Genomic DNA, 142,730 nt, shown 5'->3' with positions numbered 1-142,730 from the left:
TTAGTCAGTTATATTGTAGTGTCACACAGAGAGACTCACAATACAAAATAAGGCAACAGACATAAAATATAGACTGAAGACAAGTGAAGTAGTAAAATAGGGAAGAACGGTCTCAGCTGTAGGACCATAAGAACCTGTACCAGAGTGACTCCAGGTTTAACAGAGGAGCAGGTGTTTCTGTTGCCATGGAAAACCAGACTGACACTTGTCAAGAATAATGTGCTCATGTAAGAGAGTGGTAAACTGCTTAGCAACCACTTACTCTGAGGCACAACTAGATGTCAGACAGAGAGCACACCAGGACCAGGAGATGTAGATGTAGATGTAAGATGACCTCTGATGAGGGGATACAGAGAGGGAACATGTGGAGGAGGATCCAGGACTCAGAGGACTCAGCTTCTCATACATCTTATTACTGGTTCACCAGCTTAGTACAAATCCACCTTCATCATAAGAAACCGCAATAATCCATGATGAAGGGTGGAGGAGGGACAAAGTGTCAGACCTCTGTTTATTTAGTAAAACAGTAGAATGTGTTCATGTTGTTTTCTCTGTGACTAATGTCACTGTTACATTCATGTTAGGGTTAACAGCCAGTTTAAGAACCAGACAGCAGTTCATGTAGATCCTCCACTCATCACACTGTCATTGTTAGTATTAACCCTCAGTAACTGAAGACATGCCCACACCCCTGAGTTTCATCATCCTTCACATTCACCTCTCCACAGGATTCTTCATTTCATGACCTCCACATATTTCCCATCAGCCTTGTCATGGCCCTTCTTGGAGATCAGTCACAGTTATACAGTCTCTCTCTCTCTGTCTCTGTATGTGTGTGTGTGAAGCTAGTAAACGTGTGTGCAGTGCAGCCAGTGAGTGCACAGAGGAGTTGAAACTGGCTGTGGCCTGGAACAGAGTGGACATCGCCAAAGCTGAGCTCTTCAATGGCGACATACAGTGGAAGGTCAGAGTCACACTGAACAACATAGTACCATCTGTTCACCTGTTCACCTGTTCACCTTCACTAAGAGCTTCTCCTTCTGTTTCATGTCAAGTGTTTCTTTACTTTAAAATGTTCTGAAACAGTTCAGAGTTCCACTTCTGTAAGGTTTGAAGACTGAATAGAGGAAGACCCTGACTGTCTGGGAACCACCACATTTCTAAAGGACTGATACTGAATATAACCAGTTCTGCTTTCTCTCTGCTCCTGTGTTGGTGGGAGACATGAAGCTCTGGCTGACACATGATTTACCTGGACCCATGAAGCTGTGACTGATGGTTTTACACCTTCATCAAAGTAAAGATTCATGAACCGACTCAAAATCTTTGAAATGACGTAAACAGGAGAAACAGAAACATGGACGGAGTCTAAACACAGACAGAAGAAAGGAGGCGGAGCCCCGTGACAGAGAGATGGACAGGGACGTCACACAGGTTTATTACAGGAGAACAGCTGCACTGACAGAACCGTTCACAGAGTCACGTCATTCCTACAGGAACCCGTCAAGGACTCCTGTCAGAGTGCACAATAAATGACATGGCCCAATTCCAATCAGATTAAGATGGCAAATGGAAAGTGTTCTTTGTCAATGCTTCTATATAAATATCGATTTAATGTTCTTCCTGAAACATTTTGGGTAACAATGAATTTCCTGTTTCCGTCAGAAAGGTGAGGGCGTCCAAGCACTTCACGGTTTGTTTATTACCCTCCCACTTCATGAAGAGACCTTCCACAGAATTACACTCAGACACAGAATACGTGGAGGTTGATAAGGGGCAATTGATTCAGAGATACAATCTGGCCGTGAAGTGCTTTGTTCTTAGTTTTTGTTTGTAGTCTGGCTGCTGCATTTTGTGCTATGTGAAGTTTATGAATTGTTTATATGAGTTGACTGACTCTGGTTCCTCTGTGTGTTTAAGGGCAGTTTTCCTGCTCGCTACTATGTCCAGAACACTGTTGATAAGTGTAGCTCATGACTTAGTTAAGGACATAGACCACCAGGGTTTGAGAGATGTGGTCCTGCTAGCCTCAGTCACGTAAAGAAAGACAAAAAGAAGAGTTCTGAAATTTCAAGAAAACAGTCATAATATTACAAGAAAACAGTCATAATATTACGAGAAATAAACATGTTAAATTTGGAGAGAAAAAAAATAATTTTTAGGAATATTACATCAACCCATCAAACAGGTGAAAGGACAGTCAGTGGCAGCCTGAGCTGCTTGTGGCAGCTGCTGTTTGTCTGTCTAACAGTAGAATAGACTCAGTTTCTTCACAATCTTTTTAATGTCCTGATGATGATGATGATGATGATGATGATGATGATGATGATGATGATGATGAGCATGAGCCAAAAAATGAAGTTTCTCCTTATTTTTAAAACCTGCTAAAGTAGAACTTCACAGGATGCTCCACATTCCTAATTTTAAAGCTTTTGATATTTTCCCTCTAAAACAACATGGAACCTAAAAATTACTTAACTTTTTCGTGTAAAATTAGAACTTAATTCTCATAATATTATGACTTTAGATTTTTTTTCCTCAATATGGCCCTATAACACTCCATCATAGTTACATGATGCTGATGAGATGATTGTATTTTCAGTATGAGGACCTGGAGGACTCCATGACAGATGCACTGATCAATGACAAGCCTCAGTTTGTGCGTCTGTTTTGTGAGAACGGTCTGAACATCCTGGACTACCTGACGTACCGGCGTCTGGAGAGTCTGTACCGCTCTCTGTCAGACAGCTATCTGGTCTACACGCTGCTGCAGAGGCGTCTGAGTGAGAGACAGGCCCTGGCTGGGTCCCTGCCCAGCCTGGACAGGTCTGTGACGTCCCCCCTGAAGAGTCCTCAGAGTGCTCTCACTGGACCGGCCTCTGCAATGGAGCTGAGCCTGTATGAGGTGAGGAGGAAGAGGAGGAGGGAGGAACTGTAGGATGGATTAATCAAATTGTCATGATGATGAAGCTGATGACAGTAATTACTTTTATATGGAGCTTGTTAGTGCCACGGGTGCTCATCTCCGAGGCACTCCTCTACAGCTAGAATAGCTGAGAGGAGTGCCTCGGGGCGGCATCTATTAATATTCCTTCGGGCTTATTATTATTCTTCCGCCAAATTTTGGCGCGTAACTCGTCCCGCAGCTTTGAGAAAACCCCGGTAATATATACATCAAAACGTGCGTCTTGATCCCGAAAGAGGTGCTATGACTTTTGGTGTTAAAATTCCAATTATTCCCAAAGTTATTCCCAAAATACTGGGAATAAATAATGCATTAGGAATGCATTGGAATTTTCTTTAAAAACCCACAAAATTTCACCTTTTTTCTACAAAATTTCACCTTTTTTCTGAGTCACCCAGCTCCCTCATACCTGCACGTAGAAATGTGATTCAAACTATAAAACGGAGGAAAACTTCTGCTCTCTCCAAAACACAGCAACTGTTTTTACATAACATGTAAACTTTTCAAACTATGAGCACTCAAAGGAGGAGTGCAAATCACTTTTTCTTCAAAGTTAGAGTGACAGCGTCAGTTGGCTAGAGTGTGTGAGGCAGTAAAAAATAACCTTTATTTTTATTTTTAACTCGAGCTCTCGGCCAAACCGTAAAAAGGAGACAAATAATTCTTTCTGAAAATGTAGACATAGTTGTTGGGATTCATAAAATGTAACTTTGACAGGCAGGGTCTGCACAAAATTTAAATGGGGGTACCCATTATACCTGTCTCACTCTCATTGACACCTAATGTAATCGTCTTTTTTTTTTTCAAAAGAATCTCACTCTGTCTTCGCACTGAGCTTACTCACTCATTTTAAGGAATATCTGAATAAAATGGAGACTGTAATAAACTTCTGGCTTCAGTGTCAGTCACGGTGTTTTCGGTTTTTGAAAAGAAGTAACGGTTTTCTCATAATTTGGCAGCTCCTGACCTGACCTCTGACAGCCAAGGGCTGTGTGATGTCATCGCTACAGTGACACAGAGAAGATTTTTTACCCTAACCCTAACCCTATCCCGGCAGTAGCCCCCGTGGCACTCAAAATTTCCCTGGAATTTTCTAGTTTTCTTTAATCACATGTTATGTTGCAAGCTACAATAGGTGTAGTTCAGTAACCATAGAAACAAGCTGTTTACAGGACGAGGGTTGTCTCATAACAGCCTCCTCGCTCTCTGTGTGTGCAGTAGTAGTGAAATGTGTGCCGATGCTGCAGGTTTCCCGTCTGCTGTGGGACCTGCTGGGTGACGTCTGTCAGCCTTTCTACTACGGACCTCTAGGCCTGGACCCCAGCTCCAGCTTCAGGAGGACTCTCAAGGTCAGTAAGCTGAGACCTGCACATCAGGTCCTGAGTCTGACAGTGTTAAAGGACTGATGTGATGAATCAAATGAAGTCATGACACTGATCTGAAGACATAAACAGAATGTGCTTAATGATGATGATGTGTTTTCACAACAGACACAGCTGCTGCCTCAGTATAAACTAAATAGTCTGACTCCTGCTCTGTCTTTACCTGCAGCAAGTCAATAAGCTGCTGCTAGGAGAATGTCTGTACCGAGACCAGCGCTGCCTCTCACCCTGGGCGGCCCTCTTCGTCTGGGCCGTCCTGCAGAACCGCAGGGAGATGGCTGTTTACTTCTGGGAGATGGTGAGACTCACCTGTAACCCTCAGATCTAGTTTCATGTGAACTGGTCTTTACTGGCAGCCTGTCCCTGTCCCTGTGTTTCAGGCGGGGGAGTCAGTGTTGAGCGCTCTGGGGGGCTGTAAGGTGCTGAGGGAGCTCTCTAAGCTGGAGAGTGAGACTGAAAACAAGCTGGCCATGAAGGAGCTGGCTCAGACGTTTGAGGACCTGGCACATGGTGAGTCTCTGTTCTCTACTCCTCCTCCGACTAAGTCCTCTGACAAACTCCTCCTCCTCTAACTAACTCCTCCTCCTCTGACTAACGTCTCTGACAAACTCCTCCTCCTCTAACTAACGCCTCTGACAAACTCCTCCTCCTCTACCTAACTCCTCCTCCTCTGACTAACGCCTCTAACAAACTCCTCCTCCTCTAACTAACTCCTCCTCCTCTGACTAACGCCTCTGACAACCTCCTCCTCCTCTAACTAACTCCTCCTCCTCTAACTAACTCCTCTGACAAACTCCTCCTCCTCTAACTAACTCCTCCTCCTTTGACTAACTCCTCTGACAAACTCCTCCTCCTCTAACTAACTCCTCCTCCTTTGACTAACTCCTCTGACAAACTCCTCCTCCTCTAACTAACTCCTCCTCCTTTGACTAACTCCTCTGACAAACTCCTCCTCCTCTAACTAACTCCTCCTCCTTTGACTAACTCCTCTGACAAACTCCTCCTCCTCTAACTAACTCCTCCTCCTTTGACTAACTCCTCTGACAAACTCCTCCTCCTCTAACTAACTCCTCCTCCTTTGACTAACTCCTCTGACAAACTCCTCCTCCTCTAACTAACTCCTCCTCCTTTGACTAACTCCTCTGACAAACTCCTCCTCCTCTAACTAACTCCTCTGACTAACTCCTCCTCTAACTTACTCATCTGTCAAACTCCTCCTCCTTTAACTTACTGATCTGACAAACTCCTCCTCCTCTAAGTATCTCCTCCTCCTCTAACTAACACCTCTGACAAACTCCTCCTCTAACTAACTCCTCTGACAAACTGCTCCTCCTCTAACTAACTCCTCCTCCTCTGACTAACATCTCTGACAAACCCCTCCTCTAACTTACTCCTCTGATAACTCCTCCTCCTCTTACTAACTCCTCCTCTTTTTGACTTTTTGACTGCAGCCATAAAGTGAAACCCTGTTGCCTAGCAACCCAGAGAAGCCATGTTTATGCGAGTGTTGTTTGTGTGTTCAGACGTGTTTGGAGAGTGTTACCAGAACAGCGAGAGCCGCGCCTTCACTCTCCTTATAAGGAAGTCTCCAGTGTGGGCCGGGGCTACATGTCTGCAGATGGCCACTGCAGCTGACGCCCGCCTGTTCTTCAGCCATGATGGTGTTCAGGTAGAGACGCTGTCCTCCTGTCAACAGGAGCTTTAACACATGTTTGAATTCAGGTCCAACATTGTTCTCCACAGATCCAGATGTTTAATGAATCACATGATCAAATCCAGATTTTACTAATGACTGATATTGTTGCTGACGGTATAACTGAATGACAGCAGCTGTTGATGACTGATGATGATGACTGATGATGACTGATGATGATGATGATGATGATGATGATGATGATGATGAAGATGATGCTCTCTGCTTTAGTCTCTGCTGTCTCAGATCTGGTGGGGTGATATGGAGAGGAACACTGAGGTCTGGAAACTGGTTCTCACCTTCTTCCTGCCCCCCCTCCTCTACACAGACCTCATCAGCTTCAGGTCAGTGTTCTGAGTCTATCCAGGTTTCAGGTCTCATGTGTCCTGGTTCAGCAGAATCTGTCCATAAACTGAAATCATCAAAAGTTTAAAATCAAGCCTGCAGACTGTAGATTCTCCTCACAGGGATCCTACAGTCTGGACCACACATGACCCGGTTTGTGTGTTCCTGTCACAGGGAACAAGAGGAGGAGGTGAAGTCCGTGGAGCTGTACCAGGGCAGAGACACCGACAGTCTGGATGGGAATGATGCCACCGTCTTCTCTCTTGCTGACATCATACAAAAGTACACACGTATTCAAACTTAGATAAATACAAACACAGATCAGATGATGTTATTTTCTGGTTTTGCTTCAGGTTTGATAAAGTTCCTGAATCTCTGTTGTTACAGTGAGGAAGACGCTGAAGAGTTGCGGGCTCTAAAAGAAAAACTCAGAGGTGAGTCACTCTCCTGTTCAAGGTATTTACACCAGCCCCCGCTTCACTATGTCCACAAGGAGGATGGCTTTAATCACTTTAGTCAATATTGGACCTTAGAGAACATGGATATGGCTAGTTCCTGGAGGAATAATATACCAATTTAACATAATCATTTTGGACCAGCACTGTTTTATAGTCTGAAGTCAGAGCTGAAATAAAAATAAGTGGAGAAGAAATTCTGTTGCACCACTTGTATAAATGCAGACAGTCCAGCAGAGGGCAGCAGGAGACCAAGTACCTGTCAACCAGGAGGCATCAATACACCTACACCTGCAGATACAGGTTGATTCCAGTGGATCTTTCAGTAAATAATAATAGTTTGACATATGAAGAGCTCAGGCCATGGTTCTCTAACAGGTTGAGAATGAGTTTCTGCCTCAGGTAAAGGAGATGAACAAAGTGGTGCAGGTTGAAGAAGGAGCTGAGTTTCAGTTTACCTGTCAATCAGGTTCCGGCTCTCATCTATGGAGATGAGCTGTGGGTCATTACTGATAGAATGAGACCACAGATATCAGTGGACAGTCAGAGTGTCTGAGCTCACCCTCGGGACAGATTACAGAGCTGGACATGTAGAAGATCTAGTCCAGACACTGCTCCAGTTTATGTGGTTTCAGCAGCTGATTGGGATGCCTCCTTGGTTTCCCAACACACCTGATAGATAAGTGGTGATGGATGGATGGTATATTCAATAAGATGTTTTGTCTTACAGGTTGTTGAATCTTTCCTGTTTCCTCTTTTCTTCAGACTCTATGTCATCCAACTCTAAGAGACCGTTCATTGTGTCCCGGTGGAGACAGTTCTGGTTCGCCCCCGTCACCTCGTTCCTTGGTAACGTTCTGATGTACTTCTTGTTCCTCTGCCTGTTTGCCTACGTTCTGCTGGTGGACTTCAAGCCCCCACCTCCTGATGGTCCCTCCACTCTGGAGTTTGTGCTTTACTTCTGGGTTTTCACCTTAGTCTGTGAGGAGATTCGACAGGTTGGTTGACAGAGCTGTAGTTCACACACACACACAAACACACACACACACACAGACACACACACACACACACACACACAGACACACACACACACACACACACACAGACACACACACACACACACACACACAGACACATGTTGGTTCTTATGAAGTGGTCCAGTCTACAGACCTGTGTAACATAAAGAGAAGCTCTCTGATGAACACAGTACCTGAGCCTGGTCACTACATCAAACTACATCACTACTACAACCATCCTCTCACTGTCATTGACTCACACACTGCACACATACTCACACCCATCCACAGACAGCACCCTGACTCCTCTCTCTCTGGCTGACAGACCTTCTTCGTGGGCAGCACCTTTGTGCTCCAGAGGATGAGGAACTACATCCAGGATGTATGGAACAAGTGTGACCTGACAGCCATCATTCTCTTCACTCTGGCTATGTGCTGCAGGTGAGTGAGTCACTGACTGGAGGACGGACACTGTGCACTGCAGCACTGTGTGACATTAACCCCTTACTGTCTGTTCCAGGATGTTTCCCTGGTCCTATGAGTTTGGCCGAGCTGTCATGGCCATAGACTTCATGGTCTTCACTCTACGTCTGATTCACATCTTTGCCATACACAAACAGCTTGGACCCAAGATCATCATTGTTGGCAAAATGGTGAGTGTGCACAAAACTCACACAACAGAGAGTTTAACAGAGAGTTAGGCTATCAGACTCCCTTTGTAGAAAGACAAAGGTCTGTCCCAGCGTCACTGCATCAACATTTAGGATCTGAGGATCAGTATCTGTGAATATTCTCAAGCTGCTCAAAATCCTTTCTTTACTGAAGCTTACTGATACAGTGCAACCATCAGATTCAGTTATGAAAACAGGGTCAAAGCTCAAACTTATAGCTTCAGTGTCACAGTTTTCTGCTCTGATCTGTTCACATATGTTCACAACAACACTTTCTCTGTCACAGTCTCTGTGTGACCTCATCACTGACATCATCATTTCTGATTTTATTCTCAGTCTCTTTTCTACACATGTACAGAACAATTTATTTTACAGGTTTAGAGGTTGATTGACAACTACACACTGAAATTATCTGTGAACTTCACTTTACAAGCTCAGAACATTTTTGACCTTAACCCCAGCCTGTACACGTCATCCTTATTGCATCTACAGTAATCATCAGAATGGTCTGTGTGACATGGGAATGAAATAGTTAAATGGTGAGACTGTACAGACACAACAAAACATTAACCAATATACTTAAATGATGTTTCATTACAGTTCCATGTCATTAAACAGCAGCCACGATCACTGATGTAACATCTGGATTAGAAACAGACCAGATCCTGTCACATAACCCTCTAATCTTTGTGTCTCTTCCCCTCAGATGAAGGACGTCTTCTTCTTCCTCTTCTTTCTGGCTGTGTGGCTAGTGGCTTACGGAGTGGCCAATCAGGCTCTGCTCTACTCATACGATCCACGTCCCAACTGGATCTTCCGCCGAGTCTTCTACAGACCATACCTACACATTTTTGGACAAATACCTATTCATGAGATGGACGGTGAGCTGCTCAGTCTGATTCTACCAGCACCTGGTTCTCTCGGTGGTCTCTCAGTGTTCCCTCAGTGTTTCCTCAGTGTTCTTTCAGTGTTCCCTCAGTATTTCCTCAGTATTCCCTCAGTGTTCCGTCAGTGTTTCCTCATTGTTCCCTTTGTGTTCTCTCAGTGTTCCCTCAGTGTTCCATTAGTGTTCCCTCAGTGCTCCCTCAGTATTTCCTCAGTGTTTCCTCAGTGTTCCCTCAATGTTCTCACAGTGTTTCATCAGTGGTCCCTAATTATTTCCACAGTGTTCCCTCAGTTTTTCCTCATTGTTCCCTGAGTGTTCCCTCAGTGTTGCGTCAGTGCTTCCTCAGTGTTTCCTCAGTGTTCCCTCAGTGTTCTCTAAGTGTTCTGTCAGTGTTTCCTCATTGTTCCCTCAGTGTTTTCTCAGTGTTCCCTCAGTGTTTTTTCAGCGTTCCCTCAGCTATCTCTTGGTGTTCCCTCAGTGGTCCCTCATTATTTCCACAGTGCTCCCTCAGTGTTACCTTATTATTCCCTCAGTGTTGTCTCTGTGCTTCCTCTGTGTTTACTCAATGTTCCCTCAGTGTTGTCTAAGTGTCAGTGTTTCCTCATTGTTTCCTAATTGTTCTCTCAGTGTTCCCTAAGTGTTCCCTCAGTGTTTCCTCTGTGTTTCCCCAGTGTTCTCTCAGTGTTCCCTCATTGTTCCCACAGTGTTCCCTCAGTGTTTCCTCATTATTCCCTGAGTATTACCTCAGTGTTGCCTGTGCTTCCTCAGTGTTTACTCAATGTTCCCTCAGTGTTTCCCCAGTGTTCTCTCAGTGTTGCCTCAGTGCTTCCTCAATGTTTACTCAATGTTCCCTCAGTGTTCTCTAAGTGTTCTGTCAGTGTTTCCTCCTTGTTTCGTAATTGTTCCCTTAGTGTTCCCTTAGTGTTCCCCCAGTGGTTCCTCAGTGTTCTCTCAGTGTTCCCCCATTGTTCCCACAGTGTTCCTTCAGTGTTTCCTCATTGTTCCCTTAGTGTTGCGTCAGTGCTTCTTCAGTGTTCCCTCAGTGTTTCCATAGTGTTCCCTTAGTGTTCCCCCAGTGTTTCCTCAGTGTTCCCTCAGTGTTTCCTTAGTGTTCCCTTAGTGTTCCCCCAGTGGTTCCTCAGTGTTCCCTCGGTGTTTCCCCAGTGTTCTCTCAGTGTTCCCCCATTGTTCCCACAGTGTTCCTTCAGTGTTTCCTCATTGTTCCCTTAGTGTTGCGTCAGTGCTTCTTCAGTGTTCCCTCAGTGTTTCCTTAGTGTTCCCTTAGTGTTCCCCCAGTGTTTCCTCAGTGGTCCCTCAGTGTTTCCTCATTGTTCCCTGAGTGTTCCCTCAGTGTTGCCTCAGTGCTTCCTCAGTGTTTACTCAATGTTACCTCATTGTTCTCTAAGTTTTCTGTCAGTGTTTCCTCATTGTTTTCTCATAGTTCTCTCAGTGTTCCCTTGTTGTTCCCCAAGTGTTCCCTCAGTGTTTCATCAGTGCTCCCTCAGTGTTCCCTCAGCTATCTCTTAGTGTTCTCTCAGTGTCCGTCAGTGTTTCCTCAGTATTCCCTCAGTGTTTCCTCAGTGTTTCCTCAGTATTTTCTCAGTGTTTCCTCATTGTTCATTCAGGGTTTCCTCAGTATTCCCTCAGTGTTTCCTCATTGTTCCCTCAGTATTTCATCAGTGTTTCCTCAGTATTTCCTCAGTGTTCCCTCTGTCTTCTGTCAGTGTTTCCTCAGTGTTCCTTCAGTGTTCTCTCAATGTTCTCTCAGTGCTCTACTTAAACAGGATATTACAGACACATCAGATTTAATGGGGTCTGTCAACAGCTGCTTTCGCTGCCATTCATGGTTAAAATGGATGTTATTGTGATACGTGGTTGTAAAGGAGCAGTGTGGATCCTCATGTTGTCTTGTTATCGTCACTGGTTTTACATGAAGCCGACAAACTTGGGGAAGTAAACTGTACAAACGACGCCTCACGAATCGAGGCTGGAGAGGAGCCATGTGTCAGTACCTACGCCAACTGGCTGGTGGTCATCCTCCTCGTCATCTACCTGTTGTTCACTAACATTGTGCTGGTCAACCTGCTCATTGCCATGTTCAGGTACGCTGGTATTTAAGACTGATTTCTACTACTATACTACTACTGATAAAACAGATTACTGATTTAGCAGAACCTGAAGGATTATCTGTATACACATCATGATTTCAATTTTCTGTTTGCAGCTACACCTTCTCCAAAGTTCAGGAGCGCAGTGACACCTACTGGAAGTTTCAACGCTACAATCTGATCGTGGAGTACCACTCAAGGCCCTGCCTGGCGCCACCATTCATCATCATCTCACACCTCCACCTTTTCATCAAGAGACACATCCGCCGCATCTCCTCAGTCAAGAGCAAACATTTTGGTGAGCAGTGGAACCTGAACCTGTGGTAGCTCCACAAGTCAGGATCTATGCTCCTGGTCTGGGTCCTAGCTTGGCCTCCACAGATATCCTGCAGTCCTTTTACTGGTCTCCTCTGTCCTCAGTTCTGGAGTTACGGGGCAGGAAGGCCAGCCGCCTCAACACATGGGAGGCCATCCAGAAAGAAAACCACCTTTCAGCTCAGAATAAACGTCAGAGGGAGACTGACACAGCTCGACTGAAACGTACATCTATCAAGTGAGTAAAGTCCTGACACTTTATATAATGTTAGAATATATGTGTGTGTGTGTGTGAGAGAGTTAGAAATGAGTTCAGCATTAAATTATTACCTACTGTACTGGTACTGGTGTATATGTCAACCAATAACTAACAAGAGAACACAATATAGAAACACAACATGTTTGAGAAACAGTCTCTTCGTGTGTGTGTGTGTGTGTGTGTGTGTGTGTGTTTGTTTGTGCATGCGAGTGTAGGGTGGACAATGTGCTGAAGCAGATGTCAGAGATCCGTGACCACGACCGACGGTTGCGGCTGTTGGAGACGGAGGTCAGTAGTACTTTAGTGAGCCTGCTCTGTAGGCATCATCAGCGCTTCTCTCACAGTCCAGATCTACGATTCAGGCTCTTCTTCAAGGCCTTTGTATCTAATTGAGAGGTGTTTCTTACAAGGGAACATGTATCCCAGCAGGCTTTGGGTGCTACTTCAGCCCAGTGACTGACCTGAAGGAAGTCCATCAGCAGCTCCATGTCATTGCAGCTGGTCTTGGCCAGAATATTATTCTAAACAGTTTTTCTACAAATGACACTTCCTGCTTTTGTTCAGATCAAATAAAAAAGTCTAACACACGCAGCAGGCGTACCTTGGTGGTGTGGTTGTGTGTCTGTGTGTCTGTGTGTGTGTCTGTGTGTGTGGTTGTGTGTGTGCAGTGTGTCTGGTTACTCTGCAGCTGTCCTCTCTGCCTGCTCAGCACTCATCCATCTCTGTCTGTATCACCCAGCTGGAGTACTGCTGCAGCGCCCTCAGCTGGATGACAGACGCTCTGTCTCAGAGTCCTCTGGTAAAGGCAGAGCACCCCCCTCCACTGCTCAGAGGTAAACTCTGTGTTACGAGATGATGAAGCAGAATTTAAGATGTGATGGATAAAGATGATAAAAATATGACATTATATTATAATTAATCATCACATGATGAAGTTGATCATGAGGTGGAAACACCTATTTTATAACCTTTCATGATTATTGTTTCTCTTCTGTTGTAGATGTGACTCCACTGTCTCCAAGCTGAACTCAACTCCAGTATCACACACACACAGTTTACTCAGGGCCATTGTGTCAGACATTGTTTGCTGTTCATTTCATTTTGAGGTGTATTTTATTTAGGACTAATAATATGTTGTTTTAAATGTTTTTACAGTAGTGTCAGAAGACACTGCTGCTGTGTTACAGTTCCTCCACCTGAAGTTTTTAGTTAGAGTTTAAGTTGTAACCAGAGAGTGCCTTGTTAAAATCTCTGTTAATGTGATTAAATTAGACAATTATTGTCATTAATGAAATAAGATGCTGCTACATGATCAGAGAGCTCAACCTACAGTCAGTAAAGCTGTACTGATCAATACTTTTATATCAGCAATGGATCAAATGCCTATAATGAGCATGACTTACTTACCCTTAGCTCTACTCACACCAGGAACACACTGTCTGTGTTGTGTGTCTGCTGTATCACTGCTGCTGCTCTATCTCTCTACATAGAGTTTGCCTTGGATAATGGCGCTTAGCAGGTTACTGGAATGATGGATTTGTCTTAATTTTTAATTCATTTCTGATTTATTTTTGACAGAGAATGCCTCTAAAATACCACTGTCTCCACATGCAGCTACCAAAATGGTTAAAAAAACATATTTTTTCATGTCTGTATCATATTCGGATTCAGCCTAGGCATAGAAACTAGTGGAAGGTGTCAATTTCATGCCATGTTGCTAGTATGATGTCAGTATGACATCAACAGGTCTTTTCTCTGTGGCTTTTTGCTGGGAGATGCGTTTCACATTAAAATAAGTGAGCTGCCGAATCTCTACATCATGTGACACAGTCACAGGGCCGCGTGTCACGCAGGCAGTATGTCCACCCTACACTGTTAACATGCCAAAATGAAAACACACATGCCACACAGCCAGTGTACAGTGGACTATTAGGGCCACATTGAGGGAGGAAAAAATCTAAAATTTCAAGCAGCCTTAGCTTTTTAGCCTCTCATAGCTCACTGTTGTGGTCTTGGTTTCTGCTCCACAACCTTTTTCATCAGCCTCATTTCCAGTGCCAGCTGTTTCAGAGACACATCTGTAAACAGCCTCTGTCCTCTACCTGCTGAGCATCAAAACAGCAGACAGACTCAGTCAAAGAGCAGCTGGTGAACATAGTGAAGCATTTAGTAGCTAAAGAGGAGCTGGTGACCAAACACAGAGAGGGAACACTGGACTGAGATTCACCAGGTGAGACAGACTCCACTGCACTTGGATCATCATGTTGATTTATGACTGTGGATGTGGAGATAAACAGCTGTTTACTGACACATTCACCATAACAACTTTACAGGGTGATAATATTTTACATGCTGTTTTCATCTTTTTCTGCTGCCTCCATGTGGCCAAACGGTCAATGACTGCAGCTTTAATTTTGATGAGGCTGGACTGACGACATTATAGTCAGAGTTGAATCCACATTTTAAATAAAGGTGCAAAATAAATCAAAGCAATACAATCAACAGTGGACTACAACAGTATGTTAGTAGGTAGAAAGGTATAACCGTAGGAGAGACTAAATAAGACGCTGATATCATTTGATGTCCTGTACAGTACCTTTACCTATTCATTGTTTAGATGTGATGTTTTTATGTTGGGGTCATGGTTTGTACATTTTTGCATTTTCTATGTAAACCAACATGTACCATTGTTTTTATTAGACTATGACTGATACTGTTCTTTGTCAGGATTCATTCAAACTGCCACAGTCTTAATAAACAGTTTGTCTACACTGTGACAATGAGGAGACAACTTGTTTTGTTCTTCAACTCTCATCTTCAGCTCAACAGATGCACAGGCTCTCTCTCTCTCTCTCTCTCTCTCTCTCTCTCTCTCTCTCTCTCTCTCTCTTCCTGAAGATGAGAGGTAAATCATAAAGTGCTTTGGGTGAAAGTGTTAAGCTCTATAAATTCAGATATGTAGCACTGACTCACAGCATGTCAGCAGAGCAGCAGCAGCTTAATAAAGATGGACGTAGCCTCTGTGACATCACCCATGGGTTTCTGAAGAGCAGTTTTGAAGCTCAGAGTGAGCTAATCTACTGTTGTCATTTTTGCAGGGTCTGACTCCGCCCCTAACTCCCAGCTAATCCAAAAATGGACAAAGAGGAGGGGCATGTGTTGTTCATGCTGGTTTGTGGCAAGCATACACTCACCCACCTGTCACTCAAAGAGGTCATGCCTACAATTCTAGATAACTTTAACAGGTGAGTTATATAAACAGGTGTCATGAAGGAAGAAATTAGCTCTAGAGACCAAAACTGTTTTTGTACCAGGCTGTAAACATGTTTATTTCTGCTGTAAAGTTGGACATTTTAACATAAGAGTCTATTTGGACTGACTCACTGTTGGAGCCAGACTCTAGTGGTCATTAGAGGAACTGCAGCTTTTGGTTCTTCATTGTTGGCTTCATTTTTAAACCTCACACAGGTGTTGTAATGTGATGTGTTCAGGTACAGAACTGATTGTAGGATCAGCACACACTGTGATTCCGTGTGTAAAAAGAAGTAAATAGATTTTGAAGTGTAAAAAAACTCTGAGTTGTTTAACATACATACAGTGTATACAGTAAAAGCACAGCTGGAGTGATTGAAACAGGAGTGTATTTGTTCCATCAGATATGTGTAGACACACTGTGAGGTGCACACTAACTGACAAAGCTAACAGGCTTAAGCATGTATAATGTTTACCATGTTATATTTGCTAATTACCACTAATCACAGCGTAGAGCTGAGGCTGATGGGAATGTCATTAATTCTGCAGTTATTTGATCATAAACCAAAGTACTGGACATGTTAACATGTTGACCTGATGGTGGCGCTAGAAGAAAACTCAGAGGATCATCAGAGTTATTACAACCAGCACGTAAGATGTCTCATACTCAGCTCAACTATGGTGGACACCCATTGTGGGATATTGTCAAGTAGAAATTATTTAACATGTAGTTTACATTTATTGCCCCAAGCAGCACTTGCAGATAAAAACAACACAGTCAACCCAGTTTTTGAATCCTTTACATATTCATATTCCAAAATGTAGAGTCGACTGTTTCCACAAACACCTTCACCTTCAAAAACATGAGAGCAGCTTGTTTTTTCTTGTTTTTGTTGTCTTCCAATGATTTATCTTGACGTGTTTTCCCATCTCTGACATCACCACTGTGGTTACAGGTGCAGCCCTTTACCTTCATCCTTATTGTGTTCGCTGTCTAAGCTAATACAGGAATCAGGAACTTGCTAGCCTGAGAGTCAACCACAGATGATAGCACCTTTAGGCCTGTATCAACTGACAGCATAGAGCTCCTGCCTCTGACTTAGACCTTCTCCAACTGGTTAGAGAGGTGACACTAAGATTTCTTTTGGAGCATATTTCAAATAAGAGATCTCAGAATCATACTGTAGCCTAAAGTTCTTAAATAAACTGCACCTTTACAAATGGAGGATATTCTTACCACTCACATTTTGATCTTTTTTCTTTTTGTTAATAACCGTCCATTACCTCCCTGTAACTGTTTTAACTGACCTCACTGTATTTGTATTGTTGTATCTCCCATGGTAAATGTTTCAGTTGATTTTTATTGTTGATTATCTATATTTATTTATTTGTTTTTTTTATTTTTCATATTTTGTAATCTCAGCATTGTTTTAAATGCAGGTCACCCTTGCTGATTTCTCTTAAATAGAGTCTTAAATAAAGGTTCTAATGTAAGTGTGTGTGTGTGTGTGTGTGGGGGGGGGGACGGGACGGGACACAGCAGGATACCTCCAGGAGAACCACAGAAAAAAGATTTATTAGTTCATTACAGCAGCACCACCATCAGAGCTTTAAATTAATGTGCTAACTCCCTTTCACACACACACACACACACACACACACACACACACACACACACACACACACACACACACACACACACACACACACACACAGCTATCCCCTGTGGTAACTGTATCGTGGAAAGTGATGTCCCTCTTTAGACGGTCCTTACATGGACAGAGCCTGGGCTGGATGTGCCTCTGGATCAGATTCAGGGAGGCGAATGAATCCTGCTGAGGAATGTCAGATCTGATGATGAATGGGTCGATGCAGTGCACTCGCTGTCATCTCTTCACCTCACAACACCCTCTCCGACACCTTCAATAACACCCATTCTTTGACTTTTTTCTCTTTATCCACACATGTTGGAGTTAAATGGAGTCAGGGTCTTTAAGCAGGGGTCAACATCTGCTCCCAGCTACAACAGTGTCAGATATGCTCCAGGTATTTTTGCAAGCTGATGATAACTGACATGTTTTCTTTAAGACTGCACAGGGAGCAGGAATTAAACAGTAGTGACAGTTAACTAAATGGGTCAAGTGGGTCAGTGCAGGCAGAGTCAGTGGTCCAAACTAAGAGAGAAGAAATGTCTCTGGCATGTCAGAGCTCATCTCCACTTTCAGCCACTTTGCAGTCTTCATCTCGATCTGATCTCCTCTCTCATTCTGTCCTTTGCTCTTTCCAACTCAGCTGTTCCTCACTGCCACTAGTCTGTCACCGTTAAAAACTTCACCACCAACCTGCTCTCCAACCTGTGCTGTTGCACCCAGCGTCTAAAGCTTTAAATAGGCACTGATACTGGTGATGATGTAAAATCTAATCAGTTAATACAAGGATGAGCCTCCTCTAAGTGAAATGCACTGGGATAAGATTTGTTGGTTATGCAGTCATCTAGGGCACCTGTTTTGTTAGACCGAAGGTCTACGTGAATCTAGACCAGGTCTAGACCAGGTCACAGGTGGTTTCTCTTCACGTTCTCCCTGGTCCGGTCAGAGCTGTGACATCTTCCAGTACTTATGATGTCATTGACTTGGCTACTCAGTTTAAAGTGAATTGCTGCAGGTTGCTGCTCATGGTGTCACACATTTATCCCTAACAATGTTTGTTCAACACACTGTGCTCGTAAACTTTAACACTGACATGCTGTAGCTCTCAGAACTACAGGAAGAGACTGTCTTCTTCTACTTCTTCTACTTATTAAAACTAAAAGTACAAAGATTATGGATCATTCAACCAGGACTGTTTTTACAATAATGTCAGTGAAACCCTCAACAAAACCTACTGACAAAAAAATCTAATGTCAAACCCATGAAGAACTGGGCCAAATCTCTGGAGTGAACAAGGTAAATGTTTGAAGTATCATTATGTGTTATCAAGTATATAATGAGGTTAATGGAGTGAGAACACTATGGCTGCCTTCACAGCAGTGTGCAAGACCAAGTGGAGTGCATGTATTTATTGAGTTTAGTTTGGTTTAGCAGGTGTTTCAGAGGTTCCTGTCATTAACCTCTTTCTTCATGCATGTATAGGTGAGAATTGATGGGGGTGTGGGATACTGTGCTGGTCCCACACAGACAGAGCCAGGGGGGCTCGCATTACACTGACTCTGACAGTGTTCAGTTTTAAATAGAGCAGTTGTCAACCCCACCCCAACCCCCCACCCCCCACACAAATCCATCTATTTTGGGGGCAGCGTGTAGGGGGAGGGACAGACAAGAGATCAGTATCTGAGCTTGGCCTATATGCTGGGTAGTGCATATACTCTGGCTGCATCAGCATTGACGGTGATACTGTAGGTATAAGACAGAATTTGTTAAACATGTTTTGAAAATGCCTCAGTTCCTGAGAGCAATAGTCTAAGGCCTCACTGTGCCCACTACACACTGCAGTGTCCACTGCACTCAACAAAGCAAGCTCTTAGTTATTCTTAGAGCTGAAGATGTTTGTCCTGAGGGCAGCGAAAGGTCCTGGAGTCATTAAAATCTAAGGGATTTATCCTACCATGACTGTGCTCAGCAGATTTCATGGCTATCTGCCCACTAGAGGGGATGTTAGACGGGTTATCTCAGGTCAGTGTATCTAGGAATACGTTCCATTGGACAATAGTGCAGAGCATCACTAATGTTCAAAGCCAATGTTAAGTGCCAATGCAGGAAGTAGTAACCTTTATGTAGCAAGGTGGATGGTAATGGGGTCAGTTCACTGTAAACATATATATCTTAGACCGGACCACGACAGAAGAGGGGTCAGGCCTGGGTCTGACAATTTGTATCCCAAAACTGACAATCTGACATTCACTCTCACCGTGTTTGGCCAGGTGTGTGGAGGTGGGAAACAAGGAATTTAAACCTCTTTTTTCATTCTGTCACTTTCCATTCGTACACACTAACACAACGCCATGCATATCTTTGAGGAGGAAACGGTCTGACAAAATAGATGTTATTTTCCTTTAAACAATGACTATGTTTTGCCCCTTGTCAATCAATGTCCTGTTTGACAGCGTCAGATATCTTGTGCGTAAAGTCATCGCTTTGACTGGGGGATGGTAGAACAAGAATGCTTCCAGAATGCAAAGGGTTCATCCCTACCATCACATTGGACCAGACTTCATGGTGTTACTGAGTTATTAGGATTCTCCCTGAATTCACCATGAATATCTTAGAAAAAATCCTAGAAATACATTTATTTTTCAAGATACATGAACCTTGATTGGATGGTTGGTCTATGGAAATGCTGGACCTGTGGTACTCTAGTGGAAAGGTCAGGGAGTCACTTAACTCCTTACTAATCATTTTCTGAAAGCATAAATATCTATACCACAGGTCATAGTTTAGATACCTAACTTTGCACCACTGCATTGGATGGACGGACAAACTAATTCCTGGGCCCTGTTGCTAGAGGGGTAAACTGTTCAGCCACCTGCTGCAAAAGGAAGATGATGTGAAAAAAAATCATCAGTCTGTAATGGGAACAACTTCACTTCCAGTGTCCTTCTAGCTCCATGACAAACCATCCTTCTCCTTTCTCTCACAATATATGGTAATTGCTGCCAGGGCCTACTTCTGCTGGGATCCTCTCTAGTGTTAAGCTTAAACATCTGTTCTAAAGTTAAACTTGAACATTTGATGATGATGGAAATCACTCCCCTCTCTGAGTAACTTAACTTATGGATAGTGCAGGCCTGCCCACCAGCATTTGCCCCTGTCAGTCAACCTGACTACCCCCCTTCTTCTCAGCTTACCCCATAGGTTGGTCTCACTCTTTTTCTGTCACTCTCACATTAGTCCTGTCTGTGTCCCCAGCATTGACTAGTTACTGACGGTGCTCCTCCCAGCTTCTTATTGCAGTCTTAACTGATCACCCGAGTGCTTCTCTGGACTAAGAGACACCCTGTCTTGTTGCTGTCCTACATTGAAAGGGAGAACTCCTGTTTTCTAAGGATCATTTTTTCCAAGACTTGGGAACAAGTGTCTGGATCTCAGCTTGGAGTATCGTCTCTACACTGGACCTTGTCTGTTGGATGCCATTATAACTGGTGTCCATTCCCTACTGTAGCGGTCTATCTGAGTGTTTGCACCTGTGAGTGGGTTTGAATTTGCGAGGTTGTGTGTGTGCGACAAATAGGCATAGAGCAACGCTGCTGGACTCCTGCAGTGATTCCAGGGTATTTTCTCTCTTGTCGGCCCGGTCTTGGCTGTGAACATGGCTTCATTGAGAAGTTTGATTCTTGCAGTGCTTCTTGCGCTGCTCTGCTCCTTCCACACCCCGCTGGCTCCCACCGCCAAGGCACAAGATCTGCCTCTCCGCTCTGAACAAGGTCTGGTGGCTGATGATGATGATGATGACGATGATGATGACCACGACGATGATGACGACGACGACGACGATGATGACGATGACGACGACGACGACGATGATGATGATGACGATGATGATGATGACGATGACGACGACGACGACGACGACGATGATGACGATGATGACGACGACGATGATGATGACGATGATGACGACGACGACGATGATGATGATGACGATGATGATGATGACGATGACGACGACGACGATGATGATGATGACGATGATGATGATGACGAGGACGACGACGACGACGACGACGATGATGACGATGACGACGACGACGACGATGATGATGATGATGATGATGACGACGACGACGATGATGACGACGACGATGACGATGATGACGATGATGATGATGATCATGAAGGTCAGTCACATTAAACATGCAGCAGTTTTTCATATACCTTTGTCTCTTTCTGTGTTAGCATAAATGTTAGCATATAACATCTGCACCTGAAGCACATTGTAAACAGTTAAAGCATCAGCTGTCACTGAACGTTGATGACATCATGATATTAGTTCCAGATCAGGCTGTGATTGGCAGCTCAGAAACAAGGCTACACCCGCATTATTTTAAAGTCCTAGTGTCAGTGCTGGCTGATGCTTTGACGTGCAGTTGGCGATGCGTTTCAGGTACAGACGTGTGCACGTACACTACAGGACGGTGTGTGAAAGGGGAGGTGCTAAGACAAAGTTAGCCACTCCCCTCTCATTAACATTCTTACAACCTCATCATCTCTTTGTCGGTTGTTATGTTGATGTCTCAGAGCTCATAGGTAATCAAAGTCCCTCCTCCACCCCTTTCCAGCTGTCCATTTCCCTTGCTGTCTCTGACACTCTGTTCTTTTCCCTGCTTAACTAGAGTTATGAGCACTCTGGGGAAATTGAACTGGCCCATCTGAAGTCCGACTGTCCGAAGTCCTTCGTACAGTACGCTAGATATGAACTTGGGGACTACAGAAGCATTGATTTGAGAGAGAGAAAGAATGAAAAACCAATTTCACACAAACCAAGCCTGACTTGGGAATCAGTCATTGGGGTCACTAGTCTGAGATCTTTTGATTTGTGTTTCGTTTGAAAGAATGGTTCCTCCAGAATGGTTCCTCCACTACCATCTTCCTTTCTCATTTGTTTTGGATCAGACTGACCTGCATTTGTGTCTTTATGTGAATCTACAGAGAAAGAAAGAGAGACAGTGATACTGGGGGGTGGGTTGGGGGGTTTTGGGGTGCTAGAGAAACAGACAGAGGGAGAATGAAGCGCGAAGGGAGGTGCAGGAGGGCCACTATCTAAATTAATTAATTTAAAAGCACCAAGAGATGCAAAGTTTCTCTCTTTCTCCATATCTCTCAATCTCTTTCTTTCTCTGTGGAGCATTCATGCTGCTGTCTGTTGAAGAGGCGTGTCATACAGAGAATTTAGTTTTCAGGTCTGGTGTGTGCACTTGTAAAATTGCTAAACAGAGATAAGATAATAGACTAACTTTCAGTGTATCTATAAACATTGTAATAATCATACTTCTTTTTATTTTCTAAAAGCTGATGTTCTGAACCATTAGATAAAACACTTCAGTAGCTTACATTAATGATGAATATTTGTTTAGCGTTTGATGCAGTTTCCCCTCAATTTGCTGCTTATTTGGCTCTGATATAATTGATACAAATATCTGAGTCATTTGTGAAACTAAGCTAAACATATTTGTCCAACTGTTCATTTGTTGTGAAACGTAACAACAGTGTATTTTTCTTCAGGGAGAGAGTGTCTGGGAAAAGAGAGAAATGTCTCTATGTGTAGAGGAAGTAAGAGAGCTACTACTGTCAGATATCATATGGTCAAGAGATGAAATGGTTGTATCTGCGTTTCTCTTCTTCTTTAGTTAAACTGTGAACTTTCATGATGTGACAATCACCACTGTCCATGTGTCTTTAACCTACTTTCATTCATTAAATAAATCAAATGATCAAAAACTGTTCAAATGTAAATCTGTTCAACCAAACACAGATGATTTGTAGAAGTGCATGGGCATGTATGAATGTTTGGTCATGTGACCTGTACAAATGTCATGTAACCTGTATGAATGATTGGTCATGTGCCCTGTACGAATGTTCGGTCATAAGACCTGTACAAATGTTTCGTCATGTGACCTGTGTGAAGGTTTGGCCATATAACCTGTACAAATGATTCGTCACGTAACTTGTACGAATGTTTGGTCATGTGATTTGTACAAATGTTTGGTCATGTCACCTGAATGAATGTTTGGTCATGTGACTTGTACGAAGGTTTGGTCATGTAACTTGTACAAATGATTGGTATTGTAAGTATGAATGTTAGGTCATTTGACCTGTACGAATGATTGGTCACGTGACCTGTATGAAGGTTTCATCATGTAACCTGTATAAATGATTGGTCTTGTGACCTGTATGAATGACTGGTCATGTGTCCTGTATGGAGGTTTGGTCATGTGGCCTGTACGAATTATTGATCATTTGACTTGTATGAATGTTTGGTCATGTAACCTGTACGAATGCTTGTGACCTGTATGAAGGATTGATCATGTAACCTGTATGAATGATTGGTCTTGTGACCTGTTCGAAGGTTTGGTCATATGACATGTATGAATCTTTAGTCATGTGACCTGTATAAATGATTGGTCATTTGACTTGTACGAATCTTTAGTCATGTGACCTGTACGAATGATTGGGAATGTGACCTGTATGAAGGTTTGGTGATGTGTCCTGTATGAAGATTTGGTCATGTGACATGTATGAATGTTTAGTCATGTGACCTGTACGAATGATTGGTCATTTGACCTGTATGAAGGTTTGGTCATGTGGCCTGTACGAATGATTGATCTTTTGACTTGTATGAATGTTTAGTCATGTGACCTGTACGAATGATTGGTCATGTGTCCTGTATGAAGATTTGGTCATGTGACATGTACGAATGTTTAGTCATGTTACCTGTACGAATGATTGGTCATGTGACCCGTATGAAGGTTTGGTCATGTGATTTGTACGAATGTCTGTGACCTGTACGAAGGTTTGGTCATGTGCCCTGTACGAAGGTTTGGTCATGTGACATTTATGAATCTTTAGTCATGTGACCTGTATAAATGATTGGTCATTTGACCTGTACGAATGTTTGGTCATGTGACCTGTATGAATATTTGGTCATTTGACATGTACAAATGTTTGGTCATGTGACCTGTACAAATGTTTGGTCATGTGACCTGTATGAAAGATTGGTCATTTGACCTGTATGATTGTTTGGTCATGTGACCTTTACAAAGATTTGGTCATGTGACCTGTACAAGGACCAGAGCTACAAACAGCTGTGAGTATCTGCTGACCTAAGCATGTTGTATGAATGAATGATGTTCTATGAATGTGTGTGTGTGTGTGTGTGTGTGTGTGTGTGTGTGTGTGTGTGTGTGTGTGTGAACTGCATGATAAAACATTACTTGTAGTTGTTACTGTTGATAACTCATGTATTTGCTTTCTTATTGTGTCATATTTGTGTTAAATCTTTACATTCAAACCGCATCATCAGATTAAAACTGATTAAAACTAATTAAAACTGATTAAAACTAAACTAAAAAACTGATATTTAACCATCAAATAATATGTAAAATACACCACCCATTACACTAACATACTGCTTAAAGGTTAATGCATAAACAATTATTTTCCACTAGCTAACGTTATCATGTCTACTGTAGCAGTCACTAATGAAAACAGACATGTAACATTATGTAGCACCAAGATACTTACACATCGATATCACCTATATATTTTATATTTTGACATTATATGGACTTCTGCGTCACTACGCTACACTATATTATCAATGGTGTATTGTGATGTAGCATTGTTGAGTACTAGAGCTCAAAGTTGTATATTTACTATCAATATTATGATATTATGATTATGCAGACAATGATGATGACGATGATGATGATGACGATGACGACGATGACGACGACGACGATGATGATGACGATGATGATGATGACGATGACGATAATGGTGCTTATCACAAGGGTTCTTTGTGCTCATATTGTGAATTCTGTGAGGTATGTCTGAGATTACATTAGTGAAATGAAATCATAAACTTGTACCTTCACAATAACACATCACATTGTGCAGCAATGGGAACCAACTGTGTTAAAGATTAACCAGCTGGGACTTGTTTGATTACGTGTTGAAATAGAAGGGCTGTCCTCTACATGTGTCCTCTCAGTTATAAACCTCTGTTGTGATCTGCTCTCCTGTTAACTGACTGTGTCTTCTTCCAGCACTGTGACAGCTGTGATAAATGTCCCTGTGAAGAGGGAGACAAGTCTGAACACTGTGATGAGTGCAAGGTGAGAAAATACACAATAATCAACTATCAGGTCCAAAATTCAGTTTGTCCAGTACTTAGGTATATGACCAAACACCTGCTGTGTTTACTGTGTTGACTGGCAAATGTTAACACACACAACTGAAGTGGTAGACATTGTAAACATTATACCTGTGTAACATCAGCATGTTAACAGAGGTACAAACTCCCAGGACCATGAGTGTGGCTGAAAACTTGAAGCCTCAGGATTCTGACCCAAACAACCTGATCCAGAACTCATACACAGACACATAATGCAGAATAAAACCAACATCACACAAACATACAAAGGCTTTTCCAACAGGACATCTGTCTAAATGTAAATGATCAAAGTTCCCCTCCATCTGTCTAAAATCGTCAAATGTCAGTGAAGCTGTTTCTCAGGATAGTGATGATGAGTGGCTCAGTCTGTCCAACACTTTCACCACTGTCAGGGGAAAGTTTCTCTTCAGCAGCACCTTGAGGCCTGACAGGGTATCTCCACATCTAATGACTGTTTTTACTTTGCTGTGAATATTCACGGCACCAAGACTAAGATCTTTCGTCAAAACTGGACACTGTTCACACTTTCCACCAAAATGTCAACTTGCACATCTCAAGCACCATAAAATTAGCATGTAGAGTCTGAGGAACCACCAGCCATTACTGCTTAGCTTGATGTGACACATTAAAGTTATTATGTATTAAAACCTGAACAAAATTTAAATCGAAGACAACCTACCAGCCCTGATCAGCACATGGTGGGTGCACATTATACTTCCTCAATCATTCACTTTAACATGTCGCCTCTCTTATGGAAGCACACAACTGCCAGAAAAAAGATGGATGAAATGTCATAGAAGATTAAAAATAGTAATGATGGCACCAAAGACTGTAAAGTCATAATTATATGACACAATATATCAACATTTTGAATTTGTATTTAAAATGTCAATTTATTTGAACATTTTATTTAGACTTTTACATTAAAATAAAATGATTTTACTTACAAAGTCAAAGTTTTGATATAGGTTTGATTTACCATATTTTTATATTTGTCATTCTGAACATTTTTTTGCTGACAGAAATGGGCTTCCATACATATGGACATATGATATACAGATTCTTTTGTAGCTGTATGACTATGGAACTGTTTACTCTTACATCAGTCACTCTGTTGGGTTCTCGTTTACAGATGTGCAGTTTCTGCCACGTGTGCCCTGCTTGCCAGACTCTGTGCCAGCCTGGTGAGTGAGAAACACATTTATACAGAAGAAAAGTTTCTTACTGCTCATTGAACTCGTCACTTCTGTTATATAACAACATGCTGGGACCTGAGACTTGACTCGTAGTTGTAAAGAGAACAGGACCTCCTGAACCACAGTGATAACTGAGGGCTAGGTAGAGGGGCCAACAGTAAGGTCAACAGATTTTTTTAAATGAAAACCGGGGACATTCCCAGTTTTAGTTCATCAATATATTATTAAAATATTCAATGTTTTTATCTATGAAGTAAAAATGGGGGGTGGTTCTGGTTTCATGTATTTTGACCATGGTAATTCTTGCACTTTAATAAACTATGGTGAAGGCTGACTGATACAATTAGTAGGGTTGCAAACTGTCTTGCAAAATAGACCTATGGAAGCATCCTGTAATTGGAAACTAAAAGTACTGAACTGATACTGGACTTGCCATATTTTTGAAACTCAATTCATTGAAAATCTATGCAAGATAAATATATTACAGGCTAGACTATTAAAAGAAAAGAAAAAATTGTTTGGATAATTCTGTGTTGATGGTATTAGCCTCATTTCTACAGCTGCTATAGCTTGGAGCCAGGCCTCTCTGTTGGCTAAAACAAGCTGTCCCTGGAAAACAGGGATGTCACCTCAGCCAACAGGACCTCCCACAAGGGAGGTTAGGGTTAGGGAGGTTTGATGTCAACAGTAGAGTGTGATATGATGTCAGTGATGAGAAATGTCAGATTGTGGTGTGATGGCTGACCGACTCTGTGTTCTTTCTCCAGGAGGTTTTCTTGATGAAGTGACTGGATCAATCTACAAGTAAGTCTCATTCACACTGAACTGAAACCTGTTCAGACCCGTTCTGTGACCTCTGTTTTCTCTCCACCCGCAGGACTGTAGCTGACGTGTTTGATGATCACGATGATGACAACTGAACCATATCTCGCCACCATGTGGCCAACTGATGTTTCACCTTCCCCTCTGATTATTATACTGTTATTTTTGTCTTTTCCTTGAGAACATTACACGTTTGCTCACCAATAGAAATAACTGAATATATTTGTGTACTGTTGTTAACTGACAAGTCAAAGTTATACTTTGAAGGAAAATGATATATTTGAAGTCATATGTGGATATGTTCAATAAAAAGATGGGACATTTTTACTGATTGATTTATTGATGTTAGATTGGCTATTGAACTGAATGTTTGAAGCGCTGGATTCTTCTTTAAGACAACACACTGTCTGAAGAAAACAGGACTTTATGAACAGCACAGAAATACAGGGGATGACTCTGAGGACTTTGACTTTAACAACAGTTATGCATGATCTAAATGTGATGTTATAAAGACAACAGATGATCATATTCTTCACATGTGATGAAACATTAAGACCTGAGGATCTAAAATGGCAGGGACCAAAATCCTGCTGTTTGTTCACTAAAGCTCAAACAGGGTTCTGGAAAGGGTTCAAATATTCGAGTATCTATGGTTTGAGGAAATATACAGCTGGAGAACTCCATCATGTAAACCTACTTGTTCTGTCCTGAGGCTCTGGGGCCGGTTGCACAAAACACCTTAAGTTAAAGTGTGAGTCACGGTTCTTTAAAGTGTGAGTTACGGTTTCCTTAAAATAAAAGCAGTTGCAAAAAAGACCCTTAAGTTTCATCTTTAAGGTTTCCTTAAAAATGTTCACTGAAGTATTTAAAGTTTTCTCCTTATCATAGTCTTATACTTAAGAAATCATTTAAAGTCAGCTAAACCATTGCACAAAAGAGCAACCAAAGTAAGGGAAAAAAAACTAAAGGAAGAAAATGAACACATCCCAGGAAGAAGATGATGATGTTCTGTGACCAGGAGACACCCTTAACTATTCAGAAGAATTTTACCACTGTAAATCTCTTACACTGTTGCAAATGCCTTAAATTTTTCTTTAACTAAGGAAACCTTTGAACAGATTCTGTGCAACACCCTTCAGTAACACCCTCAGCTAAGGGGAAATTGAATCTTAAATGCCATACATACTCAGTAGAAAACTTAAGGTGTTTTGTGCAACCAGCCCCAGGAATCACTTAAATTGTTGCACAAAAGACCTTAGCGACTAAAGTTCACCATGGTGAAGTTCCCATCAAAACAACAGGAGGATCAGATAGCGACACACTTCTTAAATGTTCCCAAAAGTGATAACAGGTAGGTCAATCACAAGTACTAATGGAAGCAAATCAACTGTCTCCATGGAAACATTAGAATTTTACTGCTGTAAAATCTAAATGCTTTGACTTTTTTCCTTAACTCTCGTAACTCCTTCAGCTAAGGAGAAATTAAACCTTAAATGTCATACTTAAGTAGAAAACTTGAGGTGTTTTGTGCAACCAACCCTTGGATCCTGATCCCAGCTACTACTGGGAGAGAAGAGAGGTATCAGGAAGAAAACTGGTAACATTGGTCATTGAGTACAAGGAGACATTAAAATGTCTATTCAACATTTATACGGTCTACAGACTGATCTGAAAGTCCAGTTCATGGTACTTTAGTGCTGTTGACATTTCCTGGTGGTCTGTGTCGTTCAGGCCTACATCATGAACAGTCAACTGGACCAGAGATAATATAAGAACCTGGAATGAGCTGGCGTAGGGGCAATCCAGGAACTCCACCAGACCACTAATAATGTAGGCTAATCCTGTTTGTTGAAGTAACAGGAACCAGACTAGTTACATGTGTCCACTTTGTTCATCTTGGAGGAAAATGATGCAAATGAATGACCCAAAAACAAACACTTGTGGCCAATCAACAATTATGAAACATATGTTCAATTATACATATTCTTTTACAACCGTTTTAGCAACTGTATGTTATTACAGGAGGAAGCTGAGGCTACATGTGAACCATACACACAGCAGAAACATTAATATGTATATTAATATGTCAATAAGTTAATAAAACATAAAGTGAAGGGCAAGAGGTGTGGTCCAGGTTTGAGAATTATAGTTGCAGTCTGTCCCTGGTCCCGCAGTGAGACAGCTGACCTGTCAGGTACACTGGAAATCCTAGTTCAGTGATGTTGGACCTGAAATCAAATGGTTTTTTCCATCATGAAATAAAACTGGATTAACAAAGGTAGTGAATATTATAACATTGATGGGTTTACCTGGTTTCTACAGACTCAGGACAGAACTGACAGGTTTGTTAAGGTTAAAGGAAGGTGGATGAACCTGTATGTAACTGAGCGGGTTGAACATTAAACCATGCATCTCTCTCTCTGGTACAGCAGGTGGCAGTATACACTCTGTTCACGTGGACTGGTAAAATGCCATAGAAGAAGAGGAGGGCGACACCTTCCGCTCCACAGTCAGGTTATAAAACCAAAGCCGAGCACAAACACCTCCAACGGTCAGGACCGCGACTTCCACTGCGTCGCGGCGAATGGGGTTTGACAAGTTCTGCAGTCTGGACCGTTCCGATCCGTTCTGGGTGAGTTTGTTTTCACCACCTTCAGTCTTTTCCCTTATCTCAGAAGTCTGCCCTGTTGTTGTTTTTAGCTGCCGGCACATGCTAACAGACCCGACTTCCGGCCAGAGTCAGATACGTAACGTTAGTATGGCTTCTCTGTAGAACCGGCTTCACTAGAGTCATTTCACAGCGGAGTGTCCCACGTCTTCAAGCTGGGAACCGTAATGCTGTAACGGCTGGGAACATAACACAACCCGTGACCCCCCGTCAGCAGCAGGAGAGACCACATAGTCCCGGTCCACTGCGCTCGCTGACACTGATGCGGGACAGTGTAGTTACAGCGACTTTTACTGTGTCATAACAACATAACAGCACATGTCCCCAGGACAGGACAAACCTGGAACCACGTGATCTCAGTAACAATAAAGATTAGACGTACTCTCTGTCATTGTGTTGATGGGTCTTTACACCCACACTTCAGTTTGTGTTGGTCGTTTGACACTCAACATACTGATCAAGAGACCTGCTGAGAACCTCCACTGGTCTCTGCTCAGCTGTGATCATGACCCAAACATGATCCAGCTGTGATCCTGACCCACCAAACATTATCTAGCTGTGATCTAGACCCAAACATGATCCAGCTGTGATCCATACCCTAACATGATCCAGCTGTGACCCAGACCCAGACATGATCCAGGTGTGATCCAGACCCAAACATGATCCAGGTGTGATCCAGACCTAAGCAAGATCCAGGTGTGATCCAGACCTTAGCAAGATCCAGGTGTGATCCCGACCCACCAAACATTATCTGCTGTGATCTAGACCCAAACATGATCCAGCTGTGATCCATATCCTAACATGATCCAGCTGTGATCCAGACCCAGACATGTTCCAGCTCTGATTCAGTCCCAGACATGTTCCAGCTCTGATTCAGACCCTAACATGATCCAGACCCAAACATGATCCAGCTGTGATCCAGACCCTAACATGAGCCAACTGTGATCCAGATCCAGACATGTTCCAGCTCTGATTCAGACCCAAACATGATCCAGCTGTGATCCCGACCTAGACATGATCCAGCTGTGATCCAGACCCAGACATGATCCAGGTGTGATCCAGACCCAAACATGATCCAGGTGTGTTCCAGACCTAAGCAAGATCCAGGTGTGATCCCGACCCACCAAACATTATCTAGCTGTGATCTAGACACAAACATGATCCAGCTGTGATCCAGACCCAGACATGTTCCAGCTCTGATTCAGACCCAAACATGATCAAGCTTTGATCCAGACCCATACATGATCCAGACCCAAACATGATCCAGCTGTGATCCAGACCCTAACATGAGCCAACTGTGATCCAGACCCTAACATGATCCAGCTGTGATCCAGACCTGAACATGATCCAGTTGTGATCCAGACCCAGACATGATCCAGCTGTGATCCAGACCCAGACATGATCCACCTGTGATCCAGACCCAAACATGATCCAGCTGTGATCCAGACCCAGACATGATCCAGACCCAGACATGATCCAGCTGTGTTTCACACCTAAGCAAGATCTAGCTCTGATTCAGACCCAGACATGATCCAGCTGTGATCCAGACCCAGCTATGATCCAGCTGTGATCCAGACCCAAACATGATCCAGCTGTGATCCAGACCCAGACATGATCCAGCTGTGATCCAGACCCAGACATGATCCAGCTGTGATCCAGACTCAGCTATGATCCAGCTGTGATCCAGACCCAGCTATGATCCAGCTGTGACCCAGACCCAAACATGATCCAGCTGTGATCCAAACCCAGACATGATTCAGCTGTGATCCAGACCCAAACATGATCCAGTTGTGATCCAGGCTCTGATGTTCATGTGATTCTGATGTCAGGGTGTACTAAGACCTGATCCAGCTGGTGTTCAGTTACTTCCTTTGAATAACATCTCAGTAATTTTTGACTTTACCGTTGTCTTTCTGTTTCTCTCCTCTACCAGGATTGGAACCGTACATGGTACACTGCAAACCCAGACCTCACCCAGTGTTTCCAGAACACTGTCCTGGTGTGGCTGCCATGCCTCTACCTCTGGGTTTGTGCCCCTATCTACCTCATCTACCTCCGCAGCCACGACCGGGGCTACATATGTATGAGTCACCTCAACAAAGCTAAAACTGTGAGTAATAATGACCTCAGGTGCTCACTTGAAAAGTGACAGAGATAGTAACAAAAGAAAAGGAGACCAGTAACTGATTGGGACTGATGGTGTCAGAAAGGTACCGACATTGTTGGACACGGTCCCCATGGTCTGATAGGGGACTGATGGGGGGAGGGGGTCTGGTTTCAGAGTCTTACTTTGCCAAGTGGAAGAAATCACTCTCTCTGATGTTGTTGTACAGTGTCAGTGATGTTCCAGGTTTACCACAAACAGAGTCTACAAGTCAGAAGCTGTTTGCTGTCTCTTCTCTCCAGGCTGTTGGTCTTCTACTGTGGATCATCTGCTGGTCAGATGTTTTCTATTCTTTCTGGGAAAGAAGTCATGGCAACAGCATCCCCGCCGCTGTCCACCTGGTCAGTCCAACCTTACTGGGCCTCACCATGGTGAGTGTTTTATATTCTGAAAATGTTCAGTTGACTTTTGACTTTATTTAGTTTCAGTTTAGTTTTATAACTGTTGTCGTGACGATTTAAGATGACTGCATGTTTCCTGTGGGGGTGTAGTTTATTTGCAGACAGTTAAGGTCAGTGAGGCTGTCATGTATGATGTGTAAATGTGTGTGTGCTCCAGCTGCTGGCCGCCATGGTAATCCAGTATGAGCGGATGAAGGGCGTTCAGTCATCTGGAGTGATGCTGATCTTCTGGCTGCTTGCACTGCTGTGTGCCACAGTCACCTTTAGGTCTAAAATCCTCCAGGTCCTGGACCAGGTGAGTCCTGAATGAACAGAACTGGATATGGTTTATAATAAAGGTCATTGCTGCTGTGATGTGGTCAGTTAAACATATTACCTTCAGAGGAGACATCATAGTAGATCACAAACAGAAAAACCATACATGCAGGTTCCGTGTGTTATAATCTGTGTTTGTTTGTGTTGTAGCCTCTCACGGTCAGTGCGTGGCGATACACCACCTTTTACAGCTACTACGCTCTGCTGCTGGTCGCTCTGTTCCTGTCCTCCCTGACGGACCAGCCCCCACTCTTCTCCCAGGCTGTCAAAGACACGGTGAGACCACCTGTCTCTCTACGCCTGTCTCTTTTCCTCCCTCATTACACCTGTCTCTTCCTCTGTCACTGGGTGGTGGAACCTTCATCAGTTTTAGATCAATATTTACTTGTTAATTATTGTTTACAGTAATGTTGATGAACAGGACAGTCACAAAGCGTCCTCACATCTGAATTCCAAATTTCCACTGAGCTGAGTCTGAGTCTTATTCAGGTTCAGTGACAGGTGGAGGCCTCTACTGGGCTCTGAGAGTTTAGCTTCTCATTCTAGATAATATCTTTTTAAAATCTGATACCATGACCCCCCCTCAGACAAAGTTATGGGAACACTTTAAAAGTATCACTGATGTTATGTAAGTTCATTACCTGCTGTTGTCAGTGTTTACCTCCAGAGATGTGAGCTGCTCCTGTAGTTTAGATTTTACTTTTCTGTCAGCTCAGAGTGTAAGTCGAACATGTTTGTGCTGATCTGATGGTGCTAACATCATGCTAACATCATGCTAACACTCATCCAGAATGGTCAGTTAAATTACAGTGATCCAGGCTTCATCCTCCTGCTCTGCTGTTCATCCTGTTTGAATGTTGCTTCAGTGAAAGTCGTGCAACACTGCGTCTGGTTGACAGAGTGAAGTGTCACAGCGATCACTTCTGTGCTTCTCGTTCCCGATGAGTTGACCTTAAATGGATTCACAGCTGATATGTGTGTGGACTGTCTAGATCCTGATAGAACCTGTTGGGTCTAATTGTCCTGTCTTTGTCCTCAGAACCCCTGTCCTGAGCCCGGAGCCTCCTTCCTCTCCAGAATCACCTTCTGGTGGATCACCAGGTGAGCAGACATGTGATGTCTCAGTGGTGTGGATGTGTGTGTGTGTGTGTGTGTGTGTGTGTGTGTGTGTGTGTGTATGTGTGTTACTCAATCAATCAAGTAAGCACGTTTTCAAAGGTTGACTGAAAGAGAAAGGAATTCACTGATGGAGGCCTGTGTGTGGTACCTACGTCATGTGACATCTGCTCTTCTGGTTTTCTTTTCCCTCTGTCCCTTGTGTTGTTTTCTTGTTTCTCAGTTTGTGTCACTGGATCCCTTGTGTTGTCTCATTGGTCTAAATGTCTCTGTCCTCCATCTGGTCTCTACAGGATGATGGTGACAGGCTACAAGCGCCCCCTGGAGGAAAAGGACCTGTGGTCTCTGAACCCTGAGGACCGTTCCCAGAGAGTGGTCCCACAGCTGGTGCGTCGCTGGAACACAGAGTGCCAGAAGGTCAAAAGGTCGGTAGCTCGGTGCAACAGGGAATAATGGTAAAAGTGCACCTGCACGTAGATACCCACAGGTGTACGTGATGTATCTGTGGGAATAGAAGGATTCAGCTTTGCTTTGTTATCAATGATAAAGAGAAGAAGAAGAAGCCACAAGGGATTATTTATTCTCTCTCTGTGAGAGAATCTCATCTTGGAGTTCAACGCAAAGCAAAGCAAGTTTATTTGTATAGCACATTTCAACAACAAGGCAATTCACAGTGCTTTACATAGAGCATAAAAGGCATCAAGACAGAATATAAATGCAACACAAGTAAAAAGATATTTAAATACAATTAAAAAGAAAATGTTGGATTTGGAAATAAATGAAGCTAAAAAGGAATAAGACAGATAAAACAGGAGAATAAAAGTTACAGTGCAGTGTAAAATATTAACTCTCAAATTAGGTTTAATAAAAGGCAGTGGCAAACAGAAAAGTCTTCAGCTGTGATTTAAAAGACCTGAGAGTTGCAGCAGACCTGCAGTTTTCTGGGAGTTTGCTCCAGATATGTGGAGCATAAAAACTGAACACTGCTTCTCCATGTTTAGTGTTTACTCTGGGCACAGAAAGCAGACCTGTCCCAGATGACCTGAGAGGTCTAGATGCTTCATAATGTAGCAGCAGATCAGAAATGTATTTTGGCCCTAAACCATTCAGTGCTTTATAAACCAACAGCAGTATTTTAAAATCAGTTCTTAGTGAGGACTCGAGCAGCAGCGTTCTGAATCAGCTGCAGCTGTCTGATCGATTTTTTTAGGGAGACCTGTGAAGACAACGTTACAGTAGTCAAGTCTACTGAAGATAAATGCATGGACCAGTTTTTCCAAATCCTGCTGAGACATAAGTCCTTTAATTCTTGGTATATTCTTAAGGTTAGTAGGCTGACTTTGTAATTGTCTTAATGTAGCTGTTGAAATTGAGTCCATGACTACACCAAGATTTCTGGTTTGGTTTGTAGTTTTTAACATTATCAATAGAAGCTGAGTTCTGACTTTTAATCGTTCTTCCTTGGCTCTCAAAACAATTAGTTCAGTTTTGTCTTTCTGGTACATCCAATCGTTGATTTGTTCAATGCACTTACTCAGTGCTTGTATTGGACCATAGGCCCCTGGTGGTATGGTTATGTAAATTTTTGTGTCATCCGCATAACTGTGGTAATATATTTTGTTGTTTTCCATAATCTGAGCTAGTGGGAGCATGTAGATGTTGAACAGGAGAGGTGTGTAATTACCTACACATCTGTTCAGGTTTTACAAAAGATTTCACCTGTTGTTTCTGACTCTCCTCTCAACATACTGTTTAATTCAGAACATGCACCTGAAACAGTCTACCTGTCCCCTCCCTTTCTCTCTCTTTTCCAGCACGGAGCAGAAAACTTTGTACTCCCCCAGGCAGGTCCCAAACAGTGAGAGCAAAGAGGGCCGAGCAGTGGAAGAGTCTGAAATCCTGATTGTAAAAAACCCCCAGAAAACAAAGGAGCCCTCCCTGTTCTGGGCCCTGTGCCTGACCTTCGGGCCCTACTTCCTCATCTCCTGCCTCTATAAGATCATCCAGGACATCCTGATGTTCGTGGGGCCTGAGATCCTCCGGTGAGAAGCCTCAGTTCCTCATACATCGCAACCCTCTAACAGGGCCACTGATTTATATGTCACTGATGTATCTGAGCTTCATACTGTATGTGCACATGTTGTAGAGACATAGGTAACTTGGGTCACAAGCTGGGCCCAAATTCAGGGGCCAATTCCTACAAAGTCTCATTTAAAAGCCTCCACCTAATTTGGAGTCTGCTGCCTTGTTTGCAGACCTCAGTGTCCCACAGTCCTGTGCACCAGTCAGTTGTTAATGTTGAACAGTCATTGTTCGGGTGCTCTCTGTTGACCTGTAACGTTGGGTCATGTCACATGACCATGTTGTGCTGACCAGGTGCCAAGGACTGGACAAATAAAAAGGCCTCTGCTCAACTAGAGTTTAAACTCCCATCGTTGACTCTTGTCAGCTCGGATGTTTCAGTTCTTTAAAACATGATCAACCTGCTCCACCTGTCGGTGGAGGAACGAGTGTAACTATGTGAGGTGGAATGGAGAGCTGATGAAATTTTGGTGTCTAAAAGGTCAAAGGTCAAGGTCAGCGTTACCTCACAAAACATGTTTTTGGCTAAAACTCAAGAATTCATATGCTAATTATGACACAATGGAATTATGCTTTTGAGGTAATTAAACTCATGATGGTGAGCACAGAGGAGACAGTCTCATCATCATCAGCGTTTCCCTTTAGCTGCTACAGACTCAGAGCATCTGGTGCCGAGGTTTAGTTCTGGTTCTGTTTAAACAAAATGTTGACTTCCTCCGCTCGATCCGGTCCAGGCTGCTGATCCGCTTCGTGAACAACTCCAGTGCCCCCTACTGGCAGGGCTACTTCTACACCGCTCTGCTCTTCATCTGTACCTGTGTGCAGTCGCTCATCCTCCAGAAGTACTTCCACGTCTGCTTCGTCTCAGGCATGCGTCTGCGCACCGCCATCATCGGAGCCGTCTACAGGAAGGTACATGTTTAAAGTGACAGTGGAACGTCTCTGGTTCTGCTTCAGACTGCGGAAACACTTTTCTTCATGTTTTGACTGATTCTGCTCCTCTGCTCTTTCAGGCCCTGGTTATCAGCAGCGCAGCACGTCGCACCTCCACAGTGGGGGAGATGGTCAACCTGATGTCAGTGGATGCTCAGCGCTTCATGGACCTCATCACGTACATCAACATGATATGGTCGGCCCCCTTGCAGGTGGTGCTGGCCCTCTACTTTCTCTGGCAGGTAGGATTACAGAGCCACAGCAGCTCCTTCAACCGAACCCTGACAGGAGAACATGAGATTAAATTGGTCTGTACTGCTTCAACAGTGAGAGTTCAGACGTAAATCTCTGACCAGAAAAAATGTGAACTGACCTGACAGAACATTCCTTATGCAACAGAAACACTTTAATGTTAAAAAAACATCCATGAACAGCTGAAGACAGAGGAGTGTTTGAAGCTGCTGAGTCTTGATGTGAATGTGGTTTTATTATTGTCACCTGTTGCTCTCCAGAACCTGGGTCCGTCTGTGCTGGCTGGAGTCGCTGTGATGGTTCTAATGGTTCCTGTTAACGCTGTCATTGCTATGAAGACCAAAACCTACCAGGTGAGACAACTCCTCAGACTCACACTGTCACACCACATCCCTCAGTCCTCCGTCCACTTCCTGGTCTGTCAGAGTCCTGCTGGCTCAAAGACCCGCTCTCTGTGTCAGGTCACATCCAACAAAGCACCTGTTATTTACCTGTCACCTGTTTTATATACAGCACACACAGGTCCTTGCAGTGACCGTGTATACAGATGGACAAAACAGCCTGGTGTGGCTGGTTGCATGTAGGTTATAAACTCCGCCCCCTTCATGTTAGAGGATGGATCAAACTAACGAGATGGTTCCTGTCATTTCAGTTCGTTCTCATCACACTGATGTTTGTTCAGATTTTGGTTTTAATTACTTATTTGATGCTATAAAGCGACAGTGTGACGTCATGATTGACAGCTGTGACTGACTCATGATCAGGTCGAGCAGGTGTATGGGCGGGAACTTGATACTGTGGCTCCACCCCCTGATCACTGTTGCACAGACTCTGATGTCAGAGCTCGTATCCAGGATGCTGTGGCTTCAGTTTTGTGCAGAGGGAGGAAGTGGAGACGTGTCATCCATTTTTATCTACAAGCACTGGGTCTGAACCAAGCCTGTGGGTCAGAGGGTCCACAGGTAGCCTTGTGTCAGGGTGTCGCTCTGTGCGTCTGATGTTAGTTTACATGTGTTCCTGTGTGTGTGAGCAGGTGGCTCAGATGAAAAGTAAGGACAATCGCATCAAGCTGATGAATGAGATGTTGAATGGCATCAAAGTGCTGAAGCTGTACGCCTGGGAACTGGCCTTCAAGGACAAGGTGTCAGAGATCCGTGAGAGTGAGCTGAGGGTCCTAAAGAAGGCCGCCTACCTGGGTGCCATGTCCACCTTCACCTGGGTCTGTGCACCTTTCCTGGTGAGTTAAGTGGAGAAAGACAGACATCAACCACAATGAACACATGAACAGTTTCTGTCACAATGACACCGACCTCATCATCATACATACCTCATACATGATACACTACATTCATTCACTTGTTAAGTTAGAATAAAGTGACCTGGACTATAACCACACTCAAACAGTTTCCTCTCTCTCATGTAGGTTGCCCTCTCCACCTTCACTGTGTACGTCCTGATCGATGAACACAACGTGCTCGACGCTCAAAAAGCCTTTGTGTCGCTGGCGCTCTTCAACATACTGCGATTTCCTCTCAACATGCTGCCTATGGTCATCAGTAGTATGGTGCAGGTGAGTCCTCAGTCACATGACCAGCTCTCAGTCACATGGTTGTCTCCATCATTCCTCTGGATGATGATTTTCATGTAGCCACAGTAAGAGGAGAGCCAAAGATGATGATGATATCTGATCTCCACAGTCACATCCCAGCATGATAAAAACACTCCCTTGTTCTTCAGGTGAAGTAACAGAGGCTGAGTGCCTTTAAGGACTAGTTCACCTAAACTACACAACAGAAAACAGATGAAATTCATCATTGTAATTCGCTACCTCATCATTGTAATTCATTGTAATTCACAGTGTAATTTATTGTACCCTACATATGCACATCTCCACTTTACTTATGCACACCCTCACTTTACATACCTGTACAGCACACACTTGCACTTTAACTGCTCTTTTGCACTTCTGGTTAGATACTAACTGCATTTCGTTGTCTTAGTACGTTTACTCTGTGCAATGACAATAAAGTTGAATCTAATCTAATCTAATCTAATGAGTCTCCTCCAGCGGTGTTTAACTGCACAGTTTAGTTTTGGTTGATCTGTCTGAGATTCCTGCCTCCACCCTGATACAGTGGAGGTGAATGGGATTAAGTTTGTGCTCTTCAAAACACTGATATGTGAATCGATGGTGTGTTGAAGCACCTGTAGCTGGTGAGTCATCACATGACTTAATTTTGGAACCATGACAGTATCAAACAAACTTTCACATGGTTTTAGATTTATTTGTTCATGTGTTAAGATGTGCGTCTCTGGGATTTCTGCTTCCACCTTAAATATGAATTAGGTGTATGGGATTTTCCTTCTTTTATTGTCACATATAGAATCTTAAATTAAAAGTAGTCAGAATAACAAACCAACCATGTAAACCACATAATCCTCAACGCCATATAAAAGACCCAAATCTGGCTCCTCTGAGCTCCACCAACAACAGGCCACTCTCATCTGATTGGCTTCTAAGTGACGCATGGCCAGGCCAACTACAGGTAACAGATTATAGCCCACTACTGTAGCTTGTTAACTCACCTGTACGGGTGATGGTCAGTCAGACAGTCGACTCCTGTCCATGTGACCTTTCCAATACCGCTAATACCCGGACTCCTCATTATTCAGAGACAGTTTGGGGACAGACACTGCTCAGTGTCTCGGTGTACCACTACAGACTTAAATCCATTAACCTCATTATACTGGTCTGGAGGCAGAAGTCAGCCACATGTTAAAACGCCTGGCTGAATGAGACCAGAACTGTGTGCGTGGAGACACCTCACCAGAGGACAGTGAAAAGATAAGTCAGTGATTTGGGTGGACAGGTCCTTTAAGACTTTATAATACTGAAGTTAGGGCAGATCTAAACTATGTCAACATCAGAGACTACTTCAGTTTGTCAGTCCAGTATCATCCTCTCTCTCCTGGTGTCTGTGGGTCTTCAGGCCAGTGTGTCCCTGAAGAGGCTCAGAGTGTTTCTGTCCCACGAGGAGCTGCAGGAAGACAGTGTGGAGCACCGAGCAGCAGCCGGCTGTGAGTCTGTCCTCATCTATCCTCTCTGTGACCATGCACCTGTCTGCTCCCACATGCTGGGCTGTGTGTGTGTGTGTGTGTGTGTGTGTGTGTGTGTGTGTGTGTGTGTGTGTGTATATATATATATATATATATATATATGTATGTGTGTTTATATATATGTATATTAATTCGCACACTGAGATGAATACATTGTGACTTTTGTTGAGAGCGAACAATGTGTTTGACCTGTGGCTTCTTCAGGTTCACTCAAAATTACAAGAACGTTCACAGGTGAGGTGTGATTAATACACACATAGATCACATGACCAATCACCATCATCCTCATTTTGTCATTTTTCTGTATTTTAACATTTTTTTCAAAAGGTAAATATTTTCCAAAAAACATAACAATATTAAACATTAGCTAAACTAAACACTATTAATATTACTAGAGTTACAAAAGTTACACTGAATTAACAAAAATAAGAGAACTCATTTCTATATACACAACTGACTGCATGAAAAAAGTCAAATTTATTAACAGAGATAGACTATAGGTCTTACAGCTGTCCCTCTACATCACTAAGTGAGGAGGATGAATATCAGGGGACTTATAGCTCATCTCTCCTTAAGGGAGATATAAGTGAGAATACTCACCTCACAGAAAAGAACTCAAATCTTGTGTTCCATAGGGTTCAACTGTGTTGAATTCATGAATCCAAAATACTTCCCTCTGATTATTAGATTACCCCCTCTGGGACTGGGGCGCTCTCCTCCAATGCCAATAAACTTTAGGGAAGCAGTCGACCCGTGGTTTTTGTCTTTGTAGTGTAGCAGAGGCATAATCCGTGTTTCCATGGCAGCCTTATGCTTTGTTTGGCCTACATACATTAAGTCATATTGGCATTTCAAAATGTAGATGACGTGTAGAAAAACAGTTTGTGAATTCTTTTCTATTATATTTCTTTCCTGAGCGAGGGTGATTAAATGTCTTGGTATCAAATGTATTTGAACAGTGTGCACATTTGCCACACCTATAGTTTCCAAACACTTGTTGAGAAAGCCAGTTAGTTTGTGCAGGTTCCTGACAAATATTGCTGAGAACTATATCTCTGACATTTCTGCCTCTCCTGAAGCAAAAACCAGGTCTAGAGGACGACAATTTTGTCGTCCTCTAGATTGAAACCTGGGTCACATTCTAGGATGTTCCATTGTTTGTTTATCAATAGTTTAATCAATAAGTGTTTGGTCATATCCCCTCTGACATTTCTTTAGCTTTAGTTTGGTTGTTCACCCTCAATCAAAGTGAGTGAAGTTATCTCAGTGTGCGGTGGTTAAGTTTGATTTTCGCTTTAGTTGTTCCGGTGACCAACCAGCACCTGAACACTTAAACTGGCTGTGCGTGGGGAGTTCTGCTCACTCTTATTCCATTGCATATGTATGTATGATAACATGTCTTCTATCGTCCTCCCAGCCCCACACAGTGTCTCCATAGTGGATGGAGTTTTCAGCTGGTCCAGAACTGAGTCACCGACACTGAAGCAGTGAGTGTCATCTGTCCTCTGTAGTGTGTTCACATATAATTCACTTCAGAGTCTGAGCTGGTCAAATCAAGAGAACATTGGTTCTTTTTTTAGTCCAGAATGTCAGCAGCAAGAGAGAAGAAAACATGTCAACGCCATGTGTTTCTACCATAACATTACCGTTTTCTTCTTATTAACAAACTTAGAAACAACACATATTGATCCATAAGAGCCAATAGGTGTTTATTAAGAGGAGCAGGATCACTGGAGTAAAGCTATCTGAATGTGTGTGTATGTGTGTACAGGATGAATATGTGTATCCCAGAAGGCTCTCTGGTGGCTGTGGTGGGACACGTGGGTTCAGGAAAGTCCTCTCTGCTCTCCGCCCTGCTCGGGGAGATGGACAAACTGGAGGGAACCGTGGCTGTCAAGGTGACTGCACTCACTCACTCACTCACTCACTCACAACCACCACACAACCACACACACACACACACACACACACACACACACACACACACACACTGACATTCAGCATTCAGTCACATCATGAGATTTCCAGGTTTCCAAGCAGAACTAAAGACTTCATCCATTACAGTTCTTCGTAGAGAACACACACAGTTATGGAGGGCCAGGGATGTCAAAGGAAAATAAATAAAGCATTCCCTTAATTTCATATTTCGATAGGCTTTCAAAATAAGAATTGTTAAGAATTTAAAAATTACCAAATTNACTAAAGACTTCATCCATTACAGTTCTTCGTAGAGAACACACACAGTTATGGAGGGCCAGGGATGTCAAAGGAAAATAAATAAAGCATTCCCTTAATTTCATATTTCGATAGGCTTTCAAAATAAGAATTGTTAAGAATTTATAAATGACCAATCTATCAATACATACGTAAGATTTAAAAATGAATTTACAAAAACAACATAAAACTCTCATTAAATAAATCATCTATAAATACATTTATTAATTCATGAATAAGTAATAGAATTTGAAAAACTATTTGAAAAGGCATTTTAGAAATGGGAGTATATACCTGGATTCCCTCTTCAATTTCCATTTCCTTTTTCCTATTAGCTATTAGCTAATTGATTAGCTTAGTCATTTAGCTTCTCCATTTAGGTTTTCTGTGACACTCTGGGTCTTCAGTGCTAGTAAAACCCTTTTTTATATACAGTCTGTGAATATGATATGACTGGTTAGCTCTCCAACCAATCAGAGAGCTTGTTACATCCCATGGCCAACTGGGATTGTTTAGTCTGGTTTTACCAGCACTGAAGGCCCAGAGTGTCAGGAAAGGCTAAAAGGAGAAGCTAATTCATCAGAGTGAATGGACCAAATGGTTTTTTTTTATCATTTTCCTGTGATATTCTGAGGCTTCAGCTGTCACCGTATTTGATGAGTACAGTTACCATGGTTACAACTGAGCCACTGTTAACCTGCTCCTATCAGACAGTAATACAACAGACTGACTCTGTGCTCTGAATCATGTTGTTGTTCAGACTCCGTTTGAACAGAGCCTCTGTCCCCGTCTATCCTTCCTGCTCACCTAGCATTAGCATTAGCATTACAGCAGCAGCTGGTCATTCAGAAGCTGGGTCCCTTCAACACAGTGTGTGTGTTCAGTGTGTGTTTATCTTGAAGCGTCAGACAATGTAGTGATGCTTCTGTAGTGAAAATGTAACTGTCGACTGTCCACATGAATCCTGGAGCTGAACCTCACTGTTCCTTCAGACAGCAGCACTAAAGATGGTTCTGGTTCTTTAGAGAACGTCAGAAAACACCATTAACTTTACAGTGTGACTCTCCCTGCAGGGGTCAGTGGCCTACGTTCCCCAGCAGGCCTGGATCCAGAACTCTACCCTGAGAGACAACATAATGTTTGGTCAGGAGAGGAGAGAGGCCTGGTATCATCGTGTGGTGGATGCTTGCGCCCTCCAGCCTGACCTCGAGATCCTTCCTGCTGGAGACGAGACCGAGATCGGAGAGAAGGTAGGATTGGATGGTCTCAGTCCATAGAGAACCAGCTGAAGTGGTCTGCTTTTAAAACCCTGATATCACTTGGAGGGTTTTCATTGTTTCATTAGCACTGAGCTTTTTCAAAGATAACTTCAAGTTCAAGATGTTTGTTTGTAAAATGAGAAGTTTCAGTTGTCACAATACAAAAAAAAATAAAAACAAAACTGAGCCACTGTGAGGTTCATAACAGCACACAAAGGCAAAGGTCTCCTTGTCTCCCGCGGGTGGTCTGTCTGCTCGTCTCTGAGGCCTCTGGTTAGGGAGAAGAGGTCCGTCCTTTCACCAGCGTTCTTCAACCTGGTGTGTCCTCTGTTTATAACCCAGAGCAGCAGGACTCACAGTGACTGACTTTAAACCACTGAGGGAGAGACAGGTTTATGCAACACTGACTGACCACAAGTTAAACACAGTCAGACATGAGACTGGGCTCCTCAGTGTCTCTCTCTCTGTCCTCACCTCAGTGTCTCTCTCTCTGTCCTCACCTCAGTGTTTCTGTCTCTGTCCTCACCTCAGTGTTTTTTCCTTGTCTCTGTCCTCACCTCTGTGTCTCCCCCTACAGGGAGTGAATCTGTCTGGAGGTCAGAAACAGAGGGTGAGCCTGGCCAGGGCTGTGTACTGTGACCGAGCTGTCTACCTGCTGGACGACCCACTGTCTGCGGTGGACGCCCACGTAGGAAAACACATCTTTGATCAGGTCATTGGTCCTCAGGGACTGCTAAAGGACAAGGTGAGTCTGATCTCATGGAGATTCACTGTGCGGTGACATCATGTTTTCAGGTTCAGTCACACTGATGCTGTTGTTATAGGCCGGTACTGTAGGAAGGTCTGCTGAATGAAAACCAACATGAAAACTACAGGAAGATCAGAGGGACCAAAGCACCTGGAGAAAAAACATGACACCAAAGTGTCTCATCATGTGACTGCTACAACATTGTCTGTATGGTTTCACCACGGTGTTAGAAGCAGTTCTTCAGAGTGGTTCTAACATTGATACCAGGTGTCCTGACTCTGCCATCAATATAACCACATGACACCTCTCATTTGTAATTATCTGATCCTGAGCTTCATAAGGGAACAACATGGTGCCACAGTGTAGATCAGACTGTCATCGCTACAGGTGATCACAGAGGACATGTTTGTGATCACTGATTATCTGACCTGCTGTTTTCAGGACTTGTTCAGTAGGTTAATAACATTTTACAGTTCTGGTCCTTTTAAACCAGAAAATAACTGAAAAGGTTAAAACATATTTGATGCAGTGTAAGAGTTTTGTGGTGCGATGGCTCTTACTTAACTGGGAATGGCAGCAGCCACTAAGACATACAACCAACAGGAAGAAACAGCATCCAAACTTTGGCAGAGCTGTTTTTTTTTTTTTTTTAATTGAGTTTGTATTATACACAGCCATATTTACAGCATTTACATCCACCCAGTATATAAAGGCTCCAACATTAACCACTACCAGTACAAAAAAGGGGTGGTGTCTTTAACAAGGATTGTAGCATTGGTATATGCATTCTGTATAGTAGCTGTTATTTACCCTTACACAGTTATTAAAGATATTTACATCTTACTCAGATGACCTTGACTAACCTAACCCCTTTTCTCTGCAGTTTAGAACTGATTTTGATCATTTATATAATAGATCCCATAACATCCTCTGAGTCTGAACATGGTCTCTGATCATCTGATCAGTCACTTCTTGCTGTTCCCGGGTCCAGAACAAGTCCAGCTCTTTTTCTGTCAGGACCCCCAAAACTCTGGAATAGACCACTTTCCCATTCACTTGAATGGAAGTGTATGCTCCTGTGTGCAATCTATGTTTATACATATTTATGTTGCCAGACGACTGGATATTCAGCAGATATTCCGTATGAGAAAGAGGGTCTAGGTTTTTGATGTGTGTCAATGGTAAGTTTTTTGAATGACTATAGTAGTCCTGACTTGAAATGATTTACAGGAAACCTTTCTCACATAAACATGTTAATGTGTGTGGCTGTGTGCAGACTCGTGTGCTGGTGACCCATGGGCTGAGCTACCTGCCCCAGGTGGACCTCATCCTGGTCATGGTGGGGGGAGAGGTGACGGAGATGGGCTCGTATCAGCAGCTCATGGCCACAGAGGGCGCCTTCTCTGAGTTCCTGCGGACATACGCATCTGTGGACTACACTGACAACAACGGTGAGGCACACTATTCTTCACACAGCCACGGTGACTGTGTGCGTTGTCTGTTGGCTGGAAGCTTATTTATTCATATGATATTAATAATAATTTAAATGTGCAGCATTATGATGTATTCTTTAATGTTGCTGCTCCATGCACATGAGCTGTGGTTTAGACTCAGCTGTTTGCTGCAGTAGTTAATAATAATATTGGCTTTAAGCAGCAACGGTTGAAGTGATGGCTATGTCGCCCGTATACATTCCAACGTGTAGTAATGGGAAAAAAAATTTTTTTAACCCCCCCCCCCCCTCCCCTTGTTCCCTCCTGTTTTTAGAAATTCCGCCAAAGAGTGGAACCAAAGGAACAGAGAACGGCAGCGCAACTGCTCTGGCTGGGTGAGTGACACCGGACCACACAGGAGCTCTATGGAGTCCTGCGGAGATGACGTTTATGACCATGGACTCTGATAAACCTGTTCTGTTTGTGTCTTCTGAGTCCTGACAGCAGTACCTGAAGCTCTGCTCTGTTCAAGTCTTTTATTTAGAGACAGAAACTTTCCCACAAAGAGAGGAACAGGTAGTTTAATATATAACAGACAGAACTGGACAGAGAATCCACCAGCTACTGAACTGTAGAAGTGACTGTGTTATGTCAATACAAGTGATACATTTAAAAATAAAACTCTCACAGTATTTTATACGTACATACAGTGGTTTCAGAAACTATTCAGACCCCATCACTGTGCTGTGTTGTACATTTAATTTTAAATGGATAAAATTTCCATCCTGTGTTTGTTTTTATTCTTCATGTGTGAGCAGCAGTCCAGTTGTCAGCAGTGTGTCCAAGCTGTCCCAGACCAACAAGGAGGGCCAGGACCTGAACAAGAAGGCAAAGAACCCTGAGGTGGGCAAGCTGACTGAGGCTGACAAGGCCAGCATTGGACGGGTAGGTAGCAGTGAACCATTGCACATCCATGTGTCGTATGTGCCGGTCCCAACCAGAACCTGGTCCCAGCTGGTCTCCTTCCCTCCCCAGGTCCAACTGTCTGTGTTCTGGGCATACCTGAAGGCCATTGGGGTTCTCCTGTCCTGCATCAGTCTGCTGCTGTTCCTCGCCCATCACCTGGTCTCCCTCTTCTCCAACTACTGGCTGAGTCTGTGGACGGACGACCCGGTGGTTAACGGCACGCAGCCGAACAGACTGATGAGACTGGGGGTGTACGGTGGTCTCGGCCTGTCCCAGGGTGAGGATGGGTGAGGGGGTTCTGACGCAGCAGAACATCCTGAATGCTGTTTTCATGTTTCTTTGTCTTCACACTGAACAAAAATCAAACCTCCTCTCTAACCAGATACTGAGTAAGGAAAAGGGGGGTGGGGCTGTACTGTAGATCAGCCAGTCACACTGCACAAGAGGTACAGGTGTGACTTGACTGAAGGTGCAGCTCACCTGTGTCTGTCAGGAACTCAGTTTCAGTGAAACCTAGGGATGGGTTATATTAACAGGCCCCAGGGCAAAATTTTAAAGGGGGGGGGGGTTTGTTAATGTTAAACTTAGTTTGTTTTGTTTTTTTCTTACAAAAAGACAAAAAGAACCAATAAGAGTACCGTTAAGGTATTGTATCGATAAAAGTAGTAGTACTGTTAAAATCTTAACGATACCCATCCCTAGTGAAACCTGTGACTCTTCAGGTACAGCGGTGTGTGTTTCAGAGTGTGTGTTTCAGTGTACCAGCCTGGTCCATAACCATAACACTCAGTTATGTTTCTACGCTGATGACACACAGATCTATCTTCCAATTAAACCTGATGACAAAACCAGTCTACAAACCCTGCACACTTGCTGAAGAGACATTAATCTCGTACCCGAGGAGATCAGGCCCCAGTTCAAAACTCTACTCAAAACATACTTGTATAATGCAGCTTTTAATGCTTGATTTCAATGCTTTTATCTTTGGTTTTTACTTTTGCTTTTATTTTCTTTTGTATGTTTAATTGATTTCATTGTTTTAACATATGTATTTGTAATTTCTCCCTGTTATACTTGCCTTGCTTATCAACATGTTCTCTCTCTTCTCTTACTTTTATTGCTTTGTTTTGTTTTTATGTTTGTACAGCACTTTGTAACTCTGTTTTGAAAAGTGCTTCATAAATAAAGTTGTTATTATTATTATTATTATTATTATTATTATTATTATTATTTAGACCGCTCACCCTGTGAACCCCTCTCTCTGCAGGCGTGGCAGTCTTTGGTTACTCCCTCTCCATGTCCATCGGGGGGATCCTGGCGTCCCGCGTCCTCCACCAGTCCATGCTGTACGATGTCCTCCGCTCACCTATGTCCTTCTTCGAGCGAACCCCCAGCGGAAACCTGGTCAACCGCTTCGCCAAGGAGATGGACACCATCGACTCAATGATCCCCGTCATCATCAAGATGTTTATGGGCTCCATGTTCAACGTGCTGGGGGCCTGCGTCATCATCCTCGTCGCCACGCCACTGGTCGCCATCATCATCCCTTTCCTCGGTCTGCTCTACTTTTTTGTGCAGGTGAGATGTTTTCAGAAGGTGTTGGTTGTCTGAACGTGGACTGAGTGTGAAAACGCTGAGTTTGTTTCTGAATGGTCTCACACACTTGTCCTTCCTCCGCCCAGAGGTTTTATGTTGCATCATCTCGTCAGCTGAAGCGTCTGGAGTCCGTCAGCCGTTCACCCATCTACACTCACTTTAATGAGACTCTGCTGGGCACCTCCGTCATTAGAGCCTTTGGAGAACAGGCACGCTTCATCTGTGAGAGCGACCAGAGGGTAGACCACAACCAGAAGGCCTACTACCCTGGCATAGTGGCCAACAGGTGAGGGAGAGTCACTGTATCAGTGAGGATCAGACTGAAGAGCAGGTTGTTCTCAGGTTAACTTCCCTCTGTAGTTTCTCTTCTTCTCAGTGTTGGTGACTCTGTGTGTGTGTGTATGTATATGTGTGTGTGTGTGTGCAGGTGGCTCGCAGTCCGTCTGGAGTTTGTGGGAAACTGCATCGTGTCATTTGCTGCTTTGTTTGCTGTCATAGCTAGAGACAGCCTCAGTCCGGGCATCATGGGCCTGTCCATCTCCTACGCCCTCCAGGTAAACACCTACTCTCACCTGTGTCACCTGTTCATGGGTTAGACACCACTCTGTCCTATAGGAGGACTTGTACAGGTGAGAATTATAATTATAATTAGTCTTTATAGATCTTATGCATCTTTATGGGAGTGAGCTAGAATTTATGAATAAACTGAAAATGAGCTTCCTTGATTTTATTACTTGTACATGAAAAGGAGGAGAGGAGGTATTTTTGACCTGACCCTGTTAGTAAGACATCTCTGTCCTGTGCAGCTGACTGCCTCTCTGACCTGGCTGGTGAGGATGTCCTCTGACGTGGAGACCAACATCGTGGCTGTTGAGAGAGTGAAAGAGTATGGCGACACAGAGAAAGAGGTAAACAAACAAGTATACAGTTATCAAAGAGCCAGTATCAGCTGTTTGTGTTTGGAGGAAGGAGTTACTTCTTCATGGTGCTGGACCTGGACTGGGACTACAGGTGCAGGATAGAATTCTTCCACATCTCTATGTAGAAGCACACATGAAGTTACACAACAAACACGTCCACCTGCTGTCGGATGTCATGGGAACCTGAAACCTGATGTAGTGTCTATATGTAGGATCAGAGTTGATGCTCTGTGTGAAGCACCAGTGTGGTAACAACCTAGAAGATTAAATACAATCAGCAGAAGTTAAACGCTAATGTTAGGCTATAAACCACCTACACTACTGTCACATGACTTCAACGTCACCACTAAACCTCAACTTGTAGTTCGATTCAGCTCTGACCTCTTCTACAAAAGCCATTCCTCTTACAAAGTTAATAACAGTTTGCATAAACACAACGAGCATGTAAAGGTAAAGGTGGACTGGAGAGTACATTGGTTTTCATGTTCACTGTGATGACGTTTAACGTCCCCGACAACCTCTGTAGTCTCATTTAGACACTTGCTGGGGGGGGGGGGATCAATCCCAAAATATTGACACTACAGATACTACGTCTCTTCTTTGAAGATCGATTCTAGCGTCATTAGGATGGTTACCAGTTTCAGTTTCTCTCTGTGTTGGACTCATTTCAGGGCAGAACTGTCTTTGAAAACCATGTTCTATTGTTGTGAACACAAGTTCATCCCACTCTTTGCCACTGCTGCTGTCATGTTGTGTGCACTCAAACATGAACATGGTGCCAACAGCACACCACACAGCGCACTGGATGGAAAAGAAATTCTGTGGTATCACCCTAACACTTGTTAGAAACCGGCTTTTTTTAACGTAAAAGTAAAGAAATCAGGACTGGGGTATTTACTGGTGTATTTTGGATAAATACACCAGTAAAGTGTAATCTGACCTCTCAGAAATTCTGAACTCTGAGCTGATTTTCTGGTTGAACTGTTGCTTACAGGTTGTGTTGTTGTAGCTGTTACCTAGTAACAAGTCAGTCATTGAGAACAGTCACACGTGTAACTCAGATTCATGATGTCAGTGTTTTCACTTTAGTGATAACTCTGATTTGACTCCACTACGTTACACTGGGAAATATTTCTTCTTCTTACTCCACTACATTTATTTTTCACCTGTTACTTCTCAGTGAAGATTTTTAAGGAAAACAACAATTTTCTTCTAAAAGTTTCAGATAAATACTGTGTTCCAGGTCAAACCAGTGAGACAGGATGAGTTCCACCTTCATCAGATGCTCCTCAGTCTTTGTTGATGTGTTTATTTAAATGTCCACTGACCACCAGGCCGAGTGGAAACACGAGTCCTCCCCCCTCCCACCGGGGTGGCCCACTGACGGCTGCATCGACATCAGAAGCTTTGGCCTGCGCTACCGCCACGACCTGGACCTCGCCATCCGCAACATCAGCATCAAGATCAACGGAGGAGAGAAGGTGTGGACATGACTGCACTGAGGGGGTGGCCGAGCTGAATCTGTGTGTGACTGTGTGTGTGTACTGTGTGTGTCTGTGTGACTGTATGTGACTATGTGTTAGTGTGTTAGTATGTGATTGTGTGTGTGTGCGTGTGCGTGTGTGTGCGCATGTTACATCTGTGTTGGTATGTGTGTGTACAGTCTGTGGTCTGTAACATGAACTGCTGCACCTGTCAATCAGGTGGGGATCGTGGGGCGCACTGGAGCGGGGAAGTCCTCCCTGACTCTGGGACTGTTCCGGATCATCGAGGGAGCTGAGGGCCACATCTTCATTGACGGGGTGGACATTGCTCAGCTGGGCCTCCATGACCTCCGCTCCAGAATCACCATCATCCCACAGGTGAGTGCACAGAGGACACAGAGGAACTGGACTAACAGGTAGACCGTGATCACATGATGACTCTCTCCCCCCTCCTCAGGACCCGGTGCTGTTTTCTGGCTCTCTGAGGATGAACCTGGATCCTTTCGACAGCTACTCTGATGAGGACGTGTGGCGGGCTCTTGAGCTCTCCCACCTCAAGGCCTTTGTCTCCGGTCTGCCCAACAAACTCACCCATGAGTGCAGTGAAGGAGGGGAGAACCTCAGGTATCATTGCTCCACACACCTCCATACACACCACCAAAAACTTCAATAACCTCAGAGTCACACTCGTCCTCTGCTGACATCACTTCCTCTCTGTGTCTTTGCTCTTAGTCACTACTTCACTCCACCTCTTTGTTTTTTAGTCAGTGTTAATCAGTGACAGCCCAGGCTTCCTGCACAGATGTTTCAAAGTAAAAGCCTTCATAATCTTCCTCGTAGCTGGTTAACAGGAGGTGTTGAGTTTCACTGACTAGTGGTTAACATCAGACAGAACACAGAGGGAGCAGCAGCAGGAGGAGACTACAGTAGAGGGAATGTGTCTGGTATTTATTAGGAACTGCATTTTATTTGTTAATGTTAAACATGGAAGAACAGGTTCACAAACTCCATATAACTGTGAACAAGGCCTTCTTCCACAACACATGACATGAATCAGTCATCCACATCTTTACGTACTAGAAAGCGGAACACAACTACATATCATAACTCCATCACCCAAGCTGAGGACAGCTTAACTCACACTCTGACATTGGGCCGGTTCAGATTCAAAAGTAGATAATTATGTCTAACAGTTGTGTAGCAAGACTGTGGCTGTATATGTATTTGTACATCCATATATATTGTAATTTATAAAATGTTACAGTTGCTCCCTTAAGAATGGAAATGTAACAACAAAGAATAAAGAATAAGAAGTAAGATTATAAAGATAAAGATAAAATCTAAACATAAAAAGTAACAATATGTCCCTATACTTTGATATATAAATTAAAAAAATAAGAATATGTAAGGATATGTGCCACTACTATTGAAAGGTGATAGTTAGAAAAAATACAATATAAATATAAATTTAGACATTTAGAAGTTTTATATATAAATGAAAGTATTCATAATCATTGCCATATGAAACAGAGGGTGGAGTGTGTTCTCAGTTTCATGTTCAATCCTGCACAGTTTCATACCTGAGTCTTCACATAGCTCTCCAGCTTCATGTGTTCTGTGTGTCAGTGTGAGGTTTGAGGATCCCGGACCTCAGTTCAGACACTGTAGGACTAGAGTGTAGTTCTAGTTTGCTTAAACCCTAATCTGTGTCTTCCCTCCAGTGTAGGTCAGAGGCAGCTGGTGTGCCTGGCCAGAGCTCTGCTCAGGAAGACCAAGATCCTGGTTCTGGACGAGGCCACAGCAGCTGTGGATCTGGAGACAGACAACCTGATCCAGTCCACCATCCGGTCTCAGTTTGAGGACTGCACCGTACTTACTATAGCTCATCGCCTCAACACCATCATGGACTACAACAGGTACTGTACACAGACACACACACACACACACACACACACACATGCTCTGACACACCAGCGGACCAGTATAAACAGCCATCAGTGGTCGTCTTAGTCTCAAGTCATCATCTCGTCATGTTTGTTTTATCTAAAGATGACAGGTTGACTCTGATGATGAATGAAACGGTGGACAGAACTGGTGGGACTGGTCATACTGGTGGTACAGGCATAACTTGGTGCTACTTGAACAGAAGGGTCTTGATTGCTCTCTGTCCCATGCAGGGTCCTGGTGTTGGACAAAGGTGAGATGGCAGAGTTTGACTCCCCCTCTCACCTCATCGCTCAAAGAGGAGCCTTTTACAAGATGGCCAAGGACGCTGGACTGGTCTGAAGCAGGAGGTCTGGTCTGAAGTAGGAGGTGCCTCACTTGGTCCAGCTGCTCCTCTGGCCCCCCCAGCTCTGCTGGCTCCCGGAGGTCCTGAGTTAAAGAGAGGGAGATGAAGCAGGAGCCTGTTTGAAAGTGGTGGTGAGAACAAGGGCTTTGGCCTGACCTGCTCCACCCGACACCTCCGTCCTCATTGAACTACAGATTCTCCCTGTTAGTCCAGATCATGTCTATGTCCCCTGGTCTCTTCCCACCCCCCTTCACAGTCTCTCTCTTCTGTTTCTGCCATGAAGGTGGTAACAAGAGTGTCAAATGTGGCTTTTATTTTGACAGAGCAATGTATCAGTGCTGGAGCAGTGTCTCAGGTCAGAGGAGGACAAAGAGACAAGTGTCCTCTAAGTTTGACATCATCAGTGCCAAATACGTCCCTCACATGTCCCATTTTAGGATTTGAGAAGATGAAGGGACACTTCTCCCACAGACAGTCCAGAAGTGTCTCCTCACACTGTCCTGCTCTGTCCCAGGTCCATACCACACACCAGAGACAGTCCAGGATATAGTCTCTGTGCTATTGTGTCTGTCTTTTACTGTCAGAGTAAGATATGAACACAGTTTTGTGATTCAGTGTGATTCAGTCTCAGTTTAAAGGAAAACACTGGTGTTAGTGGGGAACCTAAAAGATCCTAGGACTTAAAGCCAAGTGGACTCTGACTGAGACTGAGGCTGAGACTCTGTCTCTGACCGAGACTGAGACTCTGACCAAGACTGAGACTCTGAGATTGTGACTCTGACTGAGGCTGAGATTCTGATTCTGACTGAGACCCCGACTCTGACTAAGAATGAGACTCTGAGATTGTGACTCTGCCTGAGGCTGAGACTGAGACTGAGATTCTGACTCTGACTGAGGCTGAGATGCTGAGATTTTGTCTCTGGCTGAGGCTGAGACTGAGACTGGCTCTAACCGAGACTGAGACTCTGACCAAGACTGAGACCTTGACTGACTAAGACTCTGAGATTGTGACTCTGACTGAGGCTGAGACTCTGACTGAGAATCTGACTCTGACTGAGGCTGAGATTCTGACTCAAACTGAGACTCTGACTGAGATTCTGACTCTGACTCTGACTGAGACCTAGTCTCTGACTGAGGCTGAGACTTTTACTCAGACTGATATTTGAGACTCTGACTGAGAATCTGACTGAGGCTGACTCTGACTGAGACTGAGACTCTGACTCTGGCTCTGACTGAGACTCTGACTGAGACTGAGACTCTGACTCTGACTGAGACTCTGACTCTGACTCTGACTGACTCTGACTGAGAATCTGACTCTGACTGAGACTGAGACTCTGACTCTGACTAAGACTCTGACCGAGAATCTGACTCTGACTGAGATTCTGACTGAGAATCTGACTCTGACTGAGGCTGAGACTCTGACTGAGACTGAGACTCTGACTCTGACTAAGACTCTGACCGAGAATCTGACTCTGACTGAGATTCTGACTGAGAATCTGACTCTGACTGAGGCTGAGACTCTGACTGAGACTCTGACTGAGACTGAGACTCTGACTCTGACTCTGACTGAGACTCTGACTGAGACTGAGACTCTGACTCTGACTAAGACTCTGACCGAGAATCTGACTCTGACTGAGATTCTGACTGAGAATCTGACTCTGACTGAGGCTGAGACTCTGACTGAGACTGAGACTCTGACTCTGACTAAGACTCTGACCGAGAATCTGACTCTGACTGAGATTCTGACTGAGAATCTGACTCTGACTGAGGCTGAGACTCTGACTGAGACTGAGACTCTGACTCTGACTAAGACTCTGACCGAGAATCTGACTCTGACTGAGATTCTGACTGAGAATCTGACTCTGACTGAGGCTGAGACTCTGACTGAGACTGAGACTCTGACTCTGACTAAGACTCTGACCGAGAATCTGACTCTGACTGAGATTCTGACTGAGAATCTGACTCTGACTGAGGCTGAGACTCTGACTCTGACTCTGACTGAGACTGAGACTCTGACTCTGACTCTGACTGAGACTCTGACTCTGACTGAGGCTGAGACTCTGACTCTGACTGAGAATCTACAAACGCACAAACTGTGGGAATCTGTGGGACAGATTCCTCCCAACTGTTACTTTACATACAGCAATGATTGTTTATTTATTGTTGTTCTTTGTGTTCTTCCAGCAGCAGCTTTAACCTGCTGTGTTCACACAAGCTGCTGGTGTGGTCAGAGGCTCTGCTGCGGAGCTCGAGTGTTTTTATCATTCATTTCAACAACACCTTTGTGTTCCTCGAGGCTGCAGTGAGTTAGTGTGTTACAGTTAGCTGTTGTGTGTTCTGTGTGTAGCTTGATGGAGACAGAAGAACAAATCAGAGTTTAATTTGAATTCTAACGTGGTCACAGAATGGAGCTTGTGTTTTTTTTAATCTAGACATATATGTTAACTGTTTACAGACGATAAGTCTTGGTTCACACCAACAGGTCAACAGGTAAACATACAGCTCTGACTTTGATTTGAATCTGTTCTGTTTCTCTGCTTGGTTGAATCTGTGTTAGTGAGTTGTGTTTATTTTACAGAATAAAGATCTGATCAGGACATTGAATTGAGGTTAGTTAAGTGCACATCAGACACAGCAGAGATGAATGTGTGGTAATAACCTGGTTACCAGTGACTATCTGCTGTTCAGACAAACATTCATCACACACAACTCAGAGTGATTTCTGGTCTGCTTTTCTTTGCTGTCACCATAATGTTACCTGGAGAAGCCTGTGGATATACCACACTTCACAGGTGTCAGTTGTTTGTCTTGTGACATAGATAATCTGTAGTTTAAAGAGAGCAACACAGAGTTTTTAGTGCCTGTTGCTTGAACAACGGGCACTCGAAACTTTCAGGATATTTTTTGCATGTAACTTCAGCGACTCCAAAAGTTTTTATTTAGTTTACTTATAGTGAGAAACAATTTTCTAAGCAATACCTTTTCCTGACACCTGCCATGCAAGGTGTCGGTGGTATGTAATGGTGTATGATACATGCTGGTGGGTTCATTCACCATCAGTGAGCTGTCAAAACTGTCCACACTGATGCTGATACGTTTTCAGATATTTTATTAATAAAATGAAAAAAGTTTGAGATCAGAGAAAAGTCAGAACTTTGACATTAAAGTCTAAGATCTATGGAGGACAACATTAGAGTTCGGATTCAGATCTCTGCTGGTCCTGGTCCTCCTACAGGAAGTTTGAGGTTTCAGTGTGCACAGGTTCATCATAAACAGTCTTTTCCTCCGGGGACAGAACAACACGGCTCCTGTCAGCTTCCCTGTGCCACTGCTGTTCAGTCTGGTCAGTTAGTGTGATGGAGCTGGATGACAGCACCTCTGTCTCCACATCGTTAACGTCTGTCTGCACAGCTGTGGGACCTCGAGGGCCAAACAGAGGGTCTGTTGAGAAGTTGATCACAGCTCAGACAGTTTTCTGTGGCAGCATCATATCTTTGCTGCTTTAGTTAGAAATTAGAGAGAAAAGTTTTGGTTGTGTTTCATGATGTTAAAACATCTGGAGATGGAATAAAACTGAACTGTGTCATATTTATGATTTACAAAGTTAATATTTTATGTTTTATATGTGGACTTGGTTTGTGTAATCAGTTTTGAAATAAAACCAATTTATGCCAAAAAACAATAATCATGTTTTTATTTGCTGCAAATGTTTTCACTTTTCTATTACATCAAATTTGTAAAAAAAAAAAAAAAAAAATTAAAAAAGTGTTGACACAGCAGGTCAGATGACAGCAAGCACATATTCAGCCTAACTAAAACTAAATTCTACTGAGTTATATTTAATCATTTCATTTTTAGTTGAAACATTTCTTAAGAACACAAGTAGAAAACAAATCAGTCCTGAAGTGAAATAAGACAAATGGCCCAACAATGTCACATTTAAAAGTCTTTTTAATGGATTTTTAAAACGGATTAGCAATTCAGTTTTAAAAATCAAATAGAGCATAATCAAAATATAGAAGAGAGAAAATGATCAAATTCAATAATCATTTATTATGTTTGTTTATGCATCATAAACTGATTTTAAACATCATGGATTAAACGTAGTTTCTTCACTTGGCTCCGTGGATCCAGGTGAAGGAGGATCTGACGTCACCAGCCTGTCACAGTCACTGGGTTAAATCCAGTGATAAGAAACAACACCTATGGGTGAAGCATCTACCTGTAAGGCGCTAATGTTGAAATCCTATGGTTGAAATACTTCATGTTGTCATGGAGCGAAAGGAACAGCGACGACTACGTTTCCCATCATCCTTCGTCGTCCGGTCTGAGAGGAAGGAAGATGGCGGCAGTTGATGGACTGGAGCTGCTGTTGCGCTTTTAAAACGAGAGAAAAGGCTGTTGATGTGGTGTTAAGCGGTCGGTTTAATGTCTCAAGAAGAGACGGCAGCAAATCCCACACGGAGGCTTTGACCTGAGACTGCAGACTGCCGGACCGGACTGAAGGTAACCCGTTAGCATACGGCTCCGCCTGCTGCATTTAGCTGCCTAGCCACTGTAAGCTACATCAGCTAGCTAGCTAGCTGAATGCCTCCTGCCGACGCACCCCCACACACACTGCAAACGTCTTTTCAGAGGCAAAAGATCATTTATATGTTTGTGTCAAATCCGGTTTATTATTAACGTAACGCACACGGCGCTAGCTACGATGGTGTTCTGCTAGAGAGCAGCGGCGTCAGCGTTAATACTAACACCGGCACCGGAGAGTGAGCTCAGGTAACAGCTACAGCAAAGTTTCCCTTTATCAACAAGAGACGGAGGAGACATAAAACACAGGACACAGAACAATGTGTTAATGATCTGTACAACAATCATGGACCAGAGACCGAGACTAGAGACAGAGGAGACACGGCACAGTGGACCCCAGAACAGTGTGTTAATGTTCTGTTTAGCAGCCAATCATGGACTAGAGACAGAAAAACCGTGTTAGCTAATATGAGCTAAGGGCTCCTCTTCCCCTCACCCTAGACTCTTTGTTTGTAACTTCACTTAAATGTTGGCTAAAGCCAGAATGAATCAGCAGAATCGATGAGACTGCATCAGTGACTGGACCCTCTGAAGACCGCCTGAAGACCTGTTAGAGTTTTACTGGGTGTGAGGGACGCTCATAATTAAGCTCCTAAAGGAGTCCCGCTCCTCTAAGGTTCTGTTTCTGTAAGGTCCCATTCCTCTGTATGCAAAACTGAGTCAGACACACATTCTCTGGTTTTGGTTGTTGATTTGGGGGTGTTGTGTTGTGTTGTATTCCCTTTTCTTTTTAGAACATTTCCATATCCGTATTTGACAGTTTTAGATTCCTGTAGAAATAAATCAGGTTATATGAATTTCTTTTGACTATAAACAAACAACTAATTTTTGATAAGAGACCCTTAAATTTATGCAATGGAGACACGGTTTCTAACTAATCTCAAACACATGTTGTCATTTCTCTACTGACATTTCTTTTTACCTGTTTGCTGACCTATACAGCTTTACTGATATGTCTGTGATAAGCAAGTATCGGCCGATTGCATTGGTTCTGCAGTGTATTGGTCTGTTATATGGACGACTGGATGTTGTTTGTTAGCCAAACAAACCCTAGCAGCAGAGTAGTGTGTCAGACTGACAGGGTCCTGTCATGGACATGAGATGTGCTGAATGTGTAGCTGTGTGCAGTCAGAGCAGAATTTGTTGCTTTTATTTTTCAACATCTCCAGTCAGATTTTCATTGGAAGGTAAATGTGTCCTGTTCTTTCTACTAGGTTTATTTGTGGATTCTGTTCCTCCGCTGTGGTCCCACTGTCTGACTTCTGCACCACCACTTTTCCTGGCCCATGGACTTGACACCATCAACAGGCTTCAAAAGGAGGCCTGCTGCCTCCTCTTCCCCAAGTGGAGTTAGAGAGATTGCCAGGAGCCCTCCTCTCTGCTCGCCCTCCTTGTCTCTGTCTTCTCCTTCATCTGATCCGTCATCACCCTTGTCTACATCCTCCTCTGTCTGTGCCAACGTGTATCAGAATCATGTAAAAGGTCAGACCCAGGGGACAGAGGTGGCCAGGGTGTCCTCCACTTCTGCCTCTCAGGCAACACAGTCTCTCTCCACATCTACACCCAGCACCACCTCCCTGGACTTCTGCCTTCACACCTCAGTGCAGCCCAGCCACGTTTCTGAAGAGGAGGACAGGAAGAGGGAGATGTACGATCCTTTCCATCCCACTGAGGGAGACAAGGAGGGAAGGGAGAGGGGGGAGGAGGGGGAAGGGGAGAAATATGACCCCTTTGACCCCACTGGTTCCCCAGCATCAGACACTGATGACGGCAGTGGCAAACTGAGGGGGGTGAAGAGAAAGGCTGAGAGAGGACATGAGGAGGAGAAAGAGGAAGAACCACCAGACTCCACTGACACTTTGACTGATCTGCCAAGCCCCTGTCTGGTCACCCAGCTCCCTCTGAGGAGGAGAGTGGACTGTAGCACCACCAAGGCTGGAGAGCAGAGGGAGAGTGCAGACTCTGATCACTCTGAAATAGAGGAGGGGGAGATCGTTGGGGCTGCTGACAGAGATGGAAGCAATAAGAGAGCACCTGTAGAAATCCTCCCACTGAACTCTCCCAACGTCTCCTTCTTTAGTTCAAAGCCAGAACGCATCCTCCGGGTGCTGGACGGGGACGGCTTCGTGTCTGTGCGCGCAGAGGGTAGCTGGGAGGTGGACAGGGAGTCTGAGGACGAGCCTGTGGTGGGAGTTGAGGATCTGAGAAGGAAGCTGGTCAGCAGGCGGAAGGAAAGATATCTCTCCTTTCCTGCTTCTTCCCCCCTCTCTCCTCAGCCACCGCCTCCTCCCTCCCATCCTCCAGTTTCTACACCCTCTTCCCCTCTCACACCTCCTGTAGAGCAAGGCAGCAAGAACCGCAAGTCCTCCAAAAGCTCCAAGGAGCGAGACCAACAGAAAAGCAAGGAGAGGAAGGCCGGGGAGAAGGAGGAGAGAAGGAAGAAGAGGAGGAAAGACAAAGAGGGAGGTTGGGAGAAGAGCAAAGAAAAGGAGGAAGCACACAAGCCCGGGAAGGAGGTGATGAAAGGACGGAGGAGCAGCAGGAGCAGCAGCCGGAAGAGGAAGAAAAGACGGCACAGCAGCCCAGAGGCCTCACGATCCTGCAACTCCTCAGGCAGAGGGGGCCACACAAGACGCTCCTTTTCAAGCCTCTCTGAAGAAAGACATCGAGATAGGGAACGAGACAAAGACAGAGACAGAAGTAGAGATAGAGAGAGGGACAGAGAGAGGGGAAGAGAGAGAGACAGGGACAGAGAGAGAGAACAAAATCGCACCAGTAGCAATCGAAGAGATGAAAGAGATCGAGATTCAGACTCGAGAAAGAAGGAGAGGGAAAAGAAGGGAAGACAGCATTCAAGCAGCAGAGAGAGGGGCATCTCAAAGAGTTCCAAAAGGAGCAGGGAGAAGAGGGAGGGAGACAGAGACCGGCAGCGTGAGAGGGATCGGAGACGGGACGGTCGTCCTGTTGTCCCCCCATCCATCCAAGACCTCAATGGGTCGGACCTCTTTGCCATCAAGCGAACCATCACAGTCACCACCACCACTACCACCACCACCGTACCCGGCTCCCCGAGACTCGCCCCAACCTCCCCCTGTCGGCCCGTGCAAGACTCTGACAAGCCCCACAAAAGGAAGAAGAAGAGGAAATGGCACTCAGCCGGAGAGGCGCAGGACCGGGGCAGCTGTCGAAGCCGGTCGCAGTCACTCTCACCTCCGAGGTATCACAGCTACGAGTCAGACCGCTACTCAGACAAACTGGAGATCGACGTGCTGTCTCTGGATGGTGAGGCTTTGGACTCAGACTACCCATCCCTGGAGGATACACCTCCTGCTGCCCTGCCTCCAGAGCCACCTGCCCCCAGCCCCAAAACTAAGACAGTCCCCAAGACTGGACGACATCACCCGAAAAAGAAATCTCGCACGTTAAAGAAAGTCGGACAGTCTGAATCCTCCTCCTCGTCTTCCATCAGAACCAAAAGCAAATGCCTCTCCTCGCTGACGGTCACCTCAGGCTCTGCCTCTGTCTCATCTGGCCTCCCTTCAGCGAAGCGAGCCAAGAAAGTGGGAAAGGACAAAGAGCGGGACAAAAGCAGTAGGAAGGATGTGGGTCGGTCTGGTAAGTCCAAGAAAGAGAGTGGCAGCAGCCGGAAAGGCAAGCTCCAGTCCAAAGTGTCTGTGCTAGTTCGTGAGGGCGTGAGCAGCACCACGGGGGCTTCAGTAGGCTCTGGAAAGCTGGGCATGGACCTCCTTGGTCCAGGAAGTACAGGGGGCAGTTCTGGGGGTTCTGTGGTGGGCGGCTCTATTGCGGTAGTCTTCTGCAGAGACAATGAGAGCAGGTCTCCATTCCTCAAACCGTGCTCAGAACCGCTGTCGCTGAACAGCCGCAATAAAGATCTGGCCAGTCTGGGAAAGCGAAGCAGCCTGGCCGCACCACCATCCTCCTTAACCAACCCTGCAGGACTGAAATCCAAGAAAACTAAACCCAGCTCCATCACATCCACCTCCTCCTCTGCCTCCTCCCCCTCTTCGTCTCTGGCAACCAAGCGCCGCCGTCGGCTGGCCAAGAAGACGAGAGAGAAGGGTGGAGCTGCAGGGTTAACGGCTGGAGACGGCAGCCAGGCGAAGGCCACATCCGAGAGCTGGGGTGGAGCCTCTTTAGATGTTCAGTCAGCTGGTGGAGATGGGAGCAAGTCAGTCAGTCCACATACTGGCCCCGCCGGACCTGCACCCTGCTCTTCCTCCTCTTCCTCCTCCTCCTCCACCAGTGTGCTCCCACCCTCCTCCTCTCCACCACACACGCCTCCACCCTCTATGGCTCCATTGCGGGACACCAGGGATTCTTCACCAGACTCTCAGACTGTGGACAGCAGCTGTAAGACTCCAGACCCTTCTTTTCTAGCTGAGGACTGTCCAACTCAGACCAGCCCCACAATCCCGACCTCCAGTCCGTCCAGCCTGTCCACCCCCCAGGGAGCTGGCCTCAGCATCGCCTTGTCTACACCCACAGCCAAGCCTCCACCTCCAGATGATGCACCCAAGTCTCTGTCCTCTCCTCCCTGCTCGTCCTCTTCGGCAGGCTGTGGTCTCACTTCCCTGTCTCTGCCTCTCTCTTCATCAGACCCCTCCTCCTCCTCTGTATCTTCCTCATCTACCAGCAAGCCTCCCCCTCCTCCTCCCCCTCCAGCAGCGCCTGCCCTCCCCTGGAGTCTGCAGACTGGGGTGGACTGCACAACTGGTGGAGTCCTAGCATGTGAGTTCTCTCAGTAGGTGTGCAGAAGTCTGCCATGTGTTCATGGAGCATGACAAAGTCCTGCACCATAAAATCCAGGTTTTCACTAGTTTCAGTTGCTGACTTCATTTTATTGAAAACACTTGCGATGTAAGAGTGACAGGACACCATCAACATGTTTTTTATTATTGTTGTGTTGTAATACTGCAGACTTTTCAGATTGATAAGCACTGAACTGCAGATGGTCACAGGTTTACTGCAGTCAGAGGAGACATGTTTACCTCATTCAGGTGTCTGCAGCTTGTTACTTCATCATGTGCAGTGAAACAAATTGAAACCAGTGGCTTGTTGAAGTCCTTGTCTTGGGTCATTTAGGACCCTCAGCTCAGTAACATTAGATCTTAGTTGATAACTCTGGTGTCAGTGAGCGAACCTGCATGAACACAATATACCTCCATCAGGCTCGGGTCTGTCCTCATGTTGTTATGTTATTTTAAGCTTTCCAAGCCTCTTTAGAAACTATTTAACACTAAATTAGTGTTAATCCTAAATTAGTGAATTGTACAGTCACTTTACTGTGGTCAGTTTTGGACACACCCCTCTTAAGACAGCACCCAGTCCTCAGAATGACCACTGTGATGGTGGAAACCAGTCACTCTGCATAACTGTGTTGTAGTTTGAGTTGTACATTAAAGAAAGACGAAGGGATCAAGCAGCCACATGTTGTTCAGGTTAAACATTAAACAAACTCGTTGTCACCTCATTTAAAAGTAGACTGTGAGAACATGTTTTTGTGTTTTTCCTGAAGTAACGCGTCTGTCCTTCTTCCACTCAGTGACTGCTCTGCTCTTCAAAATGGAGGAGGCCAACATCGCCAGCAGAGCCAAAGCACAAGAGTTCATCCAAGCAACCAGCCAGGTGAGAGTCTCTGTGCACAGTCAGGTGAAATTCACAGGAACCTTCTGGATAGGCTCAGGTTTCTGAATGTGGGAACTTTCATTTGTCTGACAAATGATTTGTTTGAGGGAGTTACTGATTATTTTAATTGTGACATAAACCTGTTTTTACATATTCAGAATAAATAAATTCAGGAGTTTGAATGAATGAGCCAGAGCAGAAATAATGAGCCTCCTTTACCTTTTATTAAATAAACGCAACAGAACCTGTGAAACATCAAACATATCAAACACACTTAGCCTGAAAAGCTTGTCACTGTGAAGCATTCAGGATGTTGTGTTTGTGGAGCTCCCTGCTGTAGGTGAAGCTACCCGTTTGTTGACGGGTCAAACATCTGCTCTGTTGAAAAAGATGAGTTCAGTCAGGTTGAAGGAGTCTCTCTCTATCTTGCAAAGAAATGAATGAGACCTAAACCTGGTTTGACTGTGTCATCTCTCTCTCATGTCTCTCCTGCAGATTCTCTCACAAGCCAATCAGAGCCAGTCTCAGCAGCACGCTCCCCCTTCCTCTGCCTCCTCCTCCTCCTCCTCACAGATCCCTCCCCCTCCTTCTATCCCTCCGCCTCCTTGTCTGAGCCCAGCCCAGTTCATCCTCCACAGCTCCCTCCCATTGGTTGGATGCACCAAAACCCCACCCTCTCACCTGCACCCCTCCATGAGTGGCGGTTGTGCACAGACCCCACCCCCCATCATGCCAGTGGGACTGTCTGGAGTGACTGGGAGCTCTGGTGACACTGGATGGGACAGTGAGAACAAAGACCCTGACAAGGTACAGTTGAAGTTCATCAACGTGTCAGGGTTGTTTATGAGGCACATCCCAGTGCTGCTGCTGCCTGGTGTTCATCAGTGTTTAACAGAGGCCTGTACTATGAAGCAAGTTCAACATGTGCAGGAGAACTTTTTGTTATCTGGTTTAACTGAACCTACACTCTCCTTCCTGATAACTTGTACAACAAAGCTGGTTATCAACTGGTTGAGTTAATCCTGGGTTTACCTGTCCAGGTACGAGCTCGTTCATGTGAAAGAGGAAGAGTTTTTAATTATAAGCAACATCATCAGAATCATGAATTGATACTGATACTGATACTGTTACTGATACTTGCGGGTGAATTCAGTTATAGTGATGTCATAAAGAGAAATTCAACAAGGTGAAATGTAACAACATGATCACATGACTAGAATAAAAGAGAAACACTAGAAATCATTTCTAATTATTAAAGTCAGACTAAGGATATATGGTAAATAAGTGCATGAATTATCATGAAGTTTCTTACTCGGTTTTTTCTCTTCAGTCAGTGAACAAACTGTTATGATAAAACAGTTAGAGTTCATGTCAGACTGTTTCTGCTGCAGAGAGGAGAGAGAGAAAAGAGAAGTAGTTGATGTCTGATGAGTCAGTCTGACTGAAATGTTCATTCATAATGATGGAAATATTGAACAGTGTGTGGATCATTGTTGGTTTAGTTTTTATTTCTCTTCATGTTGTTCTGAGCTGCAGTGATGAAGAGGAGAGTAAAAGCTTCATCACTGTCAGGAATCCTGTCCATTAAAGAATCTGTGTTCAGGTCAAATGAAGCTAGAATAGTTATTATGTAGTTATTTAGTGATAAACTCTCCTCTGTTTGTTAGAGGCTCTGTTTTAAAACCAGAGTGGACACATGGAAAGATATCTACATATCTTTATTGATCACTGGTTATTGATCAGTAAACTGTTTTGTCCCTGTAATGATCCTGTAGGAATGATGACTCAATTTTTCCAGGTATCTGATTGGTCAGTAGTTTGGCTGTTGACAGATTTTGATCTGATCCCCCGGAGCAGGTTAGGAGTTCAGCATCAGTTACCATGGTGGTTTACCCCGGTAAACGGTAGTGAACCACCATCGTAGGACTGAAAACCAAGAGTTAAACCTGAAGTGACCTCGATAACCTCAGATCCGGCTTCGTAGTACAGGACTCTGAGGGGTCAGTGTTGTTGTTGAAACCTGACCTAAAATCTTCTTAGTCTAAATTATCATCTTGTTAATTAGTTGAACAAGTTGACGATACTCAGTCTTACAGCATATGTTCATTATAGGAGCTTTAACTATGTAACATATTCATATTTTTAAGTATATGAGTGATTGATTTTATATTTGGGTAAGAAGTGAAAACATGGGACAGATAAAGAAGATGAGTAACACGGCATCAGCTGGTCTGGCCTCCACCTGTTAAAGCTGGTGGTCGACTGAACTGTAGAGGAAGTAGAGTTATTCACCCACTCTATACTCATATACCTCTCTGGACACTAACCACGCCCACACTAGACTGCTGACCTCTGATTATCAAACACACTAGAAGTGTTTGCATTAACAAAGGCCTGACTATATGAGCCTGTCTGCCCCTGCAGATTCACAGCGTTGTATGATGTGTTTTCTTCTTTTTAATCTTGTGTAGCACTTTAACTATTTGTAACAGCACTGTACAGATAAAACGGATGTGTTTTATAATGTGTTGTTAGTTTAACTTGTCTGTTCCCTGACTTAGTACCTGAAGAAGCTGCACACCCAGGAGCGAGCAGTGGAGGAGGTGAAGCTTGCCATCAAACCTTACTATCAACGCAAAGACATCAACAAGGATGAATACAAAGACATCCTCAGGAAAGCTGTGCACAAGGTCAGTACACATCCAACAACAGAAAAACACTGATGAGTTAAGTATGTGTGTGTGTACCTTTGTGTCCATCCAATTGAATGTACTTTGCAGTAATTTAGTGTCGCTACATGGATTTTGAGAGATGCTTTTAAAAACATGTCATTGGACTGGACCCTTCCAGAGGCAATGACACAACAATACAATGACACTATTAGGGCTGCCGTGATTAGTTGCCATAATCGGCGATGTTGACTATGAAAATGCGAATATGAATCGTTTCCCATACATTGATTTATTTGTTTTTGCCAGTCACTATTAACCACCATAAATTTATTTTTTATTTATCATCTATGCTCACACTGCTTCTTTGGTCTCTGCTGTCATTTGTCAAGGGGTTTACACACGGTTTCCAGCTGCACTCTGAATGTTTGAATGATGTTTTCAATATGGACGAGGACAACACTATGATTTGTGTTATTAGTTAAAATAGATTGTGTTTGTTCATATTTTAGGACAAATTTATACATAAATTCAGTTCATTTTAAAAGGTTCACTTTTTCCCTTTTTAACCAGTTCTTATTATTTATTTATTTATTTATATATTCCCTCTTTCTTTGATGTAAATGTGTCTATTTATTTATTTACACACACATTCCTGTGGTCACACTGAAACATACAAAGGAATACATGACAGTTCAAGATTTGACTCAAATTAAAGTCATAACCTGTTTGTTGTGTCTTATTGTTTTGTGTTTCTCCCTGTATATGTTGCAGCAGTAGTAAATATTTGCTCCTACACTGACACCATGTGAACAAAGTATAAACTCTTCACATTGAACTAAGCTGTGTGATCTCACTGTGTCACTGTCTCAGATCTGCCACAGCCGCACTGGAGAGATCAACCCGGTCAAAGTCAGCAACCTTGTGAAGCTCTACGTGCAGCGCTACAAATACTTCCGGAAACATGGACGTAAAATGGATGAGGAGGAGAGGGATGACAGGGAGCCAGGAGTGCTACACTCCTCTGCCTGAGAGGAGACCACTCCGCCTTGTGCTCAGACCTGAGCCACCCTCTGATTGTTTGTCTGATATTTTTATTGCTTTCATAGCCACCTGTCTGTTTTTATGTGATCTCCCTTCTCTCTGTGATCTCACTGTAAATATGTCTCATTTAGAAAATGTATCACATATACCATGTTGAAGAGGTGGATGCTGTCATGCTCACCTGTGTGATCTGATACAGTCCAGTACTCCAACCCTGCAACACATACCACCTGTGTGAAGCGTTTAGTTTTTGTTGACTGTCTCCTTAGAAGCTTCACAGCGGTGGTACTGATCACAGGATGTTTCTCGGCAGCAGTGGATTAGGTCTCCATGCTGGTTTGTCCTCCCCATCCCCATGTATATGCGAATCCCAGCTGAGGAGAGGAGTAATACCCAGTTGAACACATTAAAATATATTGTACAACCCTGAAGGACACTACACCCCATCTGTCTCAGACAGTATGGAAACAAAGCTGTCATGGTCCAGACACACTGACCTCTCAGCTCTGTCATTCTGCCGTCTCTGTTGAGTGCATGTGTTACTGAGGTTGAGAAAGTTGCTAAATCTCTTTATAAAATGACTTGACCAACAAAATATAAATGTTGCTTGAAAACCAGTAAAGTTGAGTGGTCTTATTCGTTTAGTTTGGTTGCTGTTAGGGCTACACAATTAATCGAAATATAATCACAATACGGCCAAGTGCAATATCCAAATTGTAGGAGCTCAATTTCTTTTTGATAAAGGTCAAATGTGTCACATTGTTGAGCATTGTTAGCACCATAAGTGTTGTGGTGCTACGGAGACACCCTGGCCTACAAATCATATTCTCCAGATGTAAAGGAACATGTTTGTTTGGTACAAAACTGACAAAAATCACATCATTTTTTTTTTCAGTGAAAATGAAATGAAACCACCAAATTGCATATCACAACATCAGCCAAATTAATTGCAATATGTTTTTTTTTTCATATTGTGCAGCCCTAATGTTTCTGTGTTTGCATCAGTACTTCACAAAGCTCTGGAGCTGGGAGGCTGCTGACACTGGTCTGGAGACAGAATACATCATATGAGGAATTTGTTTTAGTGTTATGGTTCATAACAATAAACATAGTAATAAGAAAAAAATATTAAAAAGATGAAGCCAAGCAAGTACTGCAGGTCAGATATCTTAAATATACATTGAAAGTTTTCCAACAAAATATTTACAATAAAAATGTGAAAATAATATTTTTAAAATATAATAAATAATACAAAATGTACAATGCGTAGTAGGAATGGGGAAAAGTGCAATAGTTCCCAGTAAAACCAAGAAGAGCTTGGTTGCTTTAACAGGATTTGTTGGTCATTAAACAGCCTGTCAGACCTTCCTGTCAGACCTGAAGTACCCGTCACCCTGACCAACGATCACCGTCTGGAGCGGAATATTTAAGACTGAAATACACTTCTCTGCGATCAACTGCGATACAGAAGGTAAATCCCGACGATCGCCGATGTAATGATGCGGCGCTGTGCTTCGTCCGCTGAGGTTAACGTCAGCGTCGTCTCTTTACGGCAGCCCGCCATTTTACTTGAGAACAGAGGATACTCGCACGCATCGAGCTAGCTGCGGCAACACGGTGTGTGCCCCCCCAGCGGATCGCTTCTAGTGGTTGTTTATCCTCCTTTTAATCGTGAGTTGGTCCGGGAGACCTGCATATATCTGACGCTTCTTCCCCTGGTCCATGGTGTGACATTTATCAGACATCGGAGGAGAGACGGTAAGAGTCGGACTCGTGGCTCCTTGTTAGCATAGTAAGCTGGGTGGCTAATGCTAAGCGATTAACTACGGGGCGACTAAGAGACTAAATCCTGAGTGAAAACGTTTGTTACCAGGCGTCTGTTCATAAATTTGATGGTGTGTGCGTTTATAAAGTGCTGCCTGGTCGATTTAAAGGTGCCCACAGCGCCCACATGGCGGAACCGTCACGGAGGACGAACTTTAGCACACGAAGCTAATTGTCCTTCCGCCGCTGGCTTTGGCCCGCTGTGTACCGGCAGCATCCTGCAGTGTCGGACGTGTTACTCACACATGTTACTGCTTATCCAGGTGAAAGATGACACAGTTTCTCCCCCCGAATCTGCTGGCCCTCTTTGCTCCGCGGGACCCCATACCGTTCCTGCCTCAGCTGGAAAAGCTGCCCCATGAGAAGCATCATAACCAGCCTTACAGTGGCATCGCTCCGTTCATCAGGCACTTCGAGGTGAACATTAACCTGTGTAATGGTCTGAATGCTCTGGTTAATTCCCTCCTCTTCCTCAGTGCTATATCTACTCTGTGTTTGTCATCAGGATCCCAGAGATGCCCCCCCACCAACAAGGGCAGAGACCCGTGAGGAGCGGCTGGAGAGGAAGGTGTGTTATTCATGAGGGGCCTCCATGTGTACCCAGCAAAGGGGACATTTAACTGTGGTTCTAACCCCAGGTGCTACAGAAATTTGTGTGTGTAATACAGCTTTGAATGGCTGTCTGTGAGACTGTCCATCCTGTGCTTTAGCATCAGTTACTAAACACTGGATAATAGTTTTTTCTGTGTTGATCTTCGTTGTGATGCAACCATCACACCCAGCTGTAAAGCAATGTCTGAACTCAGGCACAGCTGTGCCAGGGGCACCTTAACATCACTGTAGGCCCTGGCGCTATTGATGTTTAGGAGGCATTTTTACACCACTTGACCTCCTGGATTAAGTTGAGAAACAGCCCCCTGCTCTGGTCTACCTTAGACTGAGTTGCAGTGAAAATTAAGAATACATCAAGAATCAGGACAGGAAACAATTATAAGAAAAACGGCTGTTTCATATTTGAAATTTTATTTATAAAAACATAATGTATCTAAAATAACAGTAGGTTGCAGGTTACTGAGGCATCTTCAAGCTTAAGGCTTAATGTTATGGACAATGTTTCATATCTTGATCTTTTGCCAAATCACATGATAGTGATATAATATCACTGTAGGTTCACGCTGATTTAAAATTTTAAGTTTAGCAACAGTAAAAATTAAGCGCAGGAAATTTGATATTGTCCTCATTGTTGTCTTTTGTGATATCAATATTGGGCATGTCCAAATCTAGATAAAGACATAACAATATATCAGCTGCTTCGCAGTGATTCAGGCAGCAGGACTGCAGCATGTTCTCATGTGATGTGAAGGTGACTGTTGGTGACAGTAGTGCTCCTTTAAAGTGGTTTACCAACCACCACAGAAGAAGAGAGTGACAAAAATGGAGGAGAATAAAACTAAAAACAGAGCAGGAGAAGTCTCAGCCACCCTGGAGAAGAGATGAGAAATTTCTGACTGAGTTACTGAAACTGAGTTGATTACTTTCCTACTCTGATTCCTGTCTCAGAATCACGTTCTGAGACCGATGGGATTCTTGGCTCCTTCAGAAACTCCTGCAGCTCAAACTGGGAGTTGGTCAGATTGTGACTGTGGTTGTAGCAGATATTTAAATCTCTGTGTGTGAGAGGGTCTGGTCTGAGCAGAATCTCCTCAGCAGCTTCAAACAGCTCCTTCACTGTTTAAAGTTAGTTTAGTTTCAGACAGATGATTACAGATGAGTTATAGTGATCTTAGAAGGCGTCACAGAGCCTTTCTCTCTCTGTGTTGAATGCTGTGTTGCTGCCGTCTTTCATCTGACCACATTCAGAAACATGACAGGACCTGGTCAGACAGCTGTTGTGACCTCTACAGAACAGGGTGCTGGTGTTCACACAGCTCTGAGAGAGAGGGGCCACAGAATGTCTGTAAAATGTGAAATCATGAATTTGGGGCACATCCCCTGGTTTTCTCGTAGAAGGGGGCTGTAGTTTTCATTGGGGATTCAGGTTGTGACAGTTATCCTAAATCAGCATCTTTGTTATAACCTTTGCTTTTCAGAGGCGAGAGAAGATAGAGAGGAGACAAGCAGTGGTGGAAACAGAACTCAAGCTATGTAAGTTTCCATGGTGACTTCCATGACATCCTGTTTTCACTGAGTATAGTGTCTCGGTTTAAACTAATCCTGTTGTTCTGTCTGCATTTTGCCAGGGGACCCCCATAATGACCCCAATGCACAGGGGGATGCCTTCAAGACTTTGTTTGTTGCCCGAGTGGTGAGTGTTAAGAATCACACAGTTTAATTATTATTATTGTTATTATTGTAATCATGGCTGATGTCTAACAGTGTTCTGTCTCTGCTGTAGAACTATGATACCACAGAGTCCAAGCTCCGCCGTGAGTTTGAGGTCTATGGCCCCATCAAACGGGTATGTTGACCGGCTGTTTCAAACACCTGCAGTAAATGTACAAACTACGATACACACTCAAAACTTGACCTAAAACCTGAGGGACACCTGAGCACCAAAACACAAGAAGCACTCTGTTTATTATTTATTTATTTGAATTCACAATCTGAAGTAGAGTTTGGTTGTAAATGTTTGTGATGGACTAGGATACACTAGGAAGCTGGTGTGTGGTTGACTCTGTCAGAAAGTAACACAACACTGATACACACACACACACACACACACACACACACACACACACAGCTGGTGTTGTAGGTCTGTATGTGTAATGATGTTTCCATCTGTTCCAGATCTACATCGTCTACAACAAGAGGACAGGGAAGCCTCGGGGCTACGCCTTCATTGAGTATGAGCATGAACGGGACATGCACTGTGAGTACCACTGTAGAGCTCTGAGCCAACCTTTGTGTGTGTGATCACATGATGATCTGTGACCTGCAGGGTGGGTCTTCAGCTGACCCCCCCGTCCTTTACTCTGATGTTACTGTAATGATAGGGGGGTGGCAGCTCTGTCTAAGGTGACCACCACCTAATGAGCTGAGACGAATGTTTGCATGTTGAAATCTACGTCTGGTGGTTGTGTGATGTGTGTGTCTGTGATTATGCGTGTCGTCAGTTGACTAATAGTCTGGCTGAGGAGGGGAGTTGCATCATTCAGTGGGGCATCATGGGAAAAGAAGCAGGAGGTAGAAGTGTGTGTTTCCTCTGTGACCCTGACCATGTCTGCCTGTCAAAGGGCTCATTGTGTTTTAACTGTCAGGCTCTGGAAGAGCAGCTCTCCTGGTTGGACTGTAATGGTAAGCACAAGGTCAGACTGGTCACCGAGCAATGAACGGGGTTTACCCAGGACTGTATGAAACCCATCTTTTGTATGACTAGGAGCTTGTTTAGTTTTACTGGTGGTCTCCAACCCTGGTCATGGTGAGAGTAGTCCAGCTTCACCACAGTAGTGAGACATATAAAGCTGGTGGTGATGCCACAGTGAATTCTGCCTCAGTCTCATTAGATAATGATTGGTGACTCAGTGACACCATCATAGGTGATCAGTCCATCAGCTCTTCAAGACCAGAGTTGCTGAATCACAGTTATGTAGTGACAGCAGGGGTGAGGTGCGGGGGGATGTGGGGCTCAACGGTATATTAACTGTGTGTTGTTCTCATTGCCACTGCAGCCGCCAATCTGTGATGGCTATTGGCCAGAGCTGGCTGGCAGATGATGATGGTTATGATACATCTACACCCTACTACCACAGCTCAGTATATGGTTGGTATAATGGGTTTGTATGATGGGTAAGATTTCTTTCCACCCTCCATCTCCTACATAGGGAAGAGGAGCTACGTTCAATGGGTAAAGCGTCTTTCAAGCCCTCAACAGCTTCAGTGTAATTACTACCACTGGGATCTCAGGCTTTGACCATTGAACGCACCCCTGACCAGTAATGTTTTCAATGTTGCCCAGTGACTCTGCCCTTTATGTTAAAGCCACCTCAGGTTACGGAGGTTACTGCTTTGTTATAGCCATGACTCAGCTGTATGGAGGGACACGGGGTCAGAAATCCAGACGTGTTGTTACGCAGCTGTCAGTCCTCCAGCTTCTTCTGGATCCAGTTCTCAGTCTGTCTTGTTACAGAGCAGTTGAATATGTAAACACAGATCTGAAGGCTCTTTAAAAAGAACAGAACTGTCATGATACTTAATGATTGTGACCTAGAGTAAAATGATACTGATGAGTTTTAGTGCAGAGGTTCAGTAGTCTTCTGTCTGTCAGTTAACTTCACTCTGTCACTGTCAATGGGTGAAACTGTAAAGTGATCACGTGACTTTATTGTCTCTGTTCAACTCAAGTGTTCAGTTGAATGTCAGTGTCAATCAAAGCACAGCCAGGTGTAAATGCATGAAGCTGAACATTATCTGTTGAGCTTGTTGGCTCGCTCTACCAGTGGAACCATTAAAATCATCAGAGTTCACTCCCTGAGCAGCTACAGGAGGCTGGCAGGTTGTAAAGACAAATTATCTTAATTATCTTCATACAAGTCTCATGTAGATAAGAGTTCACAACTCACCTGACAGGTTGACTCTGTGCTGGCTTTAACAGAAAAGGCAGATGAGGGCAATTTTCTTGGTAAATGTTAACGGGTTAATTCATACATGATTTATTCACTATATAAGTAAAGGTAGAGTCTAGTGAACGTAGCTTCACAGATGAATTCATGATCAGACTGTTACAGAAACAGTTTCATGTCCTTTAAGTAGCTTCAGACACTGGACACATCTCAGGTCATTGTAGATCCAACACAGGTCAGAGTCAGGAACACGACTTCATTCAGTTTTAAGTTAAAAACAAACATGAGTTGGTTCCTATCAGGAATGTAGCCCCCTGTTTGTTTCTGTTTCTGTTTGTTTCAGTTGGTCAGTTTTGGTAGGACAGGTGGGGGTTTGGTAAGGCCCTGTCATTGGATGGGATGGTGTCATCCTCAGTGGAGGGGTTCTGGTAAGGCCCCTGATAGGTGTTGTGACAGTATGTGTATTCTGGTGCTGAGGGGTTTGGTAAAGCCCTCAGACAGGGACAGAGTCGTCAGTGAGGGGATATGGTAAGACCACCCACTGTACAGGAAGAGTGAGGGAGTGTGGTAAGGCCCTCAGAGGTTCTGCTGTAACTGATGGGTTCTGGTAAGGCCCTCTTCTCAGAAAGGTTCCCCTCAGGGACCACCTCCACATCAGACCAGTGTAGCAGACAGGATGAACCACCTGGATCTCCCCTACGATCATACAGGATGGATTGACAGACTGTTGTGTGGTGTAACAGGGTGAGGGGTGGGACCAAGTCTGACACGTACACCAGGTTGGAAATGAGCCGGATGTTGATAAAAGCTCCTCATCGTCGTCTTCATCATGTTGTCTTCTCATAAAGATTAAAGCTACAACAGAGTGGACCACCATGTCATCAAATCCAATTGAAAATGTACTTTTAATGGTGCCAGACAGATACATTTAATTAGCATGACCAGTGACCTGCTGCTCTGTGTGCACAATCAATAATTAATGATCAATAATTTGAAAGATATAAAAAGTCAAAATCAAGAGTCAGGACTTTATATGGGTTAGGGTCAGGGATAACCCTAACTCAGGTGATTGTCACAAGTGGTGAATAAACTACATACACCTGTGATCATTGCAGTGCTCTTAGTTATAGTTGACCACAGAGTCCCAGCGGGTGGAGTTAAATATCAATACAGATCTGATGTGAGTCGACGTCTCATCACAGTCAAACCTGTGAGAGACTGAGGAATGTGTCGCTCTGCTTGTTCAGTAGTAATAAATATAAAGAATCCACACAGTCTCAGACCTGACCTGTTAGACACCACTGTTATTGACTGTAGACAGTGAAACTGAAGCTGGGTGTTTAAAGTAACATATCACTCATCGGGTGGAAGGAAGTCTACTCCCATTATCCTTCGGCTTTTACCCAGAGAGCAGCCATCTCGGCCCCGCCTGCTCCTGGTCAGTATCATAATGCACTGTTTGTTTCCTTGGCCACATTGATGTGGTCGTGCTCCATCTCACCTCTGTCTTCCCTCTCCCCACTCCTCTCCTCCAGCCGCCTACAAACACGCAGATGGGAAGAAGATCGACGGCAGACGGGTGCTGGTGGACGTGGAACGAGGACGCACGGTCAAAGGATGGCACCCTCGCAGGCTGGGTCAGCTGACACCTTTATACTGTTCCTGCTTTTTCTTGATATTTTCTTTAAATGCACACGAGTGTACACACCTTTTGTGCAGTTAATTATGTTGTAGATTCAATTTTAAATTGACAACATCAGCACTCTAACCCAGAATGACAAAGTGAAAATGTCAATTTCTGCTGATTTCAGGATACACATGCTCAGTGTGTAATTATGGAGTTAGTCTTTTCAGTATCGAGGAGATTTCTGTTCTACAAGTGATCCCTTCTCCTTTTGTGGAGTGTAGTAGTTAACGCCTCCTTCGGTTTCTGCAGGAATCTAAAGGAGTGCTGTTAAATATGTTGTTGTGGCTCACGTGTTAAAATTTGAGCCTATTTCAGCTTCTCCCTGTAGGTTCACAGGGTGAGTCTCTGTAGGTCTTAGATATGTTCCAGCAAAAATACCAGATGGAGTTACCTGCAAATTCCACACTTTCCCTAAGTGTTGATGGATGTGCAGAGTCTTTGCTGCCATGGAAACTTCCCCCTTTTTTAACTTGTATAGTTTTAGTATGAACTGGTGTCTAAGTTTCGTATCATTTTTACCTGTGGGTCAGTGTTTTATCTTCAGCCTGACTGCAGGTTACATAGTGCTGGGATGGATGTATCACATTCACATACCAGTGTCCACTCTTAAACTATTCACACAGTTGACTTGTGTTTTGCTTGTTTCCTGATCCAGGTGGTGGACTGGGTGGTACGAGGAGAGGTGGAGCCGATGTCAACATCAAGCACTCTGGGCGAGATGATGCGTCGCGTTACGACGATCGGCCTCTAGGCGGGTGAGTCCTATCAGGGAAGACCTTTCATTTGGTAAAAAATTGTATAATCTGAGTATAACGGTCTTCAATTTGTCTTGACTCCTCACAGTGATCGGGATCGTGGGGAACGGAGGGAGCGCAGCCGGGAGCGTGATCGGGACAAGGACAGAGAGCGTCGGAGGTCCCGATCCCGTGAACGCCGTCGACGCACCCGTTCCCGGGAGCGAGAGAGGGAGAGAGAGAGGCAGATTGGAGGAGGAGAGGATGGCGGCGGCGGCGGTGGCGTTGGTGGCGGCGGAGGCGGTGGCGGCGGCGGTAGTAGTCGGCGTCGAGAGCGAGAGAGGGAGCGTGGGGGGGCAGCAGGAGGAGACAGCAGGAGCAGGGAGAGGAGTCGAGACCGGAAGAGAAGGAGCAGGAGCCGGGATCGCAAGAGGGACAGGGAGAGAGGCAAGGGGTTGGATGGGGAGGACGTCAGCCAGGGAGACGGGGCCCCTGAGGGTGGGGAGCGGACGCTGGAGGAACATGAAGGAGAGGTGGGGGAGGGTATGGAGGAGCGTAGAGACAGGGACAGAGAGAGGGACAGGGACCGAAGGCGTAGCCACAGGGACAGAGACCGGCGCAGGGGAGACCGAGACAGAGACAGGGAGCACAAAAGGGAGCGGGGGGAGAGAGACAGAGGAGACCGCAGGGAAGAGCGCCATGGGTCCCTACGAGATGACATGGGCCCCCAGGATGACATGGGCAATGATGATGAGGGGGGAGCTCCGCCACACATGGAGGAGTACAGTCAGGATGGAATGATGATGGACCAGCAATCGGTGCCATCAGCTGACGGCTACGGCTCCAGTGAGAACGGCTACAAGATGGAGGCTCCAGGAGATGAGTACTGAGATGACCCCTCCCCTCAGCAGACCCTCACTCACACCGCCTTGACCTTCTACCAAGGCACAAGTTCTGAACGAGGTCAGGGACTCCTCAGACATCTAGCTAGATTTCCTCCTGTTGAAATATTCCACTTGATATTGTTGCACACAGTTGATGCATTTAATTGATCTGATCTCACTAAAAGTTGCAGCTTCCTGCGTTGCCCAACTAATCCGTGCCACTCAATGTTATCAGATTACCTTAGTGATTTTTTTTTTTTTTTTCTCTCCCTCGGCCTGGGATGATGTGAACTGTAAGGAGCTCGGTTAGTCTTTTATTTCCATATTCATGAAGCAGTGACACTGTCAGTTTGTCTGGACCCAGTTTCTGCTCGATGTCTGTGAAGTTGAAGGAAACGTGCTGTGACAGTGGAGGGCTGTTTATTCTGTTTATTCATTCTGGAAGATTTTTTTTTATGTCTGCTGTTTGTATGTTAGATTTGCAGGGTCATTTTAATAAAGATGTGTCTGAAAGTCTGAGCTACTCCATCACGTTTTACTGTGCCTCACATCCTGTGACTTCACTTTAATGTGGCTTTAATGTGTCCCTTCTTTACCACATAGTATGAAACAGTGCTGGACACATGAATTAGATTTTAATAAAAAAAAAAAAATTGTAATTTCACATTGACTAACTGCTTACTGCTGCTATATTACAGGTATTGAATGGTCCTTTAAAACAACATCAGATAAATGAAGTGTTCTTAGTCAGATCTTAGTCCTGATCAGGGAGCTGTATTCAAATCTGGTCTGTGTCTGGGTGTGAACAGCAGCGGCAGCAGTTTACTTTAAACCTACGTAGAAGATGCTGAAACGGCTCATTACAGAGTCACGCACTGGAGCTGGAGGGAGGCAGCTGCGTCAGGTTGTCCCGCCTGGTCCTCGGTCCAGCATCCCGACCTCGCTCAGTCCGACCGTCGCCTTCAGCCTGCGGACATGTTGTAGGAGATGGACCCCACATTGCTGTGAACCAGACTTCCTGCTCATATTCGCGGTTAATTAGCAGCGGAGCTCAACATGATGTCCTCTTACTACCACCCAGCCAAGGAGGCAGACATGGCGGCCATGACGGAGCCGCTCTGCCTGGAAAGAGGTAACGAGCCAGCCGAGCCTCGGCATAATTTGCTGCAAACAGAGCAGCTGGACGGTGAACCTGTTAGTGAAGGGGCCCAGCAGAGCCAGGTCCTCGTCCCGAATGAGCCGGTGCTGGTGGGAGTGACGGTGTTTGGTTGTAACTCACTGATGAAGTGACGTCAGTGTCGCAGTTATCACTGATGGATGCTACAGAGGGCTCGGCCTGTCGTACGACCATCGTTCGTGTCCGGCACGTTTCTCGTAGTAAACGTCATCAATCGCGGAGGCCGGTCAGAAACGGCGCTGTTGCCTTCCCGCCCCGCGTCGGACTGAGCTTTATGATGTGTCTACCTGTCTACCACAGTATGTCATCAATGAGCTGCTGGGCCGACACGTATGGCTACATCACTGTGACTTACCCATAGACTGTATATAAAAGGGCCTTACCAGCACGAGCTAATGTTATTACAGCCTTTAAAGCGGAAGCGGCAGGCGCGCGGTAAAGGCGGGGCGAAACGACTAGGTAACACCTGAGAGCTGTATAGAGCTCATAGAGCTTGACTTTTATGAACGAACTGATTGAATTTGTTTCATAAAGTAAACTCTCAGCTGATTTCATTGTCTTATGTGCTGAAAATTAAGGTACACGATTAACTGTAACGTGGCATTTGCATAAGTGCCCTATCAGACGCAGCCCAGCCTTATATCAAGGTAATGATATGAGGCATTTCTTTAAACGTGAATTTGCAGGTTTTCTGTCAACCTGCTTTTCTGAGCCACCACCCACAGCTTCCCTTGTGTTCGCTGCCGCTGCGATTACGCGACACAAGTATGGGAAGTCAACAGGGTCACATTTCGTCCCCATTTCCCAGGCATTTGACATATTAGTCGTAACTCAATACAGAGTACGCCAAATTCAGACTGGACGGAGTATTAGGGCCATATTGAGGAAAAAAGAAATCTGAAATTTCGAGAATAAAGTCATAAAGAATAAAATCATAATATTTCAAGAAAAATTGTCTTAATATAACAAGAATAAAGTTGTAATATTACGAGAATTAAAAATGTAAAACTTTGAGAGAAAAAAAACTAATTTTTAGGAATATTACATCAACCCATCAAACAGGAGAAAGGACAGTCGCTGGCAGCCTGAGCTGCTTCTGGCAGCTGCTGTTTGTCTGTCTTACAATGGAACAGACTCAGTTTCTTCAGTCTTTTTAATGTCCGGATGATGATAATGATGAGCCAAAAGGTGAAGTATCTCCTTATTTGTGACAGCTCTGCTAAAGTAGAACTTCACAGGATGGTCCACATTTTTTAATCCTCATTTTAAAGCTTCTGATATTTCCCATTTTTGTATTACAACAACATTTAACATAAACGTGCCACTTTACTTTTGTAATATTATGACTTTATACTTGTAATATTATGACTTTATTCTCGTAATCAGAATTAGAATACTTTATTGATCCCAGGGGGAAATTAGATTTGGTTACAGTTGGTCCCTCAGCAAAGAAAGAATAGATAAATAATAGATAAAGATAAAAAGATAAAGATAAAAAGAATCATAAAATACAAATAATATGTACTTTTTAAAAGAATAGAATATGTATGAGTATAAATTGCACTGTTCGAATAATTTACTAAGTATAAACAAATAAATTATGATGTATAAGTTATGATGTGACGTCAGACACCCTGAGGGACATGTTGTATAGCTTGATGGCCACAGGCAAGAATGACTTCCTGTGGTGCTCTGTGGTGCATCACAGCACACCATGGAGTGGTTGGGAGGTGTTGTCCAGCATGCTCTGTAGTTTAGACAGCATCCCCCTGTCTGAACCCACTGCCAGAGAGTCCAGCTCTAGCCCCACAATGTCACCAGCCTGCCAGATCAGTTTGTTGAGTCTGTTGACAGTATGCTAAAGTCCTATATTCTGACTTTATTCTCCGAATATTATGACTTTATTCTTGTAATATTACAACTTTATTCTAGAAAATTGGATTGTTTTTCCCTCAATGTGGCCCTAATACTCCCTTGTACAGACACTCGTTCTTGGGAGTTCGAACTTAACAAGTTCAACTCAGAAATCCAACAGCAGCATTCTTCCTAGCCAGTCAGATCTGCACAGGTTACACTTTAACACACCTGTACCTGACTGTGCTGTGACAAATGAATGTGCTTTTGTCAACTGTCCAACAAATCATGTTTTTATTTAGCTTCATCTTCTCAGACTAACTAGTAACAATAAATATTATATTTCCACTCAGAGACCAAATTTCCTCTTCCAAAAGGATTATTTTATCATATATGAACTGTACGGTGTCAATCAAAACTCAGGTTACAGACTAAAGTAGTTTGAGTGTTATTTCCTCTTGGTATGTACCAGGTTTGGACTCTGAACATATTGAGTATTTAGATTATTAGTATTGACTGTTTAGAGTATTGAGTATTGCAGACTTTGAGGCCACAGAGTGGAGGACACACTATAACACTATAATACATAACACTATAATACAGTGTTAGTCCACAGGCTAACAGGACCTGATTCTCTGGTCTGACCCCGGTACATGAACCAGTCTGCTGAGCCCCAAAACCTCCAGGCTGTCTCTTCACTGTTTTTCAGTATACGGGTGTTTTGTGTGTCAGATGTGTGCAGGGTGATCGAGCTGCTGGACCGTCTGCAGCGGAGCGGTGAGCTGCCTCCTCCCAAACTGCAGGCCCTGCAGAGAGTCCTCCAGAGCAAATTTTGTGCAGCCATCAGAGAGGTAATGTACAGCAGGGTGTAGTTCTGGGGAGAGGTGTGGGTGTACAGCAGGGTGTAGGTCTGGGGACAAGTATGGCTGTACAGCAGGGTGTAGGTCTGGGGTCAGGTACGGGTGTAAAGCAGGGTGTAGGTCTGGGGTCAGGTACGGGTGTAAAGCAGGGTGTAGGTCTGGGGTCAGGTACGGGTGTAAAGCAGGGTGTAGGTCTGGGGACAGGTACAGGTGTACAGAAGGGTGTAGGTCTTGGGACAGGTACAGGTGTACAGCAGAGGCTTCATTAAATCAGCTGGGAATTCTAAGTCCAAAACCACAGAGGGGACATAGACTGTGTCAGCTGATCAGAAACAAACACAAACTAAACTACAAATACAACAACACAGGTCAATTAGTCTGACAGTTTAAATACTTCAACCATTCACCAACACACGAATCTATTCTTCAGGGAAAACAGACAGTGGCTGCTAGACAGACTGAGGTGTCACTTCCTGTGTTTAACTGCTCCACCTTAACCTGACTTAAAATTCATTTATTGAAATAATGACTTCATTAATTATTAATGAACTGAACTTGACCTTTGACCTCTTTATTAACCTCATGTATCCTGATGATTCAGTCACATAAAGGCCTGTTGTATTGATGTTTATGAAGTCGGCCTGTGTGTGTCCATCTCTTTCCTCCACTGACATGTGGCCCGTTTTCCTCCAGGTGTACGAACAGCTGTATGACACTCTGGACATTGTTGGAGGACCAGAGGTACGAGCGCAGGCCACAGCCAAGGTATGAATAACTACAGTCCTGTACTCCAGACACTGTGAAGGAGGGAGATCTCAGACTGTGTGGGGGGTCTTCCACAGATCTGAGGGTGTGGTGATCAGTCAATACGCACTCAGCCAATCAGTGTGGCTCATTGTTGTCCGGTGCAGAGAGACAATGTGAACACAGTAAATCACAGGAGGTGTGACCTTCTCCAGTCAATGAGACTGAAACAGATAAAGGACATATTCATATTTTTACTGACATACTGTTTGTCTGCTGTGGTCCGTCCACCTGTAACTCCACCTGGTCTAACTCACACCACTTAATATACTTCTGCAAAAGACAAGGACTGTGGGTTTTCTCCTCCATCACCTCCACAGGGAGCACATTGTCTTTTAATAGTCAGGATGATTATTGTTCATGTGAACACCTCACTCTTCTTTAGACAGATTTTAAAAATGTGAACCAGCAGAGAGACACGTTGCACCACAAACAGACCTGGTCTCTTGTTCATGCTTTTTTCAAGACAAGATCAACCTTTTTGGGAAGACCTGGTCTCTTCTCAGTGAAACCTCTAAACACGACTTCCACCAAAATATCAACAACTGTCTTTGTGCTGCCTCATGGAGAACCTGGTTCTCTGCACCAGGCTCCAAAAAACAGACAGAGACCATGTGAACCTCAAGGTTTCAGTCCTGAACACATAAATACAGGAAACAATTGTGTTTGGGCTAGCGGTAGCTCTGAGGGTTTGGCATACCAACCTGCTGCTAGAGCTGTGCAGACATGATTCATTCTGTTCAAACCATTTTACAGTGCTCAGCTGAGCTTTATGTGATTAATTCATCACCAGTGATCTTCTGTTTCCCTCCTGACCAGGCCACGGTGGCAGCCTTTGCAGCCAGCGAGGGCCACGCCCACCCAAGAGTGGTGGAGCTGCCCAAGACAGAAGAGGGTCTGGGCTTTAACATCATGGGAGGCAAAGAGCAGAACTCCCCCATCTACATCTCCAGAGTGATCCCCGGGGGGGTGGCAGACCGCCAAGGAGGACTGAAGAGAGGAGACCAGTTGCTGTCAGTCAATGGCGTGGTAAGAAGCTCAGGTCCATGATCCACTACTGAGAGGAGCTGTACTCTGTTAGTGACACACTGAAATATGTCTGGCATGTTACATGTGTTGTACATATGTCTTCATACAGGTGAATATCCATACTCTGACATACAAATACTGAAGGTTCTAGATGATTCATGTTAATGACTAAGGGAAAATATACAGAACTGATCAGCAGCTCCACAACCTCCTCTGGTTGACAGTGTCAGGTGTGTTGGAGCTGTGACCTCAGTCAGCAGTAACCTGCTCCTCTGTGTCTGCAGAGACTCAGAGCTGGACCAGCAGCCGGAGAGCAGCTCCAGCTGGTGTGAGCTGCAGATGTTGTGACAGTTCCAGTCTCTGTTATGTGTAGAAGACAATGTTGAAGTAACACCTGGCAGTTGACTGGTTGACTTCAATGAAGAGACACAGACAACTCTGATGTCCATTCACTGACTTTGCTTACAAGCACTTCAGGATCTGAGGGATACAACCCCACTCTCAATAAAACGATTCAATGTAAACGAAAACCATAATCAAAGGAAATTAAAAATACGAACTGTAAATAAATATGGCCAACGTTATAACTTTAATCAGGATCAAAAATATTTATTATTTATTATAAATGATATAAAGACACTACTGAAAAGATGAATTAATACACATAGATAATCATTCTGTTAGTCAACATAATTACCTTCTCTGTCAGATAGGATCTCCATTAATATATTAATATTTTCAGATTTTCATTTAACAGTCACACACTCAACTGGGGAAATACAAGCCTAGTCTGACTTGTTCCCTTGGTAATAGACTTTATATGGTTTTATTGTTACCTTGGTAACCTAGCAATAAATATAAAACCAAAAATAACATCATAAAAATATAAAAATCACACAAATATGTACACTTTACAATGAACAAATAAAGATAAAATTACTGACATAATTCAATTCTATATCACAAGACTTTGCTATTACATCAAGCTCAAATGATGTTTTCAATGTAACACGCTAGAGACACATACATACATATACAGTCCAGTCCATGCAGCCCTTCAGGGCAGAGCTGTTAATCATTATTCAGTATAATTGTTTATTGTCTTATATGACAAAAGAACTGAAGATGTTGCTGCAGCTCATCTACAGTGGAGATATTTTAGCATGATGTCTTGTGATCTAAATGTTCGGTTGAGTTATTCACAGAAATGAGAGGAAGAAGCTAAAACAGCTCCAAACAAGTGCATCAGTCAGGAGTGTGTGACAGGACCAGGACCAGCTGTGACTCAGGTCGTCACAGGGTTGGTGGTTTGGTTGCCAGCTCCTGACCAAGCTGCTGCAGCAGTAGCAACAGCTGTGTTGTGTGAATGGAGGAGTGAGAAGCAGATTTTAAAGCTGTGTATAAATGCACACATTTACCACATTCAAACAGAGTCACTTCATGTGTCTTAGGTGGATTGTCTGAATCATTCAAGGTGGATTGAGATTAGACTGAACCACCTCTGGAGGAGGTTTTAGACTCATCCTGTCCAGATGTTGAAATGTATGACAGCATTCAGCCTGTCCTCTGTCAGAAAGGCCACTCCACTGATTTCAACATGTACAATCATACAGCATTTATCTGAGATCAGATCAGTGGAACCACTGAATAGTCATGTGTCTGGTATCTGCACTTTATCCAGGTACCAGACATTTGAAATCACAAAGACCACATTTATGTAGGTCTGTTCTCAGAACAGTCAGCTTGTCAGTGATTGGTCATTTCGAAAGTCAATCAAAAGATGTTTTCCTGATGTAAAATGCAACTTTTGAATAAGAGAGAAAGCCAGACTTTAACTGAACACAAACCTGTAGAGCTGAGCTTCAGCTGACTGTAGGTGTCTTCATCAGTGAGAGGAACCAGTGTAGTGATGGGCCCCTCTTAGCATGTGATCTCAGACTCTTGTTGTGTGTTGGTGTCCTGCAGAGTGTCGAGGGGGAGCACCATGAGAAGGCCGTGGAGCTGCTGAAGGCCGCCCAGGGTTCAGTCAAACTGGTGGTCCGGTACACCCCAAAGGTCCTGGAGGAGATGGAGGCTCGCTTTGAGAAGATGAGGAGCGCCCGGAGACGACAGCAGCACACCAGCTACTCGTGAGACTGATCATTAGTTTGCAACCAGTCACCTGTTCATATATGTACAGCAGGTCCCACATCCATACTACGGACTAACTCTGTATGTTCTACATCCTCATCATCATAATCGTATTTGCAAAGAATCAACATACATTTCAGGTAATACGCTGACTGTAGATAAGTACCTTATGCAACCCCACATTAGATAACCTGAACTATGACTTTAAAGTGGTGCGATTGCAGTTACATGTGCTTATGTATTGAAAACCCTCCCAGCATGCACTGGGGCAACAGATTGATGGACATAAGCCAGACTTTGATCACTGTTAAACATCAGACAACTGACGATGATGCTGGTGCATGGTGACATTCTACTCAACAAACATACAAGAAACTTTTGAATGATCGGAAATCTGTGAAATTAAGCATTTCTTAAAGCATTAGTTAGTGTTAGCTAAAACCTATCAGTGCTTAGTAGTGCTAAAAGCACTAGTGCATTTAAAGCTGCATGAAAAGAAGCATTTTTACCAGATACAGATCACATGTTAATCACTGGGGGAAATAGGTCCTAAATTACCAGCTGCTGGGAATCTGTGTTAGTCCTGTAACACACATTAGTCCAGTGATCTTATTTTGGACTGCAGACTTTGATAATGAATGGATGCTCTCCTCATGGCATCTCTGGCATTTTAAAGCAGGCAATACACTAACCTTCTTCATCACATTGTCACCTTCTGACACAAATATCACCAACAACAGGACCAGGTCAAAACCTATGGCTGTACTGTGTGTGGTCAGTGTGTCACATTGAGGACAGAGTTGAAAACTGTTGTACTGATGGAAGCAACTGCATACGAACACCCTCTGATCATGTGACAGAAGCCAGTTCATTTTGAAAGAGTAACAGCCAATGGGTACACCCCAACACTCAGTCAGTCAGGCAGTCAGTCAGGATCAGTGTGATGACACATGTACACTGTTGTGACCATGTCTCTTGGTAGTTTTCATTGTGGACTCTGACAGCAGGATTCTGTGTCTCTCCTCCTGCAGGTCTCTGGAGTCCAGGGGCTAGCTGATCCAATGCCTGCGTCCACCTCATTGTCCAACCCTCCTGACTCCTCTGTTCCTCTGGGAGGAAGACTGTAGATGAGAAGCAAAAAACCAAAGTAGCCTACCAACACCTGTTACCTGAGATTCTCCATGAAGCTGCGGTTTAGATTCTCTCCCTCCTCTCCCTGTCTCTTAGAGAACGCTGAGTGAGCTTGTTGTCATGCCTGTAATACACCGTCCCAGTGTGAAGTCATCCTCAGCATCCTGTTGTATAAGGGCAACACAATGATCCCTTCAGTGTGTGTCTTAACTAGAAGCCAGTGTTGTTTTACTGTGTGGACACTGCAGTCCTCAACAGTGTCTGCAGTTAGACCTCAGTAGCAGAGGAAACCTACAGCCTTCACCATCATTAACTCCATCAGACGTCCCAGCTAGAGGGCTAACCATTAGCATCATGAAGACCTCCCCTGGAACCAGTATCATGTTAGTCAAAGACTTGTTTTGTATTCTTTAATTTGTGACCTGTAATCGTTTAGTTACATAATTATTCATCAAATAAAGTCTGACTGTGTAAACTGAATACTGCCTCCCCCCTCCCATACACACAGCTGAAGTTTGCTTTCTCATAAACAAGGAAAGATCTCTGTTAATATTTATAATAACACAGTAGCCATGACAACAAGGGTCTAAAGAACTTTTTTTATTCCTCCATGCCAGCGACAGTCAGACCTGGAGGCATATTTTTTTCGTGTTGTTCGTCTGTCCCATTCTCCTGGACACGATATCTCAGTAAGGTCTTAATGAAACTTCTTCAAATTTGGCACAAACATTCACTAGGACTCAAGGATGAACTAATTTGATTTTGGTGGCTAAAGGTCAAAGGTCAAGGTCACAGTGACTTCACAAAACATGATTTTGGACTTGTGAAAACAATATCTCAACAATTCCTCAAAAGAACTTCAAATTTGGCACAAACATCCACTTGGAGAGGGAATTCCATTACTCACAAAACATGTTTTTGGCCATAACTCACAAATTCATACACTAATTATAATTACACAATTTAACTCAAATGTCTATAAGGATAAAATGAAGTGATGACATTTTATATCCAAATGGTCAAAGGTCAACTTCACTCTAACTCTGTATCTATTAATTAGTAATTATTAATTGCTTATTTGTTGGCTGATCAACCACAGATTTATTCAGGAGAAGAAATCCTATAATCACAATATCAGCCGACTAAAATGTAGATAGATAGATAGATAGATACTTTATCCCCCATGGAAAATCCATGAGTCCATTTGCTCATTGTTGATAATAATAAAAAGTTAATAATAAATAAACAATAATAATAATTAAATTAGTCCACTTCCTTTGGCTGAGGTGTTGTATAGCCTGATGGCAGTGGGAACAAAGGATCTCCTGAACAGTGAGATGAGACGTTTGAGTTCTTGTCACTCCATTCACTGAAGGCCATCGTCAGATCCCTGTACTCCTCTTCCTCCCCGTTCCTGATACGCACCACAATAGCTGTGTCATCTGAGTATTTCTGGATGTGGCAGGACTCAGGAACGGAGCAGAACAGTCTCCTGTGGAGCCCCAGTGCTGCTCATCACTGTCCCTGAGACACAGTTACCCAGCCTGACATACTGTGGTCGTCTTGTCAGGTAATCCACAATCCAGGATGTGAAGCAGGGATCCACCCCCATCCCTTCCAATTTGTCTTTAGGGATGGGGGGTTGGATGGTGTTAAATGCACTTGAAAAATCAAAGAACATAATCCTCATGTAACCACCTGGCTCATCCAAGTAAGAATGGGCCAGGTGGAGCTTGTAAAGGACGGCATCATCCACTCCAATATGTTCTTTGTAGGCGAGCTGCAGGGGGTCTAGTGCAGGTTCAACCTGTGGCCTCAGAAGGTGGAGAAGCAGCCGCGCCAGGTCTTCATGATGTGTGATGTGGGGGCCACCAGTCTGTAGTCATTTATCTCAGCCGGTCGTCCTACTTTAGGTAGCAGAACAAGACATGTTTTCCACAGGACCGGGACCCTCCCTGTTTGTAGGCTTAAGTTAAAGATCCTCTGAAGAAGCTCAGCCAGCTGGGCTGCACAGTCCTTTAACAGCCTCGGACGCACACCATCTGGGCCTGTTGCCTTTCCAGGACGTAGCCTCTTGAACTCCACCCTCACCTCCTCCGCTGTAAAGGACAGGAGACCTGACCCCAGTGTGGAGGGAGTTGCAGCTGCAGTGTCAGGTTGTGGAGGAGATGCTGTAGGAGAAGCTGCAGCTGAAGCAGTGGGAGAGAGAACCGGTGAGGCTGTGTCACACCTGTTGTAGAACAGGTTGAACTCATTGGCCTTGTCCACATCACCTGATGTTGCCTGGCTGTTCTTCTCTTTATAGCCAGTGATGGTCCTCATCCTCTTCCACACCTCTCTGGTGTTGTTGTGCTGCAGCTTCCTCTCCACGTTCTTGTTGTAGTCCTCCTTCTCCTACTTTAATCTCCTCTTCAGCTCATGTTGCACACACCTGAGCTTCTCCCTGTCTCCATCCCTGAAGGCCTCCTTTTTCTGCTTGAGGAGGGTCTTGGTGTTACTGGTGATCCAGGGTTTGTTGTTTGGAAAGCAGTGTACAGTCCTTGCTGGTATTACAGTGCCCATACAGAAGTTAATGTAGTCTGTGGTACATTCAACTATTCTATCAAGGTCAGGGTCCTTGCTGCTAACATTTTCCTGTGACTCCAACAGGACATTCCAATCTGTGCACTCAAAACAGTCTTTTAGAGACTCACTGGCCTCCGGGGTTCAGTTCCTGAATGAGCAGGTGGTTGCAGCCTGCCTCAGTACACAGGGCTTGTAGGAAGGCTGAAGAAAAACCAGATTATGATCTGATCTGCCAACTTATTTACATGAAAAAAATAGAAATAAAATAAAGAAAACACAAAAGAAAACACTAAAGCATAATCAAGCAGTCAAATTGCATAAGTATATTTGATATTTCCAGAAGATCTGTAGTGTCTGAATAATCTGGTTAATCTCTTCAGTGTTTGTGTCCACAGCTCAAAGATAGTTTTACATAAGAAAAAATAGAAAGGGTAATAGAGTATGTATGTGTGTGTTTTCATGTCACCTCAGTTTTTTTTTCCCAGGTCATTATACAAACAAAAACAAGTCTTATTTCAGTTTTTCTTGTATTTTGTTTTGGACTGTTCCTGCAGCTCAGCATTTAATCACTATAATCATCCATCATAATACAAACACATCAGTTACAGCTCAGAGGGAAATCAGGGGAATGAAACAATTAACAGACTGGAAACATCTTTGATAAAACAGGACAACATGCTCATGAAAAATAGGATAATGTTCTCTTAAGTAGAAGGTTAAGAAAAAGTTAACCATCATCATGGACATCGTGTCAGGTTGCATGGAACTAATGAGGGCCATGAAACTTCAATCCAATCCAACAAAGGTTTATTCTCAAATAATTGTTTCAAACATGCTGGTTCTGAAAGGACACTAATAAAGAGTAAGGATTAAATTCAACACAACAAATCAACGTAGTCTCATTATGTATGTCTTAAATAAATAAGGATAAATAAAGTCCTTTGAGACTAACATAGAAAATTATAAGAACTAAAGAGTAACAAACTTCTCCTACCAGAAACTGCTGCCCCATGTGATGGTGAAAAAGAGTGAAGGAGTGGAGTGAAGCCCTAAAAATAACCTTATTATTGTCCAGGTGAACTCAGTCAGGTAAATGAGGGGCGGAGGGTGAAAACAAGAGCCAATCAGTGATGAGAAAAGGAAAAGTGAGATAGGTGAAGAAAGGAGGAGGAAAATGAAAGAAAATAGGGCTCTTTACTACAATTTTCAGTCATTAGCCTATTATCCAACAGGTAAACATCACCTGGTTAAACAGGAGTCAGTGTCAGTGCAGTGTTTTACAGACCTACTCAGTGTAACAGTTTATTATCTCCTCCCAGAGGAACTGGATAAATGAATCAAATTGAACTGTGTTTATTTAAATTTAAAAGAAGAAGTAACTGACTCTAACTGTGGTCCACAGTCCAAAACAGCAGGCGGCGGTAACGACTTTAACGCTGGTTGTCACCCGCTACTAAAGAAGAAGAAGAAGGAGGAGGAAGCGGAAGTGCCTGAACAAGGAGGCGAGTTTAAAAGAGAAACGGATGATTTCCATTAAACGCTGTGATAATAAAAACGTCTCCATTATCCGCAGAGAGAGAGCGAGAGAGAGGGTGGTCTCTGACCGGACAGGTGACACACAGGTAATGTTGTGATACCCTGACCGGGTGTCAGTTTATGATTCCTCCGTTAGTTTCCAGAGCTGTGCTGTTCCCGCTCCTGTGTTGTTACTAATTTCTCTACGGTTTCATGTTACGGGATTTTCCCGGTTAGGTAAAGTCAGGTGTTTCATGTCCGGGTCACTCAGCCAGTGCAAACGCTCTGACCCGTGAACACTGTGAAGATCCCGTCAAACAAGGAAATACCAGCACATTTCTTCAATGTTGGCGGCTTCCAAGCGCCAATGACAAACGGTCTACTTGGAAAGAGTAGAGTTTTATGGTTGTAAAATGTCTTTCACTGTTGTAAATACCTCAATACTGGGGCAGATAGGCAAAACATTTGTGCATTTTATGACTACAGCATGAAAGTTTCAGTTTATAATCTACAAACCCCAAGGTTTTATTTCAGACATGGAGGCAATTTGTATTTTACATCTGGTAACCTTGAGTAGTAAATGACCTCAGCATTGCCTTTTTCCACTTTTTGCCCCATTTCTCCATTATAATCATGTATATCTTATAAATATGCGTATTTTTTGCTAGAGACGTTTACGGATGTATACAGTGATATAATGATGTGGCTTTATGGTCACTCTAAAGCCCGTGGAGAAGTAAATTAGTTCTTAGAAGGTTGAACCAACTCTGAACTGGCACTGGGTTTGCGTCGGTTGAAAGGGGGTATCAGCAGAAACCTTTGACTCACGACCATGTCAGTATTTACTCAGTAGAAACCATAGTCTGTTAATAAAGATGGATGTAGCCTCTGTGACGTCACCCACAGGTTTTTGATGAGCGGATTTGAAGCTCAGAGTGAGTTGCTGTACTGTTGACATCTCGACAGTGACTGACTCTGCCAACTCCCAGCCAAAAATGGACAAAGAGGTGGGTGTATGTGGAGCTTAGACTTCAGTGCACACCTGTCACTCGGAGAGGCCACGCGCAATTATACATAGCTTTGAGCCTTAATAAAATGTAAACAGGTGAGTTATATAACAGTTGTCAAGAAGGAGGAAATTAGCTCTAGAGACCAAAACTGTTTGTTTTGTTCCAGGCTGTAAACATGTTTACTTCTGTGGTAAAGTTGGACATTTTAACATGGGAGTCTTTGGGGATTGACTCACTGTTGGAGCAAGACTTTAGTGGTCATTAGAGGACCTGCAGATTTTGGTACTTCAGTGTTGGCTTAATTTTTCAGCCTTGGAGGTTGCCGCTTGGTAGGAACCCAGTGAGGCGAAGCCGTGGCAGTGTTTAGCAGTTAGCAGCTGGAGGACAGTTTAACTGAGGCTCGCTGTCCGCTCTTACCTGGGTAACTAGTTAGCCTCGGTCAGTACCTTTTTATTTATTTATTTATAATTGTTTTTTTAAAAATATATTTACTTTATATGTCCTCTCTTTGATATATAGATGAACTTAAATGTTGATAATGTAGTGTGTGTATGTGGCTCTCTGGTGCTGTGATCCTACAGCATCTGATAAAAGGTGTTTGTGTTAATTATATTCAGCTGTGATGGTAATGGTTCTTTCAGCAGAGACCCATTTGTTATTAACAAATGTAAATGTTCTTTAAGCAGCATTGCATTAAAAACATGTCTCATTTCTGTTTTTTCCAGTCAGGATGAGTTCCTCCTCCTTCCCCTCTCCTCCCCCCTCTCCTCACCCTGCACCCCTCCCTTTCGCATCCTCCTCCTCTTCTCTGACTGGCTGTCCTGAACTCGACCTGTCTGTCACACTCAGCTTCACCCCCAAGACCAGCCAAACACAGCTGAAGCCCTGCCTCCAAGGACAGACAAGAAGAAAGAGGGACACACAGGTGATGATGTCATCCTGTAGTCCCGAGGCCTGTACTACAAAGCAGGATCTGAGGTTATTGTGGTAACTTCAGGTTTAACTCTGGCTTTTCAGTCCTACGATGGTGGTTCACTAGTTACTTGTTGTAAATCACCATGGTAACTGATGCTGAACTCCTAACCTGCTCCTATGCAAGTTAACTTCAGAGGACCAGATCAAAACCTGTCAACAGCCAAACTACTGACCAATCAGATACCTGGAAAAACGGAGTCATCATTCCTACAGGATCCTGACAGGAACAAGAGTTTACAATAAAGTGATCAATAACGATGATCAGTAGACATTTATATAAATCAGTGGAATCATTTGGCTGTTCCAGACCAGCATGTGTGCACTCTCTGTTTTAAAACAGAGCTTGCATGGAGGGTTTATCACACTAAATAAATATTTCATAACTATTATAGCTTCATTTTAATTGAACAAAGACTCTTTAATCTGACAGGATTCCTGACAGTGATGATGATTTTACTCTCTTCTTCATCACTGCAGCTCAGAATAACATGATCAGACTCTGTGATGATAACTGGAAATGAAACTAATCCTCTGATGTCTTTTAGTAGAAAAATTATCCACACACTGTTGAATATTTCCATGATTATAAATTTGATTTATAATTTTTATACATTTCAGTCAGACTGACTCATCAGACATCAACTACTTCTCTTTTCTTTCTCTCCTCTCTGCAGCAGAAACAGTCTGACATGAACTCTAACTGTTTTATCTGCTTCACATGTTCATAACATTGTTCACTGACTGAAGAGAAAATACTGAGTAAGAAACAATGATAATTCATGCACTTATTTACCATATATCCTTAGTCTGACTTAAATTATATTTTTAAATAATATTTTTTTATTCCAGTCATGTGATCATATTGTTTACATTTCACCTTGTTGAATGTCACTTGGTTATAACAGAACTCATCGGCAGGTATCAACGTGTCATATCATATTAAGAACTTCATTCATGGTTCATATGATGTTGCTCATAATTAACAACTCTTCCTCTTTCACATGAACGCGTCCGTAGCCAGATAGGAAAACCCAGGGTTAACTGAGCCAGTTGATAACCTGCTTCCTAGTACAGGTTATCCAGGACGGCCAATATTAGGTTTAGTTAACCCAGATAACTAAAAGTTATCCTGGGTATGTTGAGCATGCTTCGTGCAGGCGTGCGTGCGAGAGTATGATGATGATGTCATTCTGTGTCTCCTGAAGTTGTGTTTTGAAGAACCTGTGGTCGTCAAGGTAACACCGGAGCCTGATGTCCCAATGAGCAGAGATGCCCCACCTCAGCAGCCAATCAGAGGTCAGAGGAGAAGCAGAGGATGTCACCATGGTAACCACAATATGATCTATACACACATATATATATATATATATATATATATATATATATATATATATATATGTGTGTATATATGTTTCGATCTGAAAAATAACCCCAAAAATGTTTATACTTGAAATAGTTTCTGAAACAACAAACAATGAGCTATTGGAAATTTAATCAAGATCAACATGAAGAATTCAGTAGTGATTAAATTTCACAGTGAAGTATTTAGTCGTTTGTAAGATTGATATCGTCATGACAATTATTTGCTTCCATGACGTAAACAGTCATTTTTGTTAGCCATTTCACTGTATCCAGCTTTTTTAAACATGTAATAAAATGTGTTCTTGTAAAGTTTAAACCCTCTCTTCAGACACAGAACCATGTCTGATCAAACTGTCCTTCACATGAAACTGAGGATTGTTTCAGTAATGCCAGGTTTCCTGTTCTCTCAGTCAGACTGTCTCAGTGGTCACTGATAAATGTAATGATCAATAAAAGCAGATTGTTTTTTCCTCTCCTCTAGTTGGTGGAGCCCCCAGACAGTCAGTGGAGCCCACTGCTGCAGCAGCATCCAATCAAGATGTGGGCTGTCTAGGCAGGGCGGAGCTAAACACTACTCTCGCTCTGAAGGCAGAGCTTCAGTCGCTGCAGGTTTGCACTTTTTCTCAATAGGCTATAAATCATCACCAATCCATTAACAGCAGGTTACCGCGGTAACCTGTTTGTTGTCCTGTAGGGTGTGGAGTTTAACTCCGACAGGGCTGTTCAGGAGACTCTGCAGAGGTCAGAGAGGACCAAGAACCTTATCAACAGCAGAGCTACTGAAGGTAACACAAACAATTTCATTGTAATTTTTCCCATTTCAACTTTCTCATTATAACCTGGATCATTCCAAAATGAATTTACAAACAGTCTCTCTCTGTCTCTCTCTGCAGTAGTGAATGTCTCTCGCTCTCAGCTTCTCTTCACCTCACTGGTCAGTGTTGAAGTGCAGAAGGATCAGCTGATCAACCAAATATTACAGGACAGGCGGCCCCTGGCCATGCGACCCCGCTGCCACGACAGCAAGGCAGCAGATGGCCCCTCCCCCTTCCTCTTCATGTCCTCTGACCTGCTGAGACACAAGCCCCTCCCACCTGAGGAGGTGCTTGTCAACTATAAGCCCCACCCATTACCACGGCCCACCCTCTCGTCCTTTGACCTCTACAAACGACAGATAAGGTGGGAGGCCACGCCCTAACCCACCCTAAGGAGAGCTGTGATCGGCTGGAGATACTGAGTTCTTATTGGAAAGACTGTGTGATGACATTAATAATAATTATCTAATCAGTTTTTTAATTATTGAAATCTGTTTTTATTCTTGTAAAGTTTTGTTTTGAAAATAAAGTATTTTCAAACACTTTCACTCTGTGATGATGTCATGATGATGCTCTGCTCAGAACATCAGAGGGATTTCTTTCTGAGTGGTGCATTCCTGGGAATAATCACTTTGGATCTAAAATGAGCAGATCTGAAAATATGACTTCCCAAAAAAAAGTGGTCTCTTGCTTCAACTAGCCCACCATGTGGGGTAAGTTGAGCCACCTGTGGGTAAAATATAGGTTACCATTGACAATGCTGAAGTGAAGCTGAAGAATTTCACCTGCTATATCAAAGCAAGACAAATTCAACACAGAATAACTTCTTAAATGTTTTAATTAAACATAAAGTTTAGAACTTCAAAGACCAATTTTCATCAACAGCCTATTTCAAATTTTCAGAACAAAATCAAGTTCAAAATGAACAATATTAACAGAGTTTTTTTCAAACGTGTGTTATTTTTCAAGCAAGAATCACAATTCCTTGAATGTGAAAAATGTATTTGGTCTGCTAAAAAGTTCTGTGAACTCAAAAGTGCTTATCACTTCTTCTAAGGGCCTTTGAGGAAAATTGATGTCTCTTCAAAAGTGTGTGGTCACATGACCAATTTTGTCTATGGTTGCCTAGATACCAGGGGTGGCTCAACTTCCCCACAGGATGAAATCACCCTGCTCTCTCCTACGTGTCAGTTAAGATCAACAGAGTAACCACACTGTTAATGAGAACACCAGAACGTTTTGGGTTGAACTTCATCAAGTGGATAAAAACAGTAATAAATTGTAGGTAATTGTGAATGACAACCTCAGAGACGGATTCAACAACAAGGCTGTACCTTCTCTGCTCTGCTCTGTATTGTTATATAATTATTACTATAATATATGTTATTGTTATATGTTGTAATAATAATAATAATAATAATAATAATAATAATAAATATAGATATGGATAAAATTAATTATATTATATAAATTATTATACATACATACATATACATACATATTATATACTATAAAACAGAGGGATATCACTGCAGGGAGGTGAGTGTTTATGTTGGAAAAATTGTGATACTTTATGACTAGATAAACATAACTATCCTAAAGAGAAACTGTATTGTCCTGGAGTGAATTTTTCTTATTCTGACATTGTGTTTGTTTTCAAGACAGGAGTTGTCAGAGAGGAGCGGAGTGACCTTTTCTGTTCTTCCTAGCTACTGCACCCACACATTAGCTATGATAAGGCATGAATCAAGTCTCTATTGTGTGTATCTCATATCAGCAAAGATGTGAGGTTACTCTCATATGTTCTGTGTATAAATCCTGTGTGAATCCTGTGTGTAACTTGTTCCCTTGATGCAAGAATAAATATCCTACTCTTATAATTTTCAGACGTTGTTCCTGAGTTTATTTGATAATTTTCCTAACAGTTTATAATTATCAAGATGAAACAAAAAGCAAGAAAACTATCAATGTTTGGGAACATGGAGCAGGTGGAGAGATATGATTGGTATGTTAGGTTTATGTTCAGGTCCTAGGTGGATATATTAGCTGTCTCTTTTTGACACCCTGAGGGCTATGGGCTGTATAACTGCCCCAAAAGTTAAACTTTGTCAATAAGAACATTGGAATATGGAAAACCAGAAGGATTATGGTTATTAATGCAACGTTACAACCTTAAGGATATGAATATATAAAGAGGGAAACAATATATAAATGTATAGAAGATTCCTCTTAAATTGGACTTTACATTACTGTACCATATGCAATTTATTATCTGAGACAAAAATATTCTGATTTACTCACCCTTTGTGTTTCGTGTCTTTGTGGGACTTTAGAATTCCTAAAGCTGAAATAATGTCTGAATATTTTCAATATATTGTGAAATGGTCTAAGAAGAATTTGGAGCATCAAAACAAGGAGGATGTAAATAAAACCCCACACTATAGAATACATTAAAGAAACCTTTCAATATCAAATGAGGATTGGCTAGATGTGTGTAAATTCCAGTAATACACCAACTCTTACGTGTGGTGGATGGGGTTGGGTGGAAATGTATTATTTGTTTCTTTATTACACCAAAGCAGAAAACACATTTTACCGGAGGGGATGCCAAGTGTTGGAGACTATTGATTTCAGGAAGCAAACCACTGGCATATATTTTGGGACTGTCCAGTGATTAGACCCTTCTGGGCTGCTATTCACATAGCACTAAAAAGTACATTTGACATTGATCTGCCCTTGCAATTTTCCACACTATTTTTAGGAGATGTTGATTTTCAGGCAAGATGATCAGATGAATATATGTTTCATATTTTGATTTCTGCTTGTAAAAAAGGGCTCACAAGGCATTGGTTACTTCCTGAACCCTCAATGATACAGGGGTGGCTAGATAAAAAAATTACGTTTTCTCTCTGTCTGAAGAAAACTGAATTTATTAAACTGTGTAACAAGTGGATAAAATATGTATTAAGGCCCTTAAGGGCAGATTTTGTGGAAGTATTGGATGGTTGACCCTGTAATGTTATTTTACTCTGACCTCATTGTTTATTTTATTTTATTTTGTTTTATTAGGCTATATAATCTTCCAGATCCTCCTCAGACATAGTTTCCATTGTCCTTGTGTGCACACTTTATCTCTCCCAAACTGTACAAAGTTCTTAAATTTTAAAATTTTAAAAATGTGGATGGCATAGGAAATATAAACTGCTGCCCCAAAATAAAGAATTGAAAATAAACAAAACAAAGAGGATGTTAAAAACCAATAGTATCAGTATTGTATCAGATGTTAGTAGAGAAGTAAAACAGACAGTTCTCACAACACAGATCAGACAAGAAAGGAAAGAGGAATAGACTAAAAGATTTTAATTGGCAGAAACTCCTGTTTCGGTCTATTACATATAGGCTATATACTGTATAGGCGCTGTAGAACACAGAGGTTCAGGAGATCCTTTGTTCCCACTGCCATCAGGCTATACAACAACTCAACCAAAGGAAGTGGACTAATTTAATTATTAATTTGAATTAAATTAAATTATCATTGTATATTATTTATCATAAACAATGTGTCATGTCCTTTTGTTGTTTCGGTTTGGTTTGGTTTTGTGTGTCACAGTTGTGTTGATTATGAATTAGTGATGTGTTATAATATTAAGCATGTAGAGAAGAACCTTCTGATCTTGGTGACATTGATTTCTCTAATCAAGACCAAACTGTGAAATTGTCATGATTTACCCTGAGACTATTACTGTTGGCTTTTGGACTCTTTATGTTTGGACCTTTAGTTGATTTCCTGTTTTTATTTTGAAATCCCTTATGTGTGTCATGGTTATTTTACTTCCTGTCTTTGTCCTGTTTCCCTCCTTTGTGATTGTCTGCCCTGTCCTAATATGTTTCACCTGTGTTAAATCACCATCGCCTCCCTTGTGTGTATGTAGTCTCTGTGCTCCCTGTTGTGTGGGTCAGTTCGTCTGTTCAGTTTGGATTTGTGATGTGTCCCTGAGTCTCTTGCACCTGTGCTCCTATTGTTTTTGGATTTTCTTAATAGTAATGTCAATAGTAAGTGGGAAAATGACGAAGACACTATTGGTGTCATTTTAGCTGGTGCAGAATGCATTGGTCAGTGGAAAGACAGGGCTTGCATGTACAGATGAGCAGCGCAGGTGGAACTCAGGGACGTCAAAGAATCTTCGAAAGGCTATGACAAGCTGTCTCTCTGTTGTGAGAGAACGTGGCTGTGTGCCATTTGTGTTCAGCAGGGTACAGATATTGGTCCTCCTGCTGTTCATATTAGCCTGTTGAACTGACTTTCAATTGTGTACCGCTGTTTTGGTAAGTATTTGCTTGTGTTGAGCTGACAGACTAAGCTAACAGGTGTTTATTGGAATGCTATTAAGGAGGGCAGTGCTCCCGCCGCCATTCCTTTTGTATAATAATCTTTAAGCGGTAGCGCCTCCGCTCTAGCTGATTTTGTTTTGTGTTTGCTTAGTTGACCAGCCAAGTATTTATTCTGGCTGTTAATTTTGTTTGTGGAGGCAGTGCTCTCGCTGCTGTTCCCAGCGTGTGATGAGCTGTGGTAGTTTTTGTTTTACAGTTAAGGGCAAGAAGGTTCTTGGCTAATAATCATAGAAATAAGTAATAAGATAAGCGCAACACTGGGCCTTGTGTTTTGGTTGTTTGAATCTGTTTGTAAGCAACCTAGGGTTGGTGGCAGTGCTCTTGCTCCCCGTTCCCAAAATGAGGTAGGGTGTACTTTGTATCTGCTCATACCACAGTCAGACAGCATTTCCGCTGGGTCTGACTTGGTGGCATTGGGTATTGATGGTAACTTTTACTGGCTTAGGTGGTGCTTTGACCTCCGCTCCCAGTGTACATAAAGTATCCTCTACTCATGTATCCGCAATTACCACAATGTTGACACCCCATTATTGTGGTGCTTGCATGGCCCCTCTTCAGCCAGATGATGGCCACAAGCATTGCCCATCTTGTCTCAGCCTTGAACACTTGAGGGAGGGCAACACCCTTGCATGAATTGCAGCTTCATGCCCCAGGCGTTACGGATCACTAGGCTGGCGGAAGCGGAGCAGTCGCTCACTAAGGAGAGTCTTCCCTGACCCTCGGTCCTGGTGTTAAGACAGAGGACACTGGCATAGGCTCTATAAGGGCTACTGTCCACATGGCCCTAGCTCTTCTGCAGCTGGACATGCCATCTGAACTGGCACCTGTTAGCACCTTTTTTCGACACAGGCCAGCCACTACTGCCTTTACTGTTCCCCCCTCAGAGTAGTATTTGAGGGAGCTGCAAGCATGCTGGTAGGACACTAAAAGGCACTCCCATCTTATTTCGGATGGCAGGTCCTTTGCTGCTATGCAAGATGCAGCAAAGTTTGGCCTGGATCGCATGCCAGCTATTGAGCCATTGCATCCCTCATAGTGCCCCCTGATGAAGCTCTGAGACCGGATGCCAGGTGTCCTCGACCCCAGTGTCGGGTCACTGATGATCTGCTGTGCAGGCGTTCTGATGCAGTGGTTCGCATGGGGAAGAACGGCCACACCCTCTCTCACGTCATGCTTGCACATGCTTGCACTTTCAGCTTCCCTGCAAGAAGTGGAGGTGGATGCTTCTATTACGAGCCTCAGTGATGCTTCATTGCAGGGTTACACCTTCACATCCAGGGAGCTTGGAAACCTAATGTCCACCTTGGTGCAGACAGTGCATGACTTTCAGGACCCACCTCGCTTGTCCTCCCAACCACCCAGAGCCCAGGCTCCTCATTGTGATTGATGCCTTGGGGGCGGTCTTGGTTATTTTTCCCAGTAAAAGCTCAGATGCTGGGCTGCTAACACTTCCGACCCCTGGGTGATTTCCACCTTGGCCCACGGGTACAAGTTACAACTCCGATGCCGGCCCCTGATTCCAACCGGATGGATGACTATCATCCAGGACCTGGCAAAGGTTTTAGCCCTGAAAGAGGAGCTTTCCACCCTTCTGGCCAAGGATGACATAGAACCATTAGATGCCCTGTCATACCCCAAGGGGGTTCTACTCGACTTATTTTCTCCCTTCATCTGTATAATGGTTGGGACAACTCACAAACGTAACCTCGGAGCTCAAACTCAAGAGTCGCCATCTTGAAGAGAGCTGATTTTCTTTGACGTAATGATCAGGGGAGAGCGCGTACGCAGTCCCCCACTACCAGAATTTATGCAGTCGAGATTCCCACATTTGGGGAATTCGCAGAGGTCAGCACAGCCGAGGTGCAATGGCTGAACCTCAGCCTGGGTGAACCACCTTCTTGATCATGGTATCTCCCCTGCCAGGTAAGTATGAGTTGGAAGTGTCTGAGAAGGGTGCTCCTTCCCAGGCACAGCTCTCTGACTCATGGTGCCCAAAATGCATGATACCAGAGCACGGCCGGGGTGCAATGGCCCCCGGCTGTTAGCTCACCTTAATCTGACATACGAGGTGTTGAAAAATTGAATAAAAAGTTGACAAGGGCATATGGTACACATGATATCATCTCTGTACTATCGTAAAGTTTTTTGTACCAAAGCAAAGCAAAACTGCCGTCCAGCAACGTGGCCAAAAACCTACGTAGGCTGGCTATAGAAGAATGTGTAGCTTACATTTCTCCCTCAAAGAAAGAGCAAAAGAAGACATGAGAAAACGCAATTCCTTTTATCTGTTACCTCATAGGCCACGCCCACCCCCGTCATCTGTATCATGGTTTTAAGAGACTGTAGTACACACCAAGCTTGACGCTATACAGCAGACGCTGCTGTGCAGCAACACCGCCATTTTCGGGACAACTCGCAAACGTAACTTCGGAGCTCAAACTCAAGAGTCGCCATCTTGAAGAGAGCTGATTTTCTTTGATGTAATGATCAGGGGAGAGCGCGAACGCAGTCCCCCACTACCAGAAATTATGCAGTCGAGATTCCCACATTTGGGGAATTCGCAGAGGTCAGCACAGCCGAGGTGCAATGGCTGAACCTCGCCCTGGGTGAACCACCTTCTTGATCATGGTATCTCCCCTGCCAGGTAAGTATGAGTTGGAAGTGTCTGAGAAGGGGCCTCCTTCCCAGGCACAGCTCTCTGGCTGATGGTGCCCAAAATGCATGATACCAGAGCACAGCCGGGGTGCAATGGCCCCCGGCCGTGCCTTGAGAGTTAGCTCACCTTCATCTGACATACGAGGTGTTGAAAAGTTGAATACAATGCTGCAGTTTGACAAGGGCATATGGTACACATGATATCGTCTCTGTACTATCGTAAAGTTTTTTGTACCAAAACAAAGCAAAACTGCCGTCCAGCAACGTGGCCAAAAACCTACGTAGGCTGGCTATAGAAGAATGTGTAGCTTACATTTCTCCCTCAAAGAAAGAGCAAAAGAAGACATGAGAAAACGCAATTCCTTTTATCCGTTACCTCATACTCCACGCCCACCCCGTCATCTGTATCATGGTTTTAAGAGACTGTAGTCGACACCAAGCTTGATGCTATATAGCAGACGCTGCCACTTTTGGGACAACTCGCTAACGTAACCTCGGAGGTAAAACTCAAGAATCGCCATCTTGAAAAGAGCTGATTTTCTTTAACGTAATGATCAGGAGAGCGTGAACGCAGTCCCCACTACCAGAAATTATGCAGTCGAGTTCCCACATTTGGGGAATTTGCAAAGGTCAGCACAGCTGAGGTGCAATGGCTGAACCTCGCCCTGGGTGAATAGGCCACGCCCATCCCCGTCATCTGTATCATGGTTTTAAGAGACTGTAGTCCACACCAAACTTGACGCTATACAGCAGACGCTGCTGTGCAGCAACACTGCCATTTTCAGGGCAACTTGCAAAATGAGCAGCACGTTGCCATTTTGTGGGGCTTCATTTTTCATCAATGTAATGATCAGAGGTAAGTTGAATATACCCAGGGTAACTTGTAGCTATCTGGCTTGATTGAAACCAACATTGGCTGTCCTGGATTACCTGTACTATGAAGCTGGTTAACGTAACTTCGGAGCTCAAACTCAAGAGTCGCCATCTTGAAGAGAGCTGATTTTCTTTGACGCAATGATCAGGGGAGAGCGCAGACGCAGTCCCCCACTACCAGTAATTATGCAGTCGAGATTCCCACATTTGGGGAATTCGCAAAGGTCAGTACAGCCGAAGTGCAATGGCTGAACCTCGCCCTGGGTGAAGCACCTTCTTGATTATGGTATCTAATTATGGTAAAACACGAGTTGGTTAAAAGACTGAAGTCAACACTAAGCTTCACGGTATACCGCAGACGCTGCTGTGTAGCCACACCGCCACTTTCAGGGCAACTTGCAAAATGAGCAGCACGTTGCCATTTTGTGGGGCTTCATTTTTCATCAATGTAATGATCAGAGGTAAGTTGAATATACCCAGGGTAACTTGTAGCTATCTGGCTTGATTGAAACCAACATTGGCTGTCCTGGATTACCTGTACTATGAAGCTGGTTATCACCTGGCTCAGTTTAGCCTGGGTTTACCTATCCGGTTACGAGCGTTTTCATGTGAAAGAGGCAGAGTTGTTAATTATAAGCAATATTATCAGAACCACGAATTAAGTACTTCATACAATATGAGAAGAAACGCTGATACTTGCTTGTATGTTACAGCAATGTCCAAAAGAGATATACAACAAGTTGAAGTGTCAACAATGTGATCCCATAAGTGCAATAAAAAATATTACTTCCATGTCAAAGTATAATTTTTATTAAAAGTTAGACTAAAGATGTATTGTTAATAAGTGAATGAATTATCATTTCGTCTGAGTATTTTCACTATTCTGTCTGATGATGAACAAACTATTATGAACATGAGATGCAGATAAAACATTTAAAGTTAAAGGTACAATGTGTAAGATCCGGCCAGAGTTTAAAATGTTAAAAAAAAATGAACTAACACTATCAAAAGTATGTGAAGGAGCCCCAGTGAAGATGTCATGACCAAGACCTCCATCTATTGTATTTCAGAGATATCTACCACTCCGACAAGAAAGGCTGTTGGATGGCAAAGAAGCAAAACACAAGTAAATCGTGGTGTGGCTTTCCACCGCTGGATACAGTTCCGGGCGAGTAAAGAGATGAGACTTTTCTTTCAGACTGGTGAGTAACATCTAATGTTGGTCTGTAGTGAAAAGTATCATTAGTGCAAATGACAAACCGTACTGACAAACACTTCAAGTGGCATAAATGTATGATGTTGACGTTTTAGTGATTTAGTAGAATTTAGCCTGTTCCTGCGCCTGTTATCCAGATAGATGTGCCAGTAACTTTTCTTTTACAAGTAAGACAAAGAGACTGTTTGGTCCAGAACCAGCAGGTTCAGGATCCACTGCCTAATACTGTATTTATTTTAACATATTCATATCTATCCCTAATATTTATTATACACACACAACAGGCCTAACATGTTTGAATATAAAGAATTTGTATGAATTAAACTAACTGTCCTATTACGTTTGTCTGTATCAGGACCAGAATTCCAGTCCAGTCCTCCCAAGTGATGGACCAGCACCTGCCTTTTCTTCTGCATCTGGCCTCATCAACCATCAACAACCACATTACAGTAACACCTTGGAGTATTATCCCTGCACAGAACAGATATTGTCTGTAGTGTTATCTTTTGCACATCCTGCTCAACAGGAGTTTTGTCAACACTTTTGTACATAGTTTTTTTTCATTGTTTTATTTTTCAATATGTGTATCTATGTATCTATGTATATTTATCTTTTTGACTGTTGCAGTATTTTACCTTTATTGTTATTTCCTGTTAATATGTTTATTGGATACTGCACCAAACACCAAGCCAAAAATCTTGTAAGTAAAAACCTACCTGGCAATAAACCTTATTTTCTGATTCTGCCTTCCTCATGCTGCTGTAGCCTGACACCCATGTGTCATGCAGTATCCCCTTGCCTTCACATTTTTATAGGTAAATAAAAACATACTGTTCATACTACAAGTATTCATAATTTGTTTCAGTGCTATCAACAATTTTAATTATTGTGGTGGAGTGGTGGAGGCAGACAACTGCAAGATGATTCTAGTTTGGAATTAGAATAATGACAGAGTCACATGTTTAATTAGTTACAAGACTACACTTGCGTACCTGGAATCATGTCCTTCCAGGCTGTTGCTTTCACACAGACTTGTAGCAGGGCATGCTCATATTGTTGATGGTTGTGGTTTGCGCCACCCATCTGGCTGTGGAGTTAAAGAAGGTAAGTGAGTATATCTCAGGACAGGCGTATTCTATTAGGTATTATTTAGGATATATTCACTCATTTTACTTTTATGTTACAGGGGGGAGGGGACTAGATACCCCATGAGACTGGATTTCTGGGTTCAGGAGGCATCTTGCTCTGGAGTCTATCCCAATCTGCATCACAGGCTTTTTCAAAATAAGTATTCAAAAGTAAATTTTTTATGTCAAGACAATGTTGTATTGTTTCACATTTACAGAACCTAATGACTCTGAAACGACTGACTGACTGACTGACTGACTGTAGAACCTGCAGAATAAAAAGACTGTATATTATGATAAAGAGACTGTAGACATGGAGATAAAAACACACAGAATCAACAAAAGGAGCCATAGTTGTTTTCATATTTCTTTTTTTTTGAAGGCATTGATGAAGCTTGTTTGTGGTAAACACAGCAAAAGTTTAAAACTAAATTAATCTTTCTTTATTTCTAAACCTTCAAACACAGACCTCAGATCAGAACATGGTCTCTGGTGAAGAATCTCCTGCCTCATCTTTATCTAATGTCGCTGAATCACATTTTCAAAATAAGAGAATTCATTCAATGAATAAAAGCTCTGTTTCAAAGTAAGAGCACTTCATAGAAATGTAGTGGAGTCAAAAGTACAATATTTGTCTTTAAGTGTAGTGGAGTAAAAGTCAGAAGTTTACAAAAAGATAAATACTACTTAAGTAAAGTACAGAAATATACTTAAGTACAGTACTCAAGTAAATGTACTTTATTACTGTCCACCCCTGCCACTATCCTGCTTCAGCTTTTAAATGAGCCACAAAACAAACACCATTGAAAAATATAATAATTGCTGAATGCTAGTGTGCAAATAACCCGCACACTCACCACTCTTTGAATTGATAGTGTTTGTTTCTTAAAAAAGTAAACACTAATTCCATGTATTAGGACTGAACATTTTATTCTGTACTTTTCCAGAACTTCTGTACAATACCAACATTTTCAAGACCTGGAAATGATCACTTCTGTTAGCAACCGAGCCCCCCCTTTACAGAGCCACAGGAGAACCCTGCTTTAAGCACAACACAACACAACCAAACAGGCATATGATCTCTTCACTTACACCTCAGGAAGTCTGCTGCAATCAACATTTTGGCAATCACATATATTCTGTTAGGAGCCGCTCTTCAAATAAACATTCTATAACATAATAAAAGAAAGAAAAAGGAATGCCCTACATTAGTAATACGATTTGAATCTTCAGCAAGCTAACCGCTGCCAGTGGCCTAGGGTCTGACAAAACGCTGACAGCAGAGCCAAAGTGCTCTTCATCTCTAAAGGCAGACACTGGAGGGCAGTGGAAGGCAGAAAAGAAGCTACAACAAGCACAACAGTCGTTCATTTGTCCAGTTGTCTCATGTTGAAACGCTTCTTGAAGAGAGTCTTATAAAAGGTCGAAGATCAACAGTCTGTATTTGGGCTTTAAGGAGCAGTTGACACTTTGGGAAATACTGTATGCTTATTCGTTTTCTCGCGGAGAGCTGAATGAGAGGATGCCACCTCAAATAACTGACAATCAGGACTAGCTTCAGCTGAATTGGAATGAAGGCTGAAGATTTTCTCCCACATTTTATAGTTGAGTCAAGTGAGAAAAGGAATCTCTGCTACTATGAACAGGTGAAATGATTACAGCCACCAATAGCACGTTCAATGTACATTTGGGTGTGTGAGGGCTGAATTAAGACATCTTTAAGAGTGTTTTCTTCACTGAAAGCCCGACAAACTCAGAACAATCCTTACTGTGTTCAGACTGCAAGCAACGCTGCCTGTCAACCACTTTTTTCACATCCTGTGTTGATGAGCCAAATAAACTGTTGGCTGTGGAAATCAGGCTAATCAAGAGCCCTATTAATGTGATTTTGTGACACCAAATTTGATCTGTGTCGAATCTGACATCTAGTGATGAAAAGGATACCTCTAATTACTGCCATTAGCTGGGGTTTATCTGGTTATTTTAAACAAAAGACAACAAAGCGTTAAATGAAATTCTGTAAAAAACATCAGACTTGCTTTGCCGTCTGTGTGTACCTCTGTATACCTCAGACCCTCATTGAGAGGCAGAGAGAGACAGAGCAGAGTGACTGAGTTACTTGCAGTATGAACAAAGGGAAAGTTCCCTTCATCTTGCCTTCATTTGTTCCCCCAAGCCCAGGAAGGTTCATGCTAAAGCAAAGGATGGTTTGGTTTGTATCTTTACTGGTTAATCAGAAGAGCCAGCGACCCAAAGAACAACAGAGTTTCCTAATAAACAACACACCCTACACACAGCAAATTAGGATTAGTTTCAGCATGACAATGAGGAAACAACATAACAAAAGGAAGGTGGATGTCAATGAAACTGACATTTCTATAACAGCTTCTTATCTGCTACAGAGATTTACTGTCAGTTCAACAGCACAATTAGAACTGAAAGCTAAGCAGAACTTATTGTATAATACAGAAGACTTGTTGTATTTAGAAACAAGAGGCTGATGTTTTATGTGGCCTGGTTGTGGAGGCAGCGGAGGTCCAGTCTGAAAGGTGTGGTTTCACCCTGACTAGAGGAGACGAGGCACATGGCCTTGGCCAATGTTCACTTTCTCCAACTACCTTCCATAGAAAAAAGTCTGTCTTTTCTTCCTCCCCGCTTGAAATCAAAAAGGCCTGCTCTGATGAACACCATCATCTTTCACTGCTCCAGCCAACTCAGGCCAACGTCCCTTCATCTAGTCCAAACCTACCTCCACCTCTAAGCCAAAGTGAGCTCCTGAACTTCTCCTTGTAGATCCCCACCACACAGTCTTACCTCAGGGATCAGTGTATAAAAAAATGGACTAACTTTCTGTTTGGACTCGTGGATCAAAGTATAACAGCTACTTTAGAATGTTACTATGTGTTCTTTTATCCATTCCTAGTGTGAATTTAAAGGTTTGAGACATGAAACTAACATTTCACAAGCAACATTGGCTGATTAATCTCAAAATTTATCAGGCATTTGGGCAACCATCTTGAGCTTTAGAATTAAACAGGACATCAACATGACAGTTAGGAAGCTACAGAAGTAGCACAAAAACACCGCTCCAGGCCCAATTCGCCAGCAGTTGTTCATTTTTCATTGTCAAGAGAGTGCTACAATTTCTTCTCTCTGTATCATCCACACAACAGAAGCTTGATTCCAAACCTGAACCCTGGACTCACTAAAGCCTTAAAGACAGGCGTTGTGTTCTCTTCTGGAATTTTGTTCCTCCACTGCAAACAAAACAAAAAAATGTCCCTTTGTCTTTAGCTCTCAGCCTGGGTTTGAGTTCAGCACCATCCAGAGAGTCAGGGGTGGGAGCTGCCCTGGCTGTCCGGGTCTGTCCCTGAGGAGCTGGTGTCTGAGTCTGAATCGTCGTCGTTGTGGTTGTCTTCCGCCAGGCTTTTCTCTCGTATCCGCCTGTGGGTGGCACTGAGGCGAGCCATCAGGCCCTGGTAGTCGAATCTACCACGCTTCTCGCCAAATGGGTCCTGGGTGGAGGAGAAGGATAACAAAACAAAGCAGTGAACCAAGTGTGAGCACATACAGTAGTGTATGCCACACACAAATAGGGCTGTAAGGGTACATGTATTTGTCCTGAGGAGTTCGGAGTTCATAAGGCTACTACTGATATTAATGTTCATTTTCTGTGTTTGTATTGTGTATGTTTAAGGTCCAGATTAAAACAAAGTTAGCTTGAAATAGCAATAAAAACTAATTGAAAAAGGTACTGACAAAATCTGGAAAACTCTCTTGGCCATTTTGCTTTTTGCCTTTTAGACTGTCTCTAACCTCAGCTTGTCAGTTGGCATCTGCTGTCAAGTCACCATGATGCCGGGCTATAATAGGGATGAGATTCTTTTTATCGATGCTGGCACGGTTTTCAGAGCCAGACGGTCCTATACACTCACTACACAAGTTGTGTAGGGCTCTGCAAATTATGCAAGGGCCATGCCTCCCCCTTGTGTCAAAGTGTGTCTCAATGTTTACAACTTTGATGAGAGGATGATGCGGAACTATATTTCTGGTCACGAAAAGAGAAAAGAAAACACCATGAGAGTGAATGGCAGGAAGAGCAATCAGGTAAACTTGTTCTGTCCAAGTTTGATGTCAGTAAATAACAGTAATGTTAAGGTGCTGGCTGCAGTGCTTTTCTCCAGTCTGTCTGTCTCGTTTAACCGAGCTGTGCGGTGCATCTCTTGGTCTGTGTCTTTCTTTTCAGCCACCTGCAGGCCTGTTCTGTGAATTTGTGCCCGACAAAAGTGAGAGTGAAATACAACTATTTATTACGTTTGATAAACACCAACCGGTTACGGTGTTTATAAATTGCAGCTTGGAAAAGATAACTGTGCTGCGCGTGACCATGCATCTATTTGCGTCTGCACCTCTTTGGGAACCAGTCTAGACGTTATATGTTGCACATCATTTTAAAACAAGACAATGATTATCTAGTCTCTAAGTCAAGGTTTAGTTATAACTGCAAGCTGAAAAACAATGGATTGACACTGACTGTTGATTAAATATTGAATTTAAAATGTTGATTAGCTGGGCATACTGGGCAAAATGGATGCACATCTCTCAGTACATAATTGCCATCATGTGTTCAGCCAAGCCAAACACAGACAAGTGATGGTGTTTATACTCCCTTTGGCTTCTTTCACCTTTGAAAAGTTTGTAGGAATGGTTATTGGGCTTTTTTAAAATGAATTTTGTGTACATTGTGTGACTGATTGTGACTGTCAAAGCAGTCCTACTTCTAACGTTTCTGCTTGGATTTTGATGACCGGCAACTGGTAGCATCAAATGAATGCCTATAGTATTTGCATTTTTTTTGACATACTGTATTTGTGATATTGTTCCATCTCTATGTGTTATGTATATTAACAAACCTTTAAAAAATATATTCAATACATTCAAATATTCATCCGAGAATCCCCTTGCATTCTCACTAAACATAAACTGACATTAATCTTCAAGATGTCAAATTAAAAATGGAGATGAGGAAAATGGAAATAAAATAAATAGAAATAAATGTAGTCACCTGCATGTTCTGTCCCTGTAGATGCAGTCTCTCTTTGCAGACTCCCTCGTAGAAATCATAGTATTCAAGGAAGGACTTTTCCATCACACTCCTAGAAACACAGAAGCATACACCAGTTAGCTGATAAACAGAAAGAGTAGAAGAGTAAGTGAAGAAGAACAGGAGTAACAGAGCAAGAAGAAAAAATGAGAACACGTTACAGACAGAAGGAAATGTGAAGATGAATTGGACAATTATGTTGGTCTCACCACAGAGCCTCAGGACAGGGGACTTTGCCTTCCAGCATGTCACACACTGCCACCCTCATGGTTTCATGGCGGATACACTCGTTGTAGTTCTTACTGTCTCCTGGGTGGCGCTCCTGAGACACACACAAAGCCGAGCATTAACTAGCAAATTAAATGAAAGCACATTAACTAAACAAACAAAGAACGTTACAGAAGATGAGCTGTCATCTGTACTGCTGCTGCTGCTGATGAATTAGGTACAGCTGTATGTTGCTGGTGTCAGCTCATACACATTAGTTACAGAACTTCAGAACTGACATTATTCAAGTTGAATCATCTAAATTAAATTAAATATCCTATAGTAGTGCAAATGATGTCTGATAAAGTTAAAGACATTTCTTAACTCATCAAGTCCCAGGCAATGAAACCCTGACATGGCACCCATGACAGTCGTCATAGATACTATACCTACATTCACCCACTCACACACACATGCAGCGTTTCTACCATACCCACACACTCATACACTGATGGAGCAGCCACCAGAGGCAATTCAGGGTTCAGTATTTGGCCAACGACACTTCGACAGGTGGACTTGGAGAAGCCGGGATCGACCCAGCAAACCTTCTAATTAGTGGACGACCCGCTTTACCTCCTGAGTCATAGCCACCACACTATTTATTAAAATACAAAATTGCAAATCAAAAATGACACATTTACATTTTCCTCACTCTATGAGGCCTTTTTCATTAACTGAACTCGAGGACCCATTACTGAAGGTGTAGCCGTTGTCACGGCTTCTGCTTTCATATCCAGTGTACTCGCCCATCTTGCGAGTGAACTCCTGAACTTACATTTTGGCACTGCTCAGGAGGTCATACTAAATCAAACACCGCAACTAATAAAGCAGGACTTAATATAACTAAGACTTGAAAAAAAGTTTGTGGCAAAACACAGGGAAGATTTTTTTATTCAAAATATCCAATGTGTCTTTTTCCTGCCTTTTTGTACATTTGTAAACCAAAGTATTTGTATAAGTATTTAAAGCACAGTATTTGGGAAAATGCTAGTTTATCTACAGTCCCCAGTACAATTTAGGTAGCGTAGGTATTTTCGGTATCATGTTTGGTTTCCAGCAGAAAGCTTTTTTTCCACTGAGAGAGAGGGGCTGCGTTCGAAAAGTCTCTTTTTTCTTAGGAGGGTTCCTAACTGAGTGAAATGAGCTGAAGTATCTGAGCAGCAGCCATGATGAGAGCAGGTCCAGTTCTCTAAGTGATAAGGAAAGGATAGTCAGTGCTTCCTATCTCATCTCCTTTAGTATAGGAAACACTGGACCTTCCTTTATGAAAGAAAAGGAAATAATGCCTTCCCACAATTCCTTGGTGCAGCAACATTTAAAGTAAAGCATCATTGTAGTTTCACCACAGCAGAGCCACATAAATGTAGAAACACCAGAGAAACTGGTCTGTGTTTGTGACTCGATCCAGAACTGATGGAAATCCTTGTCTGATCGACTGAAGCCCAAATCCATAAAAACAGATTTCTTCTCTTTAAATCCAGTCAGGAGTCATGAAGAACAAGCAGGTTGAATTTATAGTGAACAATATCATCATCATAATAAAATACTATAGCCTATACATCAATGTTGTTTCACTAAACCCCCTCCCATTGTTTAAAGCACTAAAAATTCATTTTCTTCAATTAAAATGTATAGAAATGTTAAAATGACTGACAGGAAACTATAAACTTCTGTCTGAATATAATTTATTCTGATCTCTTGCTCAATTCCTTATTTCTATTTAATTATTATTCTAATGGCTCAATTTTCTCTATTTGTATTTTTCTTTTATATTATCGTATTTCAACATTTCAGTCCAGTTTGCTTTGTTTTTGTGGTTAGGAAAGGAGGATTTATCCTCCATGTGTTATAAATTAAGTTAGTTTAAAAAAAGTGTAACTGCAGTCAGATTCTCTCAACAATGCAGTTGTCGTTTTGCAAGTCCTAATGAATTCTCCTTCACATCTTTCCTTGACCTCATGACGTTTTCCATCGAGGTTGGGGAGAAGTGGTTAGGAAAGGAGATTATTAGCCAGAGAGGGTTGGCCTGTCGACCCTCTACTGCAGGTGGAGCCAACCATTAAAAGAGCCAAAACACAGCTGCACTGTCTTAAAGAGACACATCATATACTGTACAAACACATCTCACAGTACCTGTTCAAAGCCAGGTTCATTGTGATAGGGGTTCTCTGTCATCAGAGACTGGATGGAGATGAGGACAGATGAGATGCTCTGGGCTGGACTCCATGCTGGACCTGTCCATGTCCTACACACACACACACACACACACACACACACACACACACACACACACACACACACAATATATATATAGTAGTTAACAGTATAGTTACTCCAAGTTGTATGACCGAAGCACATGAAACAAACTACATCTCTCTCACCATGACAACCATCCTTAATGGATTCCTGATGAGACAAACATATACTATGAAAGTGATTAAGTGAACCCTGACTCACCCCAGGATGCTGAGGCACACCTTGCCGTTGCGGTAGAAGTTGGGGTTAAAGCGGACAGTGTTGTGTCCCGTGGTGATGAGTTTGACCCGGGGTGGGTGGATAGGGTAGTCGGGGGGGCAGCGGAACAAGAAGAGAAAGAAGCCACCCTCGTATGGTGTGTCAAATGGCCCTGTGATCAGGGCATGGATCTGCAGGGACAGAGAGAAAAGAGTTATGTCAGGAGATAGAGAAGTTAGATTAATGGACGAAAGGTAGAAAGGATGACGGGGGAAGACAAGAGTGGGATGAATAAGAGAGATTATGAGAGATATACAGTACATGGGGAGAGAGGGATACTGGTGATGAACAGATCATGGAGCAGAAAATCTGACCTAGAAAACAACTGATAACATCCAGATCCCACTGCGAGGAACCAATGTAGAAATGAGAAGAACATGAAGTGTCAGTGATTCTTTGACCTAAAAACTTCACTGTATGTGTACTGATTTGTTAATGGTGGTTTCCAGTATAGTTTCAACACTAGTTAAACTGGGAAACCCTGTGTGGCAGTCAAAGTGTGACACATGCTGGAAAACAATATTTGTCAAACTCAAACATGCTACAATTAATTTATAAATAATTTAACCACACATATCAACCACAGTTTTCAAAATAACAGCTGCAACTATGGAAACAGTTTTCATCATCAATTTACCTTTTCAGCATCAAAGTTCATTCTTGACCTTGGAAACCTTGATAACATGATCTTTACTTAAGGTTCACTTACAAGCTTTTTCCAGGGTTTAGGGTTTAGGGTTTGCTCCATTGTCATGGAGATGGCTCAGTTATGCGACCTTAGTATGACAGCTGACCCATCTCCATGACAACTGGGCAAACTCCATTGGCCTACTGTAAAGACAGTGAGATGTGGTTGAAAGTACTGGAAAAAAGCTACATGTTTAGATCGAGTTCAGGTAACTTTGTCAAATTCATCCTTTTACCCATTCGTATTCTATTTTTTTTTTATTATTTTGATTTCTAAGAACAGATTATTATTGCTGCTTGCTTGTCATCCAGCAATTTCAACGCTTGTGATCATACAGAAATGGCACCAAGCAGGTGAAACAGTCATTCGCTTGCCAATCAGTTCATTTTGGATTTAATTTTATCAGAACACTGGAAAATGACAAATGTAAATGGGTCATAGTGTGAATGCTTTGTAAGACAGGACCCTTACCTTGGTCATGTCTTGAGGATCAGGGACGACAAACATCCCTGGTGGAGGTTCCTTGTAGATTGACATGATATCCCTGCAGAGACAGACAGAGCAGGAGGGAGACAGATGTGGTTCTTCAAAGGGCAAAGTAATTGTACACAGATATCTGCCACTGAAACTTCTGCTACTACATTTGTAAATACTTTTCACTGCTTGTGAATACCTGACTATATACTACAAGGGGTAAGTGAAAAATATCTTTTTGTCATTTGAATGAACTTCCCCTTTAATAATTAGTCTTTTTAGTCTAGAGTGTAGATTAAAACAAACTAAAGCAGTGGTTCTAATATGATCCTAATGTGACCTGTACATTACTTTCTGTATTCAAGTAAATCCTGAAGTTTCCTGAAGTTTGCGATCAATTTAAGTACCCAAAGGTTTCTAGTGATGACAGAAACTTTCTAGAAAGCTTTCACTTTCGCTTTTACACACTCCATTATGATTTTGGACGTTTGCTGACCTGAAAGCGCTAAATTATTTATTCAAAGGCGATTTTGCCGCTTTGGATTGTTTTTATTACCTCTTTATCCTCAGGATGCATTGCTGGGAAGCTTTCTCGTTGTCCCAGTCCGTACTGAGGGTAGGGTCCCAGGAAGTGGCGTGGATTTGGGACAGGAGGCCCGCTCCTGCCACACCGGCCACACCGCCGACCCCAAGACCAATACCGGGGAGAGGTGAGGAGGCGTGTACGGTTGGAGACACGGCCACGACCGGTGGCGACGTGCCGGGGGTGAATGTGTTCCCAAAACCGGCAGGGGTAGCAGTGACAGCGGACACAGGGGCCACCACAGCGGTTAGGCCACTCTGCGCGGCCGCAACGGGAGGAGGATAGGCCGTGTTGGAGCTGGAGTGAACACCGGTGACTGTTGAGTTCCCTCCCGGAAGAGAGTTGGCCAAAGTCGGCAGAAGCGAGGCTCCGCTGCCCTGTACGGTTACGCCTAAGCCAAGGGCACTGCTGCTGGACTCCTCTCCAAAGCTGTCCGCCATGGCTCGGAAGCTAGCAAGCTAGAGCAAAACCGTTGGTGTTGACTAATTTATTATGCTAACTGTTAACTAGCGTTAGCTGTAGTGACAGTTGAGTGCGAAGTTACCTCTGCTTGTTTTGTTGTCCAGCAGGATCAGAGAGCAGTCGAACGGTGTAGAAGCGAACACAGAGCCGAGGCCAGAAAACAAGGCATTTCTTCCCACGACATGGCTATTTATCGTTGGCTTAACTGTGTTTTTCCCCAGGCCCCCAAAAAGTACCAAGTCGTCAGCTAAATTACCTAGCCTGCCTTTCTTCGGCTTATGAATCAGTTCACCGCCTGGTTGTTATCGGTTTTAAGGAATATAGTGTCAGAATATTATGTTTTATACCGACCGCATCCCCACCACTCCATTAACATAACGCCAACTTCAGGATCTGATTTCCCTCTAATCAAGCTGCACTGAAATGATATCACACGGGGACATCCGGTGGGAACCTTCAAAATAAAATACTCTTTGACTTGTGTTTGAATGCCACTGACAGTGCTACGGTGAAAATTACATTAGGTTTTTCACTAATAATCAAAGTATTTCATGAATAATCTGTGATAAATATAGATCAATTGAAATCCTTTTCATATCAAGTCCAAGCCACACTTGCCGATGTCATAAACAGACATTATTGTGGATGTTAGCGCCCAGTACTGTGAATCTACAGGAATTGTATCGAGTCGCCAAACTGTCAAAATGTAGTTAAAGTTTGTCAAACACATCGAAAATAAAATAGAATCAATAAATACTACTACAGGTTAAATAATTACTGGAAAAAATAAGGCCAATTATTTTCCTGTAACCTTCAATGTAGGGGAACTGTAGTGCAGCAGATAAATTTGTTAATGGAAGGTATTGTGCATTTTATGACTAAAGCATAAAACATGAAACTTTCTCCAGTTTTAAATCCCTTCTTAAAACATTTTTTTTCTTTTTCTTTTAAAGGCCTCATCTTTGTCCAATTTTTTAAATTATTTCATTTTATTTTATGTCATTGTTGATTTATTCATGTTTGTATCATTTTGTTAAATACTTTGTAATCATTTTAAAGAAAAGTGCAATACAAATAAAAGCTCATTATTGTTATTATCATTGTTATTATTATTAGTAGTAGAAGTAGTAGTAGTAATAAATCCTTTATTTATACAGCAACTTTAAAAACAAGGGTTTACAAAGGGCTTTGACATAAAAGCATAAACATACAAGAGAAAGAACTCGAACAACAACAGTGACATATAAACCCGTAGGAGCCCAGGCAGGCAACACAAGCTAACATAAAGCAACAGAATGAGATAAAAGAGTTAATTCCAATAAGGGCATAAATGGGTAAAAACAGTAAGTAACAGTGCAATAAAATAAGGTGAAGAAGAGATAAAGGAAACAAAAACAAATAGAAACAGATCAAAACAAGAGAAACAGTAAGTAACAGTGCAATAAAATAAGGTGAAGAAGAGATAAAGGAAATAAAAACAAATAGAAACAGATCAAAACAAGAGATAGAGCAATAAAGAATAAAAGAAGCAATAAAGGAAATAAAAACAAATGGAAACAGATAAAAACATTTGTAAAGAGATAAAACAATAAGGAATAAAATAGAGATAATAAGGATAAATGACAGCCATAAAAACAATAACAGGAAATAAAAGCAATACAAGAAAATTGAGGATGTTAGGGAACTAAAGCAATTAGAAGAGTAACAAAAATATATGATAGGATAAGAATTAAAGGATGATAGAAAGACAATAAGAAGACGACATCACATAAAAGCAAGCTTGTAAAAGTGAGTTTTAAAAAGTGACTTAAACGATGTCAGATTCTGCATGCCCCATCTCGTTGGGCAGGTCATTCCAAAGCCAGGGGGCCCTGATGGCAAAAGCATGGTCACCTTTAGATTTGAGCCTCGACTTGGGACTTTGCTCACAAGATGTCAGCAGTTCTGATATGTAGCTTGGAGCCAGACCAGTGCAAGCTGATCAGTAAAATCTTAAAATATATTCTAAAACTAACAGGAAGCCTGTGTAGGGAAGCTAAGATTGGGGTAATGTGATGTATGTTAAAACCAGTAAGAAACCTAGCTGCTGCATTTTGAACGAGTTGGGGCGAGACAGTGCTTTATGAGTAATTCCGGAAAGGAGAGAGTTGCAATAAACAAGCCTGGAGAAGATGAGGACGTGGATGACTTTTTCAAGGTCCGATTTGCAAAGAACTGATTTGATTTTGGAGATGGTGCGTAATTGATAAAAACATGACTGTACGACTTGTTTTATGTGTGACTCAAAGGTGAGGTTGCAATCAAACATCACTCCTAAATTCCTGGAAGTAGGTTTGATGTGGGCAGCTACAATATTAAGGCTGTTCTCGATGAGATGGGTGGGGTTTTGTGGATTGAACAGTATTACTTCTGATTTTGAGTGATTCAGTTGAAGAAAGTTTTCAGCCATCCAACAGTTAATATCACTGAGACAGTCTTTGACAGCAGCTAGGCTTCCAGGGTCCTCAGGTCTAAAGAGGAGGTATATCTGTGAAAAATCAGACCTAAAACTGAACCTTGCGGTACACCACAGGCAATGTTCGAGGTAGAAGATGAGTAATGACCTATGGTGACCTAAAAGAATCAGAATGGCACTCTCCCCTCTACCTGCTGTCATTTGTTACCTTAAGGAGGGCCGTTTCTGTGCTATGGCAAGCTCTAAAACCAGACTGAAATTTCTCAAAGAGGTTATTGTGAGACACGAAGGATAAAACTTGTATAGAAACCAGTTTTTTTTAAACTTTGGATAAAAATGGAAGCTTTGAAATTGGCCTAAAATTGTTCAAATCTGAGGGGTCAAGGTTAGGTTTCTTTAAAAGAGGGAGCTTTTGATAACTGATAAAAAAGCTGGGTCCAACTGTGTTAAAAACCTCTTTGAGAAACTTGGTGGGTATAACATCAAGACTCCACGTAGTTGATTTCATGTGGGATATGGTGTCAGATAAAATTGACAAGGACACAGGCTCAAAACTGCTAAAATAACTGTGGATTTCCCTACTAGTGTGTATAAAATGCAGTCTGGTAGGGTGATTTGTTGGCTTATGTCCTTGACTTTATTTGTAAATGAGATTAAAAACGTATCGCATAGGTCTTGAGAAGCATCGGTAAGATCACAAGGGGAGGGGGTGGTGACAGATTCTAAAACCTTTAATAAAATGCTAATGCAGCTGTCAGTCAGAATATAAGTATTTGTCAATGTTGTCAATGTGGTATATAGCTACCTTAACACCTGGAAATGGTGGGGTCTGCAGTCCGAAGGCTCTAAGAAAAATAATGTTACAGGGACATAGCAGCAAATAGGCATCTTTATTAGAACAAAAATGCAATTTTGGAAAAGATATACATGATTATAACAGAGAAATGGAGCTAAAACTGGAAAAATGCAATGCTGAGGTCAATGACCTCTCAAGGTCATCAGAGATCAGATATATATTGCATCCATGTCTGAAATAAAACCTTGGGGTATGTAGATTTTATGCTGAAACTTTCATGCTTTAGTCATAAAATGCACATTCGGTTTGCCTGTCTGTCCCACTACTGGTCCATTTGGTTCTGAGGAACTGAGACTGGAAATAGGACCAGAGTCAGTCATGTTCAAATTCTCCTCAGTCCAACTGGGTTGGGTAGGGTCTCGTTTTACTGCAGTAGGTCTCAGGACTGTTTGTCAATATGTCCAATGCTGGAGAGGAGATTAGTATATGTTGTATCAGCTCCGATCATGTGGTACATCACAATCACTACAGGAGAAAACTGTGTTTTGAGGTGAGAGGGATAATGAGAATTGTGAACTTGACAGCTCACCTGATATTTGCTTTGATGAGCTGAGTTTATTGCAGCAAAATCAGTAGCCTATGAGATTTTTTTTAATTAACTGGGTTTTGAAATTTGATTCACACATATTAAATAGATTAGGACATTGTCTTTTGTCTATTTATATCATATGGCCCAGTTGACTACAGAATGCTTTATTGTTGTTGATTTTGCACCAGATGAGTGGAGATTTGTTCAAGACTTGCAAACGGGAAATATTAAACAGGAAATACAGGAACTATTGTGATTCATGCAGGAGACATTTCACATGGAACAATAATTCCTGCATCTAATAAGTACTGGTGAAATCTGCTCCATTGCTTCTTGTTTTAATAGATATTGATCTTTACATTTTGGAGTGATCACTACAGGTTCCTCATTTTTGATCAGGCCCACATCATCTTTAGACATGTCAGCGTACAGAAGTGTGTTCCTGGAGCCAATTGTGCACTTCTCATTGTGAGAAAATGTGATGACAACTCTTTAAAAGTTTTGACCTCTAGATTGTAAGAAACACGCACTGCATCAGTTTTTACATTTCCAGACCCACAGTCCCAAGTCCCTAGAATCACACCCAGGAGCTATTGAAACATGAACCATGACCATGAAAAAGCTCCAGTGGCTCACCTGGTAGAGCGCATACCATATGGGCTTAGTCCTGACCGTAGCGGCCTGGGTTCGAGTCTGACCTGGGGCCCTTTGCTGCATGTCATCCCCTCTTTCTCTCTCATTGTCACTATAATAAATACAAAACGCCTCAAAATTAACAAAAAAACACTAAAAAAACTCATTCCAGTTTGTCTGGTAGAGGAACATCAACAGCACACACACACACAAACACACACCCCATCATTCCAAAGCAGCTAGCCTGTATCTACACTATCACATTTTGTCCTGCCCCAACAGTTTAACCTCATACTCTGTCTGAGCATACAGACGCAGTACAGTGTAATGAAGCTGCCAGCATGAAGTCCGTTGCTCTCCTTCATGTGTGTGCGCCTGCTGTATCAGATAGCTATTCACGGCTCTTGGATGTGTCTAGGAGCTCCCATTCACACATATACACACACACACACACACACACACACACACACACACACACACACACACAGCAGCGCCTCAGCCTCACACAGCTTTAATTCTTATTAGTGCTGCTATCATGCAAGCAGTTTCACAATTCACTTATAAGTATCACCATTATCATTTTAACAGCCAGTCTGACAGTACTTGAACACAACAGTATATAGGTAGGTAGTATAAGGTTTAATGCTTGCCTTTTAAGATTATTTACTGGACTTTTAACTCCTTACATTACAATAAAAACTGAGAAAATGGGTGCATTCAAACAAAATTGAACTTGTTCTGCAAGAATAAATAAACATTTAGTTTCATACATAACCAAAGCTGGTGGTTCTCTCTTTTCCTGACCATCATATTATGAGAATAATTTCTAGGACAGTATTTTTATAGCACTTATATGCAACAGTCAATTTTCCTGACAAAGAAAATAGATAAAAACACTGCACACTGTTTAGTTATCCCAACCATTTATTTTGGACAGATTATTTCAACCGAAGTGAGGTCTGACATAAAACTTCAGAAAAACAAAAATAAGTGTAGGAACATACAAATGTAAGATTGGAGGTTCGTTAACCTCAGATGTTTAATATCTCTTCCGTTGATTGGAATGGCCTATCAGCTCGTTCAGAGTTCCCGTTCTGGAAACCCCCCTCCGGATGGAAGGAAGGGAGGGAGAAGGGAGCAAGGAGGGGAAAGGTGGGAAAACGGGTTTAGTGAGAGAAAGAGGTGTGGGTGTGTTTCCAGGTTTACATGGCGAACAAGATGAGGAACGCCACCATCAGACAGAAGAGACCCATAGCCTCAGACAGAGCAAAGCCCAGGATGGCATAGGAGAAGAGCTGCTGCTTCAGGGAGGGGTTCCTGTGGAGGAGGGCACAGAGGCAGGACAAGTCAAATATACACTCAGTCCAGAACACCAGCTATTACTGATACAGTCCTGCAATAAATCCTGCCGTCATGAAGGTCATCGTGTTATGTTGCTGATGAAATCGTGATAATGGGGCATTGATTCATCTGTATGAGCAGTCTGGAGTCTGCAATTTGTGGTTCATTTATCAAAGTGCTTTTTTTTTTAGCCCATCCTCATTGATTTGAATGGTTGGACAAAATATCAGTGGATGCTACAATTTACAAATGTTCCCCAAACACCTCAAATTTAGGCTATCATTAAACACTAGCTAAACAGCTGTGCACAGAGAAGCCTCTAGTCTCAGTTACCACAGTGTACGCAAGTCAGACAGGTGTGGCCAAAACGAGTTCAATTGAAAAGAAATAAGGTTTTAATGTCATGATTTACCTGAACTGAAGTGGTGAGAAGGCAACAATATGAACTGATAGATCCACAACGCCTAACATCGGCCATCACCATGTATTATTTACCATATCAATATTTAATTTTTTAAATATCATGGTTATCAATCCCAGTGTATTGTGACACCCCTGCTTCAAACTGTATAAACAGGCTAAACTATATAAACAGTTTAAACACCTCAAGTAGTTTTTAACTCTTAAAAAAAAAAAAAAAAAAAACACCAAAAGTCTGCTTGGTGTGTTTAGGATCTCACTGGTCCAGCAGCTTTTGTTGGCAACTTTTTGGGTAAAGAGGCTGCTTTTGCTGAATTTTGTACTTTATTTGCCATCATGCTCCTGTTTGTACAAATCTAGTTTTTGTCACAAATGTGATTAAATGCTCACATTGTCGAGCCCTGCTGGTCCTAGCCGAGAAACAGCCAGTGAAATGGGCCTTTTACGGGGCACGTACTAAAGATGGACATTTGTTTGAAGTCATTTCATTAGTAAAACAGTAATGGCCACCTTACAATGCCTCAGATCCCTTGCCCTTTAAGCCACACTAGCTGGCAAGACTAATGATTTACCTGCTTCTACATTAGGTCAATGGCATGGTCAGTGACAAATTTTAATCTGTGAACACAAATTACATCATTTGTGCCCTTTCATTATTGTCACGTTACTATAAGCGCAGAGATGTAAGTAGGAGGTTTTTGTGGATATTCCAGTTAAATCAGTGTTGGTATTGAGGCAACTACAACTCCCACTCCCTTAAAACAACCGTACAAAGATTTTGAGGCTATACTGGACTCTGTTGCAGCTTTGCCTGTCATCTGTAGGGTGTATGGCAATGTGGCCGACTGCAGTGCAAAATAAACTGGATGTCGTCAGGCCATGGACAATGTCATCTAAATGAGAAGCTTGAATTTAATGGTTTGTTTTGGACAGATACTGTGGTTACACTTCAGTTTGCCTGTTTAACATAGTCTTTGACATCACTTTAAACATAAAAATTTATTATTGTAACAACATTTTTTTTTTTTTTTTTTTATATCCAAGGTTTACAAATTGTGATAATGAATAATTTGTGCTCAACACCTGTGCTGTGTTAAAACTATTCAAAACTAAGGAGGACCTCTCGAATAATTTTATTACGATTCTAGACAATTTTCATGACGAGCTCTATGTACAAGTCCTGTACACCCTTAGATTACTGAAGACTATTTTAAAACAAATGATAGTGACAAAGGGGATCAAACTGCACAGTGTCATGGCTCTAAATATGAATGTGTAATAAAAAAAAATAAAAAAAATAAAAAAAAAAAAGTTACCTGGCATAGCCAATGATGAGGCTGCCGAACACTGTTCCGATTCCAGCTCCTGAGCCAGCCACACCCACTGTGGCAGCACCAGCACCAATGAACTTGGCGGCAGTGTCGATGTCTCGGGAGACAGCGCTGGTCTGGAAGGAGCGGGTTGAGACTACAGACTGGCTGACTGGCAACAAGGCCTGGGAAAGGAAAGACTACAGTATTAGTTGCCTTGGCAACGCACCGGCAGTCAATAAGTCATAGTGGCTATGCACTGTGATGTTTGAGAAACAGAAGGCATTAGTGTAAATATACAGACTTTTGTACATTCATTTATTCAGATTTATCTACTGTTTACAGAACACTGAATCAAAAGAAACCAGACATTTGTGACCCAATAAATTGTTAAACCAAAGATGTAAAGGGGGTTAATTTCACTGAATATTAAAGAAATACATTTTAATGGTAAAAACGACAGAAACTGAAGTGGGAAAGAATTAGTCAATTGTTGCCAAGTAATGAGATACGTTTATCAAATTTCAGTCCTTATTGATAGTACTTATAATCCGTATGCATAATTCAGAGACACTGCGTCTGTAAAAAATTATGTCAAAGACATTCGTCCAGCACCTGTTTAAGATTCTGTCTTGTAGTCAGTTACCTTTGATGTTGATGTGAGCAATAACATACCCAGATTTTTCTATACAATTATACTGAGATAGCATCCCTCTAACAGACCAATCTGTAAAAAGGGGACTATATTCAGATGTGTATAATATTATATACAGTATATATATATATATATATACACAGTATATATATATATATACACAGTATATATATATTTTTTTTTTTTATGTATCTCTCAACACTGTAATAAAGTGATACACCTCCTGCAAAAGTTTAACACGCCACCTTTTCAAGTTTTTAAGGTCATCAAAAACTGAAAAATATATTACATGCATATACATATTCATACATTAAGCTTTGAGAGTTGATGCAAACAATTACATGTTAATTATTTATGGAAAAAAAAGGAAAAGAAAATGTACAAATGTAGTGTATGAACAGACAGCTGAGACAACCTTGGCCACTATTGTCCTGCAGGAATTAGAACTATATATTACAGGACATAGTGCTGTGTATCACCATCATAACAGCAAGAAAAAAATAACCCAAATATGCCTCCATGCTGTGTCAGAATGACCTTAGAAGAAAAGACGACTTTAGGCTCAAATGCTAGAATGTCCAGCACAGTCTCAAGGTTTGGGATGAACTGGACAGAAAGTGAAAGCAAAGAAACCTTCAAGTGCAACACCCTTGTGGGAACTTTTGCAACATGGTTGGGATGAAGCTTCCAAACGATATTTAATTTCCATTGTCAAAAGAAGTTGCCACAAGTGTGTTTGGCTGCTGAATGAGTCTATGCTTTAATTCCAAAGTTCAACGGGACATTAAACTTTGTAAATTTCAATAGCTGTAAAACTGGGGTGTTGTAAAACTTGACCAATAGTGTATATACTGAGATTCAATGACTATGGTCCATCCCCATGCACATCCCTATACTAATTAGGTGTGTGAGAAGGAAGCAAAAGCAGTTTAAAAAGAAATGGGAGGAAGATTATTTTTGTGAAACCACTGACCTGCTGCTCCACTGTGGCTTCAGGTCTGTTGAAGAGGGAGACTGAGACTGGCCGGGCAAGGACTCTGGACCCCCCACGCAGCTACATACAGACAAGAAAACTCATTACAACCAGACATACACCCTTGGAAGCTGGATTAAACAACATGTTCACACTGTGTCATCCTATGATTTATTCTACTTATGACCAAAAGAACAAAGTCTCTGCAGCTGCTTTAACAGCATCATGAAATCAATTGATAGAAAGTAGCTACAATTGGAAAATGATCAGCAAATTGCACAAATCCTGCAAATCAACAGTTTCATGACTGCAGCCTTTTCAGCCATATCATCATCACCAAAAGATAATCAAGCGAAAATAAAAAGGATTATACACTGTGAATTTGCCAATACTAAATATTTAACTGAAACCTGTTAAGAGTATTTCTCAACCTATTTGGCTTCTTACCCTTCAAATAAATCAATGTCTCTTCATGACTATTTACATGTTACAGCTTTGATGTGATCATGATTTGTGACCACTTTTATCCAAGTGAACTGCAAATTCTCACATTTAAGAAGCCAAAACAGATAACATTGGGCATGTTTGCTTTACTATTAATCAGTTCTCATAGTTGCATATTATTACTCTGTTGATCAATTAAAATCTGCTGGTCCATTGCATCCAATGCCACAAATGAGAGAAGACTGATTTAAAGCCAATTTTGATTCACATATTTCTGCACCAATAATGTATCCACTCAACCCACCACTAGAGAATTGTGGCAAGCTTGCACTCTGGTGATCACTGATCAGGTGTAAATATGGAACATTGTTCTCCACAACACCTCCATGACTGAGATGCCCAACATACTGCAGGGTCCGCTAGCTAAATGACATCAATTCTGCAACTGTCATAAAGAGCATGGACCAAGTGGCTGCTATCCACTGACACTGGTAACAGTTAAAACTACAGTGTCTTTGAAATCAAAGAATATTATATGTACCAACTTTCAAAGCTAGAAGCTTCAAACACCCCCAGGGACCTTACTTGTACATATCTAAAGATTATCATCTTATTCCAAGTATGACAGCTGACGTACCACAGCAGGAGAAGTGACGAATTTGGCGCAGGCATACATAGCTGGAACCTGTAGAGAGGGGAAACATACAACTTCAGTCAGCATTTCCATATACAGTCGCTTCTGGCTGATCAAACAGCATATTCAGTGACCTGGTTAAACGATGCATATTCACAGGAACCAAACCTGGAACTATTTTAGTAATGACAGTATTACTAACACCTGTCACAGGTGGAAAGTGATTATGAACACAAAAGAAAGTTGGACATCTAGTGGTCATGATGGAGGAGAACCTGTGACACTGTAACAAGACAGTACACCACTATATTAGAGAGCAAACTAGTGATGCATACACTTTTGGAAATTACCAATTTTCATAGAAATTCATGTATGTTATATCTCATGTATATCCATTTACTTCACAAGGACACCGTGACTTCAAGGTTATAACTCTGGCAGCTTCTCAGGAAATTCAAATAAAATTGTGCATCTTAACTGTCTGAACAGAAGAGGATTCAAAGGTGAAGGCTGCAGCCCTTTGCCATAGTTTCCTCGGGCAGAATTGTTGCTACAGTATACTGCAGTGAGGTCGCTTTAAGTTCAGTTCAGGGTCAAGGTACACACATGCTCATGTATGCAAGTTTCCATCAAAACTGAAAATTATGTTTTACCCTGGTCACTGGAAGGAAAATCTGGAGTATGCAACGGTCAAGTCTAGCAACAAGTAGATTAAGGAGGAGTGATACACTAATCTGTTTCTCCAGGCCAGTTCAGCCAAGAAGCTAATGCAATTGCATCGACTACTGCAAGGATCATCTCCAAGAAAACCGCTGAATGTCCATACAAGCTGTTGAATGAACGGCTTTAAATCACTCCCACTTCGAGACGCCATTAGCTAAAACCCCGAGGACATTTCTGCTTGGAAGTTTCCCCTACTCCAAGATGTGGTATTCAGTAAATAACAGTATTCAGTGAAAACTACCATTACGATTTCAATTATGGCAAAACCAAAAAGAAGGTTAACTTGCGTGACCGTGTCACCCGATTAAACCTGGGTTTGGTTGCTTGTCTTGATATGAGGGGGGCGCCGGAGCTAAGCTAAGTTGCTAAGCTAACCAGCCCGCAGTCGTGAAGGTCAAAAATGAACCACAGACGGTCACATGGGCCCTGGAAATCAAGTACAGTGCACTCCCTACTACAATGACACGTAACTGGGCTGTAGTACAACGGCAATGTGCGACATGACACTGCATGTATCCGACAGAGGTGTCCTTGTAGCGGGAGACTCATTCAGCGCACGGTAGGCCCGGATTGTCAGACATTTTACGTGCAACTGCCTGTCAACGGAGCTTGGCCGCGCTGTGTCCGGTGTGTGACCCGCTACTTGCACTAGCTATACGACAGCAACATCGACTGGCCGATACTCACTCTTCATGCTAATACCGCGCCATGAAATGTCTTGTAATTAAACCGAGGGCACACATACCGATCAGCTCATAAGTCATTCCCAAGAACCAAGTCATTGAATGGCCGACCAAGCTTGCTAGCTATCGAATGTTAGCAATGACAGCTAGCCAACCAAGCGTCTGCAGACAGCTCATGCAGAGACGTTTAAATGTCAAAAACTGTCCGAGGTGTGTAGAGAAAAGTGTGGAAGTTAAATAAACGCAACATTACCGGTTTGTTACGGCTTTCGGAGGGTCCGGGGTTAGCTGCTTTCGCACACAGCGGCAGTCAATGAATGTAGGATGGAGCAAACGTTCACCTTGTCATTTATAAGCTCAGCGTCTACGTCCTAAACGGCCATTGGCCAGATAGAACCCTCCTTCATTCACAATTGGCCCATCGCCATCTCACGTACGTCCTTCCAGCCTATCGGATAGAGCTTTACTGAACCACAAGTTTTTGATTGGTCGGAAGGTTTATAAAGGTGGGACCAAAGGAACTTTCATTAATTTTATTGGACAGTATTGCCGGGAACGTCGAGCTTACGAGGAGCGACCTTTCAAAGTACATCCAGTGTCCTATGTACCTATTGGTTGATATATGGGAAGTCCCGCCCACACTGTTAGGTCTGTTTGACTTTATCAGAGACAGTTGTATAGAGGATCATTGACTTTATATGCTGGTTAGAATATGTTTTCTTAAACTTAAACTCATAGATCATACAAGGAAACAAGGAGGTACAAGGAAACAAATTATTTTTCCTATAATAAATAATAACATCTCATTTCTCTAAAATAAATAGTCCTACATAACATATCAAAAACATGTTAACATCAATCCAAAAGAAATGAACATAAATGCATTCATAAAATAAATGTAGAATTAACCCTAACCCTTTGCCAGCAGGATTCAGAAAGATCAGTTCTATATATTTTTTTAGAAAGTGCTTTGTTGGATAGATTAAATGTATAATTTTAAAATACACCTCACTAACTTTATTGTGGACAAAACATAAATCCATATCAATTCCCAATTAATGTTCTCAAAATGATTATTCCAGTATCCTTTGTGTTGATGTCATTCAACAAAACATCTCCCTTAAATGTTGACTGTTCATCAGACACATTGCTGCTTTGCAACAGTCTTAAAAAAAAACATGCAGATACTGTGTCAAACACGATATTCTGGTGCCGGTGTTGGAATTCCAAATGTCTTTGAGATTTCAGTGTATGTAATAAGGAACCGTTCTCATTAATCAATTGTGAAATCAGCAAAATATTGTTTTGGACCCATTTGTCATAGAAGATTTACTTATTTATGCTATATATTTTTATTATTCCAAGTCAAATATTTGTGGGGAGCGGTAGTTTGTATAAGAAGCCAAAATAAAAGAACCTGCCTGTGAAAATTAGAGGGAGCTTAATATATATCAAAATGCATTTAAGAAGAAACTCTATACCCTCAGTTTACCATAACTTAGCTTTATTCTCAACCTAATATTTACTCCAGTTCAACTTAAAAATGATATAGAACAAAGGAAATCTAGTAAATTTTAGCCTTGTTGATTGTTCAGCACCAAAGAAATAGACAATGTGGCATGATGTACAAGTGCAATTACTTGACCATGCAGAAATTCCTTTTCTTTGGTGTCTTCCAGAACAAGGATCATTTGGCAAGAACAAGGAAAGGGTTCTTTTCAGCTCTGAATAGGAAGATGAGGTACATGATGGTGGTGCTATACAAAGAACCTGAGTGATTAAGTCCTCCTGGCTCAAAAACTCTTTCCATGGCCCCACTGGACAGAGATGCAACTATTTAAAAAACTCAGTGAGGCCAGCAACATGAAGGGCCAAGACAGCTGGGAATATTTCATGGACCCATTTATGTTCAAATTCAAATTTGAGTCTGACAATGTTATGTTTATGGAGGAATGTGTAGAAAGAGAGAACCTGAATATAAGTGCCTCTTTTAAGCAGCACAGTTGAAATTAGAGGTTGAATTTAGTTAAAAGATGGAGATGATGAAGGAAAATATTGCATCAGTGAACTCACTGTTGTATAGATTTCTTTTATTGCTATTTTAATTGCTATCATTCTACGAAACGTTGTGTAATGTAGTAGATTGTAGTAATTTGTACTTCTTACAGTCGTCCAGCAGATGGTGCTGTTTGTCTCAATAGGATATGCATACATCGCATGTCCAGCCCATAGACTTTATATTAAAAGGTCCAGCCTTGCCTATATCTGACCCTGCCCCATTCCATGTGCTGCAGCCTGGGTTTGTTAGAAATCTGAGAACATAAGTTTTGCAAGCTGAGTCTGAGAGCGCAGAGAAGAGCACAAACTGAAGCACAAGACATTAACTTAATTTAATTAATCTGAGTGCAGTTTTGAGCACGAGCAGAGCAAATTTGCAGTACAGGTACTACTTGAGAGAGAGAGTGCAGGGTTTCAAGGGAAAACTTTCAAAAATCTGAAGGCCAACTGAAGAAATAATGCTCTCAAAATGAAAGACCATGATATTGAACAATGATTGGAAAGAAACTCCACAATGTCTCTCATATAAAAAATAGTCAGGGAAAACCAAAGGGTTTTGCTAAGATACCCTCTCAAGATCGGTGCACCAAGCTCCACAGGATCGTCTACAAATGGTGAAGCTATTTTCCAAGAGAATTAACTGGTCAACAGACGATGCTTTTATATACCTTGATGTGTTATCTTGAACAGAACCTGCTCCAGAGGTAAGTTAGGTGTGCAGCATAAGTTACCATAAATAACAATGTGGTCCAGTAAGAACTGAATCACTATTGTACCCTGAAAACCCTGCAGGGTTAACCCTGAAGTTACCTTGCTAACAACAAATCCTTTTTCATTTCAGCCTCTGCTCCTCCTCTCTCATCTCCATCACCTTCTCTTCGTCTTTTTCTATGTCTCCTCATCTTGTCCTGTATCTATTCCCTTTCCGCAGCTGAGCTTTGATTGATGAAGTCTTTTCATTTTTATCTGTATACACATATTACTTGTGCATGTGGCAAATAAACCTTTGAATCCCTAAATCATTTTATTTCAATATTGGCATTCATAGACTTTCATTCTCTTTAGCACTTCCTTCATCCCTTCATTCAACCCATTATTAAGCACTGTGACCTCTGACCCCTGGATCCTCCCCTGAACTCTGTCGCTGTCCAACCAGTAACTGCAGCTTACTCCACCAGTGCGCCCGTTTCAGCTTCCTCCAGATGAAAAGCTAAATGTTAAAGATGTAAATGTAAATAACTCAATGTCATTTACTGTCAACCCTGAACAGAGGAAGCAAGCTGTCAAATGATTTATGTTCACCATGCAGTCAGCTGATTGGCTGTTATCAGAGCAGGACCTGCTCATAAATATTCATTATATCCTGCAAAAAATGATAGATTCCTCTATGGAGACACAGAGAGAGACAGACTGAGCTCATTCATTTACATTCCAGAGCAGGAGAGGGCGCCAGAACATAACATGTAACAAGGTTTACTTTGGTTTTGGTGACTGAATGTTGTTTTAATTTAATTTAGTTTGGGTTGAATTGAATATATTTTCTTACATTTGTAAATACCCCTATTTTTTAATATATGCAACTTATATCTTTGTTTCATCTCAAAAACAAACAAAAGAAACAAACAAAAACCCACAGGAGCAAATCACCAGGACGTGATTCTTGTATATCTCAAAAGTACATAAAGTAGAAGCTGAACCTGAAAATTCAATCTGAAAACAGACAGTGAAGAAACTCTTATCTATTGTACAATGTAAGCTTATTGGTTTGTTTTTGATTGATAAGGATTATAATAATAAAATGACCATGTTTTTTTTATTAATCAGCTTTTATTGATCATAAAATAAGATTCTGATGTGGGAAGAAATAGAGTGCTGAGACAATCAAACAGGCTGAAAACCAGCCCACAGTTTAGTTTTATTTGGAAGGGAAAACAAAGATCAACTGTAAAATTATGACACAAAATGTAAAGCATTGCATGTTTTCCTTTGTAATGAAGGACTGGCTTGACTATTGTCTTGTTTTGAACCTGATCGATTATCTGACTGCTCATGTTGCCCTGCTATTGTTATTTAGGTTGCCACATCATCAGTAATCACTTATTTTTTATCTTTATTTAAAATGGATTTGACAGAATTATACTTTCCTTCTTTTATTCTGAATGGCAGCTGTATATTCAAGTTGCCTTACTTCAAACATTCTAAGTTTAATGATCTTTTCAAATGAACAAAAGGTTGTTGTGTTACCTCAGCACTGTGTATGTTATGTGGTGATTCACTTTGGACATAATGTACAGAATCTTGGAGTAATGTAGGGAGTGCTGACATGGAGATGGTACAAGGCAACAGCTAATTTTGGTCCAGGATACCAGACGTCACCTGGAGCACAAGCCAGAAAGGTTTTCTTGTTTCCGCAGTCTTGCAGCCCACTGCTCAGGCTCCTGAGTGTTTCCACTCAGCCCAGGGACTTTTCATTTAAAACCCTTATGATTTAATAGAAAAACAGTGATAATTGACCTGCAAGTAGTTTTACAGTTTTTTTTAAATTTGAAAATGCTTTTTAAGTCACGGAGACTTTTTGTTGCAGTTCTGCAAGTACTCTGAACCAGCTGGTTACCTGAGGATTAAAGTATTATATTACAAACAAATGTTTAGAGCTTATCACACAGATATTGCACCAATCAAATTATTACAGTGACGTCAGTGTCATTTGGAATGGATAATCTAGGGACTGTCAGAGCAGAAAAATAAATCAACTTTTAATGTTTGTCAGCAAGCAGGAAAACTCTGAGGCAGACAGATTGAATCCTACTTCTCTTTACTATCCAGACATATCCAGGCCACACACACACACACACACACACACACACACACACACACACACACACACAATGAGAGAGACTGCCATCTTCATTAGTGCTGAGTGCCAATGTGGCCTCTGGATTTATTGGCCAGCAGAGGTGAAGCAGACATGCATACACACACGACTACACACACACATTCAAACACACACATGCACAGATACACAGACACACCCACACACACACCCTCAGCATTCCACTCCACAGTAGCCTAGTAATGATGACCTACCTCAGTGGGATCAATAGACTGGAGACAGATGAGCCTGGTTAACATACACATGCAGGCGCAGGCGCACGCACAATGCTATGCACAACGCTCAATATGTGAAATTCTGTGTGTGTGTGTTTGAGCGATTTCTCTATCTATGTTACAGCATGATAGCATGAGGAAACATGACTGGATATTCCCCCCTCCCTCCCTAAGATCCATTCACCTATTTTCTAAACTGCTTCTCCTGTTTAAGGTGACATGGATCTGGAGCCTATCCCAGCATGCATTTGTGTATTGCTTGACATATAAGTTAAGAGGGGAGTAAGAGGAGGAAGTAGCTAGTAGTAGTTTATTGTAGCACCATTACAGCATTACACTGTACTGTTGTATTATTTTGCCTTCTTTATGTTTATTCTAGTTCCATATATGTGCACATATGTATTTATACACTGTGTGTGTGTGTGTGTGTGTGTGTGTGTGCGCGTGCGTGCGTGCGTGCGTGCGTGCGTGCGTGTGTGTGTAAGGGACAGTGGGATGTGTTCTTATAAACTCTCTAAGTAGCTGTTGGACTCTGATGTCAGCAGAGGCTAAGACACAGTGTATCACTAGCTAATAAACTGTACTAATAAGCCTCACCCACAGAGTCCAATTATCAGGCCAGAAACTCTGAATTTGAATATCCTCATGAATCTAACAAATCTGATTAATTAATGGGAAAAATGACACATAAATACATTTTCTGATTTCTGTAAGTTGAAGAAAGAGCAGGCTTAACTGAATTAAGCAGAGGGGTTGTTGTCACATCATTGCAGTGCTTTGAAACAATTATTTTACATTTCTTAATGATTTATAATATTTATATTGTATTCAGTTAAGTTCAAGTGTTTTAATTCACTCATATTTTATTTCAAGGCTAAATACTATTTACCTTAGTGCCTACTTACTGTGGACAGAGCAGGTTTGTTAATTCACCCTTAAGGATGACTGTACTTTCCTTTTCTTTAAAGAAAAAACAAACAAGTATTGTACTTCTCTCTGTAGCTCTTGTTTTTTATTTGTTACACAACTATCTGTGGCACTTTAATGTGTACAACCAAGTGCAACACCAGACCGTTTGTGTCACAGCGGCACAACTGTCCCATTTTGAACAGCTCCTTCAAATGTGTCCTTCTTTTCCTGGGCTATGAAGGCTCCAAGGTGTGGATCCTTTGTGGCCCAATCTATCTCAAGATTGCACAATGGTAATGAAAATACTATGGCAGCAAACAGCACTGACAGAGAGCTTGAGGATTACAGTGTTGTGTAAGTAAGTGCTGTATATGTATATATGTATATATGTAAGTATTGGGTTTCAGCTCAGTTCAACAGCTAATGGTACAACTGTTAAAACCAAGGGCCTTAAAACCTCAAGTGTTTTGTGAATAAAGGTCGCATGTTGTCAAGGTGCTAGGCGACAGGAACCACACTTTTCGATGCAACCGAAGGGTGGGCTCAGATGGTGGCGCAAAAAAGAAAAAAAAGGAAAAAAAAAATCTTCCGTAAACCAGACTGTCTTATTTCAGTTTGGCCTTTGCGGTCTACAGCTGCCACGACGGGCCACACCTTTGTAGGCCACGTCCTCTGAAGGATACGGCCCCTGAATTGGGACACAGCTCAAGAGTGTCTTCCTGGAAAGGCTGTCTGAAAAATTCATCCCCTCAGTCATGGCCGACTGTCCACGCCACCTTCCAGTGCAACTGTGTGGAACGACTATAAACATATTAATGTGTCTGCTGCTTTTAAAGGTTCAGAAGGATGAAAGGAGCTGATGTGATTGGATTGAAGTAGACAGTTGAGATCTACTGTTGGGATTCGCCTTTTAGTCATTTTTAATTCTAATACAATCCATTAAATACCTATTCGTTATTCTTTTGGATGTTGCAAAGATGCTGTGTTCAGATCTAGGCCTCAAATCGGCCAGAACTTACCTGTCATGTGACATCAGAGAATCGATGTCTTCTTTGCTGACAGCGGACACAGTGTTTGTGGAAGGGCATCCAGGTTATCAGACTTTAAAGCCTGCAGATTTGTGACAGTGGTGACTTCCTTCTATATCTTCTAATATATCTCCCTCAGGTGACCAGGTTCTGCATGTGACTGCAGACATGTCAAAATGTCTGCCTTCAAATTGGCCTTTATTCCTCTCTCCCACAGACTGCAGTGTGATTATTTCTCATCATCTCCATCACTGTCAAAATACTGAATTCCTCAATTTAAAACACAGATACATGTAAGTTTACACATTTCTGTATCTCTAGTATTGACATTGCCAGTGCCTGGCTGTGTGTGCGTATGTGTTGGATGCCTGCTGGATGTGTGCTCATGTGGTGCTTATTACATTGCCTCTGTATGTGCATATGTGCGTGTGTGGTGGCTGTGAGGGAGTTTTACAAGCAATCTCTTTACTGCTTTGTGTGGTGCACACCTACTTTTACTACCCTACCACAGTGAAGAAAGAGCGGAGCACAGACACACACACACAGACACACACAGACACACACAGACACACACACACACACACACACACACACACACACACACACACACAGCACACCATCTATATCTATCTACTAACAACCACACACCAACACTCAAGCAGTTCCAATAATGCCATGTGAATGATATGGGCCGGTTGGTTTGGTATTGAGTTCTCTCTAGCTCAGTTTATGAGGAAGCTGCAGTGGGGGTTGGGGTGGGGGTGTGGTGGGGGGGGGGTGGGGGGGTGGATGGAGACATTAGTTTAATTGTAGTCGGGGTCTGAGAGAGCACAGTCTCATACAGCAGCCATGTACACTGCACACTCTCTTATCCACATACAGTGAGTGAGATTAACTTCTCTTTGTTAAATCACCAACATTAGAGGAAACAAGTAATAAAAGGTTAGCGGTACAAGAGCTGATCACACATGTTTAATTAACATGTCATTAATGGGCTGGCTCACCTTAACTGCAAAAAGCATAGTTTCTCACTTACCTCCTATGGTTTCCTGCCATGCAGATAGTTTGGCTTTAACTTGCCCAGCTATGTTGAGATACTCAGTGCCCCTCTGAGATTCCTGTTAAGGTAAAAAAAATGTTACAAAATAAAAATCTTCACCAAATTTGATAATTGATTAACTGTCATTTAAAAGTTATTTATACACATTTGGTGCTTCCCATAAAAATGTGAGGATTTGCTGGCCTCCTAGATGGAGAAGTACGAGTCCTGTTGACGAAGTCTTCACTACAGGCGTTTACACTGTTTACAAACTCCCATCAACTCTGTTTTTAACAAGAACTTCAGAGCCCAGTTTAACATTAACTTAAGCAACACTGGATGATAGAGGGCAAATCTCTCTACCATTTTAAATAGGATTGTCCATGGAGGTTGGAAATTGTGGGATTTTAAAGAAGATGAAAGAGTTTTTTTTGGGGAAAATTTTCAGGAATGGCATCAGGGTGTGTGCACATTCTGTGCAGTACACACTCGTATCAAAATCACACAACTGGGATCTTTAATGTGCAGGAATCACACTACAGAGATCCTCCTCATCAACAATGGTAAAGATGTTATCAATAAGTGTGACTGTTTTATTATTAAAGTCAGCCAGCCACAAACAAAGAGTCATTTCTTATCACAGAGTTTCCTAAAAATACCAGCTATGGTTCTCATGAATTGTTCAAAACGAGGAACAAGATGTCCTATATATGCAGCTCAAGAATTTATAGTTTTGTAGAATGAAATTCAACTATCCAACTTTAATATCATCAACAATTACCCTACATCGAAAATCTCTCTGTTCATAAACTACAAGGCCACCACCACTTTCATAGCCTTCTAGCACAAAATCAGCACCCTTCGCATTTGTTAACCACATCTCACCTCTGGCAATAAGTTGAACTGAACGTTTTGATATTCTTTGATTTGAATAAAATTTGTATAGAGGCCTCTGCTATTAAAATGTATGATTTAAAAACCCTTCAAGTTGAGGTTATTAAACTGATTCTCAGTTTAATTTGTAATCATTATTTAAATTTACCTCAGAATTTATGTTATTTTTAAGACTAAATATTTCAGGGTCAGTCACATAGAAAACTTTAGTTGACTCCTCACATTTAGTCTTGTCACAGCTGTTTTCAACACAGAAATGTTCATATTTCTCTCTATTTCTCTCTCTATTTCTTCAATTGCAAAATCTTCCTCTATCATATTATGAAAAAATATTAAATATATCAAAAGAAAAAACATAGAAATAAGATTTATAGAATTGTGTCAGGGCACGATCCCCAACCTGACATGACCAAAACAAAATTACAGCCATTATTCATTTTTGTAATGGTTATAATTGTTATAAGCATTGTCACTTATTTTATAATAATAATAATAATTATAAAAAGAGCAATTTGCAGCTCCGGTGTTTAGTTCCAAACAAAATCCAGCCAGGGCATTTCAGTCTCAACAGTTGTCTCTAGCTGTTCCAAACCGCCACACTCAGAGAGTGTGTTGAATGTTTTCTTAAAGTGATAGTTCAGGTTATTTGACGTGGCGTTGTGTGAGGTACTATCTACAGTCAGTGTATTACCTGCAGTAGATTTAGTTTAGAGAAGCAGCAGGAGCACCGTTACAGGAGCTGAGCGATGAGCTGCTGTGGACGGGGTCAGCAGAAAAATCTTTATCAGCTATATCTTTAATATCTTTATCAAAACAACCCTTTCCTCTGTGAACCGTTGAACTACCGTGTTCCTACATATGCACAAACACTGTATTTCTCGGCAGATCAGCTGTTTCAGTCAGACAGAGTGCGTAGGAATATGGTAGTTCAACGGTTGAAAAATGTAGTGCCAAAGTAAAGGGCTGTTTGACAGCAGTTACAGTTGTGAAAATATTCTAAAAAAACATACTTAAACTGATATTATATTTTTTTTCTCCGGACATTTTTTTTAACTGACTAAAATATGTTTTTTCTGCTGACCCCGTCCGCAGCAGCTTCTGTGCCGGTGCTCCTGCTGCCTCTCTAAACAGTGCGCTGATCTGAATCTACTACAGATAATACACTGACTATTCATGACTACCTCACACAACCCCATGTCAAATAACCCAAACTATCACTTTAACTAATCCAAGTGGATGGACTTCCTCAAAAGCACCGTGATACAGTATCAGCTACAGATTGACCCCGGATGTGACTCTCATGCACATATCATGTGTTGCTCTAAGACTCATGCATAGTTGCTGTTCTGGGGATCGGAGCTGTGGAAGGACTGCCAGTGTTTGTCAGTCAGCGTTTTTACTTGTGACCGATGTGGATCAGTAACCTAAAGTATGTCCCTCTTTTAAGCTGGTTTGGTTTCACGTCTAACAGGCCCATTAAACTGAAAAGGAAAATTCTTTGCTCAGCTGATTTATGCATCAAATAAATGTTCACCTATGAACAAGCGCAAGGTTAACTGATTGTTGGTACCAGTCTGTTAATTACATAAAATAAAATGCAAGACGATCATGGCACTTTCTATCATATAGCCAGCAAGGGCAACGCTCGGTTGAGGTACGTTGTATTTTATCTTCGATGTGAATGTATTATAACTTTGAGCTAATTACGTGTGTTAAAGTCACTCAGCATTTTCCCAGATGTGGTTATTCGCTTTCTAGCCATGCAGGCTAGCTGTTTCCCTCTGTTTCCATTCTTTATGCTAAGCTAGGCTAACACGCTGCTGGCTCAGGCTACATATTTATCGCACAGACATGATAGTGGTTTTAATATTCTCATCAAACTCTCAGCAGAGTGAATAACTGCGTTTCCAAAACTAGTCGTCATGTCTGGTCAACATTGTTGAGACAGACACAAACATAACCAGCTGTTCATAGAGCTGAGAGCCTCCAATATGGCAGCAGACATTAAATTATATCACATAAAAGCCCTTTATTCACCGCTTACCTCTCTGTATCCCACCTGAGCTAGTTCAGACAGGCCAGTCTGTCTTCCTTCTCTACTCATGGCTCTACATGATTATACCACATTATTATCCCAGCGGTACCCTCCTTGTGTCCTGCTGTGCTGAGCTCTGTTCAGACGCACTCACCTGTAATTAACCCCTCTGTTTATTGCCCTACATTATTACACACAGCATGTGTAGTAGCTGCTCCTGGTTTCAGCCTGCACAAGTATGGCTGTCACAGTGTTCACCTGTTCAGGTGTGCTGGAAACCGGTGCAGGGTGTCTGAGGTTTAAATCCACACCTGGTGGCCTGGAATCAGCCGGGGACTCCTGTGCTCACATTGTCTGAACTGTATTCACGGCAGCATTACGACTACCAAGTGGATCTGGAATTCATTTTGCTAAAGGGAATGAATTATCTCACAAAGCCTTAGAGGAGATCATATACTTCAGTTACAGCTTTGTTTTGATTCTTTAAACCTGATATTGATTTGTCAATGAAGCATAACTGTTGCATTGTAAAAGCCTTCACAATGAACACAGTCAGTTTTATCATTCATATTCTTATTTGTTCGTTCTCCAACATTTACGACCATAAAACTTTAAAGTCCATCTTTGAAATGTGCATCAGTGTCTTCGTGCAGTTTTTGTGGGCTCACTTGTTGGGAAACTATAAAATAAAGTATAAGCCTGACATATCCAGTTCTACTGGAGCACAGTAAAGCAATTGCTTTGTTAGATAATTGTAGTGTTGTGCTGTTTGCTATCTCAAGCCTATTTTAAAGTATTAATTGTCATTTAATCAATAGCTGTTTGAGAAAAAATAGTCACATGCATTATGTATATTTATACAGCTAATTTTGCATCAAGTAAATGGATGCAATTGCAAATCATTTCACAGCTATTCACTTTTACACCCTCTGCTGGAACAGAGGCCCTAACAATTAAAAATAATGTGTTCAGGCTTGTTGTAAAGCTCACGCTCTCCACTGCACCATGTTATTGGATCCAAACATGGTAATTTGTATCTGATAGTGTTTCAATATCAATACAAATGTATGGGATTTTACAATAAATATCTTTAAGGCATTTCCTCAAAATGTCTTTACTGTGAGCCAGAAAAACGTCCACATCAGTAGCATTTACATACAAACGTTCCAGTTTTTTTTCCTATTCTGAAGGATTTCACACATGGGTTTCTTCATATATCATCCATAGACGGATTTGTTTATTTATTTATATATTTTTTAATTAATTAATTTATTTAAGCCTCGGAGATCATTGAGGTCTCCCTCATTTGCAATGATGTTGAGATACACACAAATACAGAGTTAGAATTCAAAAGAGAGGACAATACTCAGTGAAAACATTTGCACACTGATGTGAAGTTATAGTTATAAGTAATAAGTTATATAACATTCTATTATTTTATCTAAAATTTTATTCCTCCTGTACAGTGTCAACAGTGTGCAACACTAGCTGACGTTAGCTTATAGGAGTCCGCTAACATCAGCAAACAACAGGCTCACAGAACAACACAGACTTGTAAACCTGTGAAGACTGGTTGTGAAATGTGGCCAAACAAGAATGTATGACATCAGGGGAAAACAGGGTCACCATCAGCTGATAATAATATCATATTTATAAATCCTATTCCACATGGTCTAGAGGCAATGGAAGGGTAGAGTGCGCCTTCTTCTTCTCCTGGTAATCCTTAAATTTGCACATCACATCACAGTTTTGGCCAATGTCCAGGATGTCAGCTTGTGCCTACCCACAGAGTGCAAGCGAAAGGATTCTGCCTGCAGTTTACTTTACAGCCACTGGTGTCACTAATCAGTTCACTTCAGCAATCTCAGTCAGCTCTCAGCATTCACATGCATTTTCCACAGGGAATGCATTTTCTAGTTAAACATACAATTTCAGGAAATTTAATAGGCGTAAAAAAAATAAAAAATAAAAAATAATTGTCTTGATGCAAGGATTCAACTGGCAAAGTTCATAGTGATATGTATCAGTTAATTTTTTTTATCTTAGTCACCTTTAGTATAGTGACTACTTTTATGACAATATATAATAAATGAAATATCATTAATTCAGACCAATATTATATTAGTTTTGGAATATAATATTAATGAAATACTTGAATAAAAAATGAAATGAAACAATGAAGCAATGAAAGAAAAAAACTGAAAAACTAAATGTTGCTTGCATGCACGTGTTGTGACCCCCCCTTTGCTACAATCACAGATCTACACCCTCACTGTCTCTCCATCAGTTGTCCTTTGTGATTTTTCTCATCAAATGTACAAAACAATGGCAGAAGTAGACAGCTCAGAAATACATGGTCAAATAGCTGTAGGTGAGAACAGATTTAAGCATCAGATCTGGTTAAAAGCAGAGAGGAAATTTAGGAGTTGGTACAGCCGAAGCCGCAGTGTGAACACTACATGCTTCTTTCTGGTTTTATAGGAACCACCAACCAACAGACAGATTGACTTTTCTATCTAAAACCCTTTTACAGTCTCTGCTCCATTTACAGGATGGAGGCTGAGACCACATATCAACCACAAGGCATAAACAAACAGGAAGGCAGCTGCAGTTAAACGCAAATTCATGCACACACACTGACATGCACACAGATTAACACACCGCCAAATTTTGATTAATTAATTAATTTTTGTTTTGCATTTCTGCTTTTTATTTGATAGAGACAGAGGACAGACAGGAAAGGCAGTGAAGAGGGGGGGGGGGGGGGGTGACATGCAGGGCTGTTGCAGTCAGCACACAGTTAGTGGTACACACTCTACCAGGTGATCTACTGGAACACAACGTCCCTCTTTAAAGTCATATTATACCTGTATGTGCACACTGAGACACGCTCAACTCTCTCACTCTCTCATTCTCTCCATATCTCTCTCTCTCTCTTTCAAACACAGTGATTGGTCTTTTAAATCTCTTAATCAGTTTAATACTTTAGCAGTGGTCTCTGTTTCGACTGTAAAACTCCATCAGACCACTGAGAACTACAACTAATCAGTGATACCAAGGCCAATGTGAGTCATGCTGAAGAGGACATTTTATTCTACTGAGTGAACATGGCAGATTTACTGTAAAACTGACATTTAAAGGTACATTTATTTCGGTGTCTATAACTGGTCTTTGACTGAAGTGCATTTTTACCATTACAGTATATTACAGAGTGATGCCATACATTTAGGTGAATGGAAACAGGATAGTATTGCAAGACATGAATATTTGTGAGGGCTAATTTTGATTTAAAGGGTATCAATACCAATTTAGAAAACATAGTATTTAAAGCATTGAATATTTTCACGAGGAAAACAGAAGCTCATTTGGGAAATGATAATTAAGTAAATTGGTTTCACTGATGGCTGAGAAAAGAATTTAGAAATACAACTGGAAAAATATTCAGTGTCTTTCTCTTTATACTGTAGTTTAGCTGTACAATTTAATCACACAAAAATATATTTTTAGTCTAGTACAATGTAAATCTCATTAAAGTTTTAATCTGTAATTTTTCCACATCAAAATGTCTAAAAACAACTAGACCTATGTCATATGTTTTGTTGAGCTGTGTTCTTACATTATCCCAAATATTTTCATCAATTCTCAAAGCAGAGAAATCTGTGATTTTAATCATGGTAACAGTACATGTCATTTGTCACTGTCAGTGTCAATGACATCATATCCTCTATGATCATGTGTCAGTGTGTTTGTCTGACAGAAGCTCAACATTGACTTTTATCTAGTTTTAAATGACAAACACTTTTTACACCTTGGTGGTTTTCAACTCTTTATTTAAACCAGACGGAGGATTTTAGTCGTCGGACGTCTGGATCTGAAGTGACACCTCTGTGGATAATTCAGTTGCTGGTGAAAACCTGCAGAACGTCTGGTTCATAAGTTGTTAAAGAAACAATCAAAACAAAGGTTAGCATTAATCTCAGCTCCAGCTCTCCCCTGAGTCTCTGTCCTCCGTACAGCGTCGCTCAAACACCGACTCCAAATGTGAAACATCTTCATTCAGTGTTTGCGGCTCTGTTTGATTCGGAGAGGATTTGGAGATGATGTGGATAGTTCGGCTCTGGGTAAAATCCTCATGAAGGACTGACACTGAAGAATCCAAACCAGGAGAAGCTGATGGCAATGGTGGTGAAGACGACTCCCACGATCCAACGCTACTTCACGATGTCACCAAACACTGTCTTTTGTTATTGTTTTGATTGAGAGACCCCTAGCTGTAGAAGGTACATTCTGTGCGTTTGAGTCTCCTTATTCAGTATGAATTATTATATAAGCTTACATTCAAATTTCAGTAGGAATTGGTTACACATTACATCTATGATATTTTCCCCTCATGTCAGGCCATGACGTTGCCATTGGGAGCACTGGTTAGCTCATTGGCCCGGAGTGTAAGGCCAGTGTTAAAAACACTAAATGGAATGTGTAAATCCAAGAGAAAGTCACTCAGAACTGTAGACCGTCAGCACCCTGCCTGCTTTTAACCTCACCTCACAGCGCTGAAACAGCTCTTGTCAAGATGACTTAAGGATTGTCAGTGATGCAAAAAAAACTTTCTGTGCAGGTTATGCTCAAACTCAGATTTTGATACTGTCAACCATAATATTTTAATCAAAAGGCGTGAGAGCTGGGTTGGCCTATCCAACACTCTACAACTTCTGATCTTATCTTGAACACTGAACTTTAACAGTTTCTCTCAGTGACTTCAGCTGTATAGATTTGATGTGCTATATGGAGTCCTACAAAGATCCATCCTTTGACCTACTGTTTGATACCTGTATGCTTCCACTTGGCTCTATCATCTGCAAATACAAGATCATTTTTTCAGAGACATGCAGGGGATACCCAACTTTACATCTTGCTGATTACCTGATAACATTAGTACATTAGATTCATTATTAAACTTCTTGACAGATCTTTGTCTCTGTATGTTGAAATACTTCCTGCAACTGAACAGACAGAAGACAGAAATCATAGTATTTAGAGCAAAGGCACAGAGGCAGCAGGTCTGCACATACTTGGAGTCCAACTCCACTTTACCATCACAGACCAAGTCAAAAACCTGGGAGTTATTATTGACTCTTTTCATCATCTCAAAAATGCGTAGTTTAGAAACCCCATGCTTTTCTGACAAGCAGTCCTATCTATAAAGCAATAAATGTCCTGGCATCTGAATATACAGTATATGTGACATGCATACTGTCTGCCTGTAGCTTTGTCCAAACCTAATTATTACTGTTGTGTCACTCAGTAAAGCACTTTGAATTAATTCTGTATGAGATTGTGCTCTACAAATAAACTTAACTTTTGTTTATGACCAACTATCTACAAAATCAACAACCCCCCCCCCCCCAGCCTCAGGTGTTCTTTGTATTTAGTGCTAATTAGCAAATGTTAGTATGCTAATTTGCTAAACTAAGATGGGAAAGATCATAAACTTTATACCTTATAATCATCAGAATGTTGTCAGCATTGCCATTGTGAGCATATTAGCACACTTATGTACAGTCTTGCAAAACTGT

The 142,730-nt window shown here is 42.4% G+C and overlaps 9 protein-coding genes across 10 annotated transcripts in view; 7 read left to right on the top strand and 2 right to left on the bottom strand.

Annotated features, from left to right (window-relative positions):
- The window catches only part of LOC111227956 (transient receptor potential cation channel subfamily M member 4-like), a 26,711-nt gene extending 13,167 nt beyond the window's left edge, over positions 1-13,544 (top strand). Inside the window, exons 10-28 of the mRNA XM_022753709.1 lie at positions 846-964; positions 2,603-2,905; positions 4,213-4,314; positions 4,517-4,645; positions 4,728-4,857; positions 5,871-6,016; positions 6,272-6,384; positions 6,560-6,667; positions 6,773-6,819; positions 7,606-7,838; positions 8,182-8,297; positions 8,377-8,509; positions 9,234-9,408; positions 11,350-11,515; positions 11,638-11,819; positions 11,942-12,074; positions 12,311-12,383; positions 12,835-12,928; positions 13,096-13,544. Coding sequence (XP_022609430.1) covers positions 846-964; positions 2,603-2,905; positions 4,213-4,314; positions 4,517-4,645; positions 4,728-4,857; positions 5,871-6,016; positions 6,272-6,384; positions 6,560-6,667; positions 6,773-6,819; positions 7,606-7,838; positions 8,182-8,297; positions 8,377-8,509; positions 9,234-9,408; positions 11,350-11,515; positions 11,638-11,819; positions 11,942-12,074; positions 12,311-12,383; positions 12,835-12,928; positions 13,096-13,121 — 2,528 coding nt within the window. The 3' untranslated portion in view covers positions 13,122-13,544. The remainder of the gene's footprint in view (positions 1-845; positions 965-2,602; positions 2,906-4,212; positions 4,315-4,516; positions 4,646-4,727; positions 4,858-5,870; positions 6,017-6,271; positions 6,385-6,559; positions 6,668-6,772; positions 6,820-7,605; positions 7,839-8,181; positions 8,298-8,376; positions 8,510-9,233; positions 9,409-11,349; positions 11,516-11,637; positions 11,820-11,941; positions 12,075-12,310; positions 12,384-12,834; positions 12,929-13,095) is intronic.
- A 7,107-nt stretch (positions 13,545-20,651) lies between these two features.
- On the top strand, positions 20,652-27,380 carry LOC111227974 (secreted acidic protein 1A-like). Its single transcript, XM_022753733.1, has 6 exons — positions 20,652-21,180; positions 24,746-24,885; positions 25,108-25,176; positions 26,368-26,419; positions 27,199-27,235; positions 27,309-27,380. Exons 1-6 carry the CDS (start codon positions 20,652-20,654, stop codon positions 27,349-27,351), a joined length of 870 nt encoding a protein of 289 aa, XP_022609454.1. The 3' UTR covers positions 27,352-27,380.
- Positions 27,381-29,772: 2,392 nt separating this feature from the next.
- LOC111227973 (multidrug resistance-associated protein 1-like) lies at positions 29,773-54,255 on the top strand. The gene is made up of 31 exons (XM_022753732.1): positions 29,773-29,885; positions 31,855-32,031; positions 32,328-32,456; positions 32,644-32,781; positions 32,952-33,077; positions 33,841-33,902; positions 34,211-34,342; positions 35,732-35,959; positions 36,734-36,911; positions 37,013-37,174; positions 37,445-37,537; positions 38,218-38,421; positions 38,608-38,754; positions 40,175-40,262; positions 41,719-41,788; positions 42,073-42,199; positions 43,589-43,765; positions 44,352-44,519; positions 45,799-45,973; positions 46,290-46,350; positions 46,774-46,900; positions 46,991-47,198; positions 48,189-48,499; positions 48,604-48,803; positions 48,945-49,071; positions 49,324-49,425; positions 50,772-50,918; positions 51,141-51,299; positions 51,379-51,545; positions 52,643-52,837; positions 53,099-54,255. The coding sequence occupies exons 1-31, from the start codon at positions 29,838-29,840 to the stop codon at positions 53,205-53,207; spliced, it is 4,542 nt and encodes a 1,513-aa protein (XP_022609453.1). The 5' UTR covers positions 29,773-29,837; the 3' UTR covers positions 53,208-54,255.
- Positions 54,256-57,542: 3,287 nt separating this feature from the next.
- Positions 57,543-67,769, top strand: scaf1 (SR-related CTD associated factor 1). The gene is made up of 6 exons (XM_022753731.1): positions 57,543-57,717; positions 59,013-62,547; positions 63,362-63,444; positions 63,940-64,251; positions 66,006-66,134; positions 66,987-67,769. Exons 2-6 carry the CDS (start codon positions 59,085-59,087, stop codon positions 67,143-67,145), a joined length of 4,146 nt encoding a protein of 1,381 aa, XP_022609452.1. The 5' UTR covers positions 57,543-57,717; positions 59,013-59,084; the 3' UTR covers positions 67,146-67,769.
- Positions 67,770-68,740: 971 nt separating this feature from the next.
- On the top strand, positions 68,741-77,373 carry snrnp70 (small nuclear ribonucleoprotein U1 subunit 70). The gene is made up of 10 exons (XM_022753699.1): positions 68,741-68,915; positions 69,245-69,398; positions 69,487-69,549; positions 71,072-71,126; positions 71,222-71,286; positions 71,377-71,439; positions 71,769-71,850; positions 75,076-75,177; positions 75,883-75,982; positions 76,071-77,373. Exons 2-10 carry the CDS (start codon positions 69,252-69,254, stop codon positions 76,849-76,851), a joined length of 1,458 nt encoding a protein of 485 aa, XP_022609420.1. The 5' UTR covers positions 68,741-68,915; positions 69,245-69,251; the 3' UTR covers positions 76,852-77,373.
- A 205-nt stretch (positions 77,374-77,578) lies between these two features.
- Positions 77,579-86,291, top strand: lin7b (lin-7 homolog B, crumbs cell polarity complex component). The gene is made up of 6 exons (XM_022753698.1): positions 77,579-77,977; positions 80,609-80,727; positions 81,430-81,501; positions 82,360-82,569; positions 84,535-84,698; positions 85,731-86,291. Exons 1-6 carry the CDS (start codon positions 77,902-77,904, stop codon positions 85,750-85,752), a joined length of 663 nt encoding a protein of 220 aa, XP_022609419.1. The 5' UTR covers positions 77,579-77,901; the 3' UTR covers positions 85,753-86,291.
- Positions 86,292-89,903: 3,612 nt separating this feature from the next.
- LOC111227970 (protein phosphatase 1 regulatory subunit 35-like) lies at positions 89,904-94,560 on the top strand. The gene is made up of 6 exons (XM_022753728.1): positions 89,904-90,017; positions 91,646-91,845; positions 93,101-93,221; positions 93,739-93,866; positions 93,952-94,042; positions 94,151-94,560. The coding sequence occupies exons 2-6, from the start codon at positions 91,651-91,653 to the stop codon at positions 94,453-94,455; spliced, it is 840 nt and encodes a 279-aa protein (XP_022609449.1). The 5' UTR covers positions 89,904-90,017; positions 91,646-91,650; the 3' UTR covers positions 94,456-94,560.
- A 10,516-nt stretch (positions 94,561-105,076) lies between these two features.
- On the bottom strand, positions 105,077-115,340 carry ube2z (ubiquitin conjugating enzyme E2 Z). 2 transcript variants are annotated; one of them, XM_022753719.1, is made up of 8 exons: positions 114,510-115,340; positions 113,939-114,423; positions 113,380-113,452; positions 112,164-112,351; positions 111,840-111,951; positions 109,649-109,761; positions 109,401-109,491; positions 105,077-107,850 (listed from the first exon to the last, which is right to left on the bottom strand). In XM_022753719.1, the coding sequence occupies exons 2-8, from the start codon at positions 114,403-114,405 to the stop codon at positions 107,668-107,670; spliced, it is 1,227 nt and encodes a 408-aa protein (XP_022609440.1). In that variant the 5' UTR covers positions 114,406-114,423; positions 114,510-115,340; the 3' UTR covers positions 105,077-107,667. The 2 variants fall into 2 exon arrangements, with proteins under 2 accessions (XP_022609440.1, XP_022609439.1); XM_022753718.1 differs by having other exon boundaries at positions 113,939-115,340.
- Positions 115,341-119,806: 4,466 nt separating this feature from the next.
- On the bottom strand, positions 119,807-126,441 carry LOC111227952 (ATP synthase F(0) complex subunit C2, mitochondrial-like). The gene is made up of 5 exons (XM_022753705.1): positions 126,337-126,441; positions 124,681-124,728; positions 123,600-123,680; positions 121,978-122,156; positions 119,807-120,217 (listed from the first exon to the last, which is right to left on the bottom strand). Exons 2-5 carry the CDS (start codon positions 124,717-124,719, stop codon positions 120,103-120,105), a joined length of 414 nt encoding a protein of 137 aa, XP_022609426.1. The 5' UTR covers positions 124,720-124,728; positions 126,337-126,441; the 3' UTR covers positions 119,807-120,102.
- Between the last annotated feature and the right edge of the window lie 16,289 nt (positions 126,442-142,730).

Source organism: Seriola dumerili, unplaced genomic scaffold (assembly GCF_002260705.1).
Source record: "Seriola dumerili isolate Sdu_G_001 unplaced genomic scaffold, Sdu_1.0 BDQW01000192.1, whole genome shotgun sequence".
Taxonomy (NCBI): domain Eukaryota; kingdom Metazoa; phylum Chordata; class Actinopteri; order Carangiformes; family Carangidae; genus Seriola; species Seriola dumerili.
The sequence above is the reverse complement of the archived record's forward strand: the minus strand, read 5'-3'. Positions and strand labels throughout refer to the sequence as shown.

Bases quoted from the DNA above. Each gene is read 5' to 3' on its own strand.
- LOC111227974 (XM_022753733.1), top strand. From the start codon at position 20,652: ATGGCTTCATTGAGAAGTTTGATTCTTGCAGTGCTTCTTGCGCTGCTC. The intron at 26,420-27,198 runs GTGAGTGAGAAA...TTCTTTCTCCAG, and splicing joins CCAGACTCTGTGCCAGCCTG to GAGGTTTTCTTGATGAAGTG. The intron at 27,236-27,308 runs GTAAGTCTCATT...CTCCACCCGCAG, and splicing joins GTGACTGGATCAATCTACAA to GACTGTAGCTGACGTGTTTG.
- LOC111227973 (XM_022753732.1), top strand. From the start codon at position 29,838: ATGGGGTTTGACAAGTTCTGCAGTCTGGACCGTTCCGATCCGTTCTGG. The intron at 32,457-32,643 runs GTGAGTGTTTTA...TGTGTGCTCCAG, and splicing joins CCTTACTGGGCCTCACCATG to CTGCTGGCCGCCATGGTAAT. The intron at 48,804-48,944 runs GTGAGGGAGAGT...GTGTGTGTGCAG, and splicing joins CCTGGCATAGTGGCCAACAG to GTGGCTCGCAGTCCGTCTGG.
- scaf1 (XM_022753731.1), top strand. From the start codon at position 59,085: ATGGACTTGACACCATCAACAGGCTTCAAAAGGAGGCCTGCTGCCTCC. The intron at 63,445-63,939 runs GTGAGAGTCTCT...TCTCTCCTGCAG, and splicing joins TCATCCAAGCAACCAGCCAG to ATTCTCTCACAAGCCAATCA. The intron at 64,252-66,005 runs GTACAGTTGAAG...TCCCTGACTTAG, and splicing joins AGAACAAAGACCCTGACAAG to TACCTGAAGAAGCTGCACAC.
- snrnp70 (XM_022753699.1), top strand. From the start codon at position 69,252: ATGACACAGTTTCTCCCCCCGAATCTGCTGGCCCTCTTTGCTCCGCGG. The intron at 69,399-69,486 runs GTGAACATTAAC...GTTTGTCATCAG, and splicing joins CGTTCATCAGGCACTTCGAG to GATCCCAGAGATGCCCCCCC. The intron at 75,983-76,070 runs GTGAGTCCTATC...GACTCCTCACAG, and splicing joins GACGATCGGCCTCTAGGCGG to TGATCGGGATCGTGGGGAAC.
- lin7b (XM_022753698.1), top strand. From the start codon at position 77,902: ATGATGTCCTCTTACTACCACCCAGCCAAGGAGGCAGACATGGCGGCC. The intron at 82,570-84,534 runs GTAAGAAGCTCA...GGTGTCCTGCAG, and splicing joins TGCTGTCAGTCAATGGCGTG to AGTGTCGAGGGGGAGCACCA. The intron at 84,699-85,730 runs GTGAGACTGATC...CTCCTCCTGCAG, and splicing joins CAGCAGCACACCAGCTACTC to GTCTCTGGAGTCCAGGGGCT.
- LOC111227970 (XM_022753728.1), top strand. From the start codon at position 91,651: ATGAGTTCCTCCTCCTTCCCCTCTCCTCCCCCCTCTCCTCACCCTGCA. The intron at 91,846-93,100 runs GTGATGATGTCA...TGTCTCCTGAAG, and splicing joins GAAGAAAGAGGGACACACAG to TTGTGTTTTGAAGAACCTGT. The intron at 93,867-93,951 runs GTTTGCACTTTT...GTTGTCCTGTAG, and splicing joins CAGAGCTTCAGTCGCTGCAG to GGTGTGGAGTTTAACTCCGA.
- ube2z (XM_022753718.1), bottom strand. From the start codon at position 114,405: ATGGCGGACAGCTTTGGAGAGGAGTCCAGCAGCAGTGCCCTTGGCTTA. The intron at 113,453-113,938 runs GTAATAAAAACA...CTGTCTCTGCAG, and splicing joins TGCATCCTGAGGATAAAGAG to GGATATCATGTCAATCTACA. The intron at 109,492-109,648 runs GTGAGACCAACA...CTGTGTTTCTAG, and splicing joins CCCTGTCCTGAGGCTCTGTG to GAGTGTGATGGAAAAGTCCT.
- LOC111227952 (XM_022753705.1), bottom strand. From the start codon at position 124,719: ATGTATGCCTGCGCCAAATTCGTCACTTCTCCTGCTGTG. The intron at 123,681-124,680 runs GTACGTCAGCTG...GTCTGTATGTAG, and splicing joins TCGTCACTTCTCCTGCTGTG to CTGCGTGGGGGGTCCAGAGT. The intron at 120,218-121,977 runs GTAACTTTTTTT...CCTCCTCCACAG, and splicing joins CTCATCATTGGCTATGCCAG to GAACCCCTCCCTGAAGCAGC.